This window comes from Pantherophis guttatus, chromosome 7 (genome assembly GCF_059756535.1).
Source record: "Pantherophis guttatus breed Tessera chromosome 7, ASM5975653v1, whole genome shotgun sequence".
Lineage (NCBI taxonomy): Eukaryota > Metazoa > Chordata > Lepidosauria > Squamata > Colubridae > Pantherophis > Pantherophis guttatus.
The window spans coordinates 47,041,642-47,166,359 of NC_142069.1; the positions used below are offsets into that span (position 1 = coordinate 47,041,642).

The 124,718-nt window shown below is 38.6% G+C and overlaps 1 protein-coding gene and 1 long non-coding RNA gene across 15 annotated transcripts; both read right to left on the bottom strand.

Annotated features, from left to right (window-relative positions):
• Nucleotides 1–258: 258 nt before the first annotated feature.
• Nucleotides 259–69,074, bottom strand: CNOT2 (CCR4-NOT transcription complex subunit 2). 13 transcript variants are annotated; one of them, XM_087874100.1, is made up of 17 exons: nt 68,017–68,608; nt 56,865–56,962; nt 33,716–33,783; nt 25,355–25,477; nt 23,311–23,377; nt 20,255–20,402; nt 19,415–19,597; nt 17,196–17,275; nt 14,674–14,799; nt 12,527–12,651; nt 11,347–11,467; nt 11,098–11,254; nt 7,933–7,994; nt 7,774–7,823; nt 6,381–6,481; nt 5,634–5,778; nt 259–1,404 (listed from the first exon to the last, which is right to left on the bottom strand). In XM_087874100.1, the coding sequence occupies exons 4-17, from the start codon at nt 25,463–25,465 to the stop codon at nt 1,318–1,320; spliced, it is 1,563 nt and encodes a 520-aa protein (XP_087730226.1). In that variant the 5' UTR covers nt 25,466–25,477; nt 33,716–33,783; nt 56,865–56,962; nt 68,017–68,608; the 3' UTR covers nt 259–1,317. The 13 variants fall into 13 exon arrangements, with proteins under 13 accessions (XP_087730226.1, XP_060550641.1, XP_060550637.1 ...); XM_060694658.2 differs by lacking the exons at nt 56,865–56,962; nt 68,017–68,608 and adding exons at nt 65,443–65,579; nt 67,470–67,584; XM_060694654.2 differs by lacking the exon at nt 56,865–56,962 and having other exon boundaries at nt 68,604–69,074.
• A 6,950-nt stretch (nt 69,075–76,024) lies between these two features.
• Nucleotides 76,025–78,654, bottom strand: LOC117655702 (uncharacterized). Of its 2 annotated transcripts, none has more exons than XR_004588771.3 (3): nt 78,572–78,654; nt 76,792–76,855; nt 76,025–76,119 (listed from the first exon to the last, which is right to left on the bottom strand). It is a non-coding gene; the product is annotated as an uncharacterized LOC117655702 (long non-coding RNA). The 2 variants fall into 2 exon arrangements; XR_004588770.3 differs by having other exon boundaries at nt 78,559–78,646.
• Between the last annotated feature and the right edge of the window lie 46,064 nt (nt 78,655–124,718).

The window sequence follows — 124,718 nt, forward strand, 5'->3', positions numbered from 1 at the left end:
CTAATCCATCCCAACTGCTTAACATACATTATTTTATTATGCTAATCTGTTTGGACATGACAACATGTTTAATCAAGCATTTAGGCTACAGTGGAAACGTATGCAACTCTTATTCATGAAATGTCTGCAGCAAAACTACTCTTCATATTAAGTGCCACAATCATCTTATAGCTTTGCATTTTTAATACTTCAACTTTTTATATATTTTCATTGTTGAAGAAATGATATCACAATTTCAAATCAAAGTCAACACTGCAGTGAGGAGAGCTTTTCTACTTTATTACAAAGAGAAGAAGCCTTTATGTGGTCAGAAAATACAAGATTGATCTTTTTTTTTTTTTCTCTTCCTATGAAACGCTGCTGTTCAAACAGCCAGAGTGAATTGTCTCAGTTCACTTCGTTAAGTCCCATCACATTCACTTGGGTATGGATGTCCTTGGCTGCTGAAATCTGGCCCTTTAGTGCACAGGGCGACATAGACGTCCCCTGACCAGCAGTTCCAGAATGTCCCGTTTTCATATATTGCATCCATGCACACCTCCTAAAAATGAGGTACAGCAGGGCAAACATTTTCCAAAATAGATGTCATATATATAATATATACACATTCGTACATACATACCTTTATTCATGTGATGTCCAAAAATTTAAAAAAAATGTACACATTTATTACAAAATCGTAACAAAGACTGGACAGTGTTTTGCTCATTCTGGAAAGATGAAGCTCAGTTAACACACAACTTTGGAAATGAACCATAAGTTGTGGCAATATCTTTCTTCTAAACAGATATTCTTGCATTAAGTTGGCGAAAACTGCCTTTTCAAAAACTGAAGGGGAAGTAAAATGAAGGAAGCAGACCTTGCTCATCTTTCCAAATGAAATACGAGAAGGATCTTCACATAAAAATGCACAAACATTTTTTTTATTACCAAGAGTGCTACAATGAACAATGCAAATTTTATTGTCTATTTTGTTTCTTTTTTCCTTTTTTTTTACATTTTGGAAACTAAGTAGTAAACTTTTGTCAGTGTACTTGCTTGTCTTTACAGACCCAAGCTTGTCTGCTGGCAAAAAAATAAAAATAATATAAAAAAAAAAATCCGACCCTGCTCAAACTAAAGGAAAACAAATTATAAATTTAGTTGTTGGGCAGCACATAATTAGTAAGGCAGGACTTCAAATGGTGACCCTTTTGCATGAACCAATTGCCAGATCCTCAAAAGGAATTAAAACCGGGATGCCTGAGCCACTTCAGTTTTGCAGTTATGCTGAGTATTGTGCTGAGACAGCCATACCCCAAGACAAGAGGGAAGTCTTCAGAAGGCTTGCTGAGCAGGGTTGTAGTTGAAAGTGGATGGCAGATGAGGCCGTTCTTCTAGTTTATCATATTCCAGATGGAACTCCTACAAACCCAAACAATGGTAATTATTCTACTATCAGCCAACAGGTCATTAGAATTAATGATTTGTATTAATGCACAATTAACCCAAAGAAAGCACTGTTTCTTTCAAATAAATAAAATAAACTTTCCCTTAGGAATATTAAATTAAATTTAATATTTAAAAAGTCACCATTTTTCAAAGTTTGCAATATGTCTTACGTTTATTTTATACCAATTACCATATTTTTCGGACTATAAGACGCACCTAAATTTAGAAGAGGAAATCAACAACAACAACAAAAAAGGTTTTTTTGCCTCTGCACACCCCATTTTCGGGCCTTTTTCAGGCCCATTTTTTTTGGCTTTTTTTGGCCATTTTCTAGAGTTTTTTTGGCCCATTTTTTGGCTTTTTGGGGGGCCTATTTTTGAGGGGGGGTTTTGGCCCATTTTGAACCTTTTTTCAGCCCATTTTTGAGGCTTTTTTCAGGCCGTTTTTCCCTCCAAAATGGCCAAAAAAGCTTCAAAAATGGGCCGAAAAAAGCCTCAAAAATGGGCTGAAAAAAACCTCGAAAATGAGCTGAAAAAAGGGCTGAAAACGGGGCATGCGGAGGCAAAAAAAATGGTCGGCGAGTAGGCAGGGCTTCAGCAATATTTTGTTTATAAGACGCACAGACATTTTCACCCCCTTTTGGGAGACAAAAAAGTGCATCTTATAGTCCGAAAAATACGGTACATGGGATCTAACTGCTGCTAGATTAAGTTTTTAAAAATGAAGAAGTCAAAACAGAAAGAGATTTGTATTAGTATTGTGAAAATACAATTCTGTGAGAATGCATTTGCTTCCTGTCAGATTTTCTGAATTTCTGCATATTTTTGCCAATGAATGTTATCAGAACTTAATGTTTGGAGTTTATTTCAAAATAAAGATAATCCAACATGATATGTGCCAATATGAAAAGTAATCACACCCTTATATTAACTAACTGATTACACCATCTTTAGCTCTAAATAAAAACAGCCAATTGCTTCCTGAAATTGGTGATCAGTCTCTCACATCACTATGTCCTAGTTGTTGTTGTTTTTTAATAGAGAAATATTTTAAATCAGTGACATGAGAGTTTTCTAGCATGAACTCCTGTTTCAGTTCGTGTCACTGCATTTCAATGAGGCTGCAGTCTGGATTTTGACTTCACCATTCCAAACCACTGAATTTATTCTCTTATTCCATTCGCCTTGCTTATTCATTAGGGATCACTGCCTTCTTACATGACCTACCTAAACTTCAGCTAGTGGACAGAATTCTTCAATACTGATAAAATTTTAAGCTTTTCGTAATTATGATAAATTCTTCAACTTCTGAGGCAGTAAAATATATTCAAGCCATGACAAGTCCACTTTCATGCCTGATAGCTGTGATATTTTTATTATAGAATACAATATTTCATTTCTGTAAACTGTAACTGAATTGACTGAATCAGGGAGGCAATTATTTTTCACATCTGCAATGCATATTGGATTATTTTATTTATGAAATAACTAAAGTCAACAGCAAACAATCTTTACTTGTCAATATATCCTCTGTAAAGCTTGGATAATATTTATCAGCAAAGATATGCAACCGTTTATAAAATCCAAGATGGATGAATATTTTCTCATAGAATTGTTTTTATAGGTCCAATCGTTTTAAAAGTACCTGAAAAGAAAACAATCAATAAAAATATTAATTGCTAGAAATTAGACAGAAGATGGCACAAACTTTTCTCTTTTTATTTTGGTATCAGGGATGAATCTCAGTAGAGGATAATATATATAGTTTAGGGTTGCTGAAGGCTGATTGGCTCTGGTAAGAGATTTATTTTAAAAAAAATCAGGTTCAAGAAAAAGAATGCCTCCCTATCTTCAGTGACCCTTGTGATAGAAACAAGTAGTGAATGGTACATATTCTGCAAGTAGCTATTTGCAGTATTGTTTTTACACATTTGTTATGCTAAGAACAAAATCAATTGCCATCTATTCCCACTAAAAGTAAAACATTTATCTTAAGTCATACTTGAAGAAGCAGAGAAAGGTATAAATTATAGTTTAACATGTCCCTATTAAGAAACATATCTTTGAATGGTAATTAAGTAATTAAGTTGTTTCAAGAATATTACTAGTTTTCTCCCATTGACAATATTATATTTCTATTACTTACACACAATAAGGACAATTTATTCATTTTATTAGCACAACTTATATATATATATGCCTTTCTATTTCCAGAAACTGAATGGCATATGGTAGTAAGTAACAGAATTAAAAACAAATTAATTAATACAATCACAACAATTCAATCCAACGGACCATTATTTGGAGATAGCGTAATCTTATTAACTTCCAAATTGTTTACAAAGAGCCATGTTTTTACAATTCTCCAAAAATGTAGTAAGGAAGCAGTGGACCAGTATTCTTCAGAAGGAAGGAGGCCTTCATCAAGAAGGCTCAAATCCAAAATCCCTGAAGATGGCATTCACTTTCTCCCAGATATTGCCAGAATACTAAATTCAATTCAGAGATATCCTAGGCCCTAAGCAATATAAGGCTTTGTGACACTTTCATCCAGAAAGTAATTGATAGCAACACAGCTCGCATAATACTGTTGTGACATGGGCACCATAACTACCTAGTCCAAATAGTTTTCAAGGTAGCTCCATCTACAGTAAATTGCAATAATCTAGCTGGTGACAAAGTGGCAAGAACATGTGTGGCTACAAGGACTACCAAACGAGGAGAGACCACAATCAATACACAAGATGAAATTGTGCCATGTTTCTCCTGGCCATAAAATCCACCTGCTGTTCAACTAGAAGCTATGACTCCAAAAGGACCCCAACTTGCAAGCCAATTCTATAAAAGGCAATCCAGAATAAAAGATGAACTATTTCTATATTCAGTCAGATTCAGCTATAACCATTCTCTTTGTAATTCCTAACCTATTTAGTTCTACCCTATTTTTCCTCCTATTTTCCCCCTAAAAATCCTCAAGCACTGGGTCAGAGCCTTCAGTCACTACATCTGTTATTCTCTTGCCTGGCTAAGGTGGAGACACATAACAGCATATTATCAATATGCTGTTTATTTGTCACTCTGTGCCAGCAGATGAGTTCTTCATTTTACATAGATGTTACACTGAGGGAAAGCAAGGACCAAATAGTAAATAAAAAATGGCTGAAAAGTGACCTCCCTTCACTCATCATCACTAACTGGAATTGGCCATTTAGGAAGGAGGATACGCAATGAAGGGCATGATAAATTATACCGAAAGCTGCTGAGAGGCCCATCAAGACAAGTCAAATTCCTCTATCCTGATCCCATCAAAGGCTATCAATGAGAGTAAACAATATGGTTTCAATCTCACATGGCAGTCTGGCTTGAATCCTGACTGAAATCAGTTGATTTGATATAGCCAGGTTCTTTGTAATTATGGTTCAATCACTTCTAATAAATGTCCCTAAAAAGAGAATGGTGTCTGAGAATGGCCAATTGCTAGTTCGAGCTATGATTTCTTGAGATGTAAGACATCATCCTCTTTTCAAGCGGGAGGCATCACTTCCTCACTCAAGGATGCATTTACCCAGCATTTTCTTATCTTCCTAAACTTTCACCAAATACCATAGATACAGCAATAAACTAATCTAACAGCACAGAGAATCCTGTTTATTTCTTCAGGGTTCACAGGTGCAAATCAATCCCTGATAACTTCACAACACAAAGCTTATATTACCTCAGCTGAATCTGCTCATCCCGTATCTGTTTAATTAAAAAAAAAAAAAAGCAAATTGAAAACAAAAAAATAAGCTTTATTTAGTAGGGAGTCAGGACATGTTTCTGACCCATAGAAATAAAAGATCAGTTACAGTTGAAATAAAAGCAACAATGCATGGAAACTGACCCAAGGCAACTGACATTAAATAAATTTAAAACATTTTTCTTCCACCATATATACATCTTCATTCACCTGATACAAATTTTTAGAACTGTAGCCTCAGATGTCATTGCATTTTAAACTAGTACTAGTCAGCATGTCTCAGTAAATAGAGAAGCCTGCTGAATAGCAGCAATTTTTTGCAATTATCTGTAATGTGTTTTCTAAACACCAAGATTGTTTACTAATCCAAAAGATTCCATACTCCCAAATAAAAATCTTTTAATGAAAAAACCCTACAGTAATAAAGAACATGCATTTTAAAGATCTATCTTTTAAAAAAATACCTTCGCTACTTTTCTCCAGTTAAGACAATCAAAGAAATAGTATGTCCCTCTCTCATATGTATTGGTTTTCATTGTTGGCTCCATGCCTGGTGCTCTGGTAATCCATACTCTCTCTTCTTTGTGGTATCTCCAGTCTCGATTAAATCTTTCGTCATCCAATCAGGAAAAAGAAGATTCTATTAGCTGGACTGATTTAAATTTTTTAAAAAGTAAAATTAGAATTAACAAAATACCTTTACCTATACAACTATATTAAATATGTTCTATGTGCAGCAATAGCTTATAAAAATATTTTAATACTATCATTTTCCTTGCAGCACTTAACCTAAATGTAATGGTAGGTTCATTGAAGAAAATATTTAAGTATTTAAAGTGGAGCTACTTGCCTTACAGTAATCAAGAGTTTTATAGAAAAAAGAAACTTATCAAAATTGACCATTTATAAATAGAGGAGTCTGCTGAATAGCAGTCAATTTTTGTGAGTATCCATAGTGTCTTTTCTAAACTTCAGGCATTACTAATCTAAAAGATTCCATATGCCTGACATAAGACTTCTGCACCATGTAAAGCATGAGAGAAGAAAGTCTATAAATGGAAAGTTTTTTTAAAAAAATTGAATAGTTTTTGCTTGAACTTTCCCATCACATGGCATACTCCAGTAATTTGTTTTTAAAAGAAAAGCTATTCATAATTTTAAAAAACTATCTGAATATCTTCTATGACAAAATTCACTAAAACGTGACATACAGCTCTACTGCTGCTAATAGTTGTAATACATCTCCTCCATTCATATAATAGAGATAAAAGAGTAGATCTTCCCCATAGCGACCAAGCTTTATTGCAGCCAACTGAAAAGGAAAAAAAAAATAGACTTTCAAAATCCAATTTAAGTTTTATTTATATTACTAAGATGATTAAAAAATAAAGATCTTAGAAATGAATTAATTCTTTGATGTTACATATATAGTAGTTGGTAAGAGAAAGAAAGGCTGCCAAACTGTTTAAATGGCTTCCCTAAATTTCCCCAAATGTTTATTCTAGTACCTATGTTCAGTAAGAATGGTAAAATAAACCAGGGAATCTCTGCCCATTAGCATTAAATCTAAACCAGAAGTACTATTTCTCAATAAACCAGAATCATGACCACCCACATAACTTAAAATTCTTGATAGTTAGGAGAGATTGAAACCAAACTTCTTAGTACCGATATAATTACAGACAAACCAGTGGTAAAGACTTCCCAGTCTGTTCACCTATTCTTCTGTCAGGCATAACTAAGTAGAGATGACTAGCAGCATCCATACTTGTATTATATTTGAACAGGATCTAAGAGAATGTGGATTATGAACCACTGTTCAAATATATATTTTTCTTTAGTGCAATAATGTAGTCATTAGTGTGTGAAGTATCCTACTATAATTTACCTATTTAGGAGAACTGAGTGAAGAATTAGAAAATTTTTACTTTAGAACTTGTTTCCTATACCCTTATAATTTTGTATTCTGCCTGTAGGTAATTAGAATTCTGGCCTTTTATAAAATAAATCTTCTGCAAATATAATTGTTTTGATTACTCCATCAGACTGCCATTTTTTTCATACATGCACATTCCGTAATGTGCGTGTACAAAAAGTAACACCTTTTTCAGTGGAAATACCAAAACTGTACAAAATATATAAGATTATACTTTTAAAGTAGAATTTATGTTAATAAAAATGTGTATCTATTCTCCCAAAATATTAACTAAGAGCAAATGAAGTGATTTTATTTAATAACTTTTTTAAAATGTAAAACTATTTATTAAGATACTTTATATTTTAAAGAAACTTCTCTAAAAAATAGAATAAATGCATACAACAATAGAGAAACATGTTTCAGTAAGAATATTTAGCAATTATATATGTATGTATGTATGTATGTATGTATGTATGTATGTATGTATGTATGTATGTATGGCATTGGAAACATTTTACATATATTCATCCAAAAAACAACCCATTAAATTAATATTACTGCAGAATGACACTTTATTCAGGTCATCAGAGGTTAATACTACTATATATACAGATTGTCATAAATATAACAGCCTGAGATTTTTTTTTTCTACTTTATTCTGTTAAGGGACCATAAAGTATACTCACCTTATCCCTAATGTGAATATTTGTTAAGTATTCAGAAGGAACATGGAAGTCTGGATAAGGGAATGAGACGTGATTTAATTCTTAACCCATGATACTGATTTTCAAGAATATTAAGAGTATATTAAGTTAAAAATAGATGTATTAATTGATCAACTTTACCTATGTCTTGAGGTCGACAGGGTGAAGAAGCCCAAGGTGATGCAAATTTGGGGTAAAGATTTCTGCACAGAAAAAAAAGATACTTAATTGCTAAAGATTATTCCTTCTCAAAATGCTGTTACTTCGAATACAAAAACAGAGGCTGGTTTGCGCACTATCTAGCTTAAATAAATTATCTGGATCTAGATTAATACCAAGAATTAGATAATACAATAAATACAAAACACCAATTAGAAATAGTGAGAAAATATTTAATAATATTCAATACTAGAAGAAATCTGTGATGAATTTTAAACAATATAGGATATTATAGCAATATTTATGTATCATTAAATTAGAACCTAATACTCAGTATAAAAAGATATGCCAACATGACTTAATTATTTTCACTAATTACTATATACTGTAATCCTCTCTTATCAATATTACCAATGCTTTATTGATAATAACAAGTAACTTTGTTAGATCCAAAGTAGGCCAGATGAAGCAATTAAATATAATTCTACATTGTGGTATAATGTTGTCATTGAAGAAATTATGCCATTATGTCAATACAACATAATACCAACTTTTGGCAATATAATAATCACATATAACGCAACTCATAATTTATTTTGAATTAATAAACTTCTGTCATTTGACTCTTATATCTTTGAAAGAATTGAGATGTTATAGACCACAGGTGTCAAAGTCGCGGCGTCACGTTGCTTTCACATGATGTTTCGTGACATTTTTCCCATTCACTTAGCTGGGGTGGCGTGGCCTGCGCGTGACACATCCGATCCACAGGCTGCCAGTTTGTCCCCCCCTCCCCCGGTTATAGACATTTCCTTCCTAAAATTAGTGTATTCAATTGATGTTTCACGGTGTTACTGTTTGTCATTAATTGTCATTACATTTTTTCCATTGTTGCAGCAATCAATTATTAACATGCAACAGTGCTGTCCAACTCCCGTCCCGCATCATGCGCTGGCCACGCCCACACCCGGTTTAGCGAAGGATAAGGGGTGGGGGGAAAGTCCCGATACATCACATAACACCAGTGACATGAGTTTGACACCCCTGACATACAACTATCAACAAACTATCACTTTTCTTTAGTCATATTATTTTTTGATGTGTGTCATTAATCATATGTCATATTAGTTTTTGATTGTGATTAAATTAACATTATTTCAATATTTGCAAAAGGTATATGTTGGAATAACTATTAAAACATGAATGAAATTTGTGTTTATTAATCTGATATAAGCTTAACTGGATCAAAGAAATGGTGCAAGCATACCATATCTGTGCAAAGCCTTTGATAGTCTTATTTTATTCATAAAAAGTGGTAAAATATGAGCACAATAATTTTTGCTGGACTCACAATTGGCTGAGAAACTACACACAAAAAATGCCCATTAATAGTTTCATTTCAACTTGGAAAAAAGTCTCATCAGAGTGCTACAGGGCTTGGGTCCTGTACTATTCAACATTTCTATCAATTAACTTGGATGAGGGAGATGAGAAGTTACTTAGCATGTTTGTAGATCATACGAAGCTAGGATGACCAGAACCACAGGGTGAAAACTGCAACTCAGATGCTATGTAATAAATAACTTCCTGACTGAATATGTTGCCAGCTAGTGAAAAAGGTTGTATATATGAAGTGATTTCTTTTTCACTACTGGTTTTGCACTGAGTAGAGACACGCTGGTTCTGTGGTTAGAACGGAGGCTTGATGATTGGCAAACCCAAGTACGAGACCTGTGTACTACAGGGCAGGATTAGCTCCCGCCACTTGCTCCAGCTTCTGCCCAGCTAGCAGTTCAAAAGCATGTAAAAATGTGAATAGATGAATAGATACTACTTTGGTGGGAACCCATGCGGGGAAGAGAGAGGAGCCTCCATTTGGGCATCTCCCAAGCAATGGGGACATCAATGGTGAATACCTCATGACCCGGAAGCACCCTGGTAGCTGCTTCCAAGTCCCATTGGCTGCCAAACATCTACTGTCTCTGACGCAGTAGACTCCCGGCTTTGTAAAATGACCTATACTAAATAAATAATGCACTGAGTAGAAAGTTGAGGTAGATGATTTCTAAGTTCCCTACCAAATCTTTTGATTGTACGTTTTGGGGATTTAGCAATCTTTCTGTGACCAGGAATTACATGGCTGAAAAATAACAGAAAATGTAATAAAGATGCAAAGTAATATTACTGTGGTTGAATTCCCATCTTCCCCTAATTTGTAAATTTATTGGAGTTTTGAGAAATGAAAAGCCTATTCATTTTTAATTTCTCTGTGCTCCAACCTGCAGAAAACTTGCACTATTGGTCAATTAACCACTGAATATCAATTGCACAAAGTTGGATAGTTCAGAAAGTACTTGTGAAACACAAATTGTCCCCATTATATGTAAATAGATTGAATAAGCATTCTTCTCAAAATAATGATAAACTAAGCATTTAATCATGGTGCCCCAGTGGTTAGAATGGAGTATTGCAGGCTAATTCTGCTGACTGCCAGCAGTTCAGCAGTATGATTCTCACCAGCTCAAGTTGACTCAAACTTCCATCCTTCTGAGGTTGGTAAAATCAGGATCCAGATTGTTGGGGGCAATATCTTGACTCTATAAACCTCTTAGAGAGGGCTGTACAGCTGTATATAAGTCTAAGTGCTATTGCTATTTGTATAGGAATATGATATAAGACTGACTACTTTTCCATTCCAGAACAGGTTATTTAAGTATATTAACTGGGTTTTTCCCATATACCAATATGGTTAGGCAATTCATACTGTTATCTGATAAGTAATATTAAATTCAGTGTAAACCAATAAAAAATATTAAAACTAAACATGAAAGATATAAGGCTTTATAAAGTTTGTCTGCAATACAAATAATAAGCATAGAATATCTTGTCAACAGCTACAGAGATATATCACAAATTTGTGGTTTTTCTGATGTATTAAACTGTTTTTTATGAATATCATCCCTGATTTATTAAAATCTTGTTGAATTACATATTAACATCCTGAAGCTAATTGCATGAATGTATATTTTAGAATAATTACATTTTTAGTTTACCTTAGTAAATAGTTTGAAAGTATGATTATTCAAAAATAAGTGACTACAGCTTGTAATTTACATTAAATAATGATATTAATTTGAAAATACTTACTCGGGAGAATTGAGATTGAGACCTAAAGTTGTTAAGTCACTTCCTAATGCAAGATGTACCATGCCAGGGTCTGTCTCTGCTGCCCTGATGAATGTTAACAAACCAATCATTCCAAACTGGTCTGTTACCATCCCTTGTGGAATGTTGGTAACCCGACCTAGAAAAACAAAAATCAGAGTATTATCTAATAATAGAGAACCAGTGTCATCTGAAAAATTTGTAAAAAAACAGCAGATTTAGTAAACATACCGTCAGGTAACACCTGAATCCCCTTTTTCTGCTGGTTATTGTTCTGCGTTGTTGAACTTTTATCTCCAGGAAATTTTGGACCATCTGAACTAGAAGATGTTTTGCCTGATGTATTCAAATTCTGTTAAGAGACATAAATGGAAAAAATCAGTATAAAAATTGTAAAACAAACAAACAAACATGACCAGCTAATTTAGTTAACTAGTGTTTACAAAATAGCACCCTCCAGGAGTTTCTCTCATCTCTTATATTTGTATATTTATATAGACTTATGAAGTGAGATCATCCATATATCAATACATTGTTAGTAACAAACAGCTTGTCCATTATGTACAATTCAAGGGTGACAATAGATAATAATGTCTGGGATTACTAATGGTTTTAATGACAATAAACTGAACTTCAATCCTCCCAATATTAAAGTTCTGTTCAGGGAAATGGTGTTCAGCCATTTGATGTATAGGTTTCTAATCTAGGTTCTGTGCAAAGCCATATGTATTTTACTAGATAAGGTAGACATGCCAAACAGACAGACTATGATTAACACCTTCAAATTCTTAAGTATGATTGAGGACTCCAAAGACCTTATGAGAACTTAAAATTGATATATAATTTATTTATTTGACTTTGCAGACCCCCTGAAAAGATCTTGGAGACCCACAGAAGTCCCCAGCCTACACTATGAGAACTGCTATCCTAAAGCATTTATCTGAATGCTTTCCTTTAACCAGAAGTGAAGCAAATGGAAATTGGGCAAATTTCCATTAACAAATACAGCACTGCATTTGAAGAATGTTGTTCCCAACTTTGCTAATTATTTCTGTTATTTGATATGGTTGGGCAAGAAGGACTAGTTTGCTTTATTCGTATTCTTTCTCTCTCTCCCCCCCCCCTTCTCTCTCTCTTTCTTTTCTTTCCCATCATTATTTTTACAAATAACTCAAGGTAGCAAACAACTCCAACACACCTTCTTCCTCCCATTTTCTCCACAACAATCCTCTGAGGTGGGTTGGGCTGAGACAGTGGCCCAAAGTCATCTAGTCAGCTTTTATGGCTAAGGCTTTTACCCATGATTTAACTGCCTTCTTAAAGATAAATACATATACATACATACATACATACATACATGCATGCATGTGCATGTGTGAATTGTTTTTTCTTTAAATTACAGCAAACTTACAGGTTTACTGTCATCATTACTTGATGTTGGATCTTTGTAGTTGGAGCCTGGTAATGCTGGAAAATCTTCATTGTGTATTGAAAAGTCCTGGGTTTGCTCATTTGCTGGTTTTGTTACCATCCCAACTATATTTGGAGATAAATACACCACACTGAATTATTTAAATTGTAATAGTTTTCATTTTCATTTTATTTCAATTTATTTACACTATTTTATTATTATGGATTTTAATTTCCATGTTGAAAGTGAACCTCAAAATATCTGAAAATTAAAGAGACATAAATTGAGTAAATAAAACTGTACAATTCGATAGTTAAAATTTTCACTAGCATATAATTTTACTTTAACAAATATAGAAAAAGTAAAATATCCATTTCAAACCTTCTATTTGTAGAAACAATCATGAATTTAGATGAATATACTGGCTCTATTCAGTTTTTTATTTTTTTTAAAGTAAAAAACATTGTAATTTTTAACTTGTAAATGTGTAAATTAGGTTTTAAAAAGCACTAGCAGTTAATTATTTGTCAAAATTGTTTTATTACATTACTACCATAGTAGTAATGTAATAGAATATTACAAATCATTTGTAATATTCTAAATTGTGTTAATGATTTACAGTAACTAAATGAAATGAAAATATAAAACTGTAGTAAGAAAATATATGGTTGAACTACTAAAACTAATTATATCTAAGCCCAAAGGTATAGTTTATGCATGCACATGGGATACACAAGGTAGAGCTAGACAAAATGGCTATATTGGTACAGTCCCCTCATGCTGAACCTTTGTAAGTTCAGAGGATTGTGTGAAGGAATCTTTTCTTATTCTGAAATTAGCTTGCCTTGATTCTAAGTCTTTGCCTTCTGTTACTCTTCCTTGCGGAGAACAAGAAAAACTATTTATATTTACCTTTTAGTATTTCATATGCATTACAATAAGATCTTAATCTATTCTGGGCTCCTACATTTATCACCACTACTCAATATAGCTATGCCATGATAACTAGGACATCTAGATTTGCCTCCTCTAGCCTCTCTGATGAGTCCCTGCATTATTATTTTTATTTTTTTGCAAAGAAATCTTTTGCTTTGCCATTGCCTTCTTCCTTGGACTGAGAGAGTGATTGCCTCAAAGTCACTCAGCTGGCTTTGGGCCTAAGGTGGGAATAGAACACAGTCTTCTGATTTTTAGTCTTGTGCCTTAACTACTACATCAAATTAGTTTTCTAGGTGCTGGTGTCATTTTAAAAGGTGTTGGTGACTACCTTTAAAGTCTCACATGGTTTGGGGGGTGATTTACTTCCAGAACCACCTCTTCCCACTCATTTCAATGTGTTCTACATTCTGGCAGAAGAGACAAGCTGTAAGTATCATCGGTCAAGGAGTATCAGACAACAAGATCTTGAAGAAGATCCTTTTATGCCATGGCATCTGACCTCTGGAACATAATTCCTTACGAGATTAAGTTGGCCTTCACCCTGCTGGTCTTTTGTAAGGCCCTGAAGATCTGGTTTTATGTTCAAGCCTTAGGTACCAGATATGTGACAGAGCCGGTGTACTGGTTGTGTTGAAGGATTTTTATGATTCTCAAACAACTGTATGTTTTATTTTTGATACATTTTAGAAATATATTTTTATTTATTTAAAAGTTGGGAACTACCCTGAGTCATACATATGAGATGGGAAACTGTATGAACCAAATAAATAATTGGGTTATAGAAAATTGTGAGAAAAGCTGACAGGAGTAAAGACACTAAAATAAACCCACACCATTTTATACTTGTGTGTTCAAACTTCCACTCAATTCTATGCATTTACTAATAGCAAACAAGTTTTGGGGTGGCAGCTAAATAACCTACAAACAATTTTCTTTTAGGAACCTTCATTTCTCAGGCAAAACACAGATTAAATAACAATAATTTGGGCCAAAATTTGTTTAATTCTTCTAAAATTTTAAATTTTGTATTGGGATGTTTTTTATTCTTGGCTGTGCACCGCCCTGAGTCCAGCAGGAGAAGGGCGGTATAAAAATTTAATAAAATAAAATAAATAAATAAATAACAAAGTTTAAGTTCAGCAAAAGATGTTATTAATGCCTAAGATATCATATGATCAATGCTGCAAAGACATCAGATTCACACTCACCATAGGGTGCCCTTCCAGCTAGAGGGTTTATTAATGGAGTTGGATTTCCACTTCCTTCCCTTCTATTTCTGTCCGCTAGTGCTGGAAAATCTGAAAGATCCAGTCCTGTAACATTTTCACTGCCATCTAAAAGAAAATACGTTGTTTTCAAGTTTATAAATGTCCAATAATGTATTTGGAGAACTATGCATACACATCATAAATAGACAATTCTGTAGAAACTTAATGATAATTATATTCCATTTCTTCCAAGTTACGATACCTGTAGCTTGGGAGAAAGAAGACAAGGGGTAAAGGAGAGAGAAGGAAAGAGCAAGTAGTGATTTAGCCCTCTAAAAGAAATAAGCTTAAAAGAGAAGTATTAGCCTTATGCAGTATTATGCACATGATACTAAAAACAGAAGAGTTCAAATATGTTTATATCTGCTGGAAATCTATCTATGCCAAGAGTCAGAGGTCCAAGAAATCCCTGTCCTATCTTGCTGCCAACTTCACTTGTCAGAAGATGGTAGAAAGAACAAACGGATATGATATCCCAGACATAATCCTTACCAACAGGGAGGAATTGAAGAAGTGAAGGTGACAGGAAGGTGACAGGAACCTTGAGAGAAAATGGCCATGTTATCCTTGAGTTCATGATATCAGGGGGAGGAGGAATAGAGAAGAGTCAGACTGGATTTCTGGAGTATACTGGATTTCTTGAATTCAGACGGAAGGTAGGAGGGATCAGGCTTGAAATCCTGAGGAGAAAAGTGTCTGGAAAGAATGGGAAATCCTACTAAACAAGGTACCGAAGGCACAATTATAAACAATTCGTACCAGAAGGAAAAACTGGAGACATCTTAAGAGAACATGTGGATACATTTATACTGTCTAAATGTTAAAAAGAAAAAGGGATATGGATACAAAGTGGAAGGAATGGCAGTAAGAAAGGATACAAGGCAGTCAGCAGAAACTGTTCAAAAAGGCTACAGTGCAGAATGAGCTGAGGCTTGCAAAGAAATACTTCAAACAACAAAAAGGCTTTTTGGAGGGGGTGAGGTGTACATCAGAAATAAAAAGGCAAAATAAGGTCTGCTGTGAGCAGAAAGAGATAAAATTGGTGATGGATGATGGACAGAAGGCAGAATTTTATGTTTTATGTGTCTACTTTCAGAAGGGAAATTAGGCCTTCATTGGCCATCTATATTAGATTGGAGTGTAGTATCAAATGCGCTCTGTACTAGACAATGTGCTTTTCAACATTTTTAATAATAACCTAGATGAAACTGAGGGAATGATGATAAAAATTTCTGATATCACAAAACTAGGAGGAATAGTTAATACTTCAGAAGAGAAAGAGAAGATCTAAATAGGTTTGAACACTGGATCAGAAATAAACAGGATGAAATTTAACAGGAAGAAATGTAAAAACTTGCATCTGAGAGAGGCACAAAAGTGTAAGATGGGAAAGTTCATGTGAAAAAGATCTAATAGATATATTATATAAGCCAGCTGTGTGATGAAGTGTTGCTGAAAAGGTAAATGCTATTTTGGAACATATTAACAAAAGCATATAGTCCAGATCAGGAGAAGTAATTTTTCCACACTACTGTATTTTGCATAGTTCTGGGCATCACAGTTTTTTTTAAAAAGACTGATACATGGGAGTGCATCAGAGGACTAAGATGATGAAAGCACCAAGCCTTATGAGAAACAGTTAAAAACTGTGCATGTTTAGCCCACTGAAGAGAAGACTGAAGTACATAATAGCAGTCTTCAGGTTCCTAAAGAGGAAATCTATTATCCCATATTCAGACAAGATCTGAATTAATGACTTGAAAGTACAGGAAAGGAGAGTCAGGTTAAATATTACGAGAAATTTCCTGGCAGTAGGAATTGTGAACCGGTGGAATAGCTGCCCCAAGAAGTGGCATGTCCTCCTCGCTGGAGGCAGGATAAGCATCTGTCCAAAAGGCTTTAGCAGATCCTGCACTGAGCAGGGCATAGAAATAAATGATCTCAATTATCCTTTCCAAATCTATGAAAACCAACAAATACTTGTGATCCAAAAACTACAAGATATTCACCCTAGCCTTTTGTTCCTGAATAGTGTAAGAATATCTACTAGCTGGGAATAAGCAGACACTTTTTTTGCTTAAATTGTAGCAAATTTGAATTTGCCTTTGATTTTTTTATTGTATACTGCCCAATAACATGATCAAATGAGTTGGGCAGTATCTAATAAATAAATACAAAATGCCTATGATTCCAGAATTGTTACATTCTGCTTTGTTCAGTTTTGCATATACTATACATCTATGACAACATATGAATTAGTGGATTTGGTTCATAATTAAAACTGGAGGGCAAAGGATATAAGGGGCTATGGAAAAACTTGCGAATCACTTCTTTCGCTTATGAAAATGAAGTCTACTGAAGACCATGAATATCTATACAAATACTGGGAAAGTAACATAAAATACACACACAATAAGCTTCCAAATGAAACTCTAAAGAATGAGGATTTAAAATAGGCTTACCTGTTCCATTAAAAATATTACTTGATAAAGAGTTATTCATTCCAAATGCCTGATTCCTATTCATTCCAAATCCAGACATGCTAACAAAAACAAAAACAGAAAAAAGAAAAGTTTACATATATCTTCTAAATAATCCTCTAAATAAATATAGATCACCTTAGTTTGACATGCAGGAGATGAAAAAATTATGCAAAACTAGCATGTCACTCGTATTGTCTGTTTTTTATATGTTCACTCCTCCTCAATGGATCAGTTTAAACATAATATAAAAGAATAGCTTGGCTTGATAATAGAGCCAACCAGCAATAAACGGTTGTCATACGGTTGGTAGCAATTGCTTCTCATTTGTGAATAAACACTCTCGCTAAAATAGGAAGTGAGTTACTGACTCCAATTGGAAATTAAATTCTGTTTTCTAAACTGGAAATAATCTAGGATGATAACCCATCTATGAACTCTTGATGATTATATCCCAAACACAGATAGGAGCCGGATGGAAGAGTCAGCCCATAAATGTGATCCAGGAATTATAACTTCACTACTGCAACCTTTAACAGGACATAGCCGCACATTGTTATGTTAATGACCAAAAGATGCCAAGAAATATAAACTGAATTGGTATAAAGCATTTAAAAATTAACATTTTGTGTGTTCCAAGGCTATTGTTTGAAACAAACTGTTACCATAAGAAATGTTGGGCTGATACTATCTGTTACAAAACAGAATTGAAAGTAAAATGCAGCTCTGAAGATATATAAAGCATGATCAGTCCCACAAGCTTTTAAGAATCAAAGAAATCCAAAACTTCTTCCAGAAGTTACAACAGTACATATCATCTTGTGTGGCACAATCTTTACATGGTTTACAAACAATAAAGATACTTCCTTAATATCACATCTCATAATTCATAAGCAAAGTGCTATTTCTACTTTGTTTTTCTTTCTGTTTCTCACTGTCACCAACTGTTTTTTTTCCATGTAGCCCTTTCTTTTTTATATAAAAAAACAATTCAAGAGGAATATACCACTGGGTTTATTTGTACCACCTATGCTTGAGAAAGGACTTAGCCATGAATATAAGAGTATATGTTTATTAATATGTTGTCCATAATAGATCAGATGCAACACAAATATTAATTTAATCATTTAACTGAAAATGGATCTCTAATTGGTAAATTAGAGACTCCGGGGGGGGGGGGAGTATTAGAAACAGGAGTAACTCTAACTCCATTTACCTGTTTCTTAGAAACATTGTATTTGATATAGATACTTTCCTAAACAAGTGTTAATAGTTGCTATTGTCAGTCAACAAGTAACCAAGACATACATTGAGTTAATATAATGAGGGGGAAAAAAACCTGCCTTTTACTTAAGGGATCTAAAAGAAGGAAAATTAGACCATGAATTCCTATTTAATATTTGCTTTCCCCCCCCCCCAATCTTTTAAACTCGGATTGGAAAAACGTAATGAAATAGAGAATCTAATCCAAAACAGGCTTCAGAAGTCACATATGACAGCAAATAATTTTGGAAAGAAGATTACCGTATTTTTCAGAATATAAGACGCAGCTTAATTTTTGGGGAGGAAAATAGGGGGAAAAATCTGCCTACCAGGTATTCATCTGTCTAGCGTCCTTAGTCTGGTCAGCTTCAGCACATTAGTTTGCTGGGCTTTTTATCCCCTGCTTGGGGATGAAAAACAGCTTCTAAGGCACAGCTGAGAGGAAGCAGCAATCAGAAAAGCAGGCAAATCACGGGGAGATCGCTTTACTCGGCTAGCGCCTAGTTAGGGCTGAAAAAAAGCTTCTAAAGAACAGCTGAGAGTTGGAGTAAAGCATAGAGATCACTTCACTCGCTAGAGCCTCATTAAAGCACAGCAGTGCGTTAGGACTGAAAAAAAGCTTACATTCGTAGTATAAGACGCATCCAAATTTTCAGCCTCTTTTAGGGGAGAAAAAAGTGCATCCTATATTCCGAAAAATACGGTAGTTTGTAAGACACAAGGAGTTTGCTCAGAACTAAGGATATTATATCATTCCAGTGATGAAAAAACTATAGCAAAACACAATTTACCTGCCTGATGTACATTTTGAAATATGCTCCACTTCTTTATCAGAAAAGTAGTGTGCATAGGAATAGAGAGGAATGAAAACGGAAGCTCTTTGTGTAATGGAATGCCCTTCATATAACATAGGATATATCATCCTGAATTTATCATACCTGTTCACAGTAAAAGGTTGTCGAGAGGGTTGTTGCTTTGGCATACAAATTATGCTGGGTGAACTTCGATTAGGACTGCCTAAACCTGAACTGCTCATGCTGTTTGTCCTGCTGGGAATTCCAATGCCCTGACCAACCTGGGAGTGGTTCATCATATTCCTAGGATTCATAGGCAATATACCCCTGAAAAATATGATACAACAATAACGAATATGTCAGCATATCATTATTTCTACTTTGTCCACTTTCTAAGTGGACATTTTATACACACATGAAACGAGTCATTTTATAATGAAGACCACCAGTTGTCCATTTTTTTCATTTGTATCAATAGTGATTGGTAGTGTTTTTGAAATTTCTGATTCACACTGAGCTCCTAAGTTCAATTAGGCTTGGATATTTAAAAACAATATAGTGCTCAAGATTATGTTCCATGAAAGCTCTACATGGATTTGGAAAAATCAGTATGGGCTTAATAGGCTAGAACTGTTCCCAGACTGTGCACTATGGTGCCCCAGGATGCTGCAGCAAACTCACAATGATATTGTATTACTTAATAAATAGAACTGTTAGTAAATTCACTGCAGGTCCCTAAGCTTCTGTTAGAGAACAGCCAGGGCTGCTGAAATTCAAGAAAGTCCCAGAACCCCTAAAATAATCCACAAAAACACAATTCCTACTTGAATTTGGAATCCTGATGAATTAGAGAATATCATCAAGTAATGCCAGCAATAACACTTTCATTTGCTATATAAAATATCTAGAATGCAAACTATTTCTAAGGAAATAAAACGGCATTATAGAAAATGTCCTGGAGAAATATTTGTTATCAATAAATACCTGCTCGGAGATGGAGGCGTGTGAAGTGACATTGTTGGTACCCCTGTTGTTGGTGTTACGTGGCTTGGTAACTGAGTGCCTTGTGATAAGCTGCGATTTAACTGAGGGGTATTGTTGCTCATCCCCCTCATTGGAAGGCCTAGTGCACCTATTGAAAAAAAAATCAAAAGAAGGACAATGGAGAGAATTAAGGGATAATCTTATCTGTTTGCTTTAACAATCAAAAATAATATCTTAATAAATATCAAAGGAAAATTTAGACCAGCAGACTGCCATTTTTTGAAAACAAGATTTTAAATTCATTGTTTTCAATTTCCAAACTTTATTTTTTATTAAAAAGGTTAATGAAAGGATTTTTGAGTAGGATAATTATGGATTAAATATGTAGTTTAGTTTTTTCCCCAGAAACACTTGAGAATCAAAAATATTTTTTTAAATGAACAAATCCAAACTAAATAGTTTCTATGTCTAGAGGAATTCCCTAAACCTCTTAGTCAATAATCTGCTTCATACAGTTTAAAACATTGTTTAATTGATTGTTGATTATCAATTATCAACAATCAATTGCTAAAGATCAGGATAGTTTGCAGAGTACATCACAAGTTCGCATTTCCAAAATTTATTAGTAGATATGACACTTACACTTATACTCCAATTACAGTCACAGCTGAACTCTATGCCAACTTACTAAACAATGACAGTAGACTTGCATCAAATGTATTATTGTGTACTATTAATTAATTCAATGGTGTCCATCTGCAAGTAGAATGGATATTGCTGGCATAATGGGTTTTTTTTCTATTTTCCCCTTAAAATAATTCTTCAGGGAGCTTCTGGAGAGGGGAAAGGCAATGGGAGTTATAAGATGGGAAGAAACAAAGAGAAAGGAAGAGAAACAGAGGTGAAATTCCTCTTCCCCTACGTCTCCTGAATAATATGAGTAGGACAGTGCTGTGTTTTGGTCACAAATACAAACATTTAGTTTTGATGCAAGCTATGCTTCAAAATCTTAATTTAACCAAATGAAGATTTCTTGGAGGGATCTGAGATTTAGTAGCTTATGTATCATATAGTCTGCTTTTTGGAGACAGAAAAATAATAATCAAGGCAATATACATTTGTGATCCAAAACTACATTTGAATTTATGTAACAAATCAAACTATTCATATTAATCAAAAGTTTAAAAAAATTGCTTTCTTAAAATATTTAAAAACATATTCCTTCTTTCAGTTTTTTATGTATTAAATATATTAAAGATGTCTATTTATATCCATGAGTGTTATGCACCCATGAGTGTAAGACAGAAAGAAGATCATATGAAAATATTAAGGACAATAGTAAATAGAAACATCTAATATATTGCTCATTCTAATATAAGCAATTATTTTGTAACAGGATAAAGAATTTAGAAGAACATATTTCAAGAATTTCAAGAACATATTTCAAAAACAGGCTTATACAGAATATGCAATTGAAAAAAGAATGGCTTTTTATGCTCTATTTTAAGTCAACTATAAACTACTATTTAATGTAAGGCTATAGAGATTTATATCAATACAACCAGCATACAACAAAGAATAAATAAGATGAAATGCTTATCCATACTGAGGTGGGAAGGACTAAAGCTATCACTATTTGGCTTGAAATTTTACATATACATATTCATGCATATACATATACACATACATGTGGGTGTGTTATTTGGTATAATGAAAAAAGTCATGCATATTACCATCTCCCTAAATGAGAAAGGAGCACTGACAACAATGTTGTCTAAAGGGACAAATTCATTCATCTGTATCTGAGAGAAGCTCCCCAACAGCTTAGAACAGCTGCTAAGGATATGATTATTTTTTGTTGTAAAAAAAAAATTCTTAGAGCTATCACTTCATATGTCAAAAATCGTAATTTTCCCTTGAATGCTCTGACCAGACTTTCTATTCTCTGCTAGTCTTGCATGCAGTTCACAGGTCTGAGAAAAGGCTAATTTCTAAAGTATACTACTACTATACTCTCCTACATGTGAACATGAACAAGAGAAACAAAGCATTTTGAGGAGCATAATTGGCATTTTGGAATGGTAAGGATTCCTAAAGCACCCTAGTCAAGAACTGCAATATAATCATTCAAACAGAGTCATTTGCTTATGCCACTTCAACTCTAATGAAGAAAACCTACAGTCTCACAGTTCAATTAGAAAGCCATCTAGGATAGTTAAAGACTTAATAATGTACCCAGAAATTCTTAAAGTGAAGCAGAAGTAATTTAGAAGCAGTTTAAAATTTATCCATATCTGGAAACATTTCTGACCCATTTTATTATAATGAAGGGGCCAACAAAATAATACACTAGGTACTGATGTTTTTTTATTTAAAATCCAAGAGGATGTTGTTCCTAAAATGATTCATGAATATTCCCTTTGTAACTAATAAAAGTTTGCTATTTATTTATTGGGGGGGGGGACTACTGCCAGATAGAAGATATCTAAAGTTTTTGTGAAATACTGACTTGGCATAAACTGAAATAGCAAGTTAGATGAGGTCTAAAACATAGTCCAGTAGTAGTATTATTTATTCTCAAGTAATTTAAGTGATAGTAACCTAATATGAACAACTAAATGTTCTGTAGAAATGCTAAAATTAAAAAAAAAATATTTATGAATTGTTCATTTCAATGCCCTCAACTGAAACAACAACTGCTTGCAAGCATATTACAGGGAAAAAGTTTGCATCATATTTTAAGATGCAGTTATGCTGAAATTATTAAGGATATACAAAGCAATTAAAAGAGGTGTTTGCATGCTAACATGAGCAAAGCATCTGTCTTCAAAGCACAAAAGTAGTAGCAGTTTTTGAAACACTTTTGCATATGCTCTGAAACTTGTTTCCAGTTGTCTGCATTGTACACACAGAACACTTCTGCTGACAAAGCAAAGCAGGGTGACTATGATATCAAAATTATATCAACAGAAAAAAGTCTACATTGAATGAACCTAATTAAAGGTAACTTACAAATACATACAACCATTGGCCTATTATAAAAATAGATTTCTTACTTTGTTGCCCATATAAACTTGCCCCAAACTGAGACAGCTGACCTGATGTTGATGGTGATGCCAGCATCTAAATTGGAAATAAAATATAAAAAAAATTAGTCAAGGATAAAATATAGTGATTATGAAATATTAAACACTTTAAAGACAAGCACTGAAACTTATTAAACACTGGTATTATGGTATTATATTATGTGATAAGGAGGGACTTTTAAGTTTTACCAAGGAGTATGGTAGCCATAAAAGCTGAGTGACTTCATTTTCTCTTAGTCCAATTCACCTCAAAGGGTTGTTGTTGTTGTTGGGAAAACAAGAGGAGGAAGGAGTGTTTGATGTTTACTGCCTTGAATTATTTGTAAAAATAATAAAGGTAGGATAAAAATGTCTTATTATTTAATGGAACTATGTTCATTATATGCCCAGTGCTGTGAAAGAAGCTGCATTTTGTTCTGTCCTTGGGGTTTCCTGGACATTCAGGATATGAATAACTAGTATCCAATTATAAATATCACTTTCTTGAGCAAAGTAATAGAAAGAATAATGGTCAGCCAGCTACATATACACTCAGAGAAAGCCTATGATGATTTCAGTTTGGCTTCAGGCCTCAAATCATTGGTTCAGGTAACTGAGGAAATTTAATACAGGTAAACCTTGACTTACAACAGTTCATTTAGTGACTGTTCAAGGTTACAACAGCATTAAAAAAGTGACTTATGACCATTTTTCACACGTACAACCATTGCAGCATCCCCATGGTTCATGTGATCAAAATTCAGATGTCTGGCAACTGACTCATTTATGACAGTTGCAGTGTCCCAATGTGATCCCCTTTTACAATTTTCTGACAAGCAAAGTCAATGGGGAAGCCAGATTCACTTCACAACTCTAACTTAACAACAGCAGCGATTCACTTAACAACTGTGACAAGAAATGTCATAAAATGGGGTAAAATTCACTTGACAAATGTTTAGTTTAGCCACAAAAATCTGGGGCCCAATTGTCATCTTAAGTCAAGGACTACCTTTACTGTAAAAATTCTTAGGTATCCGAACTGATTAATTTTACACAGAGATAATACAAGTGCTACCTTTAGATGTTTTAGATATCTTAGTTGAATTTTGTACTACTGGCAATTTTTCCTTGCTAAAGTGACACTGCAGGAAAGAAAATTGAGATGTTGTTTGCAGCTCTATTTGTAGGACCACCACTGAAGAGCATTTGACCCAAAACTCCATCCCCCTTCTTCCTTGTATCTATACAAAGCCACTGAGGAAAGTTATCTAGCAGCTAAGAACATAGTTATCCTCCTTGTTATAAGAGTAAGAGCAGTAACTGTAGCACTTAGCAATGGCACTTAGACTTATATATCACTTCATAATGCTTTACAGCACCCTCTAAGCCAGGGGTGTCAAACTCAAGGCCCAGGGGCTAGATCCGGCCCACCGGGTGCTCAGATCTGGCCCGTGGGGCCACCCTGGAAACAGTAAAGGACCAGCCCACGGTGCCTCTGCCAGCAAAAACAGAGCAGCCCTCCCAAGATCCATTTTTGCTGGCAGAGGGTTGCAGGAAGCCATCGCAGCTGAAAATGGAGCTCAGTAGCCTGTTTTCGCTGGCAGAGCGCTCGGGCTACAGGCCACCCGACATGAGTGATGTTGAGCTGGCCACATCCATCCTGGCCACATCTACCCCGGTCCCCCGAAGTCAAACACAACTTTGATGCAGTCCTTAATAAAATCAAGTTTGACACTCCTGCTCTAAGCAGTTTTCAGAGTCAGCATATATTGCCCCCAACAATCTGGGTCGTCATTTTACCAACCATTTTACCGAAGGATGGAAGGCTGAGTCAACCTGGAGTTAGTCAGTATCATAGTCCTGGCAGTGGCAGAATCAGCCTGCAATAATGCATTCTAACTACTGTGTCATCACATTGTATAGTAAAAGTAACTGTGTTTGGAGGGGGGGGGGTTAATTCTGTACAATATTATAAAAACCTACTCTCATTAAGCCTAAATTTTAAAATTAAATGTAATATGCACAAAAAACTTACATCTTTTTCTGATCGATGTGGGAACATCGATGACTGGCTGTAGTACATATTTTCATCATGGTAGTCACTGTCGACCCCCTCTACAAACTTCTTTCTTGAAGCACCAAACATGCTGTTTGTCACCTAGATGATAATAAAGAGCATTGTTCCCTTTCGTTATTTATATAATAAAAAAATCCTAGTATTCAAGTAGCATAGATTATATTTGTACATATTTATGCAGGTTTGATCTGATATATTGTAATGCATTTCTGTATGTCTTAACATTATAGGAACAAACTTTCATCCTTTGAACTCTGTACAAGTGTAACACCCACCAGGACTTGTTTTATGTTCAATAAATCAATTTATTCTTTTCACCTCTCTAGAAATTAGCTTTAATTATAATGGAGATAAGCAACTTCAGACTTCATGATTCAGGCTTGTTTTCCTAAATTATACTTACATAACCATTGTTCCAATTTTAAACATGAATAATAAACACTATAGCTAAATTGAAACTGGAAACAAAACCTTATGAAAAAATGCTGAGGGTCATAACAGAGGGAAAAGCAAGTTCAAAGCTTATGCATATAACAGATATGATTCTGAACTTCAGATCAGAACTGTCTAAAAGTTTATTTCAAAGCCAAATTCTACATTAAGAAGCAATTTAATTCTTTAGCTATAGTTTTTAAAATTACTCATACCTGTATGCATTTTTTAAAAAAAAACATATGCAGTTAGTAGGCTATTTGTTCAATTTGTTACTTTTAATATTTGGTTTTTACTACTTTTTAACAGCTTCTCTGTATTGCTTTTATATTGTAGAACTGTATTTTTTTCAGAGAACCTAGGTTATTAGACAACAAACATAGCATATAAACTTATATAAAGAATTGTATCATCTTACATTCTTTATAGCAACCCACTGAAGGTAACTATCACATCCACTTTGCTGATGAGTAATGGAGATACATGTGCAAAATTTTGTCCAGTCATAATAACATTTTACCAAGAAGGCTATATGTTAATATTTGCATCCCTGTAGTACCACAATCAGAAAAATCAAGTTATGGAGACAATGCCTACAATAGGATGGTTCCTTTTGTGCCCAGTCACTATGACATTGAGTTTAAATGAAGGTATTGTTTCTTAACTTCCATTTTATAGAAAACCATATCCCATCCTCCTCCAATGCATTTAACTAGCGTTCTCACTTTATGATTACCACATCCCACTGCACAAATGTAATTATCACCTACAAAAGGAAATGCTTAACAGACCACAGGGATTATCTTCTCCTTTATTCTAACTGGGCAAAGTAATGAGAGGAGAAATCTTTAATGGCAGGGATGAAAATCAGAAACAACAAAATACTGTCCTGTATATATTAAACCAGAGAGAACATTCTGTAACAGGTAACTCTTTCCTATTGTTTGTAATTTGGGAAGTATCACAACTAATGCCAAGTGTTAGTGTCAGATATTTAAATCAGAAACAAGCTGCAACTGCTCCCATGTATTCAGCCGTGATACACAGAATCCCATTTCCACTCTATCTAGTTTGTTATACCTCACCTTCCTTTAGGAACTTGAGGTATCATACAATGGTCCTGTCTCTAATTTTCCTCCACTGCACTACTCCTATGTGGAAGCTGGGTTGAGACATAATAACTAGCTCATACACACTCACTCGATTTCTTTGGCTAAGGGTACACTTCCGCCTTAGCCTCTTCAGTGCCCCTTTAATATCTTTGTCAATAGAACACAAAACACTTTATGACAGCAGGTAGAAACCTATGGCTTAGTTGTCACTAGAACCCAGCACTTCGTCTAACTACTAAGAATGCTGAGACCAGTAATTCTTAAAACAAAGAATGCCATGTTATGTTAATATCAGGTATGAAGTCAGAAATATTACAGACATTATTGAACCAAGTTGTATGAGTTGATTGACTACTGTAATTTATCTATCTTTTTACAATCTATACTGTGTATAAGATTCTTATCTGACAATGGATATTTTCAATTAGTGGCAGAAAAAAATACATTTTTACTATAAAAGTAACTAGACTTACATCTGAAAACAGAATTAAAACTTGGATCATGTTTCTAAAAAATCTAATGGATTGTGAATCCAATACACTTAATGTAAAAAAGTTGATCTGTTTTATCTTACATACCTAAATAATATATAAAGAATGCAATTAGTGGCCCCAAAATTGTAATTTAATATATGTAAAATTTGCTTTATAAGGTAGCTACTATGCAGTCTGTACAGTATCTGAAAAGTGCTATAAGTAAAAAAAAAAATGTATTGTTTATCCACAAAAATCTGATGCAATATAGCTTTAATTCTAAGAGTTATATGTTGTTAATCCTTTAATCAGGCTTTGTGATCTGCAAGTTTTATTCAATCTACTCTTCTAAGTTAGACAATTTGTTCAGATAATTTATAACCAGCTCAGTAACCAAATATGTATACAGTATTTACTTATGGACTCTTTCAACACTTAATGTGAGAATTAAAATCTGGTACAAACCTGATACAAATAAAATGAGAAACCACTATCATTTCTCTTACTTGAAGGGAAGAAAATATTTTCCTTGTTATGTACTTTGCTTTTGTTTCTCTTCAAATAATGTTTAAGTTACATTAAGGTAGCTTACATACTCCAGTACCTAAGTCAGATCATGATTAATGCAAATTCAAATAATACAGTATTTGATTTAATGCAAATTGTAAATTGATACCAGGTCACTCCTTTCCTTTCCTTATTCTTTCCTTTATTTCATTTACGTGCCACCCATCTTGTTGAGAGACAAGTTTGGATAGCTTACAAACATTAAAACTACTACACACTATAATAATAAAGGAGGGAAAAAACCCACCAGTAATAAATTCTGTTAAAAGACCGGGAGGAGGAGAACACTAAGTACATTTAATAAAAAATTCAGTTAATGAAGCTAGTTGTGTTTGGGATTGTGCAGTTGTGTTTTGGATTTTGGACACTGCTAATCTTCATACAGTATGTGCAAATTGGAGAAGATTCCTTCAGAGGAAAATTATACAATTTTTTTAAAAAAAGAAATCCATTATTATATTAGAGCAAAAATCTGATATACCATATTTTTTGGACTATAAAATGCACCGGACTATAAGATGCACCTAGATTTAGAGGAGGAAAACAAGAAAAAAATAGTTTTTTGCCTCCGCACGTCATGTTTTTGCCCTCCCCGGCCCCCAGAAACACTTTGCAGGCCAAAAACAGGCCCATTTTTGGGGCCCCGAACCTTCCGTGTGTCCTGTTTTTGCCAAAAACATGTCCATTTTTGGCCTGTGAGGGCTTCTTGGGGCCGGGAAGGGCAAAAACACAACATGCAGAGGGTTTGGGAGCCCAAAAACGGGCCCGTATTCGGTCTATAAGACGCACCAAAATTTTCACCCACTTTTGGGGGGGAGTGCATCTTATACTCCGAAAAATACATTAATTGAACAAGAATGTGTTGTTAGAAACACTAAAATAGGATGTTAGACTGCCTGACTATGGTTTGCTTTTCAGTCGCTAGGTTGTGTCCGACTCTTAGCGGCCCCATGGACCAGGCTCTCCTGTCCTCCACTGTCTTCCTGAGTTTGCCCGAATTCATATTCATTGTGTCAATGACACTATCTAACCATCTCATCCTCTACTGTCGCCTAACTACAGTAGAATGTATTTATTTTTATCTGGCTTTCTAAAACTACTGTGAGACTTTGTTAATTATATGTTTAAATTATAAGTACATTCTTATTACCCTTTACTGTAAAATTTCATTAATATAAATATGAAAATTTATACCTAAAACTTTTCATTGCTTATTTTCATCAAGCTGGAAACAATTACCATATTTTCCATAGAAATATTACTTTGAATAGTGCAAATTGTAATAATGTGACCATTTTGAGGGATTTATTAACTGTACTAATTGAGATTTACTTGTATCTTATTTTTATAAATTTAATCTTTACAATCAAAAATAATTTTCAGTGAAAAATAATTTCTTGACCTCCCAATTTTTATATGTTGCTTTGGGCTGGCTTGATTTTCTTATTTTTTTAACTTATATACCCAATACTTTCTCATATGTACTGCAGATTAAATTCTCTTTTACAGTACAGGTATACAAATAACAATTAATCCCTGCAAATGATAAAACTAGGCAATAGTTGTATGATTAGGTGGTCAATAAAATGAAGCTGAATCCTAAAATGATAGAGGCATTGTGAATTTGTAGTTTATGGGTCTGGAAAATTGAAAAGCCTTTGTCTTTGAACAAGGATGCAATCTCTGAAAGAATAAGTGTACAGACTGGGTAAATTTTTGAATGTATCTTTATTACTCAAGGTCTAGGCGACATACATTCTCTGGAATGCATTCAGCAAGCTTCCCTTGACAGGGATGGTCTCTCCATAGTAGTCTTTAGTAACATTTTGTATTCTTGTAATACAGTCTACCTAAGTTTGTCCTTCAAAATTATTTGAAAATTGCAAGAAATACAGAATGCAGCTGTGAATCTATTTCTAGAACACTCTTCAGAAATCATATAGCACTTGTCTTAAAAAAACTCTATTAGCTCATAAAGACTGTTTGATAGTTCTAGCAGTGATTTTTAAGGCCTTTAACAGTTTACTTGAAGATAAACTGGCCCAGATGTTAAGATCTGCAATGTAGACATTCCTGTGGCTCATAGCTGGAAGAAATGTCACTCTTTTGTTCTGTTACTCTGGCCTTGAAATTCCCTTTTTTGACAGTAACATTCTATTCTAGATGAAATTTAGCTTTTTACCCTTTCACTTGGAATTTAGCAGTTTTTTGCCCCTGAAATGCCTCTCTGTACTACTTCTTGATTGTTTTTAATTAGTTGGGTATATTACAGAATTTTATTCTTGTTTTTATGAACTGTAACTGACCATGATTGGCTTCCAAGTATTCCAAATAAATAAACTTAAAAAGTAATTATAAACACTTTTGTCCCAATTACACGAAGAATCAATACCTTTAAAGGCAGCTTCTGAAATTAGGAAGGTACTCAAATAAATAGAATAGAATAGCAGAGTTGGAAGGGACCTTGGAGGTCTTCAAGTCCAACCCCCTTCTTAGGCAGGAAACCCTATACCATTTCAGATAAATGATTGTCCAATCTCTTCTTAAAAATTTCCAGTATTGGAGCATTCACAATTTCTGGAGGCAAGTTGTTCCACTGAGTAATTGTTCTAACTATCAGAAAATTTCTCCTTAGTTCTACGTTGCTTCTTTCCTTGATTACTTTCCATCCATTGCTTCTCAACTTATAATACTCAAGGTGAGTATGAAACTCACCTAGGCATCCCAATTACTTTTACATGTAAATAGTAGGATAAATGCTTTGAAAAATACTGATGCCACTGAATCCATGCTTTAAATACTGCCTTGCCAAGGAAAGAAGGAAGCAGTCTTTTCCTTGGTCAAATATGGAAACCAAAGTGCTTTGAATATGGAAACTCAGAAGTTTTCTGAGTTTCATGAGAATATTTTTTTCACTTCAGTTACTGAAACAGTATAACCTCAATAGATAATTATAATTCTTCCTCACTTGGATTTATGATTTTTTAAACCACAATTCTGAGTCTATTTCCATTTCTTTCAATAGCCAAAGTGCATTTAAATTGAGCCTATCATTTAATAATTTTAATTATTTTTAAATTTTGTTTGTCTTTGTGCTTTTAATCAGGCTGTACACCGCCCTGAGTCCTTCGGGAGAAGGGTGGTATAGAAATAAAATTAATAAATAAATAATAAATTAATTAATTTATATATACTCTGTTCAATGGGAAAACTCTCCTCATTCTAGAGAAAAATTAAGATTTCAACAAATCTATTAATTGTATTGGTGAGCAAAGCTGACTTATATTCTTCAGCAATCTTTTCACTTCCAGATTAGATATAAACTGATTATTAACCTTTGTAAACAGGAAAAGCCCCTGAAAACCTAAGTATCAGTAGAAATTATCCAACCAAATTAAAGACATATCAATACACCAATACCTACCAATTCAATGAAAAAATACTAGTCATGATGGCAATGAAATCCTGAACTACACTAGATAATAACCATCCTAGAATTGGTACTCCTTAGAAACTATGGGAAGAGAGAGGGGCAAATGAACCTGTCAGCTGGAACCTGAAACTCAAACAAGATGCTACCAGGCCAAAGACATCTCCATCTCTGCATTTACTTGATTTGACTTATTTTCTTTTATTTTACAAGTAAATAGAAAATGACTGTGCTGCAAAGCACAAACACAAAGAATACTTTTTTTATTTTCAAGAATAGGACTGGATCCCCAAATACACTTGAGGCATTTTTAAAAATTCAGCAATGACAGGCCTGTGGCCTAGTATTATACTTGAACTCTAACCTCCTGCTGCCCCCCAAAATGAATTTTAAAAGCATCCAACAAGAATCAAGTAAATAATGGGGCATATTATAATTTAATTTTTGGGTAAAGGGGCACCATGCGACTTTCATCGCATCATAGCAATTGTTTTGTGAAATGCTCATAACATGTTATCAACATTTCCTAAATGTTAGCCAGAAAAGCTCAAATACATTGACCCCAAAATGCTATATCAATCTCAATGTGAGATTTTATCAATTAATAATTTTGCAATCCAATGTTTGCATTTTGTGGCAATTGTGACTCACATCCTCACCACTATGAGGATGGACTAGGCAATATGTCGTATACATTGATCTGCATTTGAAAACTAATTAATCTAGACTGAAACTGCCCATGTGCTGGTGGAGAAAGACTGTCACAACCATGCAACAATAGTAACAGTACTAGTTTTATTAAATTATTTCAATTTTTTATTGTTTTCAGTATAATATTTGCTAAAGTGGAAATATCTTTAATTGCCAGGCATTGCTCTTAAGTTAGTGCTGCCCAAATAAATTAAATGCATACAACCAAATTACATATATTCCAAATTGATATTTGTCCAGATTAGAGACCCAGACTAGGGTTGAAAGAGCCAACATGGATTATCTTAATTCCCTTCCCCAGCTTTCAGGCCTAGGATGCTACTGCATTAAATATCCAGGTGGCTATGGCTAGAAGAATCTTCAGCTCAAGTGTTGGTAAATTACCAGGTAAACCCTCAAATCTACAGTTTTTTTTTTGTTTTTTGTTTTTATTTATATGCCGCCCTTCTCCGAAGACTCAGGGCGGCTTACAATGTGCTCAGCAATACAAAGCAGTTACAAAGATAGATTTATCAAATTGCAAGCAGACTATAAAACATCCTGACAAGATAATTATGAAATGACACATCCAATAGAGAGACCAGATGCAAGATCTTCTTTCTCCATATTTCTCCAGATTAGCTAAATTATTCAGGCAATAATTAAAGGTCCAGTAAAAACAAGTGACCTCTTTCGAAGTAGCTTCTCTAGTGTTGGACTTGCCAACCAAGCCAATGCTTCTTTCAAGGTACTACATAAAGTATGTGATACAACTATTGTAAGCAGCAGGATACTGCTGGAAAATGCTGTCAAGTCTGGACCACTTTGGAGGTAAAACTGTTTATACATCATGACTCTCTCCAAAGTTATAGATAAGCATCCAGGTTAAATAGAGTAAAGTGTGCTCATGATTAACCTGGGGAAAATATCCATGTCTATGTTTCCAATTAGAGAAGAAAAACTAATATTGCAAGACTGGAATATTAATTTCCATTCCCAGTCACTCTTCCCTGAGTAACTATGATGTACAATATGAAGTTGCTGTTCTGCTGAGCAAAACATATAGGGGAGGGGAGACTTTTTAAAAAAAAAATGATACTGATTTCACTATTTATCAATTCCACTGCAGTAAAGGTATCATCAACCCATGAATTTTAGAGAATATGACTAAAAAATTAAATGTTAAAGATTAAAATAAATAGAATGAATATTCATTATCTTGAAAAATGGGCATTTGGGAAAGATTAAGTTTTTCAATACACTGTGCAAATAATATTGTAAGAGTTAAAATTATTATAAATATTACAATTAATTACCATGTATGATTCACTGAGAATGCAAACAGCAGCAAATAAAATACTGCCAATTCAGTTTAAAGAATTAATTTTTAGTACCATAGCCTTAACATTAAATCTATTCCAGGAGCTACAGTCCTATTTGAACCTCATTTTTTTCAACCATGCATATATTTAACAAATAAATAAATAAATATACAACAAGTTTATCTTATTATTCCTAAATGTCTTCAAATGTTTAGCAAAGAAATACTTTATCAACCACTTAAAAATCTTCCTAAAAGAATCACCTAACACACACTAGGAAAATATCTACCTACCTAAAAACCGTAATTTTGCCCATTAATTTTTTTGTCTGTTGAAGCAAGCAAGCTTTGATGGATACTTCCTGTAAATGAAGTAGATTGAGTTATTAGAAAAGTTGTGTGAATTCACAACATTATCAAATACAGTAAGTTTTATTTTATTAAAAAATCAAACATCAAGCATCAAAAAAAGCTCAATTTATTTCTTAAAGGAACTCAGAAAGTACAACCCAAAACCCTACAACAATTTCAAACCATATGCTATCTATGAATTTGTCTTTATTAATCTCTGTTTCAAATTTAATCACCAAAGGTTAATTGTACTTTTCTTTTTCTTAAAATCTAGTTTAAAGAACTCTCAGTCTTCTAAATCTATTATTTAGGATGTACTTACTGTCACTGTTAAAAAAAACTTCTCCAATCTTACAGTATCAATGAAGAATAACTCAATACATGTTGCTGTTGATTTGATTTCATCAATCATAAATAATTTATAAATACATACAAGTGCAAAAGTGCAAAAATATTATTTAATGCAGGTAGTCCTTGATGTATGATCTCAATTGAGTCAAAAATTGCTGTTGGTAAGCAAGACATTTTTAAATGAATTCTGCCACATTTTACAATCTTTCTTGCCATAGTTGTGAAGTGAATAACTGCAATTGTTATGATAGTAACAAGTTTTTAAAGTGAAACTGGCTTTCCTGCTGATTTTGCTTGTCAGAAGGTCACAAAAGGTGATCATATGATCCTGGGACACTGCAACTGTCATGAATGAATCAGTTCCCAAGCATCTGAATTTTGATCACATAATCATGGGGGTGGTCAAACGCATGTGAAAAATCACATGACCATGGGGATGGTGCAATGGTCATAAAATGTGAAAAACGGTCATAAGTCACTTTGTTCAGTGCTGTTGTAACTTTGGTCACTAAATGAAATGGATTGCCTGTACTGGATAATTTACTTTCTCAATTTTTTCCTTTTTAACTCTCCATTTATGAACAATGTTAAAGATTGTACTATGCTCCTTATGGGTCTTAAAATGCAGCTTTTAAAACAACTCATTTCTGAGAGCTCTCTGGTATCAATTCTATCACCACAGAACTTGATCTTTTTTAGCATAAGCAAGTGAATCAAATTCACTTGTTTTAATCTTTTTAACTGCATACATACAGGGAATGCAGGCCATAACAGAGTCAGCAACCCAAAAATAATTAACACTGCATAGAAAGAGGCCATAAACTCATGTACAGTTAAGGATGATTAAAGCCTAGGGAAATTGCATTCCAATTCTACTGATATAAAAATGTAAATCTCTTTCAAGGTGAACTCAGTTCCTGATAATTTCATAGATAAGTCAATAAGCATCCAATGGCAACAATATAGAACTGATTTGCTAAAGCCTCCCTTATGATTGTAGTATGAGCACCTTGGTGACTTGATGCCAAAAAAAATTGCCCTAGTCTTCTATAGTACAATTGTTAGAAAACTTTTTTCTATTCTTCGATTCCTTTATGTTTTATGGCTTAAAAATTGCAAACATGCACATACATCAACTTTTGGGATAAAGTTACATTACCTTTTTCTTTTTCAAACATCTTCCTAGCTTGATAGTTCATTTCTTAACTCATCATTTCCCAAAGCAGAGTACTTAATGAGTTATACATCACTATCACTATTACTAACACTGTTTATTTTCCAATTCTGAACTTTTTTTCTTTAATAAAAACAGACTATGAATATTATTTATTATGGCAGCAGTACCATATTGCTGCAACAGACAAACATGGCTAATTGACAATTTTCCAAGACACTTACATAACAGACATAAAGAAGTTTCATTTCTTATTTCTCATAATTTTCTCTTAATGAGGAATTGTAATTTGTGGATTTAGTCCAACCACAAACTCCCAATATCATTCAGACAGCAGAAATAAAGTACATAAAAAAATGGAAGGACATTTTAATGTGGGGAAAAATTGAAACTTTTTGTAGAGTTGAATTTCCTCTTAATTAAATCTTGGAACATATTGCTACAGCAGCTTGAATCAAGAAAGCTAAATTATAGAGATGACTTATATAACAATGTAAATTTGAGAATTCTGAAATTAGTTAAATAGTTAGATGAGAAGAACAGACACAAAAGCCAGAAACTAACAGCTGAAATAGCTTACAATGGAAACAGCTAAATAGCAAAGATCTATGATAGAAGTGTAGGACTCTCCATAATGGTTCAGATTAAACAGAAAATTAATGAGAATTCTATTTTTATTTTAAGGAAATGGGCCTATAGAACTGGAAATTATATTGATGTCATTTTCTGGCCAAAAGTTTTGCCAACTGCCAAAGTTTGGGCTAAAGTTCAGGAATATAAAGCTAATAAAAACTAGCTATACCAAGCAGCTGTAAGAATAATAGGCAATTTTAAATTATGTTAGAGACTTCCAAACAAAATGGAGGCAGGTGGACGTCAAGAATTTCATGTATTTAAAAATGAAAATAATATTCACACACTATACCTACACTTTCCCTTTGATACCACTGAAGGAAAACAAGTTAAATTTAGGAATAAGAATTCACTCTTCCTCAAGCAGACTGATTCTGAATGTTTAATACCTATACACCAAATCTAATCTACATAATTAAGTAAATTGAATAAATGAACTTGTATGACCAAGAATCTCTACAGGAGGGGTGTCAAACTCGATTTCATTGAGGGCAGCATCAGGGTTGTGCTTGACCTCACGTGGGCCGGGGTGGGCATGGCCAGCTCGACATTACTCATGTCAGGGGCACCTGTGGTGGCCCAAGTGCTCTGCCAGCGAAAACGGGCTCCTGAGCTTGGGTTTCAGCTGGGATGGCCTCTTGCAACCCCTCTTCCAACGAAAAGTGAGCTCTGCACATGGCCCTCCCAAGCTCTGTTTTCACTGGCAGAGGCACCTCAGACCGGTCTTTTGCTGTTACCAGGGTGGCCCCGCAGGCCAGATCTAAGCACCCTGTGGGCCGTCCCCTGGGCCTTGAGTTTGACATTCCTGCTCTACAGACTTTTGGCTATACAATTTGGGATGAACACCCTTGGAATGATATGGGAGCAGGAATGGATTTCCAGAGGAAAAAAATTGCAGACTACAGGAACCAGGAGCACTACTCAGGTGACCCTGAGGACACAGATAAACCTCCAAGCGAGCTCCATTTTTGCCTGCAACGGCCTCCTGTAACTCTCTGCCAGCAAAAACAGACGCTTGGGAGAGCCACCCACAGCCCTCACAAGCTCCATTTTCAGCTGTGACAGCCTCCTGCAACCCTCTGCCAGAAAAAACAGAGCTCAGGAGGGCCTTGTGGCAGAGGCACCATGGACTAGTGCTCAGGTAGCCCTTGCAAGCTCCATTATTGGCTGTGATGGCCTCCTACAACCTTCTGCCAGCAAAAACAGAGCATGGGAGGGCCGCGTGGCAGAGGCACCACAGGCCGGTCCTTTGCTGTTTCAGGGCAGCTGTGCAGGCCTTGAGTTTGACACCTCTGCTCTAAAAGGATGCAAATAACCAGTTGCCTTCTGAAAAAAACACTTTTGGGACAACCATGACCTGGATGACTGAGAAGGGGCATTGGTCTTACCTGATATGCTCCTTCTCGTTGGGTGGAGATAGCATCCAGGAATGGGTTGATCTCGTCTGCTTAGCTGATTGGACTGAGTCTGTCAAAGCTGTTAGGACACGCCCCTGTTGCTAGGGCTCCCCAAGTTTTGGCAAAGATGAAGTGACAGACTTGACGTGTCGGCCCCCAAGATCCTTTCTGTCCTGGACCGAGGACCTGACTGTTTTCAGGGTAGGGCTGGATGCTATCTCCGCCCAATGGAAGGATCGTATCAGGTAAGACCAACGACCCTTCTCCATAATGGTGGAGATAGCATCAAGGAATGGGACATACCAAAGCTGGCTGTCATTACGGATGGGCTGCAGTCTAGGCCGAGATCCCCTCTTCCATATGGACACGCTGAAGCACTTACTGGCCAAATGCTGCCTCCACTGAGGTGAAGATGTCCAATTTATAGTGCTTGATGAAAGGGGAAGGAGAGGACCAAGTAGCTGCACAACAGACCTCCTCTATAGAGGCCTGTATTACCCACACCACAGTCGTAGCCGCGCTCAGGGTGGAGCGTGCCATTATCCAGAAGGTTTTGGAAGGGCCTGCAGGTCATAGGCCTTGGCAATGGTCGATCAAAGCCATTGTCCCACTGTGGAAGGGGTGACTCTGTTGCCCAAGGTGGCTGGTTAGAAGGAGACAAACAGGGCCTCTGTTTTCCATAGTTCAGCAGTCCGTTCGACATAGATGCAGACATAGATGTAAGGGACCTCCTTACATCCAAGGAGTGTGCCACCTTTTCTCCAAGGGGTGGATTGGGTGAGGGCAGAAGTTAGGTAAAATCAGTTCCTGTGCCCTGTGCCAGGTGTTCGCCTTGGGTATGAAGGAGGGATTCAGCCGCAAAGTCACTCTATCTGTGTGAAAAACACAGAGATCCTGTCTAACTGACAAAGCCACCAGCTCAGACACCCTCCTGGCCGATGTAACGGCCATAAGGAACGCCACCTTACATGTCAGGCAGTGCAGGCTGGCAGATCGTAATGACTCGTATGGGGCTCTGGTGAGGCAGTTCAAGACAGGTCCCATGTTGGGTATCTGTGCACCACGGGGGGGACAAAGATTGGTCATGCCTCTGAGGAATCTGTGGACCGTGGGATGCTGTGAAAGACTGCACATCAACACTGAGGACAGTGCTGCCACCTGCTTCCTGATGGTATTAGGCAACAGCCCTTTATCTAGTCCATCCTGGACTAGGCAACAGCCCTTTATCTAGTCCATCCTGGAGAAACTCCAGGATTTGGCCTATTGTCACCTCCGTGGTAGAAATACTCGTCTTGGCACACCAGATACAAAAGACCCTCCAAGTGGCGTTGTATATACGTTCAGTGGAGGGTCTCCTGGAGGCTTGGATTGTCCTGATGACCTTGGAGGAAAAATTGTCCTCCCTCAGAGCGCTCCACTCAAGCGCCAGGTGGTCAGATGGAGCCACTGTGGGTCCGGGTGGACCAATGCCCCCTGGCTGAGTGAGGCCACACTCTGAGGGATCCTCCAAGGTTGAGCCACCGAGAGGTTTACGAGGTCAACAAACCAAGGCCTTCTGGGGCAGTGTGGAGCCAGAAGTAGGACCTCTGCCTTCTCCTCCAGGATCTTTCGTATCACCCTTGAAATAAGGGGAAGAGGAGGGAAGGCATACAATAACCCCAGGAGCCACAGGCTGTGGAGAGCATCGACTCCCTCCGCCCCCGGTGCCGGGAACCTGATGTAAAACCTTGGTAATTGATAATTGTCTGGGGTGGCAAACATATCTGCCTTCGTGAGGCCGAAATGGCCTGTCAGTTCCCAGAAGAGGGATGGGTGCAAGCGCCATTCAGAGTGGTCGACGGATGCTTTGCTGAGCCAGTCCACCTAAACATTTGACACCCTGGATATGTGCTCCACTGTGACGAATAACAGTTGCTTCTCCGCCCAGAGTCCCAGCTGCCTGGCCTCCAGCATGAGGGACCTGGAGCAGCCCCCCCCCGACAATTGACGTGTGCCTTCGCGGCCACATTGTCCGTCAGCACTAAGATGTGTTTGCCAGAGACTGACTGCTGGAAGTGTTCGAGGGCAAGATAAACTGCCCTGAGCTCCAGGCAGTTGATGTTTAGGTTCCGATCCTTCAGGGTCCACTGCCCCTGGGCCATCTGCAACTGGAGATGAGCTCCCCAGACGAAGAGGCTGGCGTCCGTCATGACACTGAGGGCTTCGGCTCCTTGAACTGGCAACCCTTGGTGATAGCTGGGGACATCCACCAGTTGAGGGGCCGGATTACCTCCTTCGGGACTCTGACCCTGGCCAGTGAGGTGCTCCTGCTGACCTCTGGAAAGGTAAAAAAAACAATTGAAGATCTCTAGTGTGCAGGCATGCCCACAGAATGATGGAGATGGTGGACAGCATTTTCCCTAGCAGTTGGGAGAGCAGGGCCAAGGATACTGTCCTCTCTCTCTGGACTCGGCCTGCTAAGTCCCTGAGGCTGGTCTGCCTTTCCTGTGACAGATATATCTTGCACTCACTAGTATCTCTAATAGTTTCCAGATGGAGTAGCCGGCAGATAGGCTGCAAATGACTCTTCTCCATATTAACGGAGAACCTGTGGTGCTGCAGTACCTAGACAGTGACCTGTAAATCCTCCCGCCTGGAGGCCAGAGGAGGACTGGATCAGGATATCGTCCAGGTAGCACTGGACACGCATGAGGAGGGACCAAAGATGAGCTGCGAAGGCCGCCAATAATTTGGTAAACTTGATGCTGACAATAGGCCAAATGGTAGGGCCCTCTATTGGTAATGGCAGCGTGCATAACGAAACCGGAAATATTGCCGGTGTAGTGGCAAAATGGGCATGTGTAGATAGGCCTTGGTTAAGTCAATGGACGTGAAGAAGTCGCCCCCCTGAACGCCCCCCAAGATTGATTGAAGTGACTGCATCTTGAACCGCCAGTATACAAGATGGCATTCAAATTCTTGAGGTCCAGAATAGCTCTCTAACCCACCCCCCAAGGGTTTGGGGATCACAAAAAGGATCAAATAAAATCCCTGCCCCTACTGGCCCTCTGGGACCTGCTGGATTGCTTGAATATCCAGGTGTTGTATGGCAGATTCCATGAGTGCCTTTCTTTTTCTTGAAGGATCTTTGGACACTGGGCAGCGAATAAAAAACCTTGGGGGTGTGGAGAGGATGTTGGGCCTCTCCCTCTAGGGAGAGGCCCAACCTCACTGTCTCCCTAACCCAAGCTTCTGATGTAATCTCCTCCCATCAGTCAGCAAAAAGGGTCAAGCAACCCCCGATGGGAGGGTTGGACGTGCAGTTACTTGGGGCGGCGAAAGGACCAACCTCCTCTGTCATGAAAGGGTCATCTCGACAAAATTGTCATCCCCTGGCCAGCCTATCTTGAAGATGACGCTGCTGCTTTGGGATCTCCTGGGGACGGGGGAATCCGGCATCTGAGTCCTCAGCCCTGAAGGAGGGCCAGCAAAGGTATGGGGCACGGCGAAAATCACCCCGTCTCTGCATAATGGGCAGGATTTTTCTCTTATCTCTGGATTCTACTAATATCTGGTCCAGAGACTCCCCAAACAACCTCTCCCCTGCGAAGGGAGCTGAGGCCAGTCGCCATTTGTGGCTGGCGTCCGCCTGCCAGTATCACAGCCAAAGTAGACAGTGAGCCACTATAGAGGAGACCATGGACTTTGCGGCAAACTGGGCCGTGTTCAGCATGGCATCCGCCGAGAACTGGGCCATGGCCAAGAGCTTGTTGATATCTTGGGGTGTTCTGACATCAGCAGCTGGGATCCTCTTTTGCAACTGGCAGAGCCAGAGCAAGAGCAAGGAGGCCCTGTTGAAAAAGGAGGCCATTGTTGAAACCCAGACGGCCCATGCCGCTTCTTGATGTGCCTTCTGTAGTGACTGCTCCGCCCTCCGATCCTCTGGCCTCACGTTCTCTTCAGGCTCACCTGGCATGGTGGAAGACGACTGTAAGGCAGCCACTGGAGTATCCACAGTCAGTGTCTGGAGCACCCATACAAGCTCAGGTCCCACATTATAGAATATCCTGTCGGCCGATGATGGATTCGGGCCCGTCCCAGGAGAAGTCCACTGTCACTTGATCACATTGATAAAGAGCCCTGGTGATGAGCTAAACTTCACGTCCGCCGTAGGCTCAGAGAAAAGTGGATCTGATGAGGCAGGTGTGCCCTCAGTTTCAGCTGAAGGAGCCCCAAGCCTGGCTGAGTTTTTCACTTTGAAGAGAAGCAATTTGAATAATCCATGAGGAAAGAGACCAGTAAATGTAGGCTGTTCAGGAATTAGGCCCTCATTGTCTAAGAGGTCCAAATCTCTTGTCTCCCCCTCCTCAGAGAACAAAGACTGGCTCTTGTGGGAGGGCACAGGAGGGTATGGCTCAGGGTTGGTGATAAATTCACCAGGGAATTGGGATGCTCTACCTTGGCTGAGGTTCACAGACAAAATGGAAGCCCTTAATGAAGCCTGTCAGGCTGCAGAGATGCCCTGCCTGATTGCCTCTGCGATAATTGCCTGCATATTTTCTGAAATTACTGAATCTGTCCCTGGATCTAATCTTAAACCGGCTGCCATTGGTGTGAAGGTAGCCTCCGGAACAGCTCTGGCGGGCTTATGTGCCTGAGCACAGATTCTAGCAGTCTTTTGTAAGCCAGACATTGAGCCCCAGAGCTCTGTATTAACAGCATGCAATAGCTGTTGATCACCAGCTTTATCTGGCCCAGAGATTGCAGCCTATTGGGCTGACTTTGTTTATCACTGAGGTCTGACAGTAGGTTGTTATCCCTGTCAGCCTTGGCGCACAGTTTCACCTGGGCTTTATCTCTGCGCCTCTCGTCTTTTTGGGCTGCCTTAGAGACCTTGTTAGCCTCTGCAGCCTTGCCTCACACTTTAGATCTGTGTCCAGACCTCGCCCTTTTTGAGGCAGTTATCTTGGTGGCTGCTGTTCCAGCAGCTCTTGTTCCTGCGCTGCTCCTGGATGCTGCCTCATCCGCCATTTTAAATTTTGCCCCTTTCGCACCCTTTTCTTCCTTAGAAGAAGGCTCACAGGATCTTTGGCAAGTATGGGCTGGTTGAGCACAACACTCCTGAAGCCTATAGGAGCACCTTTGGCCAGGTAAAAAGGTGTTCGTTTTTAACAAAATGGGAGAACGAAGCTCTACTTGGCTCAGCGGTGGGGAGTTCAAACTGGAGCCCTGAAGCCCCTTCAGGCGGCAAACCATGGCTTCTTTTCCTTTAATGGGAGCACGAAGCTCCACCATTGCTCTTTGCGCTGTCAAAAATGCTTCCCAGAGTTGGGCGCTGCAGCACAGAACAGTTCTCGGGAGTGTGAAGCTCCTATAATGGCCGCCCGACTCGAGCAATGGCGGGAGCTCAAAAGCTCCAGCAAGCAGCCTCCCTGGCTAACAATTTGGGAGCATGAAGCTCCGCTGCACAGTAAAAAGGGTGGGGGGAGCACAAAAGCTCCACTATCCGGCTTTCCTGGCTGACAGAATGGGAGCACAAAAGCTCTGCTATGTGGTGGCTAAGGAGGGAGCGCAGAAGCTCCGCTGTCCCTTAGAGGACTTTGCAAGCCGTTAATGCAATCTGGGCCTAGCTGTGTGGAAGAAACCCCTGACAGCTGCCCTGACAGCCAAGAAACCAATTGTCCAGCGGCTCAAGACGAAGCCCTCGCCACTGTGGTGGTCCCAGTGATTAAACCAAATGTTTTTGAAGTAAGCCAGATAAAACATTCATAAATTTGAAGTTAGTATGGTGAAGAAAGGATCCAGGAATGCTCCTGTCAAGTTGGGAGAAAGCCTTGACATGTCTGTCCTAGCTGAGGGACTGAGTCAAAAGCTGGGGAGCCCTAGCAACAGGGGCGTGTCCTAATAGCTCTGACAGACTCAGTCCAATCAGCTAAGCAGACGAAATCAACCCATTCCTGGATGCTATCTCCATCACTATGGAGAATCTCTACAGACTTTTATTTTTATTTTTTAAAATATTTTTATTAAACATTTTCAACATTAAAAATATTCTACAGACTTTTAAATTGAATAAAGTAGCAATGCATAGAGCCCATTGGTGCAATGGTTAAAGTGCTGGTCTAGAAACAATGAGACTATGATAGTTCTAGACCTTCCTTAGGCATGAAAACCAGCTAGGTGATTTAGCCAGTAATTCTCTTTTAGCCCAACCTACCCCACAGAGCTGATGTAAGGGAATAGGAGACAGGAATATTGGGAATGTTCACAACCTTTATATATAGAAGAGATAGGATAAAAATGTAATAAATGATGATGGTTATGGTGATGGTGATGATGTATATAAACTCATAGATACTATATAATAAAATTAAGATTCAAGAAATTGTTTTAATTTCCTTAAATTGTAAAATAATCTAGAATAAATTAGCTTGTTCCAATGCAATTAATAAGTCACATACAATAACTGATTCTTGAGGAAGATTTTTAAGAGAATCTCCAATCAGTTTTTGGAATTATTAATTTTAGGAACTGACCATGAACATGAGGTCAGCAAGCAAGCTTAAAATGGAGCATTTTATTGATTGTTTTCATTTCTGTTGTCATCTTAGCTCCACAAAAAATCATACTGCTGTTAATTATTGTCACATACAGAATAGCACTATGTAATTTAGTTATAGTATGGTAAGAGAATATTAGGACATCAAAACATGATGGAATTATATTTAATACAATGTAATAAGACGTATTTATGAGGAAAGTGTTCTGAGCTATCTCCAGTTGCTAGATGATCTGAACGTTATCCAACATAAACAAGATATGTTATTTTAAAAGATTTTAGAATTGACATTTAATTGATTTTGCTGACAGATTGTAAAACTTTTATATTCCTCTGAAAGAAATTACAATTCATCCAATTTATACTGATTTCATTAAGAAATAAATGCAAAGCAAAGTTTAATGTAAATCAATATGTTACACTTGCAATTTTAGCGGGGGGGGGGGGGAAATCCCATGATTAGGATAATTAGAAATGTTACTGAAAATAAAAAAGCCAATTTTATACTGCTCTTTTACAAACACATGGTTTGTCTTGTGTTAATTCTTCTGGTCACATTTGGCAAAAGATGTAACAGCTGGGGGAAAAAAGCAAGTGGCCAATCAAAATGATCACGGCTTCAAATACTTCTTTCTGGGGGGAAAAAGTTAGGATGTTTGAGACTATACCAGGGGTGGGCGGGAATAATCAAACGGAGACATAATAGAGAAGTATAAAATCATATATGGGGTAGAGAATGTATAAAAAGAAAAGTTTTTCTATTTTCAAAAGACTAGGAATAGGGCTATCCAACAAAGCTGATTGTAAGGAGATTTAGAAAAGAAAAAGGAAGCATGTATTTACAGTGTATATACCAATCTGTTGCAAATGTTACCACAAAATGTAGTGAAGATCATTGGTTTTAAAAAGAGAGCTGATTAATTAAAACCGTGAAGATTTACAGAACTCAGCCTCAATCTTATTTTACACTTCTATGTATTAATTGCAATGGAATAGTAATGGGAGAAAGTATATCTCCATCTCCTCCTTTTGAACATACAAGAAGCACGTGACTGGCCACTGTGAAACAAGTGCTGGACTTAAAATAGGTCTTGGCTGCATCTAATGCAGCTATTCTTATGTTCTTCATCCATAACACAGTCATATTCAAAAACACAAATAAAAACTCAGGCGCTGAAAAATTATTCAATGAGAAAATATTATGAAAATGTTTTATTTTTTGTAATATTTTCCTTCTGTTAATCCTTATGTTTTAGAATTTAAGCTGTGTTTCTAAAATCTGCCTATTCCTTAATTTGAAAAAAATGTTAAATAAAATACTAACTACTGCAGAACCAAATATGAGCATCAGCAAAAAATATTTGGAAGAATCTCATCACTTATTTTGCAATATTCAAGAGACTAGGATTTTTGTTGCTAGAAAGAACTCAGCTTGCTTCTGAAGTACAAGGTTGGCTGTGATTCTATTATCTGAATATATAAAAAACAATACAAGAGAAAAAATAAGAACTATATAAGAGGATCCATAGAACAGATGCTACATGTAATTGTGTTTCAAAAGTCCAACTCTTTTCCTTACCCTTCAAAATTTATTAGTTTGTGCTAATCTGTATAATGGAAATCTTAGCAATTTATCATGACTTCAAACTAATAAAATGTTCTAAAACAACAGATTCCTTCATTGTTGAATACAGCATACCTACAACCATCTCTGAAAGATGCTATGATTACAAAGCTACATTTGTCATATATAAATAATATGACTGGCCTTGAAAACTTTTTACAGCAGAAAGGAGACAAATTACTTCCACAATAACTACAAAGTTTTCAGCTTGATACAACATCAACAATGGTAACCTTCTGGACAAGCTGTGAGGGTTGGAGGGGTGGGCATTATCTTAAAGAGTCATATTCTTCTTACCTGAGGGTTCATTTTCATTTGGGAAAAGAGAAGCTGGATTCACAGGAACTTTAATATTGGATGTTACAAGGACTGGCACTTTTTCTGCTGTACAAATATATGAAGCTGCCTGGAGAGGTCCATTAGTATGAGGTGAAAAATACTCAATTATATATTTTCAACTTAAGCCAAACAGTGATGCAACAGAGGCCTTAATCTGTTGTTTGGGGGCTATGAGATCCTGGGTGATGGAAAATATATTCTGGCTAAAACCTAGCAAAATGGACTGAGCTGGAAATACTTCCACGCTAGATATAGGAATGTCTATGGAAATACTCAGTCATCCAGGTCATGGTTGTCCCAAAGGTGCTTTTTCAAGAGGCAATTGGACTTTGTTTTTCTTTGAAGATGTTTCACTATTCATCCAAAAGCTTCTTCAGCTCTGGATGATGGGGAATGGAAGGATTTATACTCCTTGCAAACAGCTAGTCATTTGCATTTTTAGAGAGTTGCTGAGACTACTTGGAGGTTTATCAGTGCCATCAGGGTCACTTGAGTAGTGCAAATGGGGGTGGAGTCTTTTTGGACCTGCTGAAATGACTGTGTTGTAAACTGGAGATAGATTATGTTGTATCCATCCCACTCTGTTGAGAGGGGGCTGTTCAATTTTGACATAGATGGCTTTTTTGACCCCTCTTTCAAACCAATGGTCCTCTCTATCCAAAATGTGGGCTTGGCTGTCTTCAAAAGAGTGGCCTTTGTCTTTTAAATGCAGATGGACTGCTGAATCTTGTCCTGATGGGTTTGTTCTATGTTGTGCCATGTGTTTATGAAGTGATTGCTTTGTTTTTCCAATGTACAGATCTGTACATGGCTCACTGCATTGTACTGTATATACCATGTTGCTCAGTTTGTATCTGGGTGTTTTATCCTTGGAGTGGACAAGCTTCTGCCTTAGTGTATTCTTGGGTTTAAAGTGTGCGTGTATGTTGTGTTGTCTTAAGATCCTTCTGAGCTTTTCAGATATTCCTGCAACGTATGGAATGACAACATTGCTTCATTTATTCTTCTTTTCTTCGTCTGTTATGGAGGAGCTCCTGCTGGGTCTTTTTTGGGATTTGATGAAGGCCCACTTGGGATAGCCACATGTTCTGAGGCTTCCTTGGGGTGTTTTAGTTCTTTTTCTTTCCCATTTTTGCTGGTAGACAGGCCTTCAGCTCGGTGGTGTAGGGTTCTGATAACTCCCATTTTGTGCTCCAATGGGTGGTAAGAATCAAAATGTAAATATTGATCTATGTGTATGGGTTTTCTGTAAACTTCAGTGTTAAAGCTTCAGTCTTCCTTAATGTGTAGATGCAGGCGTCACAGTCCTGGGAGTTCTTCTGGACTCAGAGCTACTGTTGGAATAACTTGTGGAGACTGCAGCCAGAAGAGCCTTTGCACAATTATATTTTATGTGCCAAATCTGGCATGGTCACCCATGCCCTTATCAACTCACAGCTGGACTATTGTAATTTGTTCCACATGGAGCTGCCCTTGAAGATTATTCATATTAGATGACTTCAATTTTCATCTCCTAGTCTCTAGGACTTGTTTCAGTAGCGGGTTCATGTCCACAATGGCAACCATGGGCTTGTCTTAGGTTACATGTGCAGTCTTAGTTTGGGCCTTGTTTTTGATCAACTTTTGCTCAACCTTAGCTTGGTAAAATGTGGGTTCAAAAAGTCTAAGTGAGAAAAAAGGCAAACAAAAGACTCTATACTATTTTAGACAAATGGCTGCCAGGCTCTTCTTAAAAGCCCCAAGTGTTGGAACACCTACAATTTCTAAAAGCAAGCTGTTCCAATGGTTCAGATGCCATGATGGGTCTGCATCTAAAAATACAGAATTGTGCAAAGAATGATATTCCCTGGGATACTTTATGGAAGTGAAAGTTAGAATTTGAAGAATCAGGGTATTGATACTTTTGAACATAATACTTTCCCATTTTTTTTCTAAAGCCCTTAAATATTTAAATTCAGCCTTTACTACTTTGCCATTATCTAGTCTTTCACTACATAAAAACCCTGGCATAGGACTTACATGACCTCAACAATCCAAATATAAATGAGAAACAATAGCTGATATATATTATACTGAAGTATGTTTTAATTCACCTAACAACTGATCTTACAGCAAATACCTTTTCCACATCATCAGATTGCAACAGATGAAACTTAAATAGCATGGACAAATCTCTAAAGTTTGGCATCCAGGCCACCAAAGAGATAAACTGTTTTATTATCAAACTATTAGATAAACCTATTCTTATTGTAGCAGATCTTCTACACACCATGGCCCCAATAATGGACTGGGATCTAGGTTTTCAAAGCAGTATTTACAATTATAAAAGTTCTTTGCTTTTAAATAATCCAACTTTTCTCCATTCTGCTGTATTTTATTTTAAAAACCATAAAGAGCATGAATATTTTGAAATAAAAGACTATGTTTTAAAAAATAGAAAAAACAGACTTAAACTGCAAGACCTCATATTTTTCACTGCACATTACAATGGCATAATTTATACTTCTGTTATGAAAGACATTCAGGTGTGTTATAATTTCATTATTTAGCTTCTTTGAAATAGCATATGAAGTAAACTCTTCAGAATAGTACTGAAATGTATCTTCTTAATTCCACTGTCAAAAAGTAATTTTAAAGAAATTTGTGAAAAATAAATTTCATATTACAAACATTAATAACAATTATATTAGAAGACTCTTAAAACACTAAGAAGCTACTTTTTAAATTTAAACAAATCACATCAGCATTACCTTAGAATTATATATAATTTCATTCTATAAAACAGTTTACAATGTTGTTTTCTACAAAAATATTTGTGAGATTTCACTTATTTAAACTTGGATCCAGGAACCAAAAGTACTGACCAATACTTATGACTAGAAGGGGCATTGGTCTTACCTGATACACTCCTTCTCGGTGTGTTGAGAGATAATCCAAGGAAAGAAAGGAATGGGTTATATCTGCTCTTCTGCTGCTCGGAGATTGAGTCAATCAATCTTTTGGTCATGCCTCCTTTGCCTGCGCATGCCCAGTTTTGATGAAGGCATCACGATTGACTTGACATATTTTCAGTGCTGAATCTGGCCCCTCCTGGACTTCAGACCAGACAATCGCCAGGATGGGGTTGGATTCTCTCTCCGTTGGTCTTACCGTATCAGGTAAGACCAATGCCCCTTCTCTAGTGTGCTGAGCAGAGAATCCAAGGAATGGGACATACCAAAGCTGGCTGTCCTAAGGGTAGGTAGCAGTCTAGTCCCAAGTCCTCAAGGCTATATGCACCTTCTGGAGCACCCATCTGCCGAATGCTGCTTGAAGTGAAGGCATCCAGTTTGTAGTGTCTTATGAAAGGGGATGGAGAAGATCATGTCGCTGCCCTACAGATGTCCTCAATAGAGGCCTGTGTCATCCACGCAGCCGTCGTGGTCGCACTTCTGGTGGAATGGGCTGTCACTCACCTAGGCACTGGGAGAGCCTGAAGCTCGTAGGCTTTTGCGATGCATGCTCGTATCCACCGGCCTATGGTTGATGGTGTCACCTTGTTACCCAGTGTGGAGGGCTGGAAAGATACCAATAAGGATTCTGTCTTTCTAAGAGAGGCTATCCTCTTGATGTAGGTGTGAAGGGCCCTCCTAATGTGCCATTTCTTCTCCAGGAATGGTCCAATAGCAGAATCACCCTGTTTGGGTGAAATATGTAAAGGTTCTACCTTATAAGTAACCTTTCTCGTGGCCATAGGTCATGGCCACGAGGAAGGTTATCTTGAAAGTGAGGAAGTGTAAGCTGGCTGATCGTATCGGCTCGAAAGGGGCAGCGGTGAGAGGTTGCAATACTTTAGGCAGGTCCCACATGGGGTACCTGTGTATTATAGGGGGCTTTAAATTAGCCGCACCTCTAATGAAACTGCGTACAGTTGGGTGTTGAGCAAGGGACTCCAAATCCCCGCAGGACAACACCAAGGCCAGAGCTGCTGCTTGCCTGCATATGGTATTAGGGGACAGGCCCTTGTCTAGCCCCTCCTGAAGGAATTCCAGAATCTGGGCCACTGAAACAGAGGTGGGATCAATGTGAGACTTGGAGCACCAGTCACAAAAGGTCATCTAAGTTGAGTCATAGATTCTGTTAGTCGAAGGCCTCCTGGGGGCCTGGATCACCTGTTTGACTTTGTTGGAGAGATTACTTTGCCTCAGGATTCTCCACTCAAATGCTAAACTGTCAGTTGGAGCCATTGTGGATCTGGATCAACTAAGCCTCCTGACTGAGGGAGATTCTGTCCTGGGGAATCCTCCAGAATCTGGATACTGACAGACTGATCAGATCTGCATGCCACAGACGTCTGGCCAGTGGGGAGCCAGGAGTAGGACCTCTGCCCTCTCCGCTAGCACCGTCCTGATTGCTCCTGGAATGAGAGGGAGAGGAGGAAAGGCATATAGTAGCCTCGGGGCCACGGACTGCGGAATGCATTGACCCCCTCCACCCCCGGCATTGTAAACCTGGTGTAAAATCTGGGCAACTCAGCATCTGACGGGGAGGCGAACAGGTCCAGGATCAGAGAGACGAACCTTTCTGACAGATCCCTGAATAGCTCTGGGTGGTAGGTGCTACTCTGAGTGGTCGACCATGGTTCTGCTGAGCCAGTCCACCTGTACATTTGATGTCCCCGAGATGTGTATCGCTCTGATGGAGAGAAGATGTCTCTCTGCCCAGAGATCCAGTTGTTCAGCCATTTGCATGAGAGATCTGGAGTGGGTGTCCCCTTGATGGTTGATATGGACCTTGGTGGCCACATTGTCTGTCAGAATGAGCACATGGTGTCCAGAGATCATGTCCTGGAACCGACTGAAGGCCAAATGGGCTGCTTTGAGCTCCAGCCAGTTGATGTTTTTCTTCAGGTCTGCCCACCGATCATTGCCTTGCACCATCTGTGACTGGAAATGCGCACCCCAGCCAAAGAGACTGGCATCTGTGGTAATGGTCTTGCAGCTGGATTCCTTGAAAACACAACCCTTGATTATGGCCGGGGACATCCACCACTGGAAGGATTGAAGTACATGTGATGGGACCTGAACCCTGGTATTTCAGTTGCTCCTGCCGGACCTTTGGTAGGGCATGCAGGCGTGCCCAAGGGATGACTGCTATGCAGGATACCATTTTGCCCAGGAGTTGTGAGAGGAAGGCCAGGGACACTGTTTGGTCCACCTGGATCCGACTCGCCAATTTCTTTATACTGACCTGACACTCCTGGGATAGGGAGACCTTGCACAACCTGGTATCTATGACTGCCCCTAGGTGTAGCAGTTGGTTTGAAGGAGCGAGATGGCTCTTGTCGAAATTGATGGAGAATCCATGATCTTGGAGAACCCAGATTGTGACTCGCAAGTCCTTTGTCACCCGGATGTGAGAGGAGGACTGTATCAGTATATTATTCAGGTAACGTTGGACACACACTGGAATTACCCTCAGAGTGCCACCAGAGCTGCCAGCAACTTAGTGAAAGTCCTGGGCACTGAGGATAGCCCAGATGGTAGGGCCTTGTACTGATGTTGGCCCGCATAGTGAAACTGCAGGAACCACCAGTGGGATGGCAGGATTGGTACCTGGAGGTATGCCTCCATCAGATCTATGGATGTTAGGAAGTCGCCCTCTCGAATCATCTCCAGGATTGAATAGAGGGACTGCATCTTGAATCTCTGGTAAATTAGATATCTGTTCAATCTTTTCAGGTCCAGAATCGCTCTCCACCCCCCCACCCCCCAAGGTCTTTGGAACTACAAAAAGGATGGAGTAGAACCTCTTTTCTTGTTGGTCCTTTGGCACCAATTGAATGGCTTGAATGTCCAGCAAGTGTTAAGACTGCTGCCTCCATGAGGCTTCTTTTTGTCTTGTCCCTTGATATGGGGCAACTCGGGGGTGTGGAGAGAAATTTGAGAGTGAGACATAGTCTCACTGTATTCAGGACTCAGATATCCGTCGTGGTTGCTTCCCATTGATTGTCAAATAGGTTTAAGCACCCGCCAATGGGGGGGTTGGATCTGCCGTCACTTGGCACGGTGAAAGGGATGACTGCCTATGCCACGAAATGGTGGCTTGCTTTAGAAGTGTTGGCTATTTCTGTCTCTGAACCCGGATCTATCCGGTTGTCGGTTTTGCCGCCTGTCATACCCCCATCGGAGTCTGAATCGGAAGGGGAAGAGGAACAGCTGACAGAGATTGAGAGTGGATCCACTGGCTGTGGAAAAAACTGGGGAAGAGCAAAATCAGGCTGAGCAGAGCAGGGGAGAGATAGAACAAGGGAGAGGGGACTCAGATGAAAACCAAGGCCCACCCCCTCCTCATCCTAGGGAGCGCAGGAAGGAACGGAGAAGAGAGCAATGTGGGTTGCGTGGCTTACGAGGGAGGAAAGGGACCCGATCCTCTTTACAAGGCACAGGTGCTGATGGAGTTTAAAAGTAGAGGCAAATGGGAGGGGCGTTTGTCAGGAACAAACACTGAGTTTATCTGGTATTTCTTGGAATGCTGACATCCTCCCAACTGGTTTGATTTATTGCTGTGCTACTTTACTTGTGGAATTCACTATTTTGTTTGCCCTGCCAGATTAATTACCTTGTCTTGCCTTTGGATTTTTTGTTAGAAGTTTTCTGTTTACATTTGGGACTGAAGTATTGCCAGGCAAAGACTGGTGGAAGAGTTCTCACCAGGCCGGAGAGTTGAAAGGGATATTGGGGGCACAATTGGTGATAATAAAGGGACTCATATCGGTTCTCTGGCTGTGTTGCCTTTGTGTCACGCCCTAGGTCATCACAACGCTCTCTGGGGCTGAGGAGTGTCAAACTCCCATGTCTGTGGGCCGAAAGGAAGGTCTACGGAAATAAGATGAGGTGCGGTGGTCAGCTCATCTGTATAAAGAAGGCAGGACTTTTCTCCTGTCCTTAGTCTCCACTAGAATGGGTCTAGGGCCTCTCCAAACAGCTTGCTATCCTTGAAGGGAGCAGAGGCTAGCTTCCACTTATACTTCATGTCCACCTGCCAATGGCAAAGCCATAGTAAGCAACAGGCTGTCATCAAAGAAGCAATGGTCCTGGAAGCAAATTTGGCGGCATTCAAGGTGACACCTGCCGAGAATTCCATAGCCCCTATCAGTTTGTTAATGTCCTGGTGGAAGCGGAGGTCACCAGGGGGAACCTTCGCTTGCATCTGGCAGAGCCAGAGCAACGAAGCCCTGTTGAAATATGAGGCGACTGTAGCTGCTTTGACTGCCCAGGCAGCCGCCTGATGTACCTTGCGGAGGGTCAGTTCCGCCTTCTTATCCTGTCTTCAGATCATCCTCTGTGTCGTTAAACAGGATGGTGGAGGATGTTAAGGCCGCCACAGGGTCATCTATAGCTGGTGGTTGAGTGTCTCGGAGAAGTCCAGGGCCACATTATAAAATCTCTTGTCATTTCCTCTTGGGGGAGGATATGCCCCCAGTTGGGCCCATTGTTTTAGGATCATGTCCCGGAATAGTTTAGGTGATGGGATTTCCTCGCTCTCTGCGGTTGGCTCTGAAAAGAGCAACTCATCGGGTCCTCTAGGTTTAATACTGACTCCGTTGTAGGTGGGTCAGCTCCCAGGTGCACTGTGGCTTTGGCCTTAAATAATAAGGATTTAAAGAGCGCTGGGCAAAAGAGCCCTGCGAAGGCTGGGGGGTCTGGAGCCATCCCCTCATCCTAAGAGAGTTCCATCTCTTTTTGGTCCTCATCTCCTGAGAGCGATAACCGGCTCTGCATGAAAGGGAGTGAATGAGACCTTTGGAAAGTTGATAAATCTATTTGATGTTGAGAAGCCATATATTGGTCTTGATGTAGGGAAGGTTCAGGTGCAACAGGAGCAGCCTGATGTCCATGCTGTAGGCCTGCAGTGATGCCCTGTGCTATGATCTCTGAAATCATAATTTTCATCTGGTCAACAATTTCAGGCCCTTTACTCTCTTGTGACCGAAGTCCCACTGCCATGATGTAAAGGTGGCCTCTGATGCAGCTTTCATCCTCTTTGGAGGTGGATCAGTAAAAATCTCATTGCCTTCTGATGAAAAGGATGGCTGAAGGAATTGCTCTCTGACGCCATCTGGCGACCCAAACTGAGAGCACAGTGGAATCTCTTGCTTTACATTGATTGGCTGGTTTAACTGTTGAGCTGGTAAAGCACGGGAAAATTCAACCATTTCCTCTCCAGGGGGACTTTCCCCCCTCCTTTGCTCCGCTTCCCCCTCAGCCATGGCAATTCTTTCGTCAATGGCCTTCTGGTGCCTCTGGGCGTCCTTTTCCTCCGCTTTTGAAGCTCTTTGGGAGGAAAGGGCTTTTGCCTTTAATTTGGCCGCTGCTCCTTTAGTGGCCGACTTTGGCCCTGTGGAGCTTCTCGGATGGCTCTGGGTCTGAGCAAGCAATCCCTTGTCTTTCTCACTCACCCCTGGCATTCCCGGGTTCACAGGGTCCACTATGTTAGCTTTCTCCCCCACCCCGACAATGGCAGCCTTGTAATTAAGCAGAACCTTGCTGCTGCGGCTTTTCTCGCCTAGCCACTTCGGAGTATGCACCAGGCTTCAGCCGGACAGGAAGTCCAGCCCTCTCCAATGCCTGTGGGGCCTGGGTAGGGACCTTGGCTCTATTCTGGAGCCAGAACAATGGCGACTATGCCGGACGGACCGGGAGGGCCAGCCAGGATGAAGATGGCTGTGCTAGATGGGCCGGGGAAGCCAATTGTGATGAAGGTGGCTATGTTGAGAAGACCAGCGAGCCAGCTATTGGACAGGTGAGGTGGCTTTGCTGGATGCGCCTGGCAGCCAGTTGTGAGGAGGGTGGCTATGCCCAACAGACCAGGGAAGCCAGCCTAGCCATTCGCTGTCTGCGAAGGCTTACACGGAGCCGGGACTTACTGTAAGTTTCCAGAATCCAAGGAATAACTCTGTTTTTGTTCTAAGAGCACTCTTCCGAATGTTCCCTCTCAGCAAAGACTGAGTCAAAACTGGGCATGCACAGGCAAAGGAGGCGTGACCAAAAGATTGATTGTAGCAGAAGAGCAGAGTTAACCCATTCCTTTCTTTCCTTGGATTCTCTGCTCAGCACACTGGAGAATCTTAAGTTCACCTGAAGAGATGGTCAGTGAATTTGGGGAAGAGACAAACATAAAAAATACCATTAAACTAGGTCTCCAAAATATTGAGAACAGAAGAAAATATTTGAAGAATCAGGTATCTCTGTATTGTCTGTTTTCACTATGACTTCAAAACAATAAAGAAGACAATACAAGAGATCTTTTTTGTATTTTTAAAATTAACAGTGCCATTATAATGGCTGTCCATTCAGAATATCTAAAGAACCAGAATCCTCTTTCAATGGAAATCTGTAACCACAGTCATTTCAATTATTGGCTAAAATCTTTTAAATATTTAGGAATAAATATTTCATAGAAGTACTCTTCAGTCAGATTCCCTTAACAACCGTGTTACTAAGTTCAGTGATTCACTTAACAACTATAGCAAGAAAGGCCATAAAATGGGGCAAAATTCATTTAACTAATGTCTCGCTTAGCAGCAGAAATGTTGGGCTCTATTGTGGCCGTAAGTCAAGGACTACCTATACATAAGATCTAGGATACGCATCTAGCTTATTTAAATCTAAATTATGGTTATCATAATAATATGGTGTTTCTAAGTTTTCTAACCTTTCACTTTATAATACAGTGTATTTTGCTCAAGATAACTGATCAGGTTGAAAAAACCCCACAGGAATAATACAAAGTTACTATGTGTTCCTTTTGACATCATGGCAGGGTCTTGGATCTACATTTAGCCACAACTCTACAGTATTGGATTCCAACTGTGCATAAAGCGCTACATTTAGCAGATATTGGTACAGAAGTGTAATTTTGACTTTTGCTCACAAGATAAACCTATCCCTTGGGACAGCCTCAGCCTGAAAATAGCACTGGGAGAATAAAGTCCAGGACAATTAGTCATATAAATCTGTATTATGAGCTTATTACATTGTTTGCTAAACATGATTTATTATAAGAGGAATTTGGATTGCATAAAATTTCAAACCACATCTTTATTACTAAATTTATCGTACCTTGATTTCACAATTCAATCTTAATGCAGAAGCAAAATTAAAATTCAATTACTATTGGAACGATTCTGAAGAGTACTGTGAAAAAAAAAAGTTTTTTTTGTGGCCCTGGTCTCTGTGGATGCACAAAAAGCCTTTGATAGAGTGAGCCGGAGTTTTCTGTTTGCACAGTTGAGTGAAATGTTATTCGGGGGAAAATTTATCATAGCGATCCAGACTATATACGCGAAACAGACAGCGAAAATACTTATTAATGGGGAGGAGTCTGAAAAGATTGATATAGGTAAAGATACTAGACAGGGATGCCCACTATCTCTACTTTTATTTATTTTAACTCTTGAGTCATTATTGAATGAGGTTAGAAGGAACCAAGGAATTAAAGGACTAAGGATCAGAGAGGAAGAGTTTAAGCTTCAAGCCTTTGCAGACGATTTTATATTTGTATTGGAAGAACCTTTGGAATCGGGACCAATTTTACTCCAGGAGTTGGAGGCTTACGGGAAAGTAGCGGGATTCAAATTAAATAAAGATAAAACCAAGATCTTAATTAAGAATGTGACGAAGGATCAAAAAGCGCAGTTAGAGGAAGAACTAGGGATTCAGACAGTTAAAAAGGTGAAATATTAGGTATTTGGCTCTCATCCAAATGTTCAACTATTAAAGAGGACAATTACCTGAAACTCCTTAGCCAAATTAAAAAAAGGCTTGAAGGTTGGAAAGGACTACAGTTATCATTACTGGGTAGAATTGCAGTAGTTAAGGCATATATTCTGCCCAAATGGGTCTTTCTCTTTCAGACAGCTCCAGTCTTATTAGATGCAAAAAATTTTCAATCCTTAGACCAAAGTATACGTAGATTTGTTTGGCAGAACAAAAAACCAAGGATCAAATTGAAAATGCTTCAAGAATCCCCTTCCAGGGGAGGATTTGGCTTACCAAAATGGGAGTTTTATCACCAAGCGGCTGTCTTAAATTGGATCAAAGACTGGATTGCTTTGAGAAGGAGGAGAATCCTTATACTGGAAGGTCATAACCTGCAACAGGGGTGGCATTATTATCTGAATCAGGAAAAGCTCAAAAAACATAAATATTTTATGGACCATTTCATCTGAAAGGTTTTGATGACTACCTGGGATCGAATAAGAAATAAATATTATTTGATGACTCCGATCTGGCTTTCCCCTCTAGAAGCAATGATATGCCCGACCCTTTATAACAGAAATAAACCTTTAACTTACCAAGCGTTGTTAGACCCTTTAGGCAGAGTAAAACCTCGAAGTATGCTGGTGGGACTCGGCTATGAGTTAGATTGGTGGACATATAACCAGGTCCAATCCAGAACAAGTGAAAGCGAATGTTCAAAACTCTATATGTATTATGTTACTCTCTGCAATTCTATCCATATTGCTATATTTTTCTTTTATATTTTTAAAATAATTTTCAATAAAAATAAAAAAAAAGAGTACTGTGATTATATCTATAGATAATATTCATCTCATGGCTACAACTGAAACTTGAATTTTGGTCATAAGTCAATAGACCACATGACCACTTGATTTTATTACTGTTTTATAATGCTTGTTAGAGTCACCATGGTCATTAAGAGAATGAGCATTATTAAAAATCATTACAAAAGCAAAAATCATCACAAAATTCATTCACATTACCTGGAACACTGCAATCAGTCATAAATGAGTCAGTTGCCAAGAACTTGAAATGTGATCATGTGACTACAGGCGTGGGACACCAGTCTTAACTTCCGAATATGTTGTAACTTTGAATGGTTGTTAAGTGACCAATAATAAGTTGAAAACTACCAGTACATGCATTATTTGCAGGTAATTCATAATAAAGAGTTAAAATATACATATTAACAAATCTATTGCTAAATACCTTTAAATTATTAAGAATGATCTATATGATCTAGAGAGGAGTCTAATTCAACCACTTTTGACCATATCAGAAAACGTTTTAAAAGGGCTTGTTATTGATTTCATTATGCTGAAATGGTTGAGGAAGCATTTTTTCATAATATGGGCTTGTCTTATTATTACCCCATTCTGGTTTGAAATTTGATTAGTTTGTTAATATGGTCTTAAAGTGATTGATAGGGTTTAAATATATGAAAGTATATTTAAATTATATACTAAAAACTTTAACATATAAATAATTATTGCTTTGAAAGCAGAGTAAAAAAAATGATTACTCTTCAATGTTGGAAAAACAATTTGCAACCCCAGGTTTACGTCCTGAATTTCTGGTGTGTGTTCATTTTATTTTTATGAGTTAGTTGTCCATCAATGTAATACAAGACCAACCAATATTATTTTGTGTGGTCACAGTTTAATGATGTGTTAAAATACTAGATTGAATGAACTCCTTGTAGGTAACATGCTTTTGTTATTTTCTAGCCTCTTTTTTCCATTCTTTCTGTACATTAAGATAAAACAGCAAAATTAGAGATTCTTAATAACTGTCTGCATGCTAAAATACAATTTCCCTATCTATTTAAATTCTACTGAAGAAGAATGGAATTCCACTGAAGAAGAATGGAGGTTATCAAATAGAACCAAATTAAGAAATCTGCTCAATTCCAGAACTGATAGATGAGGGGGTTCTGTCCCACATAGAAATGAGAAAGACAAGGAAATTATATCTGATGTTATTGGGAACCTAACATAAAGAAAAATTTTATTAGAGCTAATGAGGCAGTCAAAAGTAAAAGGAGGAAATTCAGACATTCATTTACAATTTATAATATTATTAAATTGATTATCATTTAATTCAGCAACTGCCTCAATAATTATATGTAAAATTAGCTGACATTTTTAATATCCCACTTCATTCCAGAGTACAAAATTTACTTATTAAAAACTAGATAAATAAAAATTTCTGCTCTAATCAGGTTTAGTAAGTTTAATAAACTTCCAATTTTGAACTATGTGATTTTTTATCTTTTGATCATATAAATTTGTTTGTTTGTTTGTTTGTTTGTTTGTTTGTTTCCATTTCTATACCGCCCTTCTCCAATAGGACTCAGGGCGGTGAACAGCCAGAGTAAAAAACAGAACATATAAAATTTAAAAGCAGTTTAAAATGATTAAATATTTTTGGCCATAATTTAAAACAACCCAATTTAAAATCAGTTTAAAATTTAACTCAAGCCAGCCCAGCTAGTTGAAATAAATAAGTTTTCAGGGCCCGACAAAAAATCCGGAGGTCTGTTATTGTACGTATCTCTGGGGGGAGGTTGTTCCAGAGGGTAGGAGCCGTCACAGAGAAGGCTCTCCCCCTGGGGGTCGCCAGCCGACATTGTCTGGCGGACAGCACCCTGAGGAGGCCCACTCTGTGCGAGCGTACTGGCCGGTGGGAGGCTATTGGTGGCAGAAGGCGGCCTCGTAAATACCCCGGCCCTAAGCCATGGAGCGCTTTAAAGGTGGTCACCAACACCTTGAAGCGCACCCGGAAGACCAGCGGGAGCCAGTCCAGCTCGCGCAGGAGAGGTGTCACATGGGAGCGCCCCGTCGCCCCCATAATCCCCTGCACGGCCGCATTCTGGACCAGCTGGAGCCTCCGGGTGCGCCCCAGGGGGAGCCCCATGTAGAGAGCGTTGCAGTAGTCCAGGCGGGACGTGACGAGTGCCTGAGTGACTGTGCGTAGGGAGTCCCGATCTAGAAAGGGGCGCAACTGGCGTATAAGGCGAACCTGATAAAAAGCCCCCCTGGCCATGGCCGTCAAATGATCTTCTAAAGACAGCTGTGCGTCCAGGAGGACGCCCAAGTTACGAGCCCTCTATGTGGGGGCGAATGATTCGCCCCAATAGCCAGCGATGGCGTCAGCTGGCTATATCGGGACGCCGGAAGCCACAGCCACTCGGTCTTGGAGGGGTTGAGTCGGAGCCTGTTTCTCCCCATCCAGGCCCGCACGGCCTCCAGGCACTGGGACATCACTTCAAGGGCATCATTGGGGTGGCCTGGGGTGGAGATGTACAGCTGGGTGTCATCAGCGTACTGATGGAACTCCACCCCGAAGCCACGGATGATCTCACCCAGCGGCTTTACATAAATGTTGAACAGAAGGGGCGAGAGGACCGACCCTTGTGGCACCCCACAAGCAAGGTGCTTCGGGGTCGACCCCTGCCCCGTCAACACAGATTGCGACCGGTCAGAGAGGTAGGAGAACCACCGCAAAACGGTGCCCCCCACCCCCAGCCCCTCCAACCGGTGCAACATGATACCATGGTCAATGGTATCAAAAGCCGCTGAGAGGTCTAACAGGACCAGGAGAGGAGCAACCCCTATCCCGAGCCCTCCAGAGATCATCCACCAACGCGACCAATGCCGTTTCCGTGCTGTGCCCAGGCCGGAAGCCAGACTGGAGCGGGTCTAGATAGACAGCTTCATCCATGTCCTCGGGAGCCACAGGATCGAACTCCTCCCAGATAACACTCTCAAGACCTGCCTCAGTCATCCCGTCCGGACATACCCAGTCAGAGGCCAGCCCTTCCCGAATCTCAGCGATTTTGTCATACAGATACTGCACAAAATCCTCAGCTCGGCCCTGCAAGGGGTCATCCCGCACTTCCAGATGGAGGAGGGAGCGGGTCACCCTAAACAGGGCGGCTGGGCAATTATCTGATGATGGGATAAGAGCGGCAAAATAGCTAGATTTCGCTGCTTTTATCGCCACTAGGTAGGTCTTAATATGTGACCTCACCAGTGTTCGGTCGGATTCGGAGCGGCTGGTCCTCCAACTACTCTCCAGGCGTCTTTTCCGGCGCTTCATCTCCCTCAGCTCCTCGGAGAACCAAGGAGCTAGGTGAGTTCGGTGCTGGGTCAGAGGCCGCAAAGGCACGACACGGTCCAAAGCCCCGGCGGCCGCACTATCCCAGGCGGCCACCAGGTCTTCAGCCAAGTCATGAGCCAGAGTCTCAGGAAATGGCCCAAGCTCCATCTGGAACCTATCAGGGTCCATCAGGTGCCTGGGGCGGAACCACCTGGTCGGTCCCGCCTCCCTGCGGCGGGGTGCAGCGGTTAGAAAGTCCAGTTGAAGGAGCGAGTGGTTAGACCATGACAAGGGTTCGATGGCTATATCCCCTATATCAAGGCCACTCAACCACTGACCAGAGACAAAAACTAAGTCCAGAGTGTGTCCACCTGTGTGAGTGGGGTCATGAATTAACTGAGTAAGGTCCATGGCCAGGAAGCCATGAACTCTCGAGCCACCTCAGACGTTTCACTGATAGATGGCAGGTTGAAATCCCCCATGATAGCAAGTCTGGGGGTATCCACCGCCACCTCGGCTATAAAGTTAAGCAGCTCGGGCAGGACCGTTGCCACGTGGCAGGGAGCCAGGTACGTGACCAACAAGCCCATCTGTACTCCACGACCCCACTTCACAAAGAGGGACTCACATCCAGCTATCTGTGGAACAGTGGTCTCCCTTGGATCCAGACCTTCCTTTATAATAACCACCATCACCCCGCCCCTGCCCTGAGCCCTCGGCTGATGGAATGCATGGAAGCCTGGTGGGCATATATCCACCAAATTTTATCTTTGACTTCCTCCATTAGATAAAAAAGATATAAGCAACTAAAAAATGAAAAGCAAGAAGAAATTCTGCTATACATGTGCTTTACCATCATGTTACTGAACATTTGGCAGATTTCCAAACTGTACTTTTAGAATCTAAAGATGTTTATATTTGGCAATTTTAGACATTACTTTTTTCCAACAACTTTTACGAATGTTATTTAATAGGTCCAGTGACAGAATTATTACAGCATTTCTGCTTTTGATCTAAACCTTTGAAGATATCTGCAGCAATATAAAAGTTATGTAATTTTAAGTCACTAAGTATTTTACTCTTCAGAAGTGTTTTTCTTTTATTTTTTGCACTTTGGCCTCAAATAAAAAATGAGAATACTTCCCTCCTTATTCTCATATTTCAAATATTTACTGAGACATCCTTAAAGAGACAATGTTTACTTTCTTGGAAAATGTACTTGTTTCAATAGGTGAAACATTACATTTTCTAGTTTCAAGATTCCTGTTTATAACAACTGTTTACATCAATTTTAGTCCAGAACATAGAAACACAGAAAACTGACAGCAGAAAAAGACCCAGTGGTCCATCCAGTCAGCCTTTGAGTTTATTTTTTATAATTTTTGTCAGATGATGGACATGTGTGTTTATCCCAAGTACATTTAAACTCAGTTACTGATGATTGGGCCATTACCTCCACTGGAAATTGGTTCTTCTACTATTTCTGTGAAGTAATACTTTCTAATATTAATTTGGAACTTCCCTCCTGTCAGTTTGAAGTTAGGTCTCTGAAGTTTACCCAATACTTCTTTAGAAACAATAGGACATATGATTCCAAAGATAAACACATTTAAGTGCAATCAGTTTTAATATGAAAGCTAAGGATATACATACATATTGCTACCTGAAATATATATACACTTGGCTCAAACATATTAATATTACAAGTCAATGTTAAATTGTAGATGTGTGCAGAACTATATAGAAATATAGAAAAATGAAGATTTTTAGGCTGTTATATAATTTATACATACTTCTATATTTTCTATATAGCTCTGTGAAGTCAAAGTTCACACTTACTGGTCATGCATTCTTAGATCTCATTGATATATTCAACAAGATTCTGCAATACATCAGTTTCAATTCCAAAAATGTGTGTGTGGGAACACAAATGTAGCACGTATCTAAATTCTTAAGTTTTAAATTTCTCAATATTGTACAGTAATCTGTGAAGATCAGTCATATTATCCTAAGAAAAAATGTAGCAACTTCAAAGAATCAGGCTAGAATAAGGTGCTCTAAAAACAATCCCTATTGATAATATCAAATGAGACACAAATATAAATAAGCAATTATTTTTTTCCATGAGAAATGTCTCAACAAATCAAAAGCTTTCGTAACTACTTCTCATAACAATTATCTTTCACTAAATTAGCAGATTTATTTAACTATTTTTGTTGAATCCATTCTTAATTCAAGATCTCATGTAATTTACAAAAACTGTTATTGTTAATTTATTAACATTTTAACAACCCAACAGCACACTCTGGGTGATTTACAGTAAAATCTTCAGCACCAAATCTGTCTTGTGCTTCATACACTTTCTTGAATATAAGCAAGGTTGTCAGCTATCTTTACGAGCTGCTTTTCTATGACTTCTGACTTGATCAGTAGATGATAATATTTACCGTATGTAAAAAGCTTCTTCCTACTGATTTCTTCAAATCAAAAGAAGTGAAAAAAGGCTAGGTAGGTGGTGTCCTGTGGCAACTCATCTCTCTCAGTCAATATAATGCAATCATTTAACCTACTGAAACGTTAACTTTCTCTTCAAATAGCCTTCAGGCCCTACATTTTTTTTTAGTTCAGAAAGGATATCCCTTCATCATAATTACTTTTCACACCATTCCTGTAGAAAGTATAACAAACTTTAATAAATTAAATAAATGTAAATAAAATTCTCCAGATTTATAGTATTTTAAAGAAGTGAATAAACTTACTTTAAAGATACATTTCCTCTTTTTTAAAACATAGCTGTGCTTAAATTTAGGTTAGCTTTCTGAAAAATATTCTGATTTTTTAGCATTGAAATATTACCAGCTAAAATATGAATATTTTACTAAGTAAAAAGGAAGATTTCAACTACAAAAGCATGATTCGCGTATACTGTAGTTACTACTGGGATCTGCCAAAGTCTTTGTATACTAGATTATTAATATGTAGACAAGTCTTCAATAGAAGTTTTTTAGATAGGGAAACTACACATGCAACTGATCATGTGCAGAACATCACATCACATATTTTTCAACTACCTGCAAATCTAGAAACAGCACAGAATACCTAATCATGCATTTTAATAATACAATATTTCTTCAGAAATTTAGCAATAAACCAGCTGACTATAAGCACTGTAAACATTGTAAGATTAGTTACCGGTAACCAATACTTCAAACTGCTTCAGACTGAATTACTTGAAACTAAATTCTATTTAACTACGTATAGGATTGTACTGTTAATTTTGTAAAACTGAAAAAATACAAGTAATATGATTGATCAACTAATGTACTCTGGCAAATGCAACTAACAGAGAAGCAATTCAAAACATCAAAAGATATTCTTCTTTAATTATATGTTAAATTTTGATATTCCCCAATTCTTAAAATCCCAATATTCAAATAACCTTATCTGCTTTATACACAAAATTATCTCTATTGCATCAAATGTATTGTAGAACATCCTAAGGAAGTCAGAAAACCTGAGAATCTGGTGAACATGTACTGTTTCCAGCCTATATCTACAAAATTTGAGCCACATAGAAAATTGTATATGAACCACATAGTACAAGTGCCAAATGCATATACAGTACACATTTTTTAAAAAGAAAAAGATACAATAGAAATTTTAGAATATATTGTGAGGAATTCATCAAAAAATATCAGAATCCTGGTTTAACAAGCTGCAGTGTGAATAAGTCCATACCCTTTATTCATTATGTGTAAATAGAAAAATGAAACAAAAAAGAGAGCCTCATATGCCAAAATCATGTTGATTTTGTTGAGGACTACAGGTAATCCTTGACTTACAACAGTTCATTTAGTGACCATTCAAAGGTACAACAGCCCTGAAAAAAAGTGCTTTATAAATGTTTTTCAGTTACCACCTTTGCAGCATCTCCATGATCATGTGATCAAAATTCAGATGCTTGGCAACTGACTCATACTTATGACCGTTGCAGCGTTCCAGGACCACATGATCACTTTTTGCAATCTTCTGACAAGCAAAGTCAATGGGGAAGTCAAATTCACTAAACAACCAGGTTACTAATTTATCAACTACAATGATTCACTTAACATAAATTTTGGGCTCAATTGTGGTCGTAAGTCAAGGACTATCTGTATTCAATATTCAACAGTTAAATGTCAATATAAGAGAGGAATGCACAGAGAAAGGCATTTGTTATTAAGACAAACATTTTACTGATTAGATTCACAACCTGCAATATGCTTTAATATAATTTTTATATTTTACTTAACACTGTGTGATCCTAGCCATCATAGCTGGTTCCACAAACGATGGTTAAAACAAATCACAGAGTACCAATGTATCTGAGAGCCAGTTAGTATATTCAAGTTCCATTTAAAAATGAGGATTTAAAAATATGTATTGGAACGGTTGAAATAAAATCATTTTATATTATCAGTAACTACATCTACATATCCTATTGTAGGAGAAACAAATTTTTGTTGTCCCAATATTACTTTAACATTTCGAGGGACATTGAGACTGAGAGCGATATTACAAATGGGTACAAATGAGCAGTAGTTTTTAATTCAGCAACATTATATTAAGCAACACACTTTTTATGTTGGACCACTTATCACACTAAGTTCTGATTTCTTTAACTTTGGTTTGTCAAATTAATGACAACTGGCTAGATTCGGGCAACATACAAAGAAAAAGTATAGTTTACACATAACAGTGGGCCTTCTCTGCTTTGGCACCCAGAAGCGGAATCTTCTCGTCCTGGAGAGACAATGGTCCCATCTCTTCTGAGCTTCTGAAGATCTCCAAAGATGATTATGCTAACAAATCTGGGAAACCAGGGGACTGATAAAGTAGTGAGGTTATTATTAACATCTTTATTTTTTATTATTATTGCTTTAACTCTCTTCTTATAGTTTTTAATTTTTTTAATTATTTAATGATAAAGGTTTTAGATATTGTTTTGTTGTACACTGGCCAGAGTTTTGTTTGTGAGATAGGTGATTGTATAAATTACATAAATGAATAAATACACAAAACAAAAAACAAAGCAAGCTATATTATACATTATGTCTTAGCATGAGCCTATATTTCTTAACAAAAAAGCTTAACAATTTGAGTGTTCCATCACTATTAACCCAAAATGTTTAAAATACTAATCAATCTTTGTACAATACTAAACTATTCCTAGGTATCTGACACTGCACTCAGGTATCACAATAAGCCAGAAAGATAATGAATTTTGACTATAGATTCCTCAAGGTAAGACTTGGTGTGGAAAAAAATGTACAATCACTCAATCTATAGAAAAGCCTCAAAGAAAAATCTATGTATAAAAATATCCAATAAAAGTATAAAGTATAGGAATGCATTCAGACAAATTTTAAAATATAAGAACAGCCTAAACCAAACAGAATAATAGTTGATGTTCACTAATAATTTTCTGAAATGTTGAAAGTTTTTCATGTGTTGTTTAAAATTATAAGCACTACAAATGGATGCATTTTATAAATAGGTAGAAAGACATGATCTACATGTTTTTAAATTCATATTTAAATATATATTCATCCACGTAAACAGTAATTCTAATTATAGGTATGTAAGAAATATTAAATATTGCTGAACTGCCACTGAAGCTATACAATTCAAAAAGATTGATTAGATTTCCATCCTGCCTTTATTTTGTTCAACTCAAGGCAGAATATACAATCCTCCTTTCTATTTTCCTCCCAACTATATGAAATGAATTGATTTGAGAAACAGTGCTCAAAGTCACCCAGCCAGGTTCCATGCCTAAGGCAGGATTGGACTCACTTTTCTCATTTTCTAGTCTAGTACATTAACTGCTACACTAAACTGCTTTTAAACTATTAGATGTCAGGAAGGGTGCTTAACTGTTTAGTTCAAATACTGAAAACCCTTACACCTTATACCTGAAAAATAGTAACCACAGAACCTTTGTACCTGTCCTAAAAGTAGATGTTCTCAAGGTGTATGTTCAAAGATTAAAAAATAGACTCCAAAATTATCAACTATTATTCCCATTTTCCACTACACAGTACCAAAGTTTTAAAAACTGGTGTTGTGATTTTTAATCAGAGTTTTTCATTGAGAGTGTGACATTATGGGGAAACCCTGTTTGTGGTTTAGCTATTGGGGGAAGGGGAAAGTTTGAGCAACTAGACAAGAGATAATGATTATACATTTCTCTACAAATGCTTTGTCAAGTATTTACAAACTATAAAGCAATTAATATTTAGTATTACTTACATCTCACACTTCCTGGAAATCAAACAATAAAATGAAGACAGGGATACTACAAATTGCTGTTAAGAATACAGCATGCTTCTATAGGAACTTCGGAATTCTACAGTTTACATATACATGGTACCAGTTTTTGTGAACTGCAATGCACTTCTTCATTTGCAACAATAGTGTCTTCCCCCAAAAGCAAAAAATAAATTTAAAAAATCTGCATAGCATTCAAGTAACTAGTTCTGGAATATTTGAACACTCTTGAAAACTTTCCAAGAGTTTAAGAGGCAAAAACTGGTACCAAGAACACTACATGACACATGCTAATTGTAATTTTTAAAGCCACCTTATTATTTAAAAAGTGGGTGAACAGTGGATAAGGCTCGTATTAAAATACAGTAATACATTCAGTCGTCCATAGAGCAACTAGAATGTAGAGAGCAAATTTCTGTTATATACAGGGTATCAACCTTTACTTACCTGCCACATAAGAAAAGGATTACATCATGTTTTAACCTGAGTGGATGCACTGAACAATCTGTCTCACCAAATCCTAACTCCTGATCACTAAAATGTGACAAGTCTGATCACGTCCCTACATGCAGAAACAATGCAAACAAAGGATCGCTTTGCATTTTGCAGTAAGGAAGAAGAAAATATATTAAATTTGCCCATTTAAGCGTACTCCAGTATCAGCTTATGACCGAGGAGCTGCAGTGCTTATTGCAGAACGAGTGCTTTCAAACCAAAACAAGACCTTCAACACCTCGTCCCGAATAAAAAACCGAAACCGATCAGCCAGAAGTTTGTCCTGCAAACATCGCTGGGCCGGAAAGAGATTTTCTTACAGCTGCCCGACGAAGTTCTTGAGGCAACAGGGTCTAAGCCTTGGACTCTGAGGGAAACGAGTTATGGGCCTTTTTCACCGGGAAAGCAGGCCCCGAAAGTAATAGTCCACCTAGGAACCAACACTCTCACCCACACACACTTACAAGGAGGAGTGGAGTCTGCACTGCCCGTTTCTTACCCAGAGTTTCAGGCATCAGGGGGAACGCGATGCTCCGACGCGGACCCCGAACGGCGCTCGCACCCCGGAGGCATAAAGGGCAAGGAGAGAGACAAGTAGGCCGAGCGCTGCCTCCGCGAGCGATGCAGACGAGAGGAGGCTTGTGGCGGGAAACGCAGCTGGGGGGCCGGAGAAGCAGCTAAAGCGGGACCCTCACAACCCCGAAGAGCGCGGCTCCCCTATGCTGCCTCCCGCGGCGGGGCCTCCCCCACTTGCTCCGGGCGCCGAGGAAGGAAAGGCGGGAGGACGCAGACGGGCTGGGCCTCGGGGCTCCTGCACTCCCGTGCTAAGCGTCGCGCCACCGCCGCGACGTGTTCCTCCCCCTCCTATTTCCCTCACACATCTTCCCCCCCCCCCCTCTTCTCGCTCCCTCACAGAGACAAAAGCAAACGGAAACCGAGGGGGACGAGACAGACCGCAAGGAGCCCAAACCGCACCGGACTCGACCGAAGCCCTTCCCCGGCCGGCCGCGGATTCCCGGGCAGATTCGTAGTTGGGCCGCAGCAGAGGAGATGGTAGCGGGGGAAGAATAATAGGGCCGAACTCACCGCATGAATTTTCTTGTCCCGAGGATCCAAGATGGCTGAGCACCCCGCACGGAGGATGCTGGGGGAGCGACCTTTACCCTCTGACCCCACCACCGCCGTCGTGACCCCGCCGCCGCCCGGCAGCGACTACGGGACAAGCGGGAAGGCAGACGCGGTAGGCCGGCCTAGAATTGTTTCTCCGACCCAAGACTCGCTCCCGCCGGGGCCCCTGAGAGAAACGAGGCCTGCCTGCTTGGCGCGCGGCAGGATTCGGGTCTCGTTCTCGCCTCGTTTTGCCCTGCCGGAGCGGCTGGAAACGGCGATGGAGCCGCCACCGCCTGGATCTCGGGGCCCAACTTCCGAGAGAGCGGCCTTGCACGAACCGCGAACTGATTCCGAGACATCCGGGGAAAGGGGGAGGGGGGCTTTTTTTACACGGTGGAAGGAGGAAGCTGCTGCACTTCACGCGCATACGCTCATTCGGGCCGTTTGGAAAGCACGGAAACGGCGGCCGTAGTTTTGCACCATGTTTAGAGTTGAAGTTGAGGAGAACTCTCCTCCCCCACCGCCAAGCTGTAATATTTTGCAGTTTCTATTCCGCAATCACTTAGGGATGTTTTCCAAAGTGCCATTTTTGAACATGTAAATAACGATCCTGGATAGGTGTACTTCAAGAGGCGTATGTGCTGTTTCCTCATTTTTGTTGTGCATGTAAGACTTTTGTGTCAGAACTTGACCACATTGTGCAATGCTCAGAAAAACAGCCTGTTAATCGAAGGACATGTATTTTCTATTTCTACCCAATACAGAAGGAGGGATGGATTCATAGTCCAACTAGGAATACAGCAAGTCCAGTAATGTGCTTGCAGCATTGATTAAAATAGAAGAATCCCAAAGCTAAATCACTGTTGGTCCCTGAGCCAGTCTATTTTTCACCTCTCATACCTTTGGTATTCCTTGTGAAAATAACAAGGACAGGAGTATTAAATACAACATCCTGAGTTTGGAAAGCCTTCAGTAAATAATAAAATTCTAGAATTGGGTATGGTTCCTTTACCCAGGACATCAGGTACAACACTATACCCTAGGAGTTGTGTTTAAACTAAGGTCTTAAGACCCATGTATGTGGTGATAACATTCTAGTGCCACACTAATTCAGTGTGCTAATCTTAAAAGCAAGTAATTTAATGTTTTAATTAGATCAGGCACATCTATCACATACATTCTTCAGTTCATAAGCTGACATGTTTAAATCTGGGTTTCTTTCCCAATGAAAATAGAAATAGTGCACAAATCTACAACTATAGCATCTCTTGTGTTTGGTTGGCAGAGTTTGAAGAAAACACTTCAATGAAACAACTCCCAGAAATATAATCTTGTAATTCCTGATCTTTGTAGATCATAATATTTTGGATAATAAATTATTGTTTTTCCATGCTTAGTATTCTATATATCAAACTGGTACAAAAATTTTCAATAAATGAATCAATTGGAAGGGACAAATATTTAAATTGTGAGACATAAATTAAGCACTGTATTTTAATGTAGTGGTTAAGGCACAGGACTAGAAATAGAGACGGTACTCGTCCTACCTTAGGCACAAAGCCAGCTGGTGTCCTTGGCCAGTCACTCTCAGCCCTAGGAAGGAGGCTGTAGCAAACCATCAGGAAAACTGCAGGTTTTTGTCCAAGCAGTCATTAGGAGCCAACATTGACTTAAAAGCATAGATACAAATTGTCTAATAATGTTGTAAATACATATAAACATTTTGCATTGAACAATATATTTGTATTTTTAACGTTGTCTTCCCTAAAAATGTGTTTAGAATTGTAGGTTTTAACAATGTGTTTGAATTTTATTTGTGTTACCCATACCAAAATCTTTGCATCTGATTGAAATCAATATTTTTTACAGAGGAAATTCCTTGCAAGTCTCATGTAAGCATTCAGCTTTTAATATGTGTACAAATGATCATCAGCTAAGAACGTTGTCAAACTTAACTCCCGGTAACTTCATAGACACATGTTGAGCTTTCTTGGTAAAACTGCAGAAATGACTTGCCATTGCTTTCTACTGTGCTTTTTCAACTAACCTGTGTAGCCAATTTTCTAGTGCTGTTTCTTCCACATTTTACTGGGTCTAACATTGCTTTTGAGATCAGCCAAAAGTACTGCCACACCCTATGTAGAAAATGTGTACTACTAGAAGTAGCATTAATTGACAATTATGTTGGGAAATTCCCTTACTGAATTTACTTTTTAGGGAAGCATAACTTGTTCTACTTGAATTAGGAATTACAAATCTTTTTTTAGTAGACAATTGAGAAGCACTACTTAACTATTGGCAATAAAGACAAGCACTTAATTGACTATGGCTCATCCTCCAAAAGCTGAACAGCATTCGACCTAGTTAGTGTATGGGTGAGAAATCACCAGGAACTAAGACTGTAAGATAGACTGAATGGTTGAAAAAATATACATGACATTGACAAGCCATTTCTATGCTACTCACAAATGTAGACTTGTCCATGTTGCTTCCAAAAACTGAACTGAAGTGTTAATTCCTGTTTGCTTGATACAGAATACAGAATAACAGAGTTGGAAGGGACCTTGGAGGTCTTCTTGTCCAACCCCCTGCCTAGCAGGAAACTCTACACCACTTCAGACAAATGGTTATCCAATATCTTCTTTAAAACTTCCAGTGTTGGAGCATTCACAACTTCTGGGGGCAAGTTGTTCCATTGATTAATTGTTCTAACTGTCAGGAAATTTCTCCTAGGTTGCTTCTCTCCTTGATTAGTTTCCACCCATTGCTTCTTGTCCTGCCCTTAGGTGCTTTGGAGAATAGCTTGACTCCCTCTTCTTTGTGGCAACCCCTGAGATATTGGAACACTGCTATCATGTCTCCCCTAGTCCTTCTTTTCATTAAACTAGACATACCCATTTCCTGCAACTGTTCTTCATATAGTTTAGCCTCCAGTCCCCTAATCATCTTTGTTGCTCTTCTCTGCACTTTTATTTATTTATTTTATTTATTTGTTTAAATTTCTATACCGCCCTTCTCCAATATAGGACTCAGGGCGGTGAACAGCCAAAGTAAAAACAAGACATACATACAAAACATACAAAATCTAAAAACTGATTAAAATAATTAAATATCTTGGCCGTAATTAAAACTGTTCCAATTTAAAATCAATTTAAAATTTGACTCAAGCCAGCCCAGCTAGTTGAAATAAATTTTCTAGAGTCTCCACATCTTTTTTACATCGTGACGACCAAAACTGGATGCAGTATTCCAAGTGAGGCCTTACCAAGGCATTATAAAGTGGTATTAACATTTCATATGATCTTGATTATATCCCTCTTTTTATGCAGCCTAGAACTGTGTTGGCTTTTTTGGCAGCTGCTGCACACTACTGGCTCATATTTAAATAGTTGTCTACTAGGACTCCTACATCCCTCTCACAGTTACTACTATTGAGCAAGGTACCACATACACTGTACCTGTGCATTTTGTTTTTCTTGCCTAAATGTAGAACCTTACTTTTTTCATCATTGAATTTCATTTTGTTAGATAGCGCCCAATGTTCAAGATTGTCAAGATCTTTCTGTCTCTTAAGCCTATTTTCGGAGTGTTGGCTATTCCTGCTAGCTTGGTGTCATCTGCAATTTTGATGAGTTCCCCATCTATCCCCTCGTCCAAATCATTGCTGAAGATGTTGAAGAGTACTGGGCCTAAAACAGAGCCTTGTGGTACCCCATTGTATACTTCCCTCCATGTAGATGCAGTTCCATTGAGGACTACATGTTGAGTGTGGTTGGTCAGCCAGTTACGAATCCATCTGGTGGTGATGCTGTCTAACCCACATTTTTCTACTTTATCTAGTAGTAGGTTATGATCTACTTTATCAAATGCCTTACTGAAGTCCAAGTAAATTATATCGACAACACTCCTCTGGTCCACTAATCTTGTCACTTTGTCAAAGAATGCAATAAGATTAGTCTGGCATGCTCTGTTTTGACAAACCCATGTTGGCTTTTGGTTATTACTTTGTTTGCTTCTAGGTGTTCAGTGATTCATTGCTTGATTATCTTTTCCAGAATCTTCCCTGGTATTGAGGTCAGGCTGATAGATCTGTAGTTTCCTGGATCTGTTTTTTTCCCCCTTTTTGAAGATGGGAACAACATAAGCTCTTTTCCAGTCCTCTAGCAGTTCCCTGTGCTCCAGGATCTTTGAAAGATATAGTTCAATGGTTCTGAGATCTTGTCTGCTAGTTCCTTCAGAACCTTGGGGTGTAGTCCATCTGGTCCTGGTGATTTGAACTTGTCTAAAGTAGACAGGTACTCACCATTTTCTTCCCTATTTTACCTTGTGTTCCTAATCTGTTTTTTGTGGTGCTGTTTTTGATAGGTTGGACTGTTTTTTCCCTTTGTGTAAAGACAGATGCAAAAAACGAGTTAAGTAGTTCTGCTTTCTCCCTATTGTTTGTCACCTTCTTGCCACTTTCTCCCAGCAATGGACCAATTGTTTCCTTGACTTTCTTGTTTTTAACATGTTGGAAGAAGCTTTTTTTGTATATTTTTATATTTATCGCAAGCAGGGGTGGGTTCTAAAATTTTTTACTACCGGTTCTGTGGGCGTGGCTTATTTTGTGGGCATGGCTTGGTGGAGGGTAATGTGACAGTGAGCGTGGCCAACTTTTTTTTTTTTACTTTTAAAAGCATTTTTTCTACAACCTTAAGAGGTTGTAAAAATGCTTTTAAAAGCCTCTGACAATCAGGCAACTCAGCTGGGATCACCAGAGGCTTTTAAAGGCGTTTTTTTCCTACAACCTCTTCGGCTGAAGAGGTTGTAGAAAAAATGCTTTTAAAAGCCTCTGATGATCCCAGCTGAACCGCATGATCATCAGAGGCTTTTTTTTAAACTTTTAAAAGCATTTTTTCGGCCGAAAAGGTTGTAGAAAAAATGCTTTAAAAATTTTTTTTTTAAAAAAAGCCTCTGATGAGGTGGGCGGGGTAAGCGAGCTGCAACCGGGCCGGGGACCGGTTTGGGGGCATGGCCAACCAATGTTATTACCGGTTCTCCGAACTACTACAAATTTTTACTACCAGTTCTTGCGAACCAGGAGCAACCCACCACTGGTCGCAAGCCTTTGTTCATTGTGAGCCTTAGTTTTCCTCACTTCATCTTTGCAGGCTCGGGCTATTTGCTAATATTCTGCCTTAGTTATGTGCCCCTCTTTTCACTTTTTATACTTGTCCTTTTTGTCTTTCAATTTGTTGGAGAGTTCTTTATGCAGCCATGCTGGTTTCTTTTGAGAGCTGTTATTTTTCTTCTTCATTAGTATTGTGCTAAACAGGGCTTTTATAATCGCACTTTTCAAAATTTCCCAAGTTTCTTGAGTTGTTTTCCCCTTGAGGATTCTCATCCATGGAATCCTTTCCAAGCTCTCTCTAAGTTTATTGAAATTAGCTCTCTTAAAGTCCAAGACTCTAGTTTGACTTTGTTCTACTGCTTGTTCTTGCATAATGTTGAATTCCAATATTGCGTGATCTCGTCCCCAAGATTCCTGTAGTTTCAACACCTCCTATCATTTCATCTCTGTTAGTGAGAATTAAGTCCAATATGGCTGATCCCCTTGTTCCCTTCTCTACTTTTTGAGAAACAAAGTTGTCTGCTAGGTTTGTCAGGAACCTGTTGGATCTTCCACTTGGTACAGAGTATGTCTCCCAGTTGATGTCAGGGTAGTTAAAATCCCCCATTACTATTGTGATGTGCTTCTTACATACCTTAGTTAGCTGACTAGCAAAAAGTTCATCTACTTCCTCTGTTTGGTTGGGTGGCCTATAGTATACACCTATGGCAATGTCATTTTTTCCCCTTTAATATTGACCCAAATGCATTCAAGATAATTTTCGTCATTGTTGTGTTCTATTTTTGTAGAGATGTAGTTATTTCTTATATATAGTGCAACTCCACCTCCTTTTTTATTTGGTCTAGTTCTTTTAAATAATTTGTATCCTTCTAGCTGCATGTTCCATTTGTGGGTTCATCCTACCAAGTGTCTGTAATGGCTACAATATCATATAAGCCCTCATTTACTTGAATTTCTAATTCACCCTATTTATTTCTCATACTCTGCATTGGTGTATAGACATTTGAGTCCATTTTGATTGACTCTGTGTTTACTGTCTACATAACCTGCGTTGTGCCTGACTGCCCCTACTTTCTTGCCACCTGTTTGATTAGTGCACATGGCACTCACTATTAAATGATTGGTTTTGCTTAACAGCAAGGTTGATAATCTTACCTGCACAAACATCTATGTTACATGCACTGATAACTGTATTAATTTTAGATTGCTGGGGACAGAAATGTTCTGTATCAATTCATTCTCTGTCCCTGCTCTTCAGTTTAAATGTTTATCAGGAAAATCTGTGAATTTAATGCCAAGTAACTCAGTCCCTTTCTTTGATGTATTCAAATCATCTCTTGTACAGTTTTTCATTGGACCAGTTGCAGACATCATGACTAATAAAACCAAAGCTTTCCCTTTTACACCACTCCTTTAGCCACACATTAAACTCCATTACATGTTGGCCTTTCCCTTTTTGTTCCTTATATACTGGTAAAACCTCTGAAAAGATAAGCCTACAATCTATACTACTGAGTTCTTTCTTAGTAGTTCTTGATCATTCAGTTCTTTATAACTCTTTGCATACAATGAGTTAGTGCAACATCGGAAGAAGTGGAAAGACCCAGCTCATGGAATTGCCAAGAGTCAGACACAACTGAATGGATATTATCATCCTACAGTATCATACAGTGGGCAAACATTTTCCAGGTTTGTCTGTCACTATCTGCTTTTCTGAATATTTGTGAGCTCATGCTCATGATAGTAATGATAATGTCTAGCCACCTTTTCATTTGCTGGCTTCTTTCTAAACTGCTTTTAATTTTTCCAAACATCAGAGTCTAGTCCAAAAATTCTTGCTTCTGTATTCTGAATCAAAAAAAGTTTCACTATCCACTTGTACTATATATTCTAATCTAATCATTCTAATGAATGATTTATTCATCATGCTATTGAAAAAAAATCCACTCAGCAGTTTTCTCCAGCACCTCTGTACAAAGGCATCAATTTGTATTTTTTCAGATTTCAGGTTTATAACAAATTTTACAAATCTTTACAAATCATTGCTGTCAGTATGGTTTTTGAGTACATTTCTAATAGTCTCTCTCTCTCCAAAAAGCAGAGGTCATTCTGTTTCATGATTACAGTCTCCATTGCAGCATTTTTTGCATCCAGGAAGATAAAGACTGCTATTTCTCCCATCACTTCTTCAGATATTTGCACTGGACTGACAATAATAGCTAACTTTGTTTTTCTTCAGATCACTCTTAAAACTGCCTGGATAAGCTCTTGTTGTCAATGACTGTACCACATCTTTTTTGATGTAGCATTTTCAGGCCACTAATTCCTTTTATGGCAGTCATAGAATGGATCCTACTTGATAAAAGTGTCCACGAAAGAGACCTAAAACAAGATTGATGGATGACATTAGCAAGTATTGTGGGCCCAATTGGCAAAAGAAAGCTCAGGATAATATTGGTTGGAAACATGCAGAAGAAGCCTTCATCCTGCAGTGGATAGACAATGGCTAAAATGATGATGTTCAATAGCAATAACACTTAGACTTATATACCACTTCACAGTGCTTTACAACCCTCTCTAAGTGGTTTACAGAGTCAGCGTATTGCTCCCAACAGTCTGGGTCCTCATTTTACCGACCTAGGAAAGAGAAGGCTTGAGCCCATTCAGGATCGAACTCCTGGCAGTCAGCAAAATTAGCCTGCAATATATTGCATTCTAACCACTGCGCCATCAGTGAATCCCTCTTATATGTATGCCCTTCATTTTTTCTCACTTATTTTTCTCCATGTTAAATGACATCCTATTTATAGGAGCCTAATCTTCCAACCTGTCCAGAATTGATTGCAATATTGCTATCTGATCCTAGGTTTTGGCCAGATCTCCCAATTTTCTGTAAAGTATGATAAGCAGCCCATCAGACCCATCATCCAGATCTCAGAAGAAGCATAAAAATAAATATTCTGCAGTAAAGCCATTTATACTCACTCTCTGAGTGCTATTAGCCAGCTAGTTGTGGACCCAACTTATTGTGGTGCATTCTAAACCACATCTTACCTGTTTTATCTACTTTACAGCTTATTAATTATAACATCATGGTGTAGAGGACCAATGGTATGACCTGGAGGGAAATGGACAAAAATCAAGAAATAAACAAGACTGAAACATTCCTTTAAGACCTTGGAAACTTGGTAGTATTTAGGATAGATTTAAGCAGGGTCCTCCCTAATTAACTGGATTTTAAGAGGGAAGGGAGGTAAAGCACAATCAGACTTGCCACATTCTGTTGTAACCTACGTCAAAAAAGTAGTTTTATTCTTCCTATAGAATCTTCTTGATCTGACACGCTTGAAATCTTATTACAAATTCCCTGAAATCAAGGTAAATTATATCCAGAGCATTATGGCTATCTGCTAGAATAATTACGCTGTCAAAGAAGGAGACAAGATTTTTTACAAAGCCATATTACTAGGGCAAGGGACGGAAGGATAAATACAAGATGAAATTTTATTAGTAAGAAACAAAACTAAAAAAAAAAATCCTTTTAGTTTTAAATATTCAAATGAAGGAAATCTGTTGAAAAACAACATTTACTGTGCAGTTCTAATCTGAAGATCGAACAATTGCAAATGAACAAGAAAACAAGTTCCAAAAAAATATGTAAAAGTAAATGCTAAAAATCAGCAGACCATAAAATGGAGCTTTTCTATTACAAATAAGAGGAAACTGGTTTTAGGAGATCAGTAGCACAGAGTTCTTGAATATTTTGTTCAAACTGTTAGAAACAATATATGCAGAAAAAATTAAAATGTTTGCAGTATACACAAAAGACAAAAATTAAATTTTGTTCAATTCTAATGTGACAGAAGCAGCTTATTTCTCAGTTGCACTGACTTAGGGTGATTATAGTACAGCTAAAGACTGATCCTAGTCATCAGTGATAGTGATAAGACTGTCATGCCAGTACTGCAGAATTAATTTTATGGTATTGCAAAACCATTTTCAGCACTGTGGCAGACATTTAGCAAGCAGTTATGTGTGACATGATTGCTACATACCATATTAAATTGTGACTCATAAAGAATGGTTTAATCATTAAGTGTATGGCTTCCAACTTTGTATTCAAATGGTGTAGATGATTTTGACAACAAAGAAAATGCATAATGATACAGGGATTATATGGTTGGACAGTGCAGTGATTTACAGATTGATGTCACCCTTTGGGGGAAATAATTTTAAAATAAAATAAATTCTGATAACTTGCATATGATTTTGGGGGGAATGGATCATTTTTCTCCATTTGAGATAACTTAATATTAGCAAGGGACGGGGTGGCTAAGATGCTGAGCTTGTCGATCAAAAGGTCGGCAGTTCAGCTGTTTGAATCCCTAGTGTCATGTAACAGGGTGAGCTCCCGTTACTTGTCCCAGCTTCTGCCAACCTAGCAATTCGAAAGCACGTAAAAAATGTAAATAGAAAAAGAGGGACCACCTTTGGTGGGAAGGTAACAGTGTTCCGTGCATCTTTGGTGTTTAGTCATGCCAGCCACATGACCACAGAGATGTCTTTGGACAGTGCTGGCTCTTCAGCTTTGAAACAGAGATGAGCACCACCCTCTAGAGTCGGGAATGACTAGCACATATGTGCAAGGGGAACCTTTACCTTTACCTAATATTAGCAAACTATTTTTCCTGTACCACTTGAGTTTGGTTCTTTTCAGTGCATGTCAGATGACAGTTGACCAGGATGAAAAGAGGGAAGAGAAAAGAAGGCAATTGGCAAAAAGGAAAAAAAAACTCTAATGTATAAAATACTCAGGCTTACTTTGTTGTTATACCTTGATAAAGAGAAACAGCTTATCCTGTATACTTGTTTACATTACATTACATCTAATCAGTGGTGGGTTGCCCCCGGTTCGCACCAGTTCTATAGAACCGGTAGAAAAACCGGCGAGAGGCTCCGCCCACTGCCCCTGACATCATCAAAATGCTTCTGAGCATGCGCAGAAGTTGGCCAAGGAATCCACAGTAAAAGAAATGCAAGAAAATGGGAAGTTGTGAGAAATTATGATCAATTATGACCAAAAGGAGCCAAAGAAGGCTTATATTGTAGTTTCATTTGGAGGCCAGTGGTTGACAAGAAACCAGAACCATGAAATGAAGTGCTACAAAAATAGAAAACAATTTTATTCATATCCACTTTTTAAATGACAGTAAGAGTATGTGTGATTTTGGCTAAAAAAACGGGGTGGATGATTGTTGCAGATGCTACTTGTCAGTTACACTTTCTGAACTAATGGATAGAAAATGCACTGTTCCTAAAGATTAGGAAGCAAAGATCCTTTTAAATTATCAGTGGAAAGAGTATTGGGTTAATTTAAGACTAGAAAGAGGTCTATTTTCAATAGGTATATGGAACATCAATCTGTTACCATTTTATTAATGAAACATGATTCTTAATATAGGTTAGAAGAATTTGGAAGAAGAAACAGGAAACCTAGTTTTTACTACAAAAAAGCATGCAGTTAACAACAATTAAATAGAAGCATTAGTAAATGTTTCAGGTGAATCAATAGAAAAATAGCAAATGGTCACTTCTGTTAAGAAAGTATTCCAAAAGTATCTTTGAAAAAGATGCAGTTTTCAGTTAAAGATGAAGACTGAACTTTCCTGATTTTTTAATTGTATCATTATGCACATATTTTTATGAACAGCATATTTTAGACAGCTTGGTTTAATATGAATTTTCCTTCTGGGGCCTTTTCCCATATAATGCCTATATTTAAGTTGACTGTTCTGAGTTTAAGAAATTATATAACATCTCTCTTCTGCCATCTCCCAGAACAAATCTGTCACAGCAGTTAAAAACAAGTTGGCAATATGGCAAGGAATAAATTAACATACAATGAAATATTAGGATCAATATGAGTAATGGCACAATGTTAAATTTGCATAAATGTGAAGTAATATGAGTTCTGTTACAATACAACATATTTTCAGAGGATTGTCCCAATAGGTTTACCAGAATTCCAAGTAATTCAAGAGCTAGTAATGTACCATATCATGAGAGGTACTAATCATCAGTATGCAAAAGCCCACTCGACAAAGGACATAGCTTATACTTGTATATATCAAGGCCAGTAACATAAAGCTCTATAGATATACAAGAAGTTCATAAAATAAAGCTCTTTGCATAGATAAAAATGACCAACATTATACAATATATGCAGGTCTTGTGAGTTGTGTAGAATCCCTACCAATAATAAATTGATATACTTTTCAATTCAATCCCTAAAGGAAAAAGCAATCCAAACGTCCAGACAAAAATTTCACATTGAAAGTACAATTCAATTTCCTCAATTTATTTACAAAAATTGATTTTGGAGATAGACTTAATCAAGAATGCACATACAATTTCGACTAAGTCATAATCCTGTAAGCACCCACATCCAAATTCCATTAAACTTATTATTCTACATTTGCCGTATCTTCATGCCACTATAAATTTATTATGTCAGCATATTTTTATATTCTAGTGACCTAAAAAAATTATTTAATAGTAATCTTCATACAGCAGTTCCAATTCAAGGACAGAACTGAACTATAACAGTGCAGTATTTTGAAGCACATATTTTTTCAAGAATAAGTTCACTGACTTGAAAAAAGGCTCAAAGAAAACAAGTAAATTATTATCAAACCCCCCCCCAAAAAAAAGATTATGGAAGGAGAAATAGGTCAATAGAGATTTGATTCAATTTAATTTAAAAATGAAAGAAAAGCAAAAGTGAAACACTTTTGTAAAGTAATAATTTAATCCCTGAAACTATACAGAAAGCATAGTAGAAGAATAGCATACTATGCAAGTGAAAATGGAAAATGATGGAAGAGAAAATCTGATTTACAAAACATGGCTATTAAAGTTCACTGTCAATCTTGGAGATCAGAATGGAAGGAACCGCTGGATGTTATGCAATGTAGTGGGTGATCCTAAAATATCCAGAAATGTAAGAATTAGTTTAGGGGCTAGAAGAACAACCTTTTATTTCTATTTCTTAAAACAACTTAAATGCCAGTCAAGATGGACAGGTGTTGAATACAATTTTTATTCACCTTATCAAAATGATTACATAATCCAGAAACTCATACAGGAAATAATTATTTCGATTATTTTAAATAACAGTAATAAGAAAGTTTTTAAAGAATACAATATAATACTTTATTTGGCCAAGTGTGATTAGATTTATTAGCAATAAATTTAGTAATTAGTAATAAGTTTAGTAATTAGTAATAAAAGTAGAAATATTATATATTATGTCTTGATTCCTAGCGTTCTAAATATGTGAATGTTGATAATTTAATCTGTTATTTTTTTATTTCAGTTTATCTGTCATGATCTTTGTAGAATTAGTACATCAATGTATTCTTATTTTAATATATTAGTATACTGTACCCATACTACACAGAAGTTGTCAATGTTTTATTAATTTCATGACACACAGACCATCTTTTTTTCCACTAATGCTACATAATCCATAAACTCCTTAACCAGCTATTTAATTAAGGTTCTAGGGTTTACTTCTGCAATTGAGATTTGTGTGTGTGTGTGTGTGTGTGTGTGTGTGTGTGTGAGAGAGAGAGAGAGAGAGAGAGAGATAGATTAGTTAAATTGTTAGCAATTTAGTATTTACCAGTGGTGAAATCCAATGTTTTTTACTACCAGTTCTGTGGGCATGGCTTAGTGAGTAGGTGTGGCTTGGTGAATGTGGCTTGGTGGGCATGCAAAATCTCCATTCCCTCCCCACTCTGGGGCCAGCCAGAGGTGGTATTTGCCGGTTCTCCGAACTACTCAAAAGTTCCACTACCAGTTCTCCAGAACCTGTCAGAACCTGCTGGATTTCACCCCTGGTATTTACTGATTTAGTGTCCATTGTTAGATCTGAAGGTGATAAAAAAGTAACTATGACTGCATTTATAACCTTTGCAAGTCTGCAAAGGAAAGGAAACCTGAAGTAAGATCATAAGCACAATTGAGGGTTTTGCTTAGCAAATGCTTTGCTTAACAATCAAGTTGCCAGTCCCAATTGTGATTGCTAAATCAAGAGCAATACAGACTTCAGTAAGGTACTTTTACTGCTTATGAGGGATTAATATACTGGCAGATTCCTGGAAATTCTTAAGAAGAATTTCCCAGTTTCATTTATAGTGAATTGATGAAGATAGAGACTCTATGAGTGACTTCTTCTTCTCAGATTTCTCACCACTTAGGCGAAGTTGCCATTTATGAGATAAATGAGACCAAAAGGTATAACATCTATAAACGATGTAGAAAATAGCTCAACTTGCTATGGCATGGTATTAAAAGAAAAAACAGTGTTATGTATTTTTTGACAGGGATTTAATAACATGACATTTATGGTACAAATACATGTAAACTTCTCAAAAGACTTCTAATAATCCCATCTAAACAGCAATATTGCAGAAGGTGCGCCACCATGCAGCTTGGTGAATGTGGCTTGGTGGGCATGCAAAATCTCCATTCCCTCCCCACTCTGGGGCCAGCCAGAGGTGGTATTTGCCAGTTCTCCGAACTACTCAAACAATAAGTGTGATAAATACTTAGATACTCAAAAGGTGCAAAACACTGAAAACATAAAATTATAATCTTTCATTGGAATACAGATACTTAAAAATAACAAGCTACCTTAGTCAAGATGATAACAGCACAACAATGCTTTATAAAACTCTATAATAGAGAATAAATTCAGAAAATTTGGTCACCATTATATTAAGAAACGTTTTTCCAAGACTTTATTTTCATTGTATCATTTTGCAAATTAATATTGAATATGGATGTTTCAAATGTATTTCTTTTCAAGAATACTATTTATAATTATATATTTGCTTTTTAAAATTTATTGCTTTTTTAAGCTTCCTATTTAACTAATGATGTTTTAATTATTTTTGTAAAGTAAGCATTCTCAAATTCAGAATGCTCCAAAAACACAAAAAGAACTTCAACTAAACAAAGTTACTATTTTTTCCCTTTATGTTACAGACTTAATTAATGTGAAAGCCTCTAATATAAATACCTTCAAAAGAAAATTAAATTATGACTCATGGATCCCACTAGCTATTAGCAACTATGATCGTTTTTCTTTTTTAAAAAGTCTCTATAGAATCGTGCAAGCAATAGTATTTCCTGTGAGACTGCATGAAAGCGAAAGTTTGATTTTGAAGAAACAGGATAGTAAGAGTATTGATGCTTTTGGTGTGCAAGAAAACTCCTACGAATAATGTAAATAGCAATCGCATTTAGACTTATATACCGCTTCAGTGCTGTACAGCCCTCTCTAAGCGGTTTTACAGAGTCAGCATATTGCCCCCAATAATTTGGGTCCTCATTTTACTGACCTTGGAAGAATGGAAGGCTGAGTCAACCTAATCAAATAGCCAAGAAAACAACCAAATGGATCATCAGATAAATCAACTGACCAGGCTAAGACACTGAGCTTGTTGATCAGAAGGGTCAGCAGTTCAGCGGTTCGAATCCCTAGTATAGGTCTCCTGCGTGAGCAGGGGGTTGGACTAGTTGATCTCCAAGGTCCCTTCCAACTCTGTTACTGTTACCTGTTACCTTGGCTCAAATACTTTGGACACATTATGTGAAGCCCTAGCTTCCCAGAGAAGGCTTTAATACTGGGAAAGGTGGAAGGAAAAAGAAGAAGTGACCTTCAGTAACTAGGATTTGGTTAAAGTGGCAATAGGTGTGCCACTGAAAGATCAGGTTGGGATACCTGATCGTGGAGAAAATCTACCTATGGGCTCACTGAGATTCACAGTGACTTGATGATACATAATAATAATAATTTTATTCATTACTCAGAAACAATTATTTTTTTAAATTTAGTAATGTTTGCTGTTGCTGATCAATTTTGCAATCCAAAATGTCTGCAGAAAAGTCCACAAGGGGACAAACAGGCAAGATGGCAATTATGATATTTGACTGAAGCCCTACTCTGTTGTATGTATAATGGGGTATGATGTTTCTTGTAATAGAGAAGCCTGTTAAGTTGCATGTTTTGACACTAAATACAGAACCAGTGTTGTAGGACACATGGTTCAAGAAAACTACTGTATTTTTCCATGTATAAGATGCTACTTTTTCTTTAAAACATTTACTTGAAAATGGAGGGGCATCTTATACACAGGAGGCAGAGGAGAAGCCACACATGGCAGATGAGCCTCTATCTTATATGCAGCTCTATCATTCCATTCTATTGTAGTTGTTTCCTGTATCACATCGTCACTCTAGGTTTCATCTCTATTGTTCATTCTAACAAGATGGCTTCTGCACAGTGATGGCTTATAGTTTGCTTACTACAAGAAACTACATGAAACATGGGGAGGTCTTATAGATGGAAAAATACAGTATATTAAGTGTTCAATGCCTGTCTAAAAATAATGAGCTCTTTTTTGGGGAACTTGTGGTTAAACTCAATTGAAATAGAATGCTAGACTAGCCAGATTTTTGATTTGATGAACTATGGATAGGCAATCTCGCCCTCTAAATTTGAACTCCTATATGTATTGGCCATGAGTACTGGAAATAACAAGCATAAGATATTACAATCCCAACATATTTCCATTAGGACATTGGTTGAGAACATTTGATACAATAGAATTTATAAGCCATACCCTTTAGAGCCCATGTACATGGATCTGACTTTAGAATCTGGCATTTGTTGAAAAAATAAAATTGTAAACTTTGATTCAATAAGTATTTTTTAAAGTACCCCAAAGTCTTGATTTCACAGGCCAACTGCAAGTGGCATTATTAATGGAGATTTATGCTGTTTGCAAAATGGAACCATAATGCAGACGAAATAATTTGCATTATTTACATAATGTAATTATGTTAATGATTAAAATTGCTGCAAATTATGTAACATTAACATCTATTTAACTACCTCATCAAAGTTACTTCAGATTCAACAGATTAATCTGTTCCCATCAACTTCCCAGATTAATCAACTTCCTATTGCCCGGTACGCTCTCACAGAGAGGGCCTACTCAGGGTGCCGTTGGCTAGACAATGTCGGCTGGCAACCCCCAGGGGTAGAGCCTTCTCTGTGAGCACCCCCACCCTTTGGAATCAACTTCCCTTGGGGCTCCGGTTGGCCCCTGACCTTCGTACCTTCTGCCGTGAACTGAAAACCTGATTATTTATGTCCCCCGGTCTGGATTGATGGGGTAGTATATTTTAATTTTTTAAAACACTTTTTTGATATTTTTTATGTATATTGTTGTTTTTTAACAGTCGCTTGATCGATTGTCGTTGTGAGCCACCCTGAGTCCTTGCAGATAGGGCGGCATACAAATTTTATAAAATAAATAAAATAAATAAATATGGGGGAAGGGCTAGAAACAGAAATTTGATCTCTTGCATCTGAAATTTGTTGAATGGGAGTCTGTTAAATCAAAATTTCATTCTAATTATTTCTTGAGTAATTTCATTTATTACTCTATGTTGTGACCAGTTTATTAACGGTTTTTTTAATAATCAAAGCAATATAATAGATATTGCCTAATACACAAATTAAATTCCTGAACAGCAATAGGCCTGCACGAATTCACTTCAGCCTCTTTTGTCATAGAATTGAATAATTCTAATTCAATTTCATTCTACTTTCTTTATGGTCAACAATAATCATTTCTGGTGTTTGTTTCTTAAGTTATTATATATCTCTGAGAGAGATGGATGGTTTAGAAATAGGCTAAACAAACAAACCAACAAATAAAAAATGCTGAGCTCTTTAACCTGTGCAAAAGCTTGGTATAATAGACTTGACAACAGTTGTTTTGTCAGTCATGACATATATATGATCTGCTATATCTTTATTAGAATTTGGATAGACAACAGATCTTGAAATTTTAAAATTAAGTTGCAAACTGATGGGTCAATAAGAATAGAAAAACATAATTCAATATTTCTATGGAGATAGTCCAAAATGTGGTCTATAAATTAATAACTATTTTAGAATTTAAACAGTACAAATATCTGTATATGTTTATGTAAAGAAAACTACACTATAATCACCAGAGTTTCCTAGCAGCTAAAATATAGATTTTGAGTAAAATTGTAGATGGGAAATGAGAAATGCATTCAAAACTGCTCTTGAGTATTTGTTTGAATCAGGTAAATTATCATATAACATATAAGGCTTTAAAAACAAATTTAAGCTTCGTATATTATATAGTAATTTATCTGATTACTAAGAGGAAGTAAGTTCAATGGCATTTGTATTGTGGAGCCACCATTAAATCACAGCTGCTTTGAGTGCTCTTGATTAAATGGCCAGGGATACTTATTTAGTTAAAACAGATGTAAGAAAAGAATAAGTTGATATGACTGTTATAAAACATTCAACACCATCTTTATAATACCTAATACAAATGTATTTTTGTTAGAAATATACTGTATATACTGAAGGCAGCATTGTTTCAAATTACTTATTGCTGTAATGTTGATGTTTTAATATATGTCAATATAGGTTAATATACATCCAAATACATTAACATCCAAAGCATGAGCTTTGCTTGGAGAAAAAGGAATCAGATTATTTCAACAAATTGATCTCTTGCACTAATCTGCACAGAACTTGCTTCAAATAAAAATATGTCATTGGCTAAATGTGAGGCGAAACACATTTCCATTGTATTGAGAGAAAAACAGGAAGAAATGTTAAAATACATTTTCCCATTCAATTTTAATTTTCAATAGTTCTTTCAGCATCCTATGGGATCTCAACAATCGCACATTATCTCTTGTTTGACAGTTTGATACAGAGATTATTTCATAATGACAGTGTAAATTATGATTGTTAATAAACCAAATGTTGACACTTAGTACATATATGAGCCATGGTGACACAGTGATTAGAGTGCTTCAATAGAGTGCTGCAGGCTACTTCTGCTGACTGCAGGCTGACTGCAAATTTGGCAGTTCAAATCCCACCAGACTCAAGGTTGACTCAGCCTTCCATCCTTCTGAGGTGGCTAAAATGTTGTTGCGGGCAATATGCTGACTCTGTAAACTGCTTTGAGAGGGCTGTAAAAGCACTGTAAAGCAGTATATAAGTCTAAGTGCTATTGTTATTGCTATATATGAATTGAGGCCATGTCTTGTTATATGCTTGGTTTTTTTGGCTGAACATAATAGATAGCATAGTAGCTATACTATAGTATGGTATATTTTCATAGGTAGATAGTAATATGGTAACTGAGCCAGAGAGCCACATATATAAGGAAATGTTCCAAAGATGATTGACGAGAGATCAAAACCCAAACAACTGAAGATTATACAGATGGGAGAGCTGACTGCATTATGCAAGAAACATGCATGGTATTATTCTTTTAAATGTTCTTTTCATTCTTTATATAGTTTTGGAATTGTAAACCATCCAGAATCATTGTTTGAGATGGGCAGTTAATAGAAACTGAATGAATGAATGAATGAATGAATGAATGAATGAATGAATGAATGAATGATGCAGCACGTACCACTAGATATAAACTGAATTTTAGGGAAAGGCAGACCAAACCTGAACTTATGAAGTTGCTTCTGAACCAGTAAAATTGTACATTTTACATTGCTTTGTTTTATAGATGCTAACCTTTGAAGTTCTATATAAACCACAAGTCCTTAGATTATGTTTGAACTTCAAAACCATTCATCATTTGAAAAAAGGAAGGGATTAATATGAATTCCCCTTGGAGGGTAGAGCTGAGGATTTTGTTTAGTATCTGTATGACAAAATCACTCAGATTCGGGAAGATTTGGACTCCGACTGGGTAGTCTCAGGGGGAGGGACTGGGGCAGGTCTTGAGAATGTTATCTGGGATGAGTTTGATCCTGTGACCCCTGAGGACGTGGACAGGATTCTGGGCAGACTGAACGCGACCACTTGTTTATTGGACCCGTGTCCTTCCTGGTTAGTGCTGGCTTCCCGGGAAGTGACACGAGGCTGGCTCCAGGGGATTATAAATGCTTCGTTGGGTGAGGGTGACTTTCCCGCTGCCTTGAAAGAGGCGGTGGTGAGGCCTCTCCTCAAGAAGCCTTCCCTGGACCCAGCAATGTTGGTAAACTATCGTCCGGTCTCCAACCTTCGCTAGGTTTTTATCAATGTAAGCGCGTAGTTCTTTTAGCTCCATTGGGGTCATTGAATACATCCGGGGTTTGGGTAACCGAGCCCCGGGTTTCAGTTCTATTACACAATCCGTGTCCCGATGCGGCGGTAACGTGTTACATTCCTCTTCACTAAAGACCTGGGCAAGGTCGCTGTACACCTGGGGGTACCGGTGATCCGGTATTACTTCATCATGTAACCCAACACAAGAATCCGCTGTAAGCGGAATCCTCACTTTGCGGTACCCTCCCTCCCACCAGATATGGGGTTTCCATTTGTCCAACCATGCAAGACCAAGGATGATCGGTTCAATCATTTGTGTTATCACTATGAAACGAATCCGTTCCTGATGGTCCCCTATATGTAGAACAACCGGTTCGGTTATGTTAGCGGTTGGCATACCCCCTAGTAATGTTCTGTCTACCTGCTCAAATCTGATGGGGGTCTGTAAGGCTATTATCCGAAGACCTAGTGCCTCTGCAATAGACTGACGTATGAGGCATCGGGTGCACCCGGTATCAAGCAATGCCTCCAGGGCGCATTTCTTAGCGGCTATGGGATGCTGTAGGGTTACAGGGATCAGGAAGGGACGGATGGGATCACTTACCATCGGATCCTGTGCTTCGTCATCATCACCGATGTGGTCCGAGGGTTCGGGAACACGGGCCATCCCCGGCGTACCGCTCACCGGGGCATGTGCTGTTGTCTCCAACAAGGAGGTGTGGGCTGCTGCCCTGGACCGTTCCGGTGTTCGTATGGACCGGTCCCGCGGAGTCATAGTCGCCCCTGGCAGTCGCGGGGTGGATACCCATGGCGGTGGTAGGGGGCAATCGGCCGCCCGATGCCCCTCCTGGTTACACCTGAAGCATCGAAACGGCCGTCTGCTTGGCTCGCTGGGTGTAGATTCCAGCACTGGGGGTGGCCTGGTAAAACCCCGGTTGCCAGGTCGCCCACCCAGACCATGTCTGGGTTGGTTCTGGATTGTGGTCCGGGGTCTGAACTCTCGCAGCCCCACATCTAGACTGACAGCGGTTTTGTACCAATCCGATAGGCGAGACCCCAACCCTCGATACACACAGGCCTGACGTATTTCTCTATCTAAACCCGATTGAAACTGATGAATAAGGAGGCGTTCTGGCCCGGATCGTAACTTCCCGGCCAGGTTGCGGAACTCCTTGACATAGTCCTTGGCCGGTCGGCCCCATTGTCGGAGGTTTACCAGCACCCCCTCTATGACTTGCGTTCGAGTCTCGTCCTCAAAGCAACCTCTTAATGCTTCCAGGAATAGTCCTAAATCTGTTAGTTCACGGGCGTGTTCGCTAAGCAGGTCGGTCACCCAGTCAGCTGCTTCCCCCATAAGGACAGCCATCACCGCAACCACCATTGACCATTGCGAGGGATACAGCCTCCCATACAGATCCATATGGCTGATTATCTGGCTGAGAAATAATGCCACCTTCTCTGATGACCCGTCAAACGTGGCTTGTACAGGGAGTAACCCTCAGGGGGTCTGGTGTGTCCATGCCCCGGGTCCCCACATCGGCAACGGATCCGGCTGACGGGGTTGGGCTGGCCTTTGCCCTGCATCGCTCCGATCACGCTGACTATCCACCGCGTGGACCACCATTCTGTCCCTGCTGGGCCGTGGAGGGGCTCTAGTGGGTGCACGAAGGCCCTCCCCCCCCAGCGGGTGGAATGGTACTGCTCCGTCCCGGGGGTTGGTGCTCCCTGCTCGCCCGTCCCATGCAATGTTCGAGCTTGAACTTCGGACTGGCGAGGCGGGGTCTGCTGGCCCCAGATCCTCCGCTTATGGCCCCGCCCCCCTGCCACATTTTGGAGGGTTCTCCGCTGGGGGCCCACGGCTGCCAGGAGGGCGCATCCCGGAAGCTGGCCTCCCTGAATCTGTCTCGTAGAACATCCATGGTGGTTGCCCCTGGGCCAGTGGAGTAACTCCATTCCCCTTCCTCATCCTCAATCCACTACCGCTCCCTCCAGCCCTGGAACTGGGTACCTGTGTGGGGCGGCATTTGCACTCTCGTCCCAGTCAAAGCGGAACTATGCCACCAATGCCCCGCACTAGCCTGCGTGGTCGTTTCAAAGCCGTGCGACTCCTGGCCCTCCTTCCTTGGGCCCGCGTCGGCTCCCTCCTTCCGCGGCTCCTGTTGTTTTGGCCGCACCACCGTCTGCTCGCTGGCCTCCGGCACGTCGGCGGCGACAGCCCCTTCCACCTCTTCCTCCTTTTCCTCAGTCAGTGTTTCGTCGGGCAGCGCCTCTGCCATGGCCCTCTGCCATGGCGCCCCGCTATAGAAAGTCCGGTGAGGGAGGAGCCGCATCTTCCTCTCGGCCTCCCCTGGACCAGAGCACCGAGACACAAGAAGCACACGAGACCAGGAATCGGAGTCTCTTGGTTTAATCGGTGACAACAGCTCTCGGTGGAGACCGGATTGTAATACAAACAAAGACGCGGCTGCTGGGAGCCAGCGTCCGAGTCATTTATAGGGCGAGTGCTGAGCGCTATCAGCTGGGACAATTCAAACTTCACACAGCTGTCATTCCGGAGGCACAGCGGTGATGTCATCCGCCCTGGTCTCTGACAGAGGCTGCGTTGCTTGCAGGATCTCTTCTCACCCACGCGACCCCGTTAAGCACCCGTGAATGGAGACACCTAGCCGTCATACCTAGCCCCTTCACCAGCACCCAGTGCCCCACCTCCACCCCCCCATCGGGCACGCCATCCATGACACAGCAGTCGGGGCCATGGTGTCGAGTGCGTCGTGCCGCTCGACACTGGGTACTTGCGGGACCGCCTACTACCACCAATAGCCTCCCACCGGCCGATACGCTCCCACAGAGAGGGGCTCCTCCGGGTGCCGTCGGCCAAACAATGCCGACTGGCGGCCCCCAGGGGGAGAGCCTTCTCTGTGGGGGCACCTACTATCTGGAATGAGCTCCCCCCGGAGATACAGAGGATCCCGGATCTGCGCACCTTCCGCTGCACCTTAAAGACCTTTTTATTTCACCAGGCGGGCCTGGCCTAATTTTCTCCCTCTTTTATAAAAGATTTTTAATTTTTTAATATTTTTTAGTATTTTATATATTCAAATTTTAAAATTGGTTTTAAATTGATTGGGGTTTTAATTTGTTTGGGCCAAAACTATTTAATTTGATTTTAATTCCACTTTTAAATTTTGTATGTATGTATTTTATTGTTTGGCTGTGCACCGCCCTGAGTCCTTCGGGAGTAGGGCGGTATAGAAATCAAATCAAATAAATAATAAATAAATAAATAAATTCCATTTTTCAGTTCAATGTCTCACTTGCTAGTGTCTGCTATAGAACTCCACTTTTCTGAAAGTGCAAGTTTATTGCCAAATATATCTTAGCATCTTGTAGTTTTGTTTGTTTGGATGAGTATGTGGTAAATCATTCTCCACAACAAAATGTGACAGTGTGAAATGTTTCATTTAATCATTTAACTCCTCCATAACATTTCCTTTCATTCTTCCTCCCATCTGTAGATATAATGTACTCCTCTCTACAAACACAAACACATACACGTTCATCATCAATCATACCATCTCACTCAGTAATTATTTTCAGCTTTTTTTAACCTCTCACATTTAGAGTTGCTGTTCTTTTGGCTACTTAAGCCAATGGCTCTCAACCTTCCTAATGCTGCGACCCTTTAATAATGTTGGGTGACCCCCAACATTAAAATTATTACTAAGACCATTGGAAATAAGTTTTCCGATGGTCTTAGGCGACCCCTGTGAAAGGGTTATTCGACCCCCAAAGGGGTCCCGACCCACAGGTTGAGAACCACTGACTTAAGCAATGATGATCTTGCCTGTGTGTCCAAAATAGAACGTAACCAGAAACCACTCAATTTTAAATTTATCCACTGCTACAATACAAAAAGCCCAATTCTGATTTATTTATTTATTTATTTTATTTTATTGGTTCGATTTATATGCCGCCCTTTTCCAGAGACTCAGGGCGGCTTACAATGCGTTAAGCAATTTACCAATACATGAGTAGCTGTACTAACAATAGATAGTTTGCAGAAAGGGACAAGAAGCCAAGAGATCAGAGCAGTACTGTAGTGCGCTATTCAGTCAGTAAATCATAAGTAGTGCTGCTGCTGCTATGCCACATGAAGACTGACTCGGAATCCATCCACATGGAGCTTTTGAAAAAGGCTAAAAAGGTATTTGATCTCTTTCCAAGCCCTGCAGTAGAGGCAGGGGGATACAGCTGCTGTTACAGTCCTGTATAAACAACATGAATTACATCATCTCTGCTATTGCTCTATATCACCAGAGAGAAATTTGCAGGTCATAAAGAAACAGAAACAGAAAAAGGTGCAGCTGCAGAAGGAAGAATGCCAGGACAGATAGAGCAATTTCTTTTCCTTTTCTATGAACCTGTTTCAGCAAAGATTGCTTTCTGTATACATAACATGTCAAGCCAAGCCCTATTTCAAAGGACTTCTTTCATTGTGCCCCATTTGATGGCAACAGTACTGCTCTTAGAGCACAGCTGAACAAATGACTGAACCCCTGTGTGGAAAATGAAGGATTATCTCCTGTTCCTGTTGTGTTGGCTTCCAACTGTTTCACTAATATAGGGCTCTGAGTTACCTCCTGCCCAGTCTGTCACCGTCTTCTTTTAAGGAGGCTTTTAAAAGTCCTTCCCTAAGATTGTGCATCAGATGCAGAGGGGAGCTTCATAAGCCCTGGAAAAGATGCAGTTATGTTTAGATGTTATTGAAAAGTACTAACTGTGGGTATTTGAAAACACCTTTTCGCCATGGAAGACTTCTGCACGGTCTGAATTTTATTTGACATGCATATACTCATATACTGACATTAAAACTTAAATCTATTTTTAATAAAATATCTCTTTCTATGCAGCATTAGTAGTGCCACTTTATGAGACCGTGGCTTTCTGTTCAGCTCTCAGAAGCAATTCCACACTTATTTAGGATTGGATTAAAAATACTTGATAGGCTTCCTCAGTACATTTCTAATGGTACCCCAAAACCTGGAAGCTAGTTCACTATTTATTGATCAATTATACTTCTAATTTACACAGTAACAGTTCACACCTAGGATTTATGCCACAGTAAGCTATGTCATATGAAGGCGGGAATACCATCTGATTGTTGTTGTTGTTGTTGTTGTTATTGTTCTTTCATTCTCTGTTTGCTTCATTTGATAACTTCATCAACATTGGCCTTTAGTGTATCAGTAGTCGTTGCATAAACAATGAGAAGGGAATATCAGCCAGTTCATGATCTTTCTAAAGATATCTGCAATATGCATAATAAACTAAGGAAATATGTTAGAAAATTCCAAATATTCATCCAATACAAAAAAATGTTGCTCATGTAAATAAAAGTATAATCATTCAATTCAATTCAGAATAGAGCTTGGAGGCCTTCTAGTCCAACCACTTGCTCAAGCCAGAGACCTTATACCATTTCAGATAAGTTGCTGTCCAGTCTTTTCTTAAAAACCTCCAGTGATGAAGCACCTACAACCTCTGAAGGCAGGCTTTTCAACTGGTTAATTGTTCTCACTGTTAGGAAGTTTCTCCCTAGTGTAGAAATGGGAGGTGCCAGGCTGGGATATTCTATGCTCTAGCTCTATGTCCTGAGTTGAAAACTTCTGAAGATCCGCCTCCCTGGTGATGTCTCTTCAGTTTTTTTCAACTCAGCCTAGCTCATGGTGGCAATTCTTTCAGCTCCTGAGCTGTGAGTTGAGCCTAGTAATATTTCCCTGGATTTTGTGTGAATTTGCCTTTTTCTTTTTCTGCTGATTTTTTTCCTGCTTGTTGGTGATTGTATTGCAGGTATTTCACCGGGGAGGGCTCTCCGATCGTGGATTGAGCGTGGGGGGGGTGTGTGGCTTGCAGGCTACCTCCGAACCTCCCCTTTTCCTTTTGGTGGCTGTGGGGAGATAGCCGGCTGGCCTTCGCCCCGGTTCCCTCTGAGGTCTGAAGAAGTGAAAGGGTGCTTATTTACAGCCGTAGGAGCCGCGCCGGCCTTTCTAGCTTTGCTGCGGCATCCCTTTGATCCCCGCCAGTCAGCTGTGCGGCGGAGCGACTCTTTTGACTTTTCTCGCCACTTTTGAAGCCGCTGCAGCCGCACCAGCCTTGGACAGCCTGGGTACGGGCTGCTTTGCCCTCAGAACTCCGGAGGCACCTTTGGGTGTGAAAGGGGGTAGTGCCAGCTGCCGGGCCACACTTCTAGACTGTTCCTGTAGAGGGGGCCCTTGGCTAATTATAAATCACACGCAATTTCTGGCAGCCATTAAGTCCGAGCGGCTTTGCTTCCCCGGCATTTCTTTGGCACGGGCTGGTAGGCTCTCCGCTGGAGTGCATGGGAGCCTGGACTGCTGACCAGCATTAATACTGTCTGCGGGCTTGCTTGGCAGCCTGACCTGACTTGGTTTGACCCTCAGCTTTGTACCTTTATTTGAACTGTGGCAGTTATGAGCAGCCATTTTGAAGATCACCGCGGCCATTTTGTCTGCATTTCAGGCCAGTATACCTGCCTTTCTTATATACCAGCCTTCTCTTGGGACCTTTCTGCCCCTTTAAGGGAACTTGTGGTTTAAAAAAAAAAATTGGCCTGGGTGGTTAATTGGAGACATGAGAGATGCTGACAGGCAAGCATCCTTCTCAGCTGAGGGCTCTTGGTCTCCTCAACATGACAGAGTCAGGGCTCCTTCCAGGCCACGAACTGCCAGCGTTGCGGCAGCCAATAAGATTAAGGCCAAGGCTAAGGCTCATTCTGGGCTTTCCAAGGCTGAGGAGAAGACAGCTCAAGTCAGGCAACGGGCCTTGGACAGAGAATTTGCAAAAGCCTCTGCCACTAATCTGACTCAAGAATCCCCTCCGGTTCCTGCATCTGCCCACCACCTGCCTGCTCAGAGTACGGAAGTAGCGGTTCCACAGATTTTGCCGGCGCCTGCCTTGGCAGGGCCTTCTAGACCGCAGTCTCCAGATTTGCATGCAGACCCTCAGTCTCCCCCAGGTCCTACTGGGGCACCGAATGGCCTGCCAGAGGCCACCTTTACACCCATGGCGGCGGGCCAGGGTGAAGTGGGGGAGCAGGATGGCCCCAACTTTATGAAATCCTGGGTGGAGCAGGCAATTTGATGGGGCATTGCAGAGGGTATGCAGTTACAGTCACAAGTGTTTGCTCAGTTGTAGCCTTCCATCCAGAGATACAGCTGCAGAGGTATATAGAGGCTCCTGAGGAATACCAGGACCAGGATTCCCCTTCTCCATCTGAATTGGCAGATTATTCTGAGGACTATCAAGGGGAGGGAGAATTCTCTGATGTGGATCAGGACTAGCTCCCTCGGCCCTCATTTAAAGGGTTGTTTAATCCGGCCCTTTTGAAGCCACTGCTGACCAAGGCTAGAGCTACAGCACGTTTGGGTCCAGACCCATTGCTCTCAGGTGCCAATTTGGGTAGTGGAGAGCAGGACGATTTCCTATTCATAGAACAGGCAGTGGAGGCAGACACCATTCCCATTCCGGGAATGTTTTTGGAGATGATACATAGACAGTGGGCTGCCCCAGCTGTAGCTCCCCGGGCTTCGGGTCTGGACAATCAATTGTTCACTGTTGATTTGGACATGCTTAACCTGTTGAAGGTTCCCAAGGTAGACGCTCCGGTGGCGGTGCTCACCTCGTCTTTGGTTTTACCACCTGACACGGAGGACGCCTTAAAGGCAGAGGGTTGGTGAGAGGAGACAGCGCTTCGTCGAGCACACCTGGCGGATGCTTGGGCTGTCAGAGCTTCTTCCTCAGCGTCCTTCCTCACCAGAGTGTCGGTCCAATGGCTTCGCCAGCTGCAGGGCCACTTGGCGCCGGATGATGTTCGGGCCCATCAAGACCTCTCTAAAATTCTAGCAGCCACTGAGTATACGGCGGATGCAACCTTGGCGGCTGCCAGGTTTTCTGCCAGGGCCATGGCCTCATCCGTGACACTAGGCGCATGCTTTGGCTGCGTCATTGGCGCATGGATGGGAAGAACAAGTGGAAGCTGGCTTCAGCCCCATTTAAGGGAGGTTATCTGTTTGGACGGGCTCTAGATCCTTTGCTTATAGAGAGTAGGGATAAGAGAAAGGTTCTCCCATCCCAGGGCAGACGGACTGATTTCCGTTCTTCCCCTTATTTCAGGCGGCTCTCCTTCCGTCAGGGGGGAGCTGGGCCAAGCTTTCCCCATCAGCAGCGGCCTTTCCAATACTCTAAGCCTGGCTCTCAAGCCGAGAGACCGACCTTCTTCCGTGGTCTCCAGCAGCTGCCCAACAAGTCCTTCAGGGGCTCTGGCAGCAGAGGGGCTAGGAGATCGAAGTGACTGTCTGTCTCAGGCTCCTATTGGGGGCAGGCTCGCCCTGTTCGCAGACCGCTGAGACGACCTGATACCAGACAATTGGGTGAGGGAGACAGTAAGAGCAGGACTCTCCCTCGAATTCCTTTCACCTCCTCCGAGGCGTTTCCTCCGTTGCCCCATTTCTGGAGACCCATCCAGGCGGGGGCTCCTGGAGTCAGCTATCCAGCATTTGCTGGATTTCCCGGCCATTCAGCCGGTTCCACCGGGGCAAAGGGGGCGCGGATTCTACTCCATCCTATTTGTCATCCCAAAGGCCTCGGGGTGGTGGTGGTGGAGGAGGGCAATTCTAAATTTGAAGGGACTCAACTAATACATTGTTTACAGGAGGTTCAAAATGCACTCCTTGCATTCGATCTTAGCTGGGATCAGGGAGGGCGATTTCTTAGCCTCAATAGATTTGACCGAAGCATACCTCCACATCCCTATTCGGCCGGAGCATCATCAGTACCTGAGGCTTTGTTATTCAGGCCGACACTACCAATATCTTGCCCTGCTGTTCGGGCTGGCCTCCGCCTCCCGGACGTTTACCAAGATTCTCTCAGTCTTGGCGGCATACCTCAGGTCATTCCCCATCAGAATCTAGTGCTATCTCGACGATCTGCTCCTAAAGGCGTCTTCACAGCGGTGAGCGGAACAGGACTTGGCCACGACAATTGATGCGCTGAGGGACCATGGTTTCTCTGTGAATCTGGCCAAGTGCCAACTTGTGCCATCAACGAGGCTAGTTCACTTAGGGGCTCTGATAGACACTCAAGCGGGGCAGGTCTTCTTGTCCCAGGACAGGCAGGACAGTATAAAGGCACTGATTCAGCTGCTTCTAGGGAGCCAGACGGTGCAAGTAGACCAGTTGCCCCAACTGTTGGGGAAAATGATTTCTTGTCTGAATGTAGTTCCCTGGGCCAGGTACCATGCGAGGCCACTACAGTGGTTCTTGCTCCCGTTTCAGCGGGCGGGCTTGAGCTCATCCAAGATCAGGGTTCGGGTACCGCCACGGGTGTTGCACTCCCTGGTTTGGTGGACATCAGAGGCCATCCAGAAAGGGTGTTACTTCAGGGAACCCCGCAGGGTGGTAGTAACATCGGATGCCAGTTTGTTGGGCTGGGGAGGCCATTGCGGGTCTCAGGTGGCCCAGGGACGCTGGTCCCATCTAGAACTCTCCCAGCAAATCAACTGGTTGGAACTGTGAGCAGCTCGTCTGTCTCTACAGGCCTTTCTTCCACAGGTGAGAGGGCAGCATGTGCTCCTTCTCACAGACAACACAACAACGAAGGCCCATATAAACAGGCAAGGGGGGACTCGTTCCCGGCCTCTAATGCAAGAGGCAGAGACCCTTTGCCACTGGACAGAGACTCACCTTTTGTCCCTAACAGCGGACCACATCGCCGGGACAGACAATGTCGAGGCCGACTGGCTGAGTCGGGCCACTGTGGACCCATTGGAGTGGGGGCTCTATCCCAGCCTGTTTGCGGACATAGTCGACCAGTTCAGTCGCCCGGTGATGGACCTCTTTGCCTCTCCAACGAACACCTAACTTCCCCGTTTCCTCTCTCATCTCCCTGCCCCGGAAGCGGCGGGGGTGGACGCTCTGCGGACCCCGTGGCCCAGAGACCTCTTATACGCCTTCCCTCCCCTACCTCTTATCCCAGCTGTCATCCGGAAGGTGTTGTTGGAGGGAGCGGAGATAGTGTTGGTGGCCCATCACTGGCCCAGACGGCCGTGGTTCGCCGACCTGGTCGACCTGTCGGTTGCCAGGCCCTGGCGGATCCCCCTGGACAGAGTCTCCCTCAGTCAGAGGCCGGTGCAGCACCCGGACCCGCAGAGACTGCAGTTAGCCATTTGGAGGTTGAGTGGGGGCTCTTGAGGAGGGAGAACTTTCCTGCCAGGGTCATCCGGACTATGCAGGCAGCTAGGTGGCCCTCCACCACGCGCATTTACAAGGCCACGTGGAACAGGTTTGCAGTGTGGTGTGCCTCCAGACATTTGAGTACAACTTCAGCATCGGCGGTGGAGGTGCTGGAATTTTTACAGGATGGATTGGACATGGGGCTTTCTACTAACACTTTACAGTGACAGGTGGCTGCGCTGGGATCTGTATTGACTTTTGGGGAGTGGGGTTCTCTCGCTAACCATCCGAGAGTTAAGACCTTTCTGCGTGGAGAGGCTAATTTAAGACCCCCTCCGCTTCATCGTTATCCCACGTGGGACCTTTTTAAGGTTTTACAGGCTTTGACTAAGGCACCTTTTGAACCATTGAGGGAGGCTAGTCTTCGTCTCCTCTTGTGTAAGATAGCTTTTCTTGTGGCCATCACGTCTGCCCGACGGATCTCGGAGTTGGCGGCCTTATCGGTGCGGAAAGACCTGTGTATTTTTCACTCTAACAGGGTGGTCCTACAGCTGGACCCTACCTTCCTTCCTAAGGTCAACTCCTTGTTTCACCGAGCGCAGGAGTTGGTCCTGCCAGACTTCTGCCCTAGGCCTCAGCACGCCTTGGAGCAGACCTGGCATACCTTGGATGTGAGGAGGGCCCTCCGTATTTACATATCTTGGACCTCTTCTTTCCGGAAGACGGAGGCACTCTTTGTCTCCTTCCAGCCGTCGACTCTTGGCCACAAGGTGACCTCTTCCACAGTGGGGCGGTGGCTTCGGACGTGTATCTCGTCTGCATATGAGCTTCATCTCCCGGTGCCTCAAGGGATAACAGCTCATTCCACCTGCAGGGCTGCCACAACTGTGGCCTGGGCTACTCAGGCGTCGGTCGAAGACATCTGTAGGGCGACCATGTGGACTTCTCCCTCTCCCTTCATCCGCCACTATAGACTCAATTCCTACGCTTCGGCGGAGGCGGCGTTTGGGAGAAGAGTGTTGCAGAGGGTTCACGAAGATCCGGGGTCGTCGGCCCAGGACAGTTCCCACCCGTAGTGCTGGCCAGTCTTTGGTATATCCCAGCCTGGCACCTCCCATTTCTACACTAGGGAGAAGGGACGTTGGTCTTACCATGATACATTCCTTCTCGTAGTGTAAAATGGGAGGTGCCAGCCCCTCCCTGTCTGTGTCTGCCTGGACCGACTCCTGTTGGTGGGGCATATCTGTTTTCTGTCTTTCAGACTGTGTACCATTCGCTTTGGCTTCGTTGGCAAAACTGAAGAGACGTCACCAGGGAGGTGGATCTTCAGAAGTTTTCAACTCAGGACATAGAGCTAGAGCATAAAATATCCCAGCCTGGCACCTCCCATTTTACACTACAAGAAGGAACGTATCACAGTAAGACCAACGTCCCTTCTCCTTAATTCCAGGTTGCTTCTCTCCTTGATTAGTTTCCATCCATTGTTTCTTTTTCTCTGGTGCTTTGGAAAATAAATTGACCCCTGCTTCTTTGCGGCAGTCCCTCAAATACTGGACTACTGCTATTGTGTCACCCCTAGTCCTTCTTTTCTCTAGACTAGGAAAAGAAGGACTAGCGGTGACATGATTGCAGTATACCAGTATTTGAGGGACCTACTGATGCCAATATTTGAGGGGCCTAGTGATGCCCTAATGATGCCTGGTAATCGCATCTTTTACTTTTCTGGTAATGTTATGAAAATGGTTTGTCATTGCCTTTTCTTGTTTTTTTTTCTTCACAGACCAATCTACAGATCAGGAATATTCCCAGCTTCTATACCATCTAAATTCTAACCAGGGTTGACCCTATTTAGCTTCTAAGGTCAGCCAAGATTGACAAGGAATTGCCACTTACAGGGATACTCTTATAAATAGAATAGCTCATTTTCCTTCCCCAGTAGGACCGTTTTCATTTTCATCATATAAGGAAATGACATAGCAAAAGTTTAAGAACACAGTGTGATGTACTGCTATTGTACTGAGTTCAGTCGGAATTACTCACTAAAGGAAATACACTTAAGAATTCAAGAATATTTAAGTACATTTATATGGATGGATTGCATACCATATTTAAGGAATTCTTTTTTCACCAACACTAGATTTAATAAAATGTGTACAGCGTTTTTTTGGATCAGAACTGAAATGCTGGACATTGTATACTAAGTTCTGCCTTAGTGTGATATCAGAAGTAAGTCAGTCTTGAATGGAAGAAAGACAGCACAATGACTGATGACATATGTTAAAGGGGTTTAATTTCCTGCAAAAATAAAAACTGGGTAATTGCTTGATGGCAGTCATCATACTACTTGTTTTTGTCACATATTCTAACTTGGATGAGGTAATCATTTGGATTAAAAAAACATCTAAAGCCAAGAATTATAAATTGGACAATGTGGTATTATGTGTCACAGTCACATGGATTCAGATTGTTTAAAAATCCAAGTAAGAGTATTTCATGACAAGGATTGGATGTACAACCCTTAATTAGCTTTGAATAGAACTGAAAGGGGCAATTTATATTTTTCTCGTTTCTTCACAAAGAATAATTTTTCGTTTGCTTTTTCAAAGTTTCAGAGTCTTTTGTTTTTTTCATTCTAAAAGCGGATGTTAAATTGCTTTAGCAAGCATTATTTGTTGTTATAAACTGTATTTCATGATGATAACAACAAATTTCCATATTATATTATGAATACATTATCAAGCTAAGCAGCAGGCCAAAGTATTAAAGGTAGAATAATATAGAAAAGTTTGTTAATTTGGCATGCTGAATGCAAGGTGGGGTAAGGATTAGGAGGGTACTCACTAGTCTCATTTACTTGTATAGGGTCTGAATGCATAAGACATAAATTACATGTATGCTCTGCTCCTACTAATATGTGATGATCTGCAGTGTTTCCTCCGTTGCACTTTCTCCTCATATGATAAAGGCAGAGTTTTTTTCATTGTATGAAAAAACATGAGTCCTATGGAGCTAGACACAGATCAGACATTATTGCATGTGAGAATAAGTGATAAATATTACTTCAGGAATGTTTCCAAGTAGATGCTACCAATGAAGAAGCCATTCTGCAGCTATTCCATTTTTTTCCTTCAAGTGATTTCAATATTAAGAAAAAGGTTGAAAGGATAGAAACACTGTAGATTTATGAATGGAAGATGATGACATCAAAACACATAAACTTCTGCAGATCTCTACATGGATTTAGTTAATATGCCATTTAAATTCTAAATATAAGACATCTGAAATAAAGCAGGTTACAAATAGTTAATCAAGAGAATTCTCCCAAATGATAGCAGTATAGCATATCATTATTTGCAAATACTGTAGGATATTTTAGGATTGGGAGCAGGGGTGAAATGCTCCAAGGTCTGCTACCGGTTTGCTTCACTATCAGTTCGCTGCACGTGTGCATTCGCACTGCGTGCCAAACACATGCTTCGCATGCGCATGCACAGTGCGCACCAAACATATTTCGCACACATGCGCACCACAGGCACTACTGTGCAGCACTGAAAAGGAGCCTTAAGAAGCCTTTTCTAAGGTAAGTAGAATAGTGGGGGAAGGGGGAACAGCTGTGCCGCGCAATTTATATTCGCTAGAAAGCAGAATTTCCTGCTTTCTAGCTAATATAAATTGCTCAGCACAGCGGATCATCGGAAATATCGGTTCGTCTGAACCGGTAGCATTTTTTTTACTATCGATTCGCCCAAACCAGTAGCATTTCACTCCTGATTGGGGGTATATTTATGCTTTGGTTTATCGTCTTTTTTTCCCAGCTATTATTGTCTCATCTTGTTCTGCCACATGGCCTCCTTCAATTCATAATTTCACCAAGCATAATTTTTCAGTTTCCATTATAACTCTATGCATTTTTATAGCAAAGAGTTTTGTAGCACTTTGTTGTAACGTTAGTTTTCTGGTAGGGCAATTAGTGACACTTTTCAACACTATATGATCTAGGCTTAAAACAGGCTGGGGAGAAAAAACACCCAACTCCTAGCATCCTGCTTTCATCTAGTGGTCTTCTGGAGATTTGCAGGTCATATACTGCAGCCTTAACTAATAAAAAAAATGCCCTTTAATAATGTAGTATTCACATTAATAAACTTAGAAGCAGGAATTGAACCAGGTGCTTATGCTGATTCAATGTCCAATGTATGTTTTACAGCAAATAGATGGTAAACCAGCAGCAAGAATCATTGAAGGAGATTGTGGGATATAATAATCCCCCACAAAGAAGAATTTTTTAAAGAATTTTCAAAATTCTTTAAAAATTTTCAAGCAAAACTACTTACTGAGCATTGGTATTGTTAAGATCTATCAGTTGTTTACACTTCTGCAAAGCAAATCTAAAATGTTGCAATTTATAGTGTTATTTTAATAGAATATAATAGCATATATGAATTATCCTCAATATTAACATTTAATGATTGTCTGAAATATATTTAAAAGGAATTTTCTTAAAACCTATTGTATATTTAATTTTAATAACTGTTAAAGTGACATTAACTTGAGTTTTTGCCTAGGCTCTATTGTTACTTTTTAAAGTGTGGCTCCTGTCATGCTACTGATAGACCAAAATGGCTTTTGGCCTGTAAAAAGTTACACAATCCTTTTTAAAGATAGGGTTCCTGTTCTATGGAAAGAAAACTGAAATACAGGGTTAACCTTTGCTTTTGTTTCTTGGGTTCAGGACTCACCTTTAACTCTACAGCCAGGCATAACTCAGAAAATGTATTTACAGATGCATTTGCTTATATAGCCATAAATCAGGCTTCAGCATATCGTCTTGCTTGCAAGGGTTCAGGCAGTAGTAGGTCTTTGACAGTTCAGGAGTTGATATTTCCAAGAAGCAATCCAAATGCTGAAATCCAAAAAAAAGGTAGCCACTATTGTCGGGGGGGGCGGGGGGGCAGGAATTTGCACAATTTCAAGATAAATTGATGCAAAAACTGTTCAAAACTGTTTGAAAACTGAGCAAGAATTAAATAACCAAAGCTACTTTACTACCCAAACAGATGAAGCCTGGGTTCAGGCTACAAATTTCAATTCCTATCAGATATTTTCCCTGCAAGCAGTTATTAAAACTACAAATAATATTGCTTTGTCAGTTATACAGAACCAATAATACTTTGCATTGTCTGCTGTAGGAAGTGGGAAGTCACTCCTGTTCCAACTACTTTTTTGCCTACCTGTGGTTATTCTGTTTTTCTGTTCAGGTAAGTAAATATTGACTTATTACTGAAGTTCATTCCCACTACAATTATTTTTTCTATTTATGCTATATACTCTTCTTAGTTGATCACAGGACCACCCAGCATTAGAGTAAAAAAATATTGTCAGCCTAAAATTTAATATTCTTTCTGATCACGTCAGTCTGCGCTACCTTTTTTTCAAAGGTCACAAGGTTGCCTAGTAATTACTAATCTTAAAAAAAGGAGAGGAATGTAGGAAACTGTTGTCTTATTATCTAAATAGTTATCTAAATCTAGTTGTTGAAATAAACCAGGATTGTCAGTAAGTCTGCAATTTCTTACCCAGGACATTCCCCAAATGTTTCCTTTCTGCATTAAGACTACAGTTTTAAGGTTGGAATATTCTACGTTGCTAGAAAAACCAACATTTGTTGGAGGTACAGTGTCTATTTATTGCATAAAATGCATCCTCCTCAGTCACAGGATTCAAGAACAATTGATGTACTGACATATATGCAACAAATGCCAGTCTTATATGCAGGTATGCTGTCATCCTTGTTTTCAAACGTCTGAAGAATTCCCTTTTGTAATAAGGGAAATGGAACAACTCTCAAGTTGATGGTACGAGGAGAGCTGGATCTTTTCTATAATTATGTTCTGAGGTGATCCTAGTAGGAAGGCATCAATGCATTACAACACTTTAAGATGTGTGGACTTCAACTCCTAGAATTCCTCACCAGCATGCCAAAAAGGCATTAAGAGTTGTTAACCTAATCTTGCGTAGCTTCTTCTCTGGTAATGATGTACTACTAACTAGAGCATACAAAACATTTGCTAGACCAATTCTTGAATACAGCTCATCTGTCTGGAACCCGGACTGCATATCAGACATAAATACAATCGAGAGAGTCCAGAGATATTTTATGAGAAGAGTCCTCCATTCCTCTAACCACAATAAAATATCTTATGTCACCAGACTTCAAATTTTGGGCTTAGACAACTTAGAACTACATCAACTTCAGTCTGACCTAAGCATAGTACATAAAATTATCTGCCACAATGTACTTCCTGTCAATGATTACTTCAGCTTCAACCACAACAATACACGAGCAAATAATAGATACAAACTCAAGGTAAACGGTTCCAAACTCGATTACAGAAAATATGACTTCAGTAACAGAGTGGTCAATGCCTGGAATGCACTACCTGACTCTGTAGTTTCTTCCCCAAACTGCCAAAACTTTAACCTTAAACTGTCTACTGTTGACCTCACCCCATTCCTAAGAGGTCTGTAAGGGGAGTGCATAAGTGCACCAGCGTGCCTACTGTCCCTGTCCTAATATTCCTTTTTACTTACTCTTTTCACGTATTCAAATTATGTTTATACTTTTACCTGTTATCTTATATATGCTTGACAAAATAAACTTATGACTTATGTTTACTAGGGAATTCTGGAAACTGAAGTCCACACATTTTAAAAATGCCAAGGTTGAGGAACATTGAATTGTGAGGTGTCATGAAAAAAAGATTTCAAGGTTGAGATGCTTCCTCTAACAGAGAAACAACAATAACAAAACATTGTTGGGTCACTGACATTACTTCCCATGGCACACTGGGTTATGACATGAAACTCTCTGATTATATAGGGACACCAGGATGTGGAAAGAGGTAGAAATGGCAGCAAAATCCCAATTCCCTACGATCTTTTGGCATAAGATAGCCGGTATATTAAAACTACGTTCCCCATTTATGGACACTGATATATCAGCAGTAAAATGGGAGAAGCACTATCTTGCTTTATTTGATGGTAACAATACAACAAATGTCTTGCAATTGGATATCCTCCAGCAAGAATTAAGGAAATGTCCGGAATGGACACCAGTTACCCCTACCGAAGTTAAGCATATAATTCAATCCTTAAAGGCCGGGAAGGCCCCTGGAGAGGACTTGTTGCCTCCTGAACTCTTTAGGTCCAACATTGACTTTTGGGTACCGGTGCTGGTAGCACTGTTTACTTATATCAATAAAGTAGGAATAATCCCTGAAGGGTGGAGGTTAGCTATAGTTTTTCCAATTTTTAAGAAGGGTGAAAGAGCTGCCCCATCCAACTACCGACCCATCAATCTTCTTAATATAATTTCAAAAATGTATACGAAACATCTCCTAAATAAAATAGAGGACTGGTGCTTGGATAAGGAAATTCTGGCAAATAAGCAGGCAGGTTTTAGATCAGGTAGGTCTACCATAGACAATTGTTTTGTCCTTTCCCACTTAAGTAATAAATACAAGACCCAGGGGAAAAAGCTGTATACCGCCTTTATTGACCTTACTGCTGCTTTTGATTCTATAGATAGGAACCACTTGTGGAGGAAACTACAAGTTATGGGGATGGACCCCAGACTTATTTTGTTGATCAGGATTCTCTATACTAATACGGCAATTAGAGTCAGATATGCAGCAAATGGGGCCTCAACAAACAGCATACCGACAACTAGAGGAGTGAGGCAGGGCTGCCTGATGGGCCCTACTCTTTTTAACCTTTATATAAATGATATCCCAGTGTAGCTGGATGATCTTCTGATGCACAGCCCCCAAATAGGCTCTAGATTTATTAACGTATTAATGTATGCCGATGACTTAGTGTTATTTTCTAGAACCCAAATAGGAATGAGGAGACTTCTTGACAAGCTCACACGTTACTGTACTGCAAACCACTTGACTATAAATGCAGCTAAATCAAAAGTTTTAGTCTTTGGCAATAAGAATAAAAAGCACAATTGGCAGATTAATGACACAAAAATTGAGCAAGTTACTCAATATACTTATCTTGGAATTGTTTTTTCCAGTGCAGGAGGTTGGACTCCGCACCATCAATACCTTTCTCAAAAGGTCAGAGCAGGAGCAAGCCTTGTATCCAAATTAAGTAAACGAATCCAACCAACCTCCATTTTACCTCTTCGTAAAGTCTTTCAGGCTAAACTTGTTCCGATCATGCTCTATGGTGCTGAAATTTGGGGTCTTACAGAGGCCCCCATATTAGAGAGAACTCAAAATAATCTGTTAAGGAGGATGCTTGGGGTAAACAATTCCACTTCAGCTGCAGCCGTCAGAGCTGAATTGGGACATTTCTCACTGTACACCTATACAATCACTAGGACGGTAGCCTACTGGCTAAAAATGACCCAGATGGATGCCAGCAGACTCCCTAAAATATGTCTAGAGGAACAGCAGATTTCAAATCCTCAAAGGTATTCCTGGCTAACCCGGCTGTCAGAAATATTGAACCGATATGGCGTAGGGTTCCCATTGTGTGACACACTGAACCAAGTTAAACAACGGATTAAAGATATACATGGGCAAATGGACATGGCAACCCTTTCAACTAATCATTCCCTTAAACTGATGACAGCAGTTAAAACAACTTTCACTCTGGAAAAGTATTTACATTTAGAAATGCCATCAGTGGAGAGTCAGTTATTTGTTAAGTTTAGATTCGAACTTCTAGATACCAACGTTAGATTCGGCCGTTATTGGAAAATCCCGTATGACAAAAGAATATGCATATGTGGGGTAAACGTCGTGGAGGACACGGCGCATATAATATTCGAATGTAGTCTCTATCAAGAAGTAAGAAAACAATATCTGTCCCCAATTATAAATAAATTTCCCCATTGGAATATAAGCCAAAAATTAGCATTTCTGTTGAGGGCTGACTCTCCTCCCCTGGTAAGAGCGATCACTTGATACCTTAAAAGAATGACGGCAATACGAGCCAGTTATATCAAAAAAAAAATTATCGATTGTAAGGAAGATGAGCTCAGTTAGAGAGGAGCTATCCTATTTGGGTTATCTAGTCTTGGCAACTTAGCTATTGAAATTTGATATTGTAAAATTTTAATGTCATCTATCATATATTTTTAGATTGCTATTTTTGTAACTGTTTTATCTTTTTCCCTTTTTCTTTTCTGTTTTGTTTGAAAAGGCCTTCGGGCTATTCAATAAACTATACTATACTATATAGGGAAGGGGCAGGATGAGTTCAATTATTGCATTGTTATTCTTGCTATTCTTAGCTTCTTTTCCACAGGGCCTTAAAATTGCAGTTCTACTATCAAACCTCAGCAACCTCCCATAACATAAAATACAGGAGCTTTGCAGTATGAAAGTAGTATTCTGTTTTATTGCATTTTAAATTTACTGCCCTTTAACTTAATCAAATATTCCCCTGTCCTTGTGAGGCACAATATGGGACACAGAAGACTAATAATATTACATCCATTACAATCAGTCCCTTGCCAAGTCAACTTCTTTCCAATATAAATAATCAATCATTTCCGTAGGTTTTCATTAAATGCTGATCTCATCATACACCTAAAGCTTGTTCTTTAAAACATGCTCATTCAGCTGATGATAATCAATAGAATTTTCCACAGCACATACTCTTCTCCACATACACACATGTATGTGATCAGCTTAATAAAGTTCTTTCATTACATGCAAGTTTTTTTTAAAAAAAATTCTTCACCATTTTAAATATGGCTTATTTATTAAAATACAAAAAAGTTACAACCACAATTGAGCCCAAAATTTCTGTTGTTAAGTGAGACATTTGTTTTGCCCTATTTTACGACCTTTCTTGTCCCAGCTATTAAATGAATCATTGCAATTGATAGGTTAGTAACCTGGTTGTTAAGTGAATCTGGCTTCTCCATGGACTTTGCTTGTCAGAAGGTTGCGAAAGAGGATCACATGACCTTGGGACACAGCAATGGTCATAAGTATGAACCTGTTGTCAAGCATCTGAATTTTGATCATGTGATCATAGGGATGCTACGAAAGTTGTAACTGTAAAAAATGATCATAGGTCACTTTTTTTCAATGCCACTGTAGCTTTGAACAGTCAGTAAATGAATTGTTGTAAGTCAAGGACTACCTGTAGTTCCAAACATCACTTATGCCATTCTCCACTACTCTAATAGCTACTTAATAATAAGAAGATACCTGTAATTGTAACAGGAATGGATCCAAAATCAATTTTTGTAATTTATGCATGTATTAAAAATTGATATTTTAAATATACAAGGTACATGAACAATGTTTGCATAAGATTTTTTTTTAATCTGAGAAGCAAATATTGGGAAATATTTCTATTTTGTTTGTAAGCTAATAAAACATTTTTCACTGAAAATGAAATGATGTGAAAGGATATTTCCTGTTATATATACAGTAACTGGAGTAATGCTGTAAATAAAAAAGACTATTTGGACCAGATCTATATGTCTCAAAGTAACTGCCAGAAAGAAAATCAAATGGATAAATAGGCATAAAAACAAGGTTTAGTTAATATATTATTTTCATGCCAAAGAAACATTTCAGAAACTTTCATGATTAAATTCTTAAATAGATGGATTGAACTGAATTCAAATTCAGAGCTGTGTGAGCTAACACATTTATTGCACAGAGTGACCGTGGTATGCATTCTACTTAAGAGAGAAGATTCCTTCTTCTGAAGAAAACAGTCCCTTACCTGGAAGTATGGAAAACCTCCTTGCTGTAATTTTTATTTCACATCCCACCCATTTATTATGGTGATATCACCTCATACCCAATCGAAGCTGTTATTTATGGCAAACAAACTAATACAGAAAGTGGACAGTTTCACATTCTAAATTAGCTCCATTGCCATTTAGGATTCTAAAGGAGTTAAAAGTTTCGTTTTTTAATATTATATTTTTAAAGAATGTTGCCATGTCTTAGAGTGGTTCTGAGAAGACCAGTCTAGCCTATAAGTAGATTTTCTCCAAGTCATTCCACTAATTTTTCAATACATTTACTGGAATAGTCTCAATAGTGTTTGTTTACAAATGAAACTATGGTATGAATGTCTTTCTTTTCACTGTTGCTCCCCACTCCCTTTGGATCAACTTAAACATAAAATTCTATTTCTCTCTGCAGATTATTTGTTTTTAGAAAAAAAATAAAATTAATTCAGTACTGCAAAAGTTGTACCCCAATTTACATCCATAGTACTATAAATTAACTATCCAATTATCTCAGCAAATAGAAATATGATATCTGTAAAGAAGTATAGAAACACCCCTCAAGAAGGAATGCAAGACTTGTTAAGTAAGCCTCAATGTAGCCCTTGGAAAGAGGAGAACGCTAGACAATCCCACCTTAATTGATAATTGTTGATATCTCAGGGAAAAGGGAATCTCTGGCAGGCTTTCGAGATGTTATATTTTACCCCGTAACAATAAATAGAATACCATTACAGTTAGTTCTTGACTTACAACAGTTCATTTAGTGACCATTCAAAGTTACAACGGCCAATGAAAAAAGTGACTTACGACAATTTTTCACACTTACTACCATTGCACCATCCCCATGATCATGTGATCAAAATTCAGACACTTGGCCACTGACTCATATTTATGACGATTGCAGTGTCCCAGGGTCATGCGGTCACCTTTTGTGACCTTCTGACAAGCAAAGCCAATGGGGAAGTCACATTCATTTAATAACCATGTTACTAATTTAACAAATGCAGTGATTCACTTAACAACTGTGGCAAAAAGGTCGTAACATGGGGCAAAATTCACTTAACTACTGCCTCACTTAGCAACAGAGATTTGGGACTTAATTATGGTTGTACGTAGAGAACTACCTGTATTCTTTGTGTCTTCTGTTCCTTGATTTGGCTGTTTCAAAGGCTGACACTATATCAGGTAAACTGAACCTATGCCACATAAAGCTCTGAAGACTGGTTTGTTCATCCAGAAACAAATGCTCCCAACCCGTATTGTGTTTCCTAAGACCTAGATGTTCTTCTATGCACTTCAGAGAGATGGTTAAAGAAGTCCTTTTGGTGGATTGGTTTGTTTGGTTTGTATGGGTTAAAACAAGTTAGTTTTTAGACCCAGATTGTGTTATTGTTATCTGGCGTGTTATGTTTTGGTTTTAATCTTTTGTGTGCTGCCCAGAATCCTGGCTGTGAGATGAGCGGCTATAAATTTTCTAAATAAATAAGTAAAACAAACCTGAAAAGCAATTAAAGCCTTCAGTACAGCTATAATATGATCTCTTTGAATTCTTCCAGAAGCCAGCCTGATTGCCAAGTTATGTACCAACTAAATATATGAGATCAGATATAAAAACTGTAGAGCATATAGCGGATTAAAGTAGTCAACCTAGAAGTCACCAGTGTAAACACTCAGATGTTTAAGTTACTTTCATATAAGAAAGTAAACCATTTAATAGGTTTAGAAACAGAATTCGATGGAATGGTATATTGCTCATTCTGAATATTTACACTGCTTTTTTTAAATTAAAAAAGGTTTTGGAGGAACAGTTTACCCTCTTTATAAATAGTGCAATCTAATGAAGATATTCAACTATTTTCTATTCTAATGGTAACCCTCAATGCATGATAGTAGTCTTTTTGATTAATATCATGTCTTCATGGAGCATTTTGGTAAAACAACAAATTCTCCAGTCCTCTTCCTGATTCTCTTATTGCTCAATAAAACAATTTAAACTCGTTCCTGGGATTTAATTAAAACAGTTTCTTTTGAGATGAAATGGCAGATACAATGACCCTAATTCAGTACAAGTCTAATATATACAGTATGGAAAGCCAAGAGTAGCAAAAATATTTCCACACAAAAAGCCATGTGCTACTATATGTATTTTGGCATAACACAGTCTATATTTGTTGCTCCACTTAATAGCATTCAAAAAATATAAAATTTTTTATAGCCCTGTTATAAAGCTGTTTGGCTCAGTTAATGATAAATTAATAAGCACACATTTTAGCCAAATACCTAATTTTAGATTCTTACACAATTCCATTGGATTGGTGCTTTGGGAACTACTTTGAATAAGCCCCTCTCACCCTTAGAAATCATTTAAACATTTAAGCATTTTTAAAATTCAGATTTGCAAGAGAAAGCCTTACTTCCCATTTGTTTTGGTAATATTAAACAAACAGAGTGTCAAATTTAAAAAGTGAGATCTACAGAAATGCTTTTTGTAATTAGAGAGATGAGTCAGGATTTATATACCAGCATGGCTACCAATACATTCACATGCTTGTGGTTAGGAGAGATTTTATAAAAGCAAGCCATTCAGAAGGTAGAAAAGTCATCTGATTCTGCAATAACCTTGATACCAATAAATTAAGGCCTGCACAAAACACAGTGCAAGATGAAAAAGATTACAATGTATGTATAACAGCCCCTGAAAACATATTAAAGAACCCCCGCTGATGTAGTTATGATGGGAGATTAAAACAGCCAAGCAGAGTAATCAGAATTTATAGCAAACTCCAACTGAGGAAAAGAAGAGAAAAACTGTGTCAATTGTAGAAAAAGAATGCTGACTACAGAACCTTGAAATTTTGTCTAGTCTGAAAAAATATCTCTTCATTTTTCATTCTAAAATATGAGTTAAAAATAAATTATATTACAACACAATCTGAAATATATGCTATATCCTGTCTCTTCTGATAGATTAAATGCATTTTAATTTCTTTTTAAAAGAGAATAACAGAATTGGAAGGTACCTTGGAAGTCTAGTCCAAACCCCTGCTCAGGCAGGAAACCCTATACCATTTCAGACAAATGTTTGTCTAATCTTTTCTTAAAAACTTCCAGTGTTGGAGCACCCACAACTTCTGGAAGCAAGTCGTTCCACTGATTGTTTTGTCAGGAATTTTCTCCTTAGTTCTAAATTGCTTGTCTCCTTAATTAGTTTCTATCCATTGCTTCTTAGACATAGGATGGCTAATCACACTATATGGTTCATCACTGAATGCCTGTGACATGGCACACAAGGTAGCCTTTGAAAAAACACACAAATTGGAGACTTATATGATTTTTGGCATGAATGACCACGGGTGGTGTTCACTTACCTTCGCTACCAGTTCACAAATGTGAGCGCACGCGCCACCTCCATGCACGCGCAGGGCCTTTCACACATGCGCAGAGCATCAAAAATGGGATGTGATTACATCCGGGCAGGTGGGCGGAGCTTCCCGCAACCGCCGCTACCTGATCGCCCAATCCAGATAGAACCGGCTGAATACCACCACTGTGAATGACTAATAAACCCTTCAGAACCTTCTGTTATATTGCAGAAGATTTAATCTTTATTTGCTTTGGACCCATTGACCTAAATCCTGTCTAATCCTTGAAATTAATGCTAATAATTTTTATTTGATGTCCTCTTTCACAGCAAGAGCAGCAATATATGTGTGTGTTACCAACTATGGACATTTTCTATTTGCTGTTTTAAAAAGAAGCTGACAATAAGATTTTTTTACACTTACCGTGTTTTCTGTGGAATTTCTTCATGCATCGTTATTGACAAATGGAAGCTTCTGTAAATTCTAGAGTAGCTTATAGTGTAATTCAATATATGCGGCTCTTATGAAGCTTTCAATATCAGGGTGAGAGTCACACTCCAGAAATGGAATGTGTTAGAACCCAATTTTAATACATGGAACTTTGAAATTGTCATCTAATTATATTTCATTTTTAATAAAACTCTGTGACAAAGCTGCACATAATGATGTGTCCTTAGGATCTGTCAATAAGTTTCCCTTCACTATTGACTTAAAAAGAAGCTCATATTTACAGTAGCAGTATCTTTCTAATTGGGTGGATTGACCAATTTTATTTGCAAATAACTTTTGGCAAAAAATAAAAGAGAAATCTAATTATCAGAAGAACAATTTTATACTGCAGCAAAAACTTTTTTAAGTGTATTAACATACAAATTAGTTTTCGGATGCCTGGGAGTTTTAGATAGAAAAAGAACAAAACATTTAAAATATTTTAATTTAAAAAAAAAAAACTTCTGCAGGGCTTGAATATAAAACTATAATTTAGGAGTCATTATTCCATGGGAGGCATATCTTATTTATCCACTGTCATCCATTGAATTCTAAAGTAACCAAACATCATAGTGAACAAGATCTTATAAACATATAATAAAATTCTTTAGCCACAGTGCGTGCTTCCTCTATGAAGGAATTTAAATTGAAGCATGCTGGTCTGATAGTTGTCTATCTTCTGCTTGAACTCCACTAAGGAAGGGAAGACCTTCATCTCTTTAGATCACTGTCAAAATCCTCTTACATTAAGAAGTTCCTGCTTCCAAACATTCAGTAGTATCCGCCTTGCTGCAGCCTACATCCACTATTTTATGACCTGCACTCTGGAATGAAACAAATCTTGATCTTCATCTGTATGAATCATTTCAAGCATCTGTTACATCATTCCTCATCAGTCTTCTTATGGCTAAAAATGCCCAACTCAAAAACATTTAATTTATAGATTCTGATCATCTTTTATTGTCCTTATTTTAGCCTGTATGTTTCTCTAAATAAGTCGGTGCCCCAAACAAGATACAGCAATTGATCAATTCTTGATCAATTGAAAATTAATGGTTGACCATTAAGTCATATATTAAGAAATTCTCTATTGCGGGCCTGGAAAAAGTATAAATATAAATTAAGTGATAAGTTACCAATATGGACAGTACCCAGACACGCGATAGAGAATATAAACTTAGAGCAAAAGCAAGATAAGATTACATATAAGGAACTTCTTTATAAGGAAGGAGTCAGATTACAATTAAAACCAATGGAGCAATTAAGAGAAGAAGGAATTATTAGGACATGGTTTCAGTATGGACAGCTGCAGGCCAGATGGAGAGAAGATCAAAAAATTGGTATTTTGCAGCAGGATGAGAATTTGATAAAGCAAACAAGAGATAAAGGTCAAATGCATATAAAAAGGTTGTATAATGCACTAGTGGAAATAGATTCAGAAACAGAGTTAGTCAAGGACTGTATGATAAAATGGGCACAAAACGTAGGTGAACCAATAATGATGGAAACATGGGAAAAGATATGGGTCAGAAATGTAAGATTTACACGAGCACAAAATCTAAGGGAGAATTTTTATAAAATGTTTTATAGATGGCATTTAGACCCAAAAAAATTAGCCTGTATGTATCCCAACTTACAACCTAAGCGTTGGCGATGTGAGTGTAAAGATGCTACATATTTTCATATATGGTGGACATGTAAAAAAATTAAGGCTTTTTGGATAAAAATATGGTGGATTATTCAAAACATTTTAAAGAAAAAAATTAAATTTACACCACAGTTCTTTCTGTTGGGAATAGTCATGGATTGTACTGTAATAGAGACTAAATTGGTTTTGAACTTAATAACGGCTGCCAGGTTACTGGTGGCACAGTACTGGAAGAAGGAAGATCCACCCACCATTGAGGAATGGACATTAAAAGTTGTGCATTTGGCAGAAATGGCGAAAATTTCATCATATCTTAAAGACCATTCAAATGAAAGATATATATCGGAATGGAGAAGATGGATCGATTACATACAGAAGAAGTATCCGAATAAGAAGATTCATATAGCATATGAATGAAGTAACTTTAAGTAGTTTATGTTTGTTTTTTGAATTATAAGGAGTTAAGGATCTAGGGAGAATATGAAATGTAACAATTTGTTAGCATATTCTAGCTTTTGATTTGTGAATGCTATACCCTGTGCTTGTTCTGGGAAGTCTAGGGAGCGGTGTGTGTGTGTGTGTGTGAAAATGTTTGTATTTTCTACAAAACTTTTTAATAAAAAAAAAATAATAATGGTTGAGTAGAAATTCTAACCCACAGCAGCTACTTTTCTTTTCTTTTTAACTAATATGTAGGAGTTTATCAGCAAGAGACAACGTCAAAATAGTTGTTTGAAAAGTGAAGTTGAATGATCATTTCCTTTAAAGCTAACATTTGTAATAAATACATTTAAGAACTTAAAGAAAAATGGTAAATAATGATGGATTACATCTTTGGTAAATAGTTTTTCCAAATAGAGTACTGTGCATGTTGGTCATCGACCAGTCTTATATAACTTAAAACATACATGTAAGATAAAATGGAATAAAAGATAAATTAATATAACTAGCAGAGGTGAAACTTTCTTAGTTTTGATAAAGCACTTTGAAAACTAACACTATTAACTTCAGTAAAAAGACCACTGAAAATACAGCTAAAAACAAATAAATTGGAGGTTTAAGAGTTATTGTTATTACTAAACTTGGAGGAACTTTAAACAAGTCACGTGATTCTAAGGAAATTGTTCAGATTTGTATTTTAAGATAGCAGATCATAAAAATCTTTTAAATAAATAAATAATGTCCTGTTGAATCTTGCTGGTTATTAAACAAAACTTAAGGATGATAGAGTACATTACTGTGGTCAGATAAAAGATAATTGTAAGAAAAAGAATCAGTATGAACTGGATATTGAACTAAAAAAGGTTTGATAATTTTGCATTTCAAATCTCTGTAGGACTGAAGTTAAAGAAACACTTGACTATTTCAATAGCTAATAATTACAATCTTACTGTCCTCCTTTCTCTTATTTAGTACACATCATTGTTAATCTTCATAAATCATCAATTCTTTTTTTTTTTCAGCAGAGTCCATATAAAGTTTCCAGCCTTTCAGAAATGTTTTTGTTGTTTGTTTTCTGACCAAAAGGTCAGTTTTGCAAATTCTGACATCATCCATTTCTCCACAATGAAAATTTTATTCTTCTTCCATGCTCTTCAAAATTTTGTATAGTGATAAGATCAAGAAACCTGGCAAGCTTAAAACTGGTAATTTGATTGCCTAAGAAGACATCAGTAGGAACTAAGCTATTCTCAATTTGATGGTTGATATCAATTATTCACTGTCTGATATTCTTCCTAGATAAGTATACCCCAACAACATTAATGGTATAGGTCCTTTAACCCCCACTTTTTTATTTTGACACAAAGATTTAACCTCTGTGCCATCTTCAACTATAAACAGTACTGCTTTCATACAACAAACTGCACTAGATACAACCTCAGGCACTTGGAAAATATGCCTTAGGAACTGTATTAAGCATGTTCAATTCTTGAGAACTTGAAGTAAATATCAAGTTTCACTCTGTAAACACATGAGCCTTTTCAGAAAGGAATTTTACTGCAATGGAAATAAACTAGGCACCCTGAGAACAGTAAACGGCTTGAATAGCTGAAGCAAATTTACATGCATTTTGTGTCACATAATCTCTATGGACATGCCTTACCCAATACATGGAAGATTATTTCAAGATATTTAAAGCAGTTTACTTGTTCTAACCTGTGCTCACTTAGTGACCAATTTAGCATCCTTAGCCTTTTAGTGAATGCCATTATTTTACTTTTGTCATAATTAATCTCTAAAGATTGGTTGTCATAGTAGGAAGCAGGAGTGGGTAATGCTGTTCTAAACCTACTGGGATTTGAAAGAGAATCATCATGTCATCCATGGAAAGAGAATATCAAGAGGTTTGCTTGCCTGTTTTGGACAATCATACGTAGGACTGTCCATGGTAAGACCTTTTGAAAACTTTTAAATGTAACAAACTACGAAAGAAATATTTTCTGGAGAATATATGTATTCATATATACTATACTGTATATTAACTACTGTCTTTCAAGGCATACTAATTGTGTGGAAGTCTTTTCTTAGAAAGTTTAAAAATGATTGAGACTAAAAATAAGATGTATTTTTAGTTAGTGTATAAATTAACAAGCTAACTATTTATCTGTAAATAAAAACATCTCCCAAAATGCAAATTAGTTTTTAACTTCGTATATTGTAGACAGACAGGGAAGAACTCATTGGCTTCAATTTATCTATCAGCTGTTAATTTATACACTAATGAATTCATGCCAGCTCTCTGCAAATTACAATGAAATTACAGTCTCATGACTTTGCTGCTTGAAATCACAACTAGATCTGTTTATGGAGATCTATTTTGACGGATGAGAAATCAACTATTTGATCCTAAAACAGATGCATCTTGTCTATTTCCAAGGCTTAAGCAGACTTGCAATGAAGCTGAGAAATTCATAAATCTTGGCTGCATTCATACTCATAAGAGAGTCAGTTTAGTGAAATGGTTAATGCACCAGGCTAGGAACCATGAGACCATGAGAGCTAGTCCTGCCTTAGGCATGAACCTTGGCTGAGTCATTCCCTCAGCTTTAGGAAGCAGGCAAAGACAAACCATTTCTTGAAAATTTTGCCAAGAAAACTGTAGGGATTTGTCCTGGCAGTCACCCGATTTGAAGGTACAATAATAATATACTCATGGCTGTCCCAGTCTGCCCACTGCTGCGCAAAATGCATAAAAGGCTGAAATCAGCGGCCCTTCCCAAATACCCCAGTCTTCTTGAGGAGGCTGGTAGTTGTCTCCCTCCTTCCCTTCCCTATTTGGAAAAAAGGGAAATAAAACCACAAGTAGGAATAAAAAATAAATCTATAGAAATGGCCTAAATTAGCTTCGTTCTGCTGAGCTGCTCTAAGTTTTTATGTCACTGCAGGAAATCAAAATAGAGAATTAATTCTACATTAACCAACGCCTCTTTTCTATTTTTACCTGGTATGATGGACCAAGAAAAAATGAAATTCCAAATAATTTTATTTGGATTAGTTTGAATTTAAAATTACCATTTCCTACCTTGTATGTCTGGTTTTATATTTGCAACGCACTAGCTCACCCTTGAGAGTTCAATATGTTGTGGGAACATAGCTATCATTAACCAAATAGATATTCTGAGAATGAACACAGCAAAAAGTAGAATGCAAAAAGCTTTCAGGTAAAATATACTGTTAGCTTTCTTCCTTTCCTCATTCCATATCTTTCATCTTCTGTCACACTGACTTTATGTCATAGATGAGTTGGAACCTGTGGCCCCCTGGATATTTATAAATAGCAAGTCTGAGCTGCTCACCAGGATGGTCTATTATGAGAAAAAGCTGGAGATTAAAGTGCAGCACTACAGTATCTTCTTTGACAGTGTATTATATACAGTTGACAAGGATACTGTGATCTGATAATAGACTGCCAGTGCTAACATATCATTGTTTATTGTTTTACATTACTTGTTGATTTGTTTTCAGGAACAAATTTCCTCTTTTCAGCTACCATACAAATTCATGAAATTGAGCTGCTTATGTCCACATGTCTGCTTTCTCTTGTCCTATAAATCCCTATTTTCCTATCCTTTGTTTGTAGGCCCCATCCCCAACCAATAACATTAATGGATCTGTCCTTTAACTTAAATTGATCCTCGTTTGATGTTCTAGGACAGTCTTATCTGTTGCAGCAGTGAAGCCTTATTTTGAATCAGCAGACTTAAAATGTGAAGATCATAGTTTTCTGGAAGGACATTAATATAATTCCTAAATAACATCAAAGTAGGAGTTCCACACTCGTATAGATTCTAGTGGTAAATTAAGTTATTTCCCAAAGAACAAAGACATTGGATTAAATCCCAGAAAGTGTAAAATTTTGGGATAATAACATTAAACTATATGTGATTTACAGCTGATCATACACAACTGAATGTATAATGTCAAGGATTTTAAAATAAAATAAGCAGCAACTGTCTAAGTGATGCATAGGACAAAGCCTAGATATAGTCATTTAAACTCATTACCAAAGATGTATCTAAATTGGAAAGTTATATAATATTTGCCAATAAATAAATAAATAAATAAGCTTTGCAAAAGTGACAGAGATAGGCATGAAGTGAGGTGCTCGATTCATGGGGAATCTTGGTAGGTTGGCAGGGATGTCACCTGTCAGTGAATGATACAACTGATATTTTAAGACAGATATTGGAAAGCTATGACTGGACCAGGAAAACTAGAAAGCAATGTTCAGATCAAATAACACTAATCCATGTTTTGGCTGGATATGCACAAGATGCTAATCCAATTATTATAATTTGGATTTATACTAATCCAAATACTAATTTATTAAATTAACATGTTGCTTAATTTACAGTGACTCTGGAAATTATATAATTGCTAAAAACATTTTAAATCAGAAATCAATACAAAAAAACACTGAAAAACCCAGCACACAATAGAATTAAAAAAAACAAACCCAGAGGGGAACAAGAAAGAAAAAAGACACATCAGTCATCTTCATAAAGACCTGGATGATGAATCAGATCTTTAAGGCTCTTTGGAATAGCAGTGGGATGAAAACCACTTGAATATCAAAGGGAGGCTCATTCTAGAAGACAAAGAAGATGCACTTTCAGGGTCCTGACATATAAGATTGTTTAATTGATGGAACTTGAAGCACGCCAATCCTGCTATATTGAATCAGCTGGGCAAATATTATGGGAGACAGACAGTCCTTCAAATAACCAGTCTCTGCAGGACTTTCAGCTGATGTCGCAGCAAGATCGAACATGAGGAGCGGGTCTCTGTGCTCCCGCGCCAAGTTTTCTCTGTTGGAGGGCTCCAAAAGGAGCTAAAGCCACCCTGGAGGGGTGGTGAAGAAAAGAGGGATGCCCTGTAGGTTGCGCAGAGTCACATCTCTCCCGCTTGACCCAGGGCTCTTTTCCTCTCATCCACGAGGAGAAGAAGAAGCAGCCATCATGGCTGCCGTGAAGCTGGGATAGCTGAGACAACAAAGAAAGTGCAGGAGCAGTGTAGATGAACAGTGATTGGATCTGGGTGAGATGATTCCTTTTTTTACCTAAAACCTAACCCTAAAGGGAAAAAAAAAATCAGGAAAAGAGACTCTTAGAACTATTTGTGAAAGCGGGGAATAACTACATAGAGAAAAATCCCAGACCCAAATGTAAGGAACCAAGGGGAGAAAAGTAAAAAGAAAAACCTTTTAAAACATAGAGAATTGGATTTTTAAACTGGGTAGGCATTGTTTTTGGAAATGCATTTTAAAGTGTTGGAACTATTTACTTAATAACTGACCTTGCTTCCATAAATCGAATTAAAATTGGATTAAATACTTGTGAGATTTGAGACAATGCTGAAACCTAAGCTGAGGGTGCCACCTACTGATGAATGGAAAATATTCCTTACTCCTACAAATCTGGGAAAAATTTTGATAAGAGAAATAAACAACATTTACCTGGAGTACTGCAGTGATACCTACTGTTCTATATTTATCTACTTTATGATTACTGGAGACTCAACTGTGGGAATAAGGAAGACTCTTAAGTAAAGTGATTCTTGAATATTAAGATATATGACTAAACCTATACAGTGGATGTAAGGAGGTATTTTGAAAGCTTCCTGGAATATCTAAATGGAACTGATTGAATAATCCTGGGATATAAAGAACTATGATTATTGTTCTCTCTGAGGAGCAATGTTTGGCTTGAATATATAGTTTTTGGACTATTGAGCAAGAATGAGACTTACTAAAATAAGACAAGATGCTCCACCAGGGGGAAATGAGTAAAATTTTAAAAGAAATGTTGATGTTCCAAAGTATCAGTTACACTGTGACAAAAAAATACAGGGAGATAAAGAATCTAATACATAGCATAGATAAGAAAATGGAAAATATTCTACAAGAGACAATAAAGATCAAAATGTCCAGGAAAGGGAGGAGACAACAGAAAGAATAGAGGAAAAGATAGAACAGACAAATCAGCAAATAAAGCAAGAAGACAAGAAGGAGAAGACAATAAAGACTATAATGATTGATATAAATAAATCAAGGAAAAAGTATTTTAAGAAATCTAAAAATGGAATTGGAAAAACAGGAAGATACTTTTGAAGAGGAGATAAGGGCTTGGGCAGACACTCTGGAGGCCTGGCAGCATAAAATGGTAAAGATGGGAGAAATATTCAGAATAAATAGTAAAGAGGTAGATGTAGATAGAGACAAAGATCCAAGAGAGGAACATGGGAGGCAAGCCAAAAAATGAATAAGAATTGAAGTATTAAAACAGGCAAGAGATGATGGATAGAAAGGAAATGCCTTTTAATATAATGGTAGCTTGACTAAAACTAGAATAGAGGTAGAAATAAGAATACACATTTTTATATAATAGAATAAAAGCAATAGCTAGACGGAAAGATTAGAGGTTGAAAGATGGTATTATTATGTATGATGGTGTATTGAAATATTGAACAATTAAACAATGAAGGATTATATTTCAATACAAACATGTGTATCAAAACTAGGACTAGTAATGGTGGCCTGACTAGAAGCTTGAATAGAGGTAGAAATAAGAAATAGGGGGAATATTAGTATACACATTTTTATATACTAGAATAAAAGCAATAACCAGATGGAAAGACTAGAGGTTGAAAGACGATATTACTATGTATGCTCAAATAATATTGTGATTGGCATTAGAATGGCACATTGAAATTCTGAACAACTAAATAATGAAGGATTATATTTTAATACAAATGTGTATTAACACTAAGATTACAAAAGTTTGACTAATGTAATAAATATTGTTATTATTATTTGTATCAAAATGAACGATACCCAGATGCCACACTGTTCATGTATTGATATTGATGAATATTTAAAAGTAAAATAAAAAAATATACAAAAAAAAGTGTGCCATGTAAGACTTTATAGGTAGCAAAAAAAAAAAAAAAGCCATGTACCTCCATGTAGATGTTGAAAAAAAGAGGAAAAAGAGAAAAACCCTGCAGCACCTCATAAATTAGGAACTTAGAGGATGGCTTCTCCTTGCTAACCAAAAGGCACTGGAACCAGTTCCAGAGAAAGGAAGAGAACCACCATAAAATGGTACTCCAAATTCTCAATCCATGGAGCCAGCTCAGAAGGATACTATGATTGATACTATCAAAAGCTGCCAAGAGACCTAGGATCACTAGGATGGTACCCCAAATTCCCAATCCATAGACCAGCTCATTCATTCATTCATTTTCTATAGCTGCCCAACTTAACCAATTGCTACTCACTGCTGTTCATTTGTACCCTACAACCTAAAGAACAGATCAGCCCAATCTGCAAGATTTGAGCAGGACAGAAATAAGTCCCTGGTGGTGACCCTTGAAGGAATTTGATTCTTGAAAGAAGCTCCTCACTAGTACCATATTAGGACTGATACATGAAAGGTAAAAGGTAAAGACTCCCTTGAGTTCTGCTTTACTTTTGGTAACCATAAAGGCATATCCATATGGCTTTCTTGGATGGCCAATAGTATGGGCAGTGATTTGCAGGGCCATCTTCCAGGATATTTTCCTTCTCTCTATTTTTAAACTTTCCATTCTCTAACCATAGGAATTACTGGTGATCTCACATCCAAGTATTAACCAAGTTTATCCCTGTTTATTTTTTCAGGATCAAAGTTGGCTAGCTGCTGCCACCTACTGTGAAGAAAGCCTTTAAAACCAGCATTTTGAAGAGCTTAATAAACTTCAATTAAGTTTGCCAGGTACAAACTAATATTGATGATGGCACACTGTTGGCTTTATAGTATCATGATTTTTTTAAAAAAATTAGTTGTTCAAAAAGGGTTTGCAGGGTTTGTTGGGTATTTGATTTCATCTTTGAGTTATGTTTTGTAGGTCCAGATCTTATATCATTTTCTTCTCAAGTTGTATCAGAAAGTTAACTAGAAGCAAATGAAAGCTACCCATTTAATCAAGAGTCCCCCTAGACTATATTTTCTTCTGAGGATTATAAACTCAAATCCTCCAAGCGTGTGCTTTGATCTTAGCCATAAGCCCTTCTCTTGGCAGCAAGGATGCAGCCTGAATGAAAGCCAGAAATATTTATAAATAGATCATTTGCAGCAACATCCATGTCATTCACAGCAGTAAAAGACACAATATAAGGTTAATTTCAAAATGAATAAAACTAGATCATGCCAGTAAATTTCAATAAATTAATGAGGATAAACAGCTGAATGCCTAGCAAAAGAGATTACATTCTGAAGTTATAATGTATAACACAAGCAGTGCTCTGCTAGACTCCTGACCCAACCAATCCAGCAATCTGTGCTAACACTGGCCAACAAATTGCACAAGGAAGGCCACTAGGCTTCTACCAGTATCCAAGTATTCAACAAAAGGGAAAAATATTAAAAGATGCTCAAATAGGTCAGATATCTATCTTAATCAGAACTTAATGCTTATAAAGAAAAACTCTTACAGAACATGTTCTCTCCCCCCCCCAAGTGTTTATCCACAAATATTTTCCATTTAAGGTCATTTCAGAGCAATTGAATTTCAAAGAAAAATAGACTGAGGAAGCCATGAAAGCACATTGCCAAGTTCTATTGTCAGTGTGTGAAATCTAACAAGACATAGACAAACAACATTCTCTTGCATCCCCACATACTCAACACTTGCTACACAAAAAGAATTTACACTTTGTGTGGAAAATATGCATTACAGCAGGTGGCAGCACTTAGCCAATGTTGACTTGGCTCGCAAGCCAAGTAGGGTTTCTTCTATCAAGAAAATGACATGGATATGTCAATTTAAATCATGAGGTGTTGAGTGTTACTTGATGGAAACAAAGGCTAGCATGTGAAGAACAAGGACATCACTGATAAGGCCACTTACTACAAACTGTAATATTCTCTCTCTCTCTCTCTCTCTCTCTCTCTCTCTCTCTCTCTCTCTCTCTCTCTCTCTCTCTCCCACACACACACATATGCACATATATACATACATAGACAGGGTGTAGAGCCACACACAGCAGCAAATGCCATAAGGCTGCCTAATCATTCTCAACTATGTTGCCCACTAATCCTTTAAATTAGTATTTGAGTAGCACAAGACTATTGCATTATTGGTAGTAAAGGTCTTTGGGTTTATACTTAGAAGAAAATACAGCATGAGTCTAGTTAGGTTTATCCAACCAAATACTAAAGCCTAAATGGTTTTTATGCTTTTTAAAATAATAAAATAAAGCAATCTAATTCTTCTTACTCTGTAACCATTTGAATATAAACTGCAGTTTAAATAATTAAAAAATGTAAAATTATTAAAATTCTTCCTCATAACTATCTAGATAAATATATACATTGGGGGTTCATATTATGCTATGCCTTGGTACAACAATTTCCAGGAAACCTTCTCAACAATTAAATTTCAACTTATCTACAAATGAAAGAAAATCTAGACAGATGATAAAGACATTCTTGTGATAAAATATAAATAATTCATAGCTGATTTTGATTTTATGAGATCTTTTCATGCTAATACATCTCCATCACAATATTTTAATGAGTTTACAAACTATTCAAGGTATTTCTTTGGCAAAGATTTTCCAAAAGTTGTCACTGTATTTACAATTACCTGTAAAGGTGGAATTAACTTTCTACGACACATTTTCAGGTTCAAACACTGGGGATACATTCTAGCATCAATTACTGTCTGGAAAGGGGAACTTTCAAATTCACCTACTCTTATAGTTGAGAGGCAGTAACTAAGTAGTCTC

Coding starts and splice junctions, on each gene's coding strand:
- CNOT2 (XM_060694654.2), bottom strand. CDS start 25,465: ATGTTTGGTGCTTCAAGAAAGAAGTTTGTAGAGGGGGTCGACAGTGAC. Junction 14,800..17,195: donor TAATATTTTTAATGGAACAG/GTAAGCCTATTT, acceptor ATTTTCTTTTAG/ATGGCAGTGAAAATGTTACA. Junction 7,824..7,932: donor CTGTCGACCTCAAGACATAG/GTAAAGTTGATC, acceptor TCCCTTATCCAG/ACTTCCATGTTCCTTCTGAA.